The sequence below is a fragment of the Haemaphysalis longicornis genome, unplaced genomic scaffold (assembly GCF_048455015.1).
Source record: "Haemaphysalis longicornis isolate Haplotype H1 unplaced genomic scaffold, Haemaphysalis longicornis Haplotype H1 scaffold_6, whole genome shotgun sequence".
In the NCBI taxonomy this organism is placed as follows: Eukaryota; Metazoa; Arthropoda; class Arachnida; order Ixodida; family Ixodidae; genus Haemaphysalis; species Haemaphysalis longicornis.
In genome coordinates, this window is record NW_027526407.1 from 89161758 (window position 1) to 89305936 (window position 144179).

A 144179-nucleotide genomic window follows, 5' to 3' on the forward strand; every position below is an offset into this window, starting at 1 on the left:
AAAATCCTAAAGTACACTTGGTACACTCGTTTTAATGTCACCTCAACAACGTTTTCATATCGCATTGTCTTCGGCTGTTTTGGGGGCTATATAACGTTATTTATCTCCGACTACTCACAACGAAGCCGGCCACTAAAATTGAGAAGGGGCAAGGAAGCATGCCCCGGAAACATACTACCCCATTGGCGTAGTATGTAAAGAAGTTGTGCACGAGATAGCGCTTACATACGGAACGTCTTATATAGTGAAGACCGGCCGCCGCCTGATAGAATGGTAGGGGGTTTCCGAAATATTTAAAGAACTTGATGCCACCCATTTTTTGATCCAGTGCCAAAATTAAAGAACAGTGAATAATTAAAGAAAAGTGAATAATTTGGTTTACGATTGCGCTCCCACTTTGGTAAATGTAGAGTGGCGCTAGGATATACTTCTTGCCTTCGATTCCAGTTTTCGAATTATAGATACTAAGAAAAAATACCCTGGGTTTTTGTCTTTGATATTTCACGTCTTACCATTTAGGTTACTTTAATTTCCCTCATGCTAAGTTGGCGGTCCCCATGACCTAAAACGAAGCGCACTGCTCTATTCTGTACGTTTTCGAGCGTATCAGCCAACACATGAGTACTCCAGATTGAGCACACATGATTGAAATACGCTTGTTCTTTTAGGTGACATGAAGCTTGGCTAAAAGTTTTATCAGAAAGCCAAGAACACGCGCAGCCCGACCTTATATGTTGTGAACGTGCCTAGTTTACCTCTAACCTCTCGTAAATAAACTACTAGCTATTGATATTCCCCTACCGTTCTTAAAGGAGCGTAATTGGCACTACAGTCAAACTCCAGTACAACGAACTCCGCTACAATGAAATTCCCGCTTCAACGAAGGTTTTTCGATTCCCCACCCGCACCCCATAGGCCCCACTGTATTAAAACTCCCTCCACAACGAACCACTTTTTTTATTGTTCTCCCGGTTCAACGAAATTTTCCCGGGACACAAGTCACTCGATCTGCAACGGACTGAACCACTCTAACTAATTTTGATAAGTTCTAACAACGTAAATTATATAGTAGCAACATTTCCTCCGAACATCCGGACATCGAGAAGCTGCCGCTTCTCGATGTCCGGATTACCGGCGCCGACGGCGCTCAAAAGCGGCGGCGGCGGCGGCGGCGGCGGCGGAGGAGGAGGAAACCGCTTCTCGCCCTTTCTCGCGCTCCTTGGCGCCCATGACGATGATGTCGCCATGCAGCTCCTCGCAGACTGTGAGCAGCGCATTCTCCCGTTGCTCGTGCGAAAGCGCAGACAGTAAAAAATCAGCGATTTTTTCAAGTTTTGGAAATAAAATGCTCCCAGAGTGTCGTGCATATCCTGTGCATATCCGTGACCGCAAAGTAAAATATAAACTCCGCGCTGTGATTTCACGACGCCTGCTTTTGCGCGGATCTCCACGAGTACGACGCGCATATTACAACGCTGGTCTAAGCCGCGCGAGACGCGTTGTGACCGCAAATTACGATATAAACTCCGTGCTAAAAAAGGGTGCTATTTTTGGCGGAGCGAGCTCCAAGCAAGTTGGCAACATTGGGGCGAAAAGGTATGTGGGAGATTTCACGACGCCAGTTAGACGCCTGCCCTGTTTTCTTTATTTACTGATTTTTCCGCGACAACAAAATTCTCGGTACAACGAAATTTTTCGCGATCCCCGTGAATTTCGTTGTAGCGGAGTTTGACTGTATACGTATTCAATTGAAATGAGGTTTTTCTTGTAGAGCTCATGTTAGCACACTTTTTAACATTGAACGACGTGTTTGAATTAGCGCACTACAATTTCATCGAATTTGAATCATGCTGCAGGTATTCAGAATCACGCTCATTGTATATAGTCCTGTATACTACACAGTCATTTGCAAACACTTTGAACAAAGCTTTGAGGCATTAGTAATGCCATTTATATATAACACAAACAAAAGAGGGCCCGAAACTGAGCATTAGGGAATTTCTGAGGCCCCAGGAACATATCCGCAATAACAACCATTGAGAGCGCCGGACTGCTGTCTTAGAGAGAGATACTGGGCTATCCATGCAATAATCGATTCATTCAGTTTAGAGCCCACAATATACTAATAAGGGGGTCTTATGAAACACCGTCAAATGTTCTTTTGCAGCCCAAGAAAATAGTCAACTACATAAGTATTATCTATTCTAGAGCCAAATCATGCCAGAACAAGCTGCTTTGAGCAAGAAAAACCTCACAAAATCCGTGTTTCCTATGATACTGGCGACTATGTTTACCCAAATGGGTCATATCTCCATTGTAGCTATGCTCACCTTAAATACCACAACTAAACTACCGTCCACACATTTTCATTGGCACGGCTCTGTTGTTACCGCAAATTTAAAATAACACGTGTTTAATAGGCAGTCATGAAATCCGAGGGAGTAACATAGTTCAGGGCACAAAGTTGGGCCTACAAAAGCACAAGCTGAGCCTCTTCTACGTTTATCCCCATCAAAATAGTGCAAAATTGTTTTTTGCAGTCTTATTGTCAGAAGAAAAGGCCAAAACGTGCGGCTATGCGCACCCTTGCCTTTCTTTGCTGGGATGTCCTTGTCATGGCGCCGGTTCAGCTCCTGCATGGTGCCGCTTGATCGACGCCCTTTAAGGCCAGTTCTTTTCCGTGAACCACCGCCATCTCTGGTAGGACATCTCTGCCTGGTCGATGCCTTCAACGCACTTTATTTCTCGAGAGGACGAATAGCCTCGAGCCGATGCGTCGACGATGCCAGCGGGCTAGGCATTGTAGCGGCTATGACTGGCGAGGCTTAGGTCACCCGACGGTGGGGCACCGTCGATGATATATTTCGATGACCTATATTTTCGATGACCTAGATATTTCGATGACCTAGAAGGTTACCTGGTAATGTCCAGAGAGTCTTTGCACATTGCCCGTTCACCTATAACAACTCATTACTGCTTGTGAAACGAAGTTCGTTCCTTTGAAACGTAGAAACACCGAGTCGATTAAAAAAATTACAGCATCTTCCCGTAGTGGAACCCTGAGTAGCATGCAGAGCAGCCATGGGGTGGATTCAAGTGGCCATTAGTTTTCAGTTCGTCGTTTCCGTTAGGTTGAGGTACGTAGCTACCGTTATATTTAGTTTGGTTTCCATGGTAACTACCAGACTTTTCACTTACCGGAACTACGAAATGGGAAATTGCGTTGAGCCCATGGCTGTTTGGCATACTACTCAGGGTTCCCCTATGGGAAGGTGGTGTAATTGTATTAGATGCGACGGGGCTATGTCCTCCCTTGTCATTGTTGCGCCGTCCACACCCCCCCCTGCGCATGCTCGGTTTGCTTAACGCCCGGTGGTGTCTTACCCTTTACTGGCTCCTGGAGCGACAGTGTTACCGCTGTCTTCCTGGGACGGCCCGGGATGAGCCGAGCATGCGCATTGGGGGTGTGGAGGGCTCCACAACAAGGGAGGGACATACCCCGACCATGAGATGCTGGAGCGACAGTGTTGCTGGTGTCTTCCTGGGCCGGCATGCGACGAGCACGCTTCCCCTTAAAGGGCTCATGGAGCGGCATTGTTGCCGGTGTCTTCCTGAGCCGGTGAATGGACGGATGACGGACGACGGACGACGGAGTCGAAAGCAAGAGATGCTTCGCATCTAAAACGCGACTGCGTCGTTCGGCTCACTGCTGGCTTTTTTTCACGCAGCGAAAACCGGTGTTACAGCGGCAGGTCTCGACCGTACCAACCAACAGTGCATGAGCCTCGCCGCCCAGACACATGCCGTCATGCGGCTGTACGCCGCTTGCCGAAAGAATGACGTATAACCTCAGACCTTCAATCGGCTGGTCTCCTACTGAACACCGGTTGCCAAATAGTCTGCGGCCGTTCGCTTTCTGTAATTCGGCCGAAGTCTGGCTAACCGAATGAAAAACATACATTCTGGGGCCGTACGTCGGCCGGTATCGTTTATATCACCAGTTGCCCCATATTCTGCAACCGGACGCGTGGTTCGCCGTTGAAAGAGCGAATGCGCGGCTGCCGCATTCAGGCTGGTATTCTTTTGAACACCAGCTGCCACAAGAACACGAATACTCTGTGGCAGGTCGCTTGCGGTGCTTCGGCTGAACGCGACTTCCCAAAGGAAAAACGGATGCCGTAAGGCCGTACTTCGGCCGTTCTCTTTCTGAACCTCGGCAGCCGAAAGTACACTGAATGTCTGGCACCAGGTGCCTGGCATTGTGTGTCTGAACACCGCGGCCGGAGAAATACCGAAGCGTTAGTTGCCGAATGTTGGCTGTTCAACGTATGATCAGTGGCTGCGAGAACGTGGATGCTGCCCGGACATACCAGAAAGCGGCCATAGGCGGGCTGTTCTAGGTACACCCTTTCTTTCTGTGCCGCCTAGGATGTCACTATAGTTTACCGTGTTCATTATATTTCCTGTATGAACTGTTTTACTTGACCTTGCGAGTTTGCATTGAAATCTATTGATGTCGTCAATTATAAGCAGTGGATATCGCTTTTATAGTCATTATTTGTAATATTATACTTGGGCATTTTCTTTCAGAAGGGTCGGTGAAGCCGTTATTATGGACCAATGGCTGGGACAGCCAACGCGGCTAGTAAGGCTGCCATTGTGTCAAGGATGCTAAAGCTGGTCAGAGCAGGCTTGCTGTTACATATTGGTGACTATTTCTGACATGGATTTTTTAATTTGTAGGCATGCTTTTGTTCATCTGTGAGGTTGTGTTCTGGTCGGCTCGATTTTTGTGTACTAAATAATACGGTAATCAAGAGCACATGTTCACCCTCTGAGTACCACACAATTATGCTCCCACTTGTAGGGGGCAGAAGGTGGGCCACAGAAAGCACCTACACGGAAGGGCATGGGCGTGTTCTAGGCTGCGCTTGATAGCCCAACCAGTGGAAAAGGCAAAACGTCTAAACAAACGTGCCATTTAGAATGCTCAATACTTTAACGTTACACTTAACAGGCCTACTTGATCTCATAGCAGAGCCACTAGGCCTTTATATTACCTTCGGGGCGGAATGAGGCAGGGTCACCACATTGTTAGCCACATGGCAATAAGAGCTGAGTCTGCCTTGCGCCGAGGAAGTTCGATTACGGCCATATAATTATTCTTGCATAGCATCTCTTGCAGCTGTGACTTGGGAACGTGCATATCCCTAGTAAACATTTGGGCTTACCAATTAACTGCAGTGGTTCATCACGATGAATAGGAAAATCAACAGCAGAAATGTTGCTTCCTGTTACCACTGGTAGCATGCTACAGGGCCACTCTAGAGGCCGCCATATTAGCGATGGAACAAAAGTGTTTGGGGCAGCGGGTCTGACTAATCCCAGCAAGTAAGTGGCTTCCAGTGCCCAACAAAATATCTGGCATTGTCATGCCTTCGAGAATATAGCTCAACCTGTGCCTTGTATCCGGTCGTCGCTGAGTGGCACATGGTACATTAGTAAGTGGAATCAAACACATAAGCGACGGTGGTTACCGCTTAGCGCAGCAGCACACCATGAATGAATTGAAAATACTTACTGAAGAAATTAGGTTCGAAGTTACAGAAAGCAATGGAAATAAACTGGCAATTTATTTTTGCAAATTCTAGCGCGCACAACACAATGCTAGCCTTACTAACGATAACTGGCCAAGGTACTGTGTAACATCTCCGGAGGATAGATTCATGTATACTTGCCCCTCCCAGCGTCATCATAATAATGCACGCGAGACGTAAGTTCAACAAACGTATGTTCTTTCCAAGGACGTAAGATGTTGTAGAATAGATATACTCACAGGTCCTGGGTACGTACGACTTAAATATTCATAAAATGTACCATTAGAGTAACATATCGTAAACACATTATAAAGGCACCATGGCAGGTGCATTCTCAGTATTTTCACAAGATTTAGACGTCTTTTTTTGTAGCAACAAGACATAGATATAGATTTTACCTCAGTTATAAGTCTCCTGGCCATTCGCGATGTCGATTGATTACGTCATCAGGATATCTGTAGCACTTAGCGTGGTTTGCTGCGCATATTCTTTACATTCACAAGATCACGATATTCTCTCCCCACAAACGGAACAACAATGTTGTGCACACCCGGTTTTGCGGTCGTGACCCAGGGAGAAGTGGCAAAGAAGGTTTCTTGAAGACCTCCCACTACTGACACGCAAAATGTATACCTAGCGCCACAGCATCGCCATTTTTTCGCTATTTTTCGGGATCATCAACAGCCTACTCAGGTACACTGCAGGTTGAAGGCCGCTCCAACTCACCACCAACTTCTCGTACAATGCACCGCGTCGTCCACAGTTTACCACCGAATTCCCTTATTTCATCCCTCCATAGAAACAATGACCTTGCTCTTCTAGACCAATCTCTAGGTATTAACCATGACCTTTGGCCAAATTGTCCATCTCGGAAAGAGAGAGTTGTCTATTTGACAAAAATAACAACAAAGCTGGCACCGTCAGCCGGTGTGGCCGCATTTTTCTTCAGTGCTGAAAGCTTGCTTTCTTGGGATGCCTGATGTTTTTCACATGCAGACGAAGCGGCACTTTTTGCGAAGGAATCCAGTGAATCAAGCTTGCCTGGTGTGCGCTGCTCCAGTTTGGGGCTGATATTTCCGTGATCACAGCCAAAGCTTAAACGGAATAAATTGAAAGGACCGCCATAGAAAATTTCCCCGAAACGCCCAAGGTGTTTCTCTGGTACGTGGACGACTGCTTTAGAGTCATCAAAGAAAGGACAGCAGACAACTTCCTGTCGCAGAAAAATTTGATTGAACCAGACATCTAATTTACCACGGGAAAATAACGAACATCACCTTCCCATTTCTCGACGTTCTGACAAAAAGACAGCCAGATGGACTAAATTTAACAGTGTACAGGAAACCCACCCATACCGGCCGCTACCTGCAATTCGATTTCCGCCACCCAAAATTCCCACAAATCAACTGTGGCCTTAGCTCGCTTACTTAGAGCCAGAACTATATGCTCAACAGAATAGGACCGTAAGAAAGAAGAAAAAGGCGCAGTCGGTGACCTGAAGAAAAATGTATACACGAGCAGCTTAAGACGATCCGTCAAACACCGTCTCCATAAATCGGGCTGAAACAAAGAAAATATCTCTGTATGGCGCCTCCTGTCTCCGCCGTCTACCCCCCACTCTCTCCCCATGCCGACCCACCCGTATATCCCTCCCCTATGTTAGAAGAACTAGTGAAACATTATCCCGCATGCTTCGCAAAGAAGGCATTGTCATGTCCCACAAGCCAGTGTCAACTCTTGGACGGCTCACACCTCGACCTAAAGAGCGGCCGCCAAAACAAAAGCCCAAGGGGTGGTCTGAAAAATTGCTTGCGCACAATGCCCGCTAGTTACGTTGGGGAGACCAAAACCTTCCCGGAACGCTTCCACCAACATAAAAACGACGTTCGCAAGTCCGACACTCTATGCAGTGCATTGGCCGAGCACTGCGAGAAAGCTGACCACAGGATTAATTTTGACGGCGTGCAGGTAATTAGCACCGAAACTCATTACCAACAAAGATTACTCTTTGAGTCCTGGCATATACAATGGAAGCGGCAAGGCCTGAATAGATCCTTCGGATCCTTTCCCACCATCTACGCCCACCACGGCCTCCGACGCGCAAGGGCAAGATTCCAGTAAGAAAAAAGAAAAAAGACACCTTATATAACCGCTGCTTCTTGTCGTACACAGTCACCCGCGATGAAGCAGCCGAGTTGGCTCCGAAACATTGTGACCGCTTTGAATAAACGCCCTTGGTGGGTGTATTTGCCTATTGAACTCCGTATTATTCCATGTAAGATTGTCGCTAGCTGTGCGAGTCGTAATCTAGCGTGTCGTAAGTTCGTTCATTTTAAACGTAGAAACACCCAGCTGAACAATAACGCGTCTGCGTCGTTCGGCTCCCTGATGGCTTTATCTTCACGCAGGGAAAACCGGTCTTACACCGGCAAAGAACAAAGAGAGATCTAATCCCAAAGCTAAATACCCTATTCACAGCGGACGCATCCAATCGAGAATCACTTGAGAAGTGCATTCGAAGGAGCAAAAGGGAACCGATGGGAGTAAATTGAGGGTTCATCATCCAGTTTCCTATGTTCCCGCTCAAGTGATTCCCGATACGGGCAGTACGCTAACCAGTGCAGCTACTAAAAATAACACTCCCAAATTCAACATTGTGTGGGTTGCCTGGAATATTACTCCAGTCGGTCAAATTATCTTTTCGTCAATATGTGGAAGTATACTGAACACAAAATTGTAAAAGAAAGTGTTTTATTTGGCGCACAGGTTTTGTAAAACCCAGTGCACTGTTGCTCCTCGCCTTACCTCATAGAGGGGATGGGTGGGTAATTTTTTATTGGGGAGATGGAGCACACGCTTGAATAGAATGCAATGGAATGAGACTTTAGTGATTGCCGGCAACAGACGTAATGTCTCCACTATGCAGGACGGAGCCAGTCGTCGATCCTGGTGGCATTTTACTAAACAACGTTTTCGCTGCTCACTGCAGGGGCGGACACTTTTCCCGAAGGGTGATCATCAGCCCGCAGCTTCCACTCCAGTGCTGCCGTTCGAAATCCGTTAGGACCTGCTGGCTGGCTGAGAGTAAAATGTCCGTGTCGTAACTGCGTGGAGCGTCTTGTAACCACGGCGGAAGGCCGGTCCTGGTTGAAGCTTCGCCTGGTCGCTCTTCACAATTCCATAATAAATGGGCGGCAGCTGCCGTGGAGTTATTGCAGCACACAGACGGGCTGACCTTGTAGAGTTGTGGTTGGATATGCTTCATAATGACTGGAGTCATTAATGAATTCGTCTGTAGCCGTGTGATCATAGACGCTTGTTGTTAACTCGGAGTCAGGTGGTGCCAGCATCCGCCTGTTATTCCTGTAATAATTAGTGATACTTGAAATGTTTCGTACCTATCTTCTGCCTGCGTCCATCGCTCTACAGATGAATTCATTACAGCCGCTCGGCCTGCTAATCTTCGCGCAACGAAATTTAACGCCTCGTTGTGGTGGGAAACCAATCCTGACACATCGTTTCCTGCGTGAGCGGGTTACCACTTCACTGCTACCTAACGTTCGTCGAGGTTCACCGATTCGAGCAACCGCACTGTTCCACAGCACATCGCACTGTTCCACATCACATCCGGCATCCGGCCTTTGGCAAAAGTTACGCGCTGCTCTTCTAGAGTCACTAGCATGGTCGTTGTTTCTGAGTCCGCTATGGCCAGGGTGACGGCGAACACTTCTACACACTGCGCTTAAAAATAGGCACTGTATGCTCGGGCAACCAATAGAATTTGTGTATGACTCATGTATTAAAATTAGTATTGTTGAATAAAACGCTGTTTTAAGAGGTATTATAAAAGTCGAAAGGAGTAACTGGTCATGGTAAATAGCAAATATAAAAGTTGCCTAAGCTTTCTCGCAATTTTCAAACTAACATAATAAGTAGTTTAATCGATATAAGTTGGAATCACTAACCTCATGTGACCAATCATTTCGTTGTCTGCTTTTGCGTCGCGCGGTTGTGTAGCCGTGAGCGAGCGGATCAGGATGGCTAGGTTCGGCTGTATCACCCTTCTAAAGACGCTCCTTTCCATGTTGTTACCGCTGACGCACGGCTGGGCTACAGCGTCGGCGTCCGCCGCTCTATCCTGGCCGCGGCCGACGTTGCAGCGTTCGGGATGCCGCCCACGCGAATGACCGGTAACGGGTGGCAGAATCGGTGGTTTCGCTCGTTGTAGAGCGACGTGCCGGAACTCAAGTGACGTCGAATGGTCAATTGTTGTGGATGTCGTCTAAAGCTTGCTTTCAAACCATCTTCACACAATGGATTGGAGCCGATTTTCATGTTCCGGTTTTTTGCAGGAATGCCCTAAGAATATCGTCACTGATGACAAGCTAGCGATGTGCGACCAGCAGAGATCTTGAAGAAAATTATAATCATTTCAGGCTAATCGATCTCAAATTGCATAAAGCAGCAAATTATGCATTGGAGTGTTTGAAATGTGTTGCGCATAATTCAATACCACATTTGAAGCTATCATGTTTCTATTATTCCGAAGATTGTGTAACGCCAGGACGGCGTCGGGTGCGTGGTGTTCTGTGGCGCAGGGCAGTGTTTCCGTTAATTTAAGGGGCAATGGCGTGTAGACTGAGGAATTGTAGACTGAGCGTGTAGACATGATTGTCATCTAGTGGTCAGGTAAAGGCAGGTGTAATTGGACGAGAAAGTTATTTTAAGTAATCTTTTCTAGCAGTTCAAAACCCGAATTTTTCATACGTTTACAAGACCTCTTGTTCTCCGATTTATTAATACACCAAGAAAGAATTCACAGGTTCTTTATACCTATTCTAAGCAGGAGTTTTCGAACGTTTACAAAAGAAAATTTACATCGCCAAGAAAATATTCAGCCAGCCGGACATTACCCAAGGTATAAGACGTTGTCTTATACGTCTGCAGCGGTGGCGTCTTGCAGCGGGGCGTTTGCGAATGCCTGGAGCATAACAGAGGAGTTCTGTGGTGGATCCGGCAGTTCAATTAAATACAAGAAGTCTGTCGACCTCTGGATTGAAGGATGAATGCATGCTCCACGTATTTTCAAGGGTGTGACGTGGTCATAAGTACCAACATCTTATCTAGGTGTACCGCTGCAGCATTACTGTGACAACACAATTTTCTGGTGGGAAAAAAGCACAAGAAATACCAGAACGGGCGGGAAACTCGAGGGAGGGGGGCGAAATCTGTCCATGTTTGCTTGTGTCACAATCTCTAATGTTTTTCTAGTAGCCAAGATTTGGTATGTTACGCTGGCTTTGTATGGTTCCCGATTCAATATTCAGGATTTTCACGGCATTTTTGCGGTGTTCAAAATTCCACGTTCAAAAGTACTAGTCGCACCAACCTGCTTAGGAAGCTCAAAGGGGAGGGCTAGCTTTGCCCCATCTCCTTTTGAAACAAGTTGTGTCGCTTTTTTTGCGGGACCAGTCGAACCCGTTTGTGCAAAAATTTATGGAGTTTTTTTTGGTGATGCTTTGCCTGTCTTTATGGGTATTTCTGCTGTTGTGGCTTGTTACAGCGTCATTCGCGTTTTGAGGGAAGGGTTTTTTATATTGTTTTCTCACGGCACACTTTTCTCGTGATTTTCTTTCTTCCGTGACACGGAAGAAATTGATGGAGATTTTGATTGAATGTTTATTTCCCGAACCCTTTTATCACTCTGTATACAATGCAGGCCCAAGTCAGGATGTCTTGCCGAGAGTTAAGAAAATGCCAGTGCGGGGGGTAATTAAAACTTTCTTTTTTTTAAGATGCACAGAGAAACTCTTCCGGGTATGACGTCTATGGCAGCCAAGGAGCTCTTCTTGCTGTGGGGTGAGGACTGTTACCTCTGCAAGAAACCATAGAGTATTCGACATTTATTCCTGGACTGCTGGGATGCAGCATTTTTTGGGATGTCGTCAAGCGCACCTTAAAAAAAGGAACTGCCTTCAACGCCCCATGGAATTTGATACCTCGTTGTAGGTCGAGATGTTTTGCCGTATGACCTGCTCTTTCTTCCTAATCCTCCTGTTCTTCCTCCTGGGCCTACATGCTATATGGAGGAGGCGTATTTATCTACGTAATTCAGGTGTAAATGCTCGTTCTCTATACTATTACTTTGCAGAAAGCATATGTAAATTACGCGAGGTGTCCATAGAGCAGAATATGATTAAGAAATATTGTCGCAAATGGATGACTTGGCTGTCATGAAAGTGCGTTTTTACTGCTCGTTCATAGTGGTGCAGTCCCCCTTTTGCTTTTGTTTTTTTTGTTTTTCTTTTTATCAGTGACTGCGGCTGGTATTGCTGTATATGTGTTTTTGGTCTTTGTTGGCAACAAAGAAAAAAGTCTGCAGCTTTGGCGTAGAGGCAGATCATCCGCCTCACGTGTAGAAGCACCGTGGTTCGAATCCTGGTGCCGGACAATTTCCACAAGATTGAAAAAAAAACCTCTCCGTGTTGATGAATTTGCAGAATGAGACATGGTCCGCGGCTGACTCCGGCGACCATCGCCGGGAATGCACTCCCTCACCAGAGCAGAAATAGCCATCGTGGTGTAGTAATGGTTACAACCTCCCATGAATACGCCAATCAAACTACGGCCCCCATTCTCAAGTGACTGTGAAGTAACTGACAGCGGCGGCGGTCAGACCTGTGACGCCACATGTGTGCTAAGGGTCCCTGGAGCCGGACAGGCCACCATTGGAATCTGAACCTGGCAATATTTAACACGAAAAATTTATCTCGCGAAGCGAGTCAAGAGGTGTTGTTCGAGGAATTAGGAGGCAATAAATGTTATGCAATAGGGCTTAGTGAGGTTAGGAGGACAGATGAAGCGCTTATAGTGCTGAAAATTGGACACGTCCTATGTTACCGTGGTCTAGCATACAGAAGAGAAGTGGGAGGGGGATTTGTAGTCAATAAATGTATAGCGGGCAAGATAGACCAATACTATCGCATTACCGAAAGGATAGCTGGTCTTGTAATTAGGCCTAATAAGAGGTACACACTCAAGGTGGTACAGGGCTACGCGCCTAAATGCAGTAATGATGACAAGCTTGCTTGACACTTCTATGAAGATGTGGAATCGGCTTTGGCTAAAGTAAGAGCACAGTACACCGTAATTATGTGAGGCTTCGATGCTAAAGTAGGTAAGAATCAAGCTGTTGACAAGGCAGTTGGTAAGTACTTTCTGGGCTGTAGAAATAGCAGGGGGGACCTACTAGTCGAGTTCGCCGAACAGAATAATATACGTATCATGAACAGTTTCTTCTGCAAACGGGAGAGCCGGAAGTCGGCGCCGAGGAGACCGAATGAGGAGCATAAAAATGAAACACTCTTCATATTCAGAGATACTCCCGGCGTCGTACAGGATGTGGAAGTACACGAAATGGTAAGGTGTAGGGACCACCTTATGGTAAAATCTCGAATTAGGTTAGATTTGGGGAGGGACCGCAACAAGCTAAAAGACGAGCAATATGCTAGCAATAATACGTAAAGTTGAAAAATTCAGCATCGCCCTTCACAACCGATATTCAGCTTTTACCGAGGAAGCAGAGCTTACGCACATGAAGCGAATGACAATCTCACACGCATTATCAAAGAGTGTGCTGTAGAAGTCAGGGGCACGATGGCCAGGCAGCATACTGGAAAACTTTCCCAGGAAACGAAACATAGGTATAATATGACACGCCAAAGCATTTCAATCTCGACGGCAGCTGAGAGAAAAGAACTAAGGTCGCTTTCGAAGTTAATCAATAAGCTTAAGACAGCTGAAATACAGAAGTGTAATATGGAGAGGATCGAATATGCTGTGAATAACGGGGGCAGCGTCAAAGCTATGAAGAGGCGTTTAGGCCTTGGAAAAAATTATATTGATGCAGGTAAGAACACCCAAGGCAATATCATCACAACTAGCAATAGAAACGTCACAGTAGCCGATGAGTTCTATACAGATCTTAACAGTAGCCCGGACCTCTGGATAATGCCGCACGAGAAAGTAGTTACGAGGAGATAGACATCCCTCCAGTAGAGACAGTAGAAGTAAGGAGGAATTTGAAGGAAATAAAAGGGGGAAAGCAGCTGGCGAAGATCAGGTAACTGCACACACCAGGAAGGATGGCCGGAAAATTCTATTGGTAAAACTGGCAAACCTGTATACGCCGTGCCTAATGACCGCCACTGTACCTGAACCTTGGAAGAATGCGACCATAATCCTAATCCATAAGAAAGGTTACACGAAGGACTTGCAAAATTACGGGCAGAAGAGCTTGCTGTCAGTCCTCTACAAGGTACTTACCAAGGTAATCTCTAAAAGAATTACTGCCACCTTAGATTTCAGTCAACCTAAATAACAAGAAGGGTATCGTTAGGGCTATTCTACAACGGACGATATTCCCATGATCATTTAGGTGATTGAGAAGTGCGCGAAGTATTTTGAACCGCAATATATAGCCTTGATATTGTATGAGAAAGCATTTGAATCGGTCGAAACCACAGTAGTCAATAAGGCTTTATAGAACCAGAGTGTGCACGAGAATTGCGTAAATATAGCAAAGGATATATACAATGGGTCCATATCTACCATCATCCTCCATACAGAGAGCAGTAAAATACCTATAAAGAAGGGCATCAGGCAAGGAGACACAATCTATTGAATGTTATTCACAGCATGTTTACAAGAACTATTCAGAACATTCGATTTTGAACAGGTGGTGGTAAGTGTGATAACAGAGAACACCTCAGCAACATATGATCTGCTGATGACGTTGCTTTGCTAAATAACTCGTGGGACGAACTGCAAAGCATGCTTTCCGCACTGGACAAGCACAGTAGAACTGTGGGCTTCAAAATTAATATGCAGAAAACTAAAGCAATGATCACTAACCTCGGGGCAGCAGAGTGATTTAAGATAGGAGGCGAGGCAGTTGAATTGGCCAGCGAATATATCTACTTAGGCCGAGTCGTGACCCCGGATCCAAACCATGAGCCATACAAAATTAGAAGGATAGGAATGAGGTAAAGTACATTCGGCAGGCGTTCTCAGGTAATCAATGGCCACATAACATTGCTCCTGAAGATGAAAGTGTACGACAGATGCATCTTACCAGTACTAACCTATGGGGCAGAAACTTCGAGGCTTACTAAGAGAGGTAAACTTAAATTGCGGACGACTCAGCGAGCAATAGAACGGAAGATGATAGGTGTAACTTTAGGGACAAGAAGAGATCGGACTGGATTATGGAATAAACGTGTGTTAGGGACATATTAGAAGGAATTCTTCAGAAGAAATGGACGTGGGCAGGGCATGTAATGCGAACGCAAGATAACCGTTGATCATTAAGCGTAACGGAGTGGATCCCCAGAAAAGGCAAGCGTGACAGAGGGCGGGAGAAAGTTACATTGGCTTATTAGCTCTACAAGTTTTCGGGAATAAATTGGTAGCAGTGAGCACATAACCGGGAAATAGGAGAATAATGGGAGCGGCCTTTGCCCTTGCAGTGGGCGTAGATAGGCTGGTGATGAAGATGGTGAATATCCGATGGCAGGCGTCTTTTCTGAGTTTTGTTGTTTTGTAGCCATTTTTTGTCTAGGGTGTGCGTGGAATATACGTGTGTTGACACTTTTTGCAAGGTTGAAAAATAAGTTTAATGTAAGAAAAAATCTTTATTCTGAGTGGATTGGCAAACAAACCAAACTTGCGGGCCGGTCACAGAAAACAATGCAGGAGTTTTTTCCTTTAAAGGGACACTGAAGTGATATGTAAACATTGCGGGATTACTTGCGCAAATTGTAGTCCGAGGTCCCCAGGCCATGTTACGACCACTCTGGGCGCGTTTACGCGCTTTTATTTAGTAGAAAACTTAATTCGAAAATGCTGTCCTCCTCTCTTTACGCTCGCCCATTTTCTGCGGCGTTTTCGTGTGACGTCGAGAGGAGCCGAGCTCGCAATTGGCTGCGCTATCTGCACGGCTCCCCGGCCTTCAGACAGAGTCAATCGGCCCAGCGTTTCGTCCGCCGGACGCCGACGGGCCGTCGCAATTCGTTCGCTCAGTTGAAACGAAGCCAGGACACGTTTGTGAATGGAAGAATGGGCCTTTCTTTACTTGGTTAGTTTGCACACTGTATCTTGCTCCAAGTCAAGGTCGCTTCACACAATCGCTGCACAAGCGCACATGCGACGCTTCGCTGACTGGTACGCCCGTAGGAAAATATAAGGCACCTTGAAGGCGGGAGAAGAGTCAGCGAAGTCAATATAGGTACTAAGGAAATAAAATCAACTGATATTTTTACCGTACAGCGTAAAAATAGGGTGCGGGAAGCACTTTTTTGCGCTGGGCGAACAAGCACAGCGGTCAGCAGCACGACTACGCATCTGCGAACGCTTTTCCGTCTACGAAATGCAATTGCTAGACGTGAGCTATTGTGGAAACTCGGGGGACGCTTACTGCACGAGCACAATACAACAAATAGTCACCTAAGCTGCTTGAAATGCAAAAACTAAATAAAAATGTAAACTTGTTGTACAATATCCATATATTACCATGACCGGCGTAGCCCGTCTCTAGCCGAGTTGTCTAAGGCTGCAGGTATGTCGCCGCCGAGTGTCTCCAAGCCACGAGTTCGAATCCCCGCGGGTAGGTGTTTTTTTTTTGTAAGTTAACTTTTTTGTTTTTTGCCGATGTTTTCTACATTCAGTTCACCTTTGTTTGGGCCGCAACGTTCATGGCTCCACGAACTAGTTCACAGACCGCGCGCAGGCTGGCACTGGCGAGCTAGCGAGTTCTCGTTGGCGTGCTGTCCATGAGCACCGACTGCTTGCGGGCAGTGGGCACAGGCCAGAATGAACAGACCCTTGGCCTGGTGCGAACACGCATTTTACGGTACAGGCATGAGTGAGGCAAGCTCCAAATAGGGGGAAAAAGCGCATGACATTTGTGCGTCTGCGGGTACGCGGAGGGCGTCCATGCACTGCGTAGGCCTCGGCTAGTGAATGCTACGATTCCAAGCCGTCCTGGGAAGCTTATCTTTATGCATTTTTACAGCTGACAATATGGCAGAAGTGCGGTACGATGATTACTGAGTTATTGAGAATGCCCATCCAACAACGCCACAGGTTGTGTTTTACAGAACCGAAACCGAAACTTGTTTGGTTGCTCACCTTGGGCATCGTCCAATCACGGTCCCGCTCCTCCCAACGTCACAGCTTTAGTTGGTGCGGCCGCCGCAAACCGCGCATGGTAGTTTTTCTTCTTTGGCGCTTTGTAAAATAATTACTGATTTGTCAACCGGCTAAACGATGAAAAGTGGGCTAATTTGAGCCAGTCTACGCAGTGCAAGCAAAAACGGGAGCTTGACAAATTCACTTCAGTGTCCCTTTAAACAGTAAGGTTTCCTGGAGATAGGTGCATTTCTATGACTGCAATGACTCAGCACGGATTACTGTAGGGCTCTATAAAAGTAGAAAAAAGAGGGCAGAACTGTGGAAACAAGATTTTTGCTTTGGATTGGCCAGACTCTTTAACCGTGTGAAAGAATGCAAGAACAAAATACAGAATGATGTAAAAAGTTTCAAAGGATTGGAGATCACTTCGGTGTGACCCAATCTGCAAAGTGAATCCAAGCAATGGCTGGAGACTGTGTCCAGATCAGAGGCTGATTCAAGCAACACCTAAAGCAATATTGTTCTTGAGAGGGCACAGGTGTGGTCCAGTGGAAAGATACAAAATATCTGGTGAAAGGGTTGCACGCGGGAGTGAGCCGGTGCACCTTCGGAATGCAAACGCTGCGAAGAACCTTACGGGTGAATGGACTCGCTGCGGAGCAGTTGATTAATTCTGGTTTCTAAAACTTTTCCTCTAATTGCAAGCCGCTCCAAAGATTGCAAGGAACTTTCACTACTAGTACTTCTGCAGTACTTTTTAAATTGATGCTTTTGAAGTGCCTCAGATATGAAACCACCAATATCGGTTGACGGAACCGACGACTCTGCGCGAAATTTAGGCAAATACGATAACGTACTCCCACGGATCGAGCTTTAAAGTTCCCCCAGAAGCTCTTGTCACAGTCTCGGAGGGGGTTTAGAGAACAATGGTGACAGGGAACACTGAACGCCGTAACAAAAACCTCAAGGCTAAGCAAACATTCTTACAATGTACTGTGGTAGAAATGAGAAAGCCATGTCACTAAGTGTCGACTAGGCGCACGTAAAGGCTTGCCTGTAGCAATTGAAGAAAGCGCCGCAGGGCAAAAGACTGCCATTTTAGAGGTTGAACATCTAGCAGAGTCAGACAACAGAGAACATTCTCAAGGAAGCGTACATGTCTCCAAGACCATTGTACACAAAGGCCCTCATATTAGCTGTAAAAGCGAAGGAAGTACGAAGCCCTCGAGAAATTTAAACACCTTCTGCCCTGTTGGAGGCACCGAGTTCTGCATAAGCGTTCAGTGATTGTTCAAGAATATGAATCCTAAGGGCAATGACTTTCTCGAGCAGCAAATATCAGAAACAGGCCAGGTGAATTGGATCCCAAGGTCACAAGTAATTCACATTTCGTTTCAGAGCACGTTCCGCCACTTGAATTTTACAACCGAGCGAGTGCCGTCGTGAGGAGGCCTCGACAAACTTTTATTTGGCATTCAAGGAAACACTCAAGTAATCAGGGTTAGTTCACTGAAGTTAGAGGAAATATCAAACAGGAGTCAAGTCGTAGGAATCAGATGAACCAAGAGCATGTATGTAATGGCTCGCGTAACCACTTTCACTGCGAATAGGTTCCCCAAATTCAGAAACAGAAATGCAGAAATCGTGCCACCCGACATCACTTTTCAAGAACCTACACGTCTGCTCGTACATATTCCATAAGTTTTTGCCATGACTGCAATAACAATTTCAGATACTTACCTTCATGAGGCAAGAAACAAAATTTCACATCTAATTGGAAATTTAAGTACTTCGTTATTAGAACTCAACAGCATCCTTATTATTGCGCATTTCTGAAGCATGTTGTGAAATGTGATCAGATTGGGAAGGAGACAACGAAGAAGAGGCCGATGCCGTCACGCGTGCAGGGGAGGCTTGTAACATCTTCTGTCTGAACCCAATCATCCCGATTGGAGGTCACAATAAGCGGTGCTAAACAAGCTCTGGTTTGCTTCTTGGGCTACAACGTTATAGGGAGATAAACTTTCAGTATACTAACCTAAGGAGAGCTGTGAAATATAGTCATGAGTTAAAACAGGAATAAAATGTATTTCAAAATTACAAAAGCAGCCAAAAACAGCCGCATTTAAAGATGCCACATTGCTTCATAAATAAACCGCAACATAGTGTGAACCCTGCAAATAAATAAAAATTTATATAGCTCTTGTATGGCGCTGTTGACGTGGCTGCAAATCTTCGAAATAGTGCCATAGGGCAGTATTCTCATCACCTTGTTTTATATTGCGTATGAAAGGTACAAACGCCCAACCTAGCGCACTCTATATTGGCTCAGGAAATTTAATAATTGGAACCACATAGCGTACGCACATATCTCGCTCTAGGTTGCATCATCATGGATGTAGCGACAGATATCCCTTTATGGTTTCTGAATAAACATTGAAGGCACAAAAAATGGCATGGAAAAAAACCCGCACATTCGAATAAGGGGTTTCACATGTCACCTTGTTATGTCATCAAAGTTCATTCTGAGTCAGGGGACCCTCCTCCCTAACAATCAAAACTGAATGCGCCCACTCAGTCATTCGTGCGTTTGTCGTTGTAGGAATATTCCAGCTGCTGTTCTTGTGCCGCCACAACTGGAACTCCAATGAGGCGATTTCTGCTGCGGGTAAGGGGAATGGTTGGGGAAACCTACTTTTGGAAATCTACTTTATGGTATTTCTTTGTGAGAGGGTTGTTTAACTTCTTTGTCCTAAGTGCATCTAACACGTTCCATATATTTTTTTCCTGTATCATACGCAGGTTTCTTTAAAATATTTGTCCATTGGATACAAGTGTCGACGTGTGCATTCTGGAAAGGGTCTGATTCATTATGAAAAACTGACGCCAGGGTGTGCGCCTCACTCATTGCCTTTATTGCGTTTCAAATACGCGCGATCAACAAAATATATATGGCGATTTTCTGTAAGTGTGCACATGCAGGAAAAAAAGATTTGAAACTACGTGGGTAGAGCAATTGGACTAAGCAAGCCATTTGGAACCTAAAATATGCGTTAAATTTAGATATTGCAAGCTTTGTCATTTCAGTTTTGTGTTGTAGCAAGACGAGTTGTATACAACATGCTTTGTAAAATTTTTGCATATTTCTTGGAATGTAGCGTTGCAAGCACCACTGAGATATGCGTGAGTGTCGTTTCCTCCTTCCCTCATTTGGCACTGATAACCTTCAACAGATGCTGAAAAAGAGATCAAAGTATAGTCAGAGAAGAAATGCTGACGATGGCTAATGGTGAAAAAATCACAGATATTTAAATGCCCATCAGCAATTTACATTCTCGCACTGCAAACTGCTCGCTATTTATTGTGTCCATAGCTCAGACCAATACATTTGAAAGATAGGCAAACCCTAATTGCGTGGTAAGTAGCAAAATAACTAGTCGATACTGTTTTTAAAAGCGCAATATTTGTAAGGTAAGCAGTACTTGGATTTATTGAACCCATCTGGCATCAAAATAGCGGTTATATTACTTGGACTGCGCGCCTATTTTAAATGTACAAAATTATAGACGTGATGAAGTCGTAAGGCTTTGGTACAAAAACCCTTGAAATTTAATTATGTTGCGTTCGCTCATACATCTTTACTAACCAGGGTATTGGGCATAATGATTCATTTTCTTTTGTGTATTGATACTGTTAGCCCCGAATCGGGCCGTCACAGAGTGCAAGTACAAAAAATTATATGCGAAAAAAAGTACATGTTAACTGCTCTTTTGCGATTTGCTTGTTAGGCGCGTATGAAATTTTCGCGGTTCCACAAAAAAAAACATTAGGCAAAGATACTGCTGCCATTGATATTATGATAACAAGAGGGTCGACAATGTTACAAAAACACACGCAAAACACGCAGTGAGGCACAGGCAGGTGCAATTGTACGCACGCGCGATGGTACAAGAAGACGTGCACCGAAACTGAATTTGGCGCAGTACCTGGAAGCAGCAACATTCATCCAACATCTCATTTGATTCAGATGCATATCTGCACGCGTAGAAAGTAAAAGTACCGAGGCTGGTAGGTGACAAAACCGCGGGTGATTCCGGTGCTTTGGAGCGAACGTGCGAACCGGAGAACTAGATTGGCCTAAGCTGCTGTGTAATGATGATTATTACGACGATCAATGTTTTGTTGCGTATGAATATAAATCATTTCTGTGCCATGATGCGGACTGGCATTTACACATTGCTGTATGAGGCACGCCGTTTTTAAGTTATTTTCGTACGACTGTGTGAAAAGTTTGCCTTTGTTCGGTCTACTTCATACGAATTTCATACCTGTTTTGAAAACTTTGACCGATCAACCACTGCGCCATAGGTAGGCAGAAACAAAATAATTGTTAAAGCGAATTGTTTTCGTTTAAACGAAGGTGGTTTCGAACCGAAAGGTCCTGCAGGAAAGTTAAGCTTACACAACTGGAGAGTATGTGGTGGTAATAATGTAATGGCAGATATGAATAAAAAAACGGCTCACGATTTGTGCGGAAATGAAACTGCAGTTTTTCTAGTCACGGCTCAGATATTCTCTGTTTTTATGTGATTGGGTGATCAGCGAACGCAAGGCAGCGCTCGCGGCTCTATCGTGATCTCTTAGAACATTGCTACCACCAAGCATGTGTTTATAAATCATGTTTGTGCCTATGGCCCATATTTCAAGTGGTTTAGTATAGCCTTGCAATGACGAGAGAGAGAGTCGCCTTATTGAAAGAAAAATGAGCAACGTGGAGGACCATAAAGGGGTTATGTGCGTTCATCACGCAGCACCTGCTTGTCTTCAGTCCTCTGCATACTGCTCTCTTCCTCACAGATACCCTTCTTCCTTTTGTCTTGCTTGTTTTGTTTCTTTCTCTTTACTATTAGGCTGACACAGCCGAGAAACGAGAGTGTCGAATGCCTAAGCTCTGCGCACTAAAAGAGGTTGCCATAGTCGCAATCGAACATGGTCTCCAAATGTTAGGAACATGGCGTCTACATGGCTGCGTTTTCATTTCTTTATTTGGCGTTCATTATTATCAAAACATTAGAGAAAAACCATAATCGCAAAGTCACATTATCGCAAAGTCACATAATCTCAAAAACATTATTCTCTTACCCGTAATTTGTTATTCAATTGGTTCGTTGTATACCGAAGCGGCTTTCAAAAGTTCACCGAAAACTTGAGTTTACCTTTGAGTTAACCCATTCAGTACAAGGTACTATAAAATATTTGTTTGAGATAAACATCTGAGAGCTGTTATGTGTGCACTTCACAATTCCTGAGAGGTGGTCGCACACGTAGCAATTTGCTTTCTTCTCCCATACAACGGAAGCAACTAAACATCATCTGATTGCCTCGTATGTGTGTGTGCGTGTGCTTGCGTGTGAGCGTGAGAGTGTGTGTTTGTGTGTGGGAGAGTGTGAGTGTGAGTGTGAGTTGAGTGAATGTGTGTGTGCGTGTGAGTGCGAGTGTGACTGTGAGTATTGGTGTGAGTGTGCGTGCGTGCATGCGAGCCTGTGGCTCAGGGTGTGGGGGGGGTCGCGTGTACTGGTTCAGATCGTTTATTTTGCCGCTGGGCATAGATCAGGGCATGCGTTGATGATGAGGAAAGGTGATTAGATGGACATAAAAATGTTCGCTTAGCGTATAAAGTCAAAAAAGAAGAGAGAATGATGATATGGCCCATATATCCTTACGTTGTATGCGGATACGTCGTCTACGCAGCGGCCCGTGGACGCAAGATGTGGCAGTTCCGTAGGACGTAAAGCGCGGTAAAACCACTGCAATTGGCGTATTTCGGCTATTGCATCGCTGCGGTGGCAAACTGGGCAACCGGGGCTTTTAAAATAATCTTGAAAATGAGGCCATTGGCGGGTCTCGGCGGATGTTTAGGCTACCGTCACCCGGATCCTCCTAAGCGCAACCTCATCGGCAAGGGTAAATCCCGGGTGGGAGGGTACAGCACACGGTGGAATTAGAGATTGTGTGCTGCGCGGGAGGTGTTCTTTTCTAGTCAGCAGGGTGGTCGCATCATCCAACTCTAACGGGGAAGTCGGAAATGAAAAGGAGGCTGCTGCGTCTTCCTTGAAGTAGTCGGCCAGTCAGTCACGCGAACCAATTCAATCAGAATCTTGTGAGCAATTGGTGCATCAAGGAATTGAATACTCTGGGCCAGCATAGGACTACTGCTCACTAAGCATATTAAGCGGACTGCTTGAATGGGCATCGGTGCGAATTACGCTGCATGCCCCGGGATTAAAAGTGATTGCGGTTACAGCCAGCCGAGAATCTCTAATGGCTACAAGCACAACACAGAACGATGCTGGAAGTTCCGGGACCTTAAATATGGATGTCTTACTGAGGGCTGGGTGGTGGCTAGTGCAATGAATGGCATTGGTAATCACGTTGTCCTGAATACTGGCATCTATATATAATACGGTGAAGCCGGTTGGAAGGTGCCTATCCGTGTCGGTGATGAATTCTTCGATTGTGCGCGACGAAAGTGAGTTGGTTTCTTGCCGCCCAATTGCACGAACTGCAACGAGGGAAGTACTCGCTGTGTTAGGTCTGACAGCGTATGCGAGACTGCATAATCTACTAGTGCTCGATCAGAGTCACACAACGAAGCCTTCTGTTTTTGAGCTTAGCGACGTTGATGAACAAGGTAATTCAACGAGATCAATTCGGCATGTTCATTGAGAGCATCTATAGGGGTGATGCGTGGGAGATGAGTAAGTGGTCTTATAGCGTGTCCGTTTATTGCTTCAAGTCAATGCCACTGCGCTGCTTTCAAATGCTGTAACTTAGCAGAGCACACCATGGGCGGTTGTAAGACTGCTATATTTCTCGCGCCTTTTGTGAGCTGGCTCCACCAGCTTTTGTGAGCGATACGGCGTACTAGCACTAGCGTTTCAGCAGCTTGGTGTTTAGTCCGAGCTAGCCAAGCTGTAGCCGTTCCTGACTGGTGTAGCACCAACCCCAAGACTTTAATTGCTGTGCTCTCTTGCAGTTGCTGCCCAGCCAGTTGAAGACGCATGGGAGAAGCAATGATGCATCGGTGGCCACAGTAGTTTACAACAGAACTGTACGATATTTTACTTGTTGAAAGCGGAAAGCCCACTGAAGGGGCAAGGGCAGAGCTTACATCTGGGGCTGAATGCACGCTACTCGCTTGAGATTCCAGGTCACGGTGAGCAGTCCACACCGTGATGTCATCGCGGTAAATGAGAAATTTAACATGCGGTATATAGTGAAGGTGCCATGCCAGAGTAATCAACCCCATAATAAACAAGGGCGGATCCGATACTGACCCTTGGGACTCACCACGTACAGGGACAAAGAATCCAATAGGTTCTCCGTGAAGGCATTTGACAATGGCCTGTGTTGACAAAATGACTGGACGAACTTCCACCCCCGAATGGAAAGGTGGATCATAGCATCTGAGTGCAGGATAGCGGCGTGACTGGTGTTATCATACGTTTGTTTGGATATTTCATTGCCAGGATGGTACATGATGACCGCGGGTGGACGCCAATGTTGATGCTGCTGAAACACTAAGCCTATCCTCCGGGCCAAGTGATGGGCGAAAGCCGATTTGAGCGGGGGGGGGGGTAATACCCATGATATTCAAGCCATCACGACAAACGAATGGCTAACATTTTATCTAGCAGGTTGCAAATCGTCGCCGTTATGATATTGGCTGAAGGTTTTCTTGTACCATGGCTGGTTTGCCAGGTGTTTGTACAAAAACGACATGCGCTGCTTTAGAGCTGCCAGGAACAACGCCACTGAGTCATGCCTCGTTGGCTGAATCATGGAGCTGAGCGAACACCTCATTTTTTAAAGTTTTGTAGGCTTCGTAGGGTATAGCGCCTCGACCAAGCGCAGTTTTTCGCTTAGCACAGTATATTGCCGCAAGCAATTATGCCATCGTAAAAGCTGTGCCAATACCCTTGACCTAAGAGGTCAGTGGAGGCTTGTCCTCATGCGCAGGGAGGAATCTTGGGCAAGGCAGCAGATTTCGGACAGGTGGCACATATACAATGCAAAAAACGATCTGGCTGCTTTACTGGCGAAATTTTCGTTACCTAGCCTAGCGGAAAAGCAAGTCTGAGCAGCCGAATGCGGAGGTCACTGTCCACTTTCCATCGACAGGAATTTTCACCGGAATGAGGCATTGTTTGTCTTTGAGAAAAACCCCTGACACGAAGTATTCTACTGACGACGCGACAGCTCCTTATATTATCCCGTGCCTTTGCTGTTAGGAATGGCAAGCAAGCGCGCGCTGGCGTGTGGGGAAGCACAATTACGAGACTCTGCGAGATCGGCTTGCCTGCGAGCAGCCCAGACATTAAGCAGGCCGATATCCGGCGCAGGACTATCCACGTCCACCCATGTGGTAGTGGTGGCACAATTCAGCGCAGTTTGTATCCCGTCGACAAAGTCTGTTGCCACCTCCACAGACTGGGTAGCCAGCCTAGACCGAAAGCTGTCCCAACACACCATACAGCACGTGCGACCCAGTCGGTGCGCCCGCGACGGGTATAGTCCTATGATGATGGGATGGTCATCACTCCGTCGGCAATGGGGGTCCAGTTACCATTAGGGTGCGCCTGGAATCAACCCCCAGGTAAGGTCTGGTGCATAGGATGCCCAGCGAGAACACTGCACCGCACATGTCGCTGCGTCGGGCTAGTTGAGCAACATGAAGTACGCGTCCGCAAACGCCTCCCGCACACGCCTGTCCCAGTAACTTGATACGGGGTAGCCCCACTCGGAATGAGGCGCATTGAAGTCCCCACAAACCAAAATTGCGGCATCCTTGGTATTGCTGACGGATAGCAGATAGCCAGCCAAATTAATTCCGGACGACGAGCCACCTGCTGGCCTCATCTAGCAAAAAAGGAAAATCACTGTTGCCCTTGTAAACAGGACTGCGACTGCCACTACTTCCTGATACGAGTTGCACCACTTTTACGACAATCACCCTTGCCCTTGTAAACTGGACTGCGACTGCTAGTAGTTCCTGAGACAAGTTTCACCACTGTTCCAGGGAGAGTTGAAGTTGCGGGCAACCGGCCAGCACATACACGGCCGCCTTACCCCGAGACGCGGCAGTTGGCACACGGTGGAACACCATAAATGAAGATACATGGCCACTGAAACCCTAATTAGCAGGCAGAGCGTTTGTTTCTTGAGGAAACAGAGCCCAGACGTGCAGCTAGTTATTGAGGATACGAGTGTAGCTCAGCAATCTTAGATGACAGGCCTCCGGAGTTCCACTGTAAGACATCGCACACAGGTGGAGTCACCAGGGTGATTAGGAGTCCATGTGCTCTAGGACAATTGATGTCAGGTGGGATAGCTAGTTAACCATAAAACGCAAGAGTGACGAGGTCGGGTTGCCAGGAATCGCGGACGATGTTTGGGGTCCGAAATACGGCTGCGGCTGCGGCTGGTGCTGCGGACGGGCCTGTTGCATTTTTCTGTTCGTTTGCGGCGTAAAAGTACCTCTCGGTGCCGCCGAAGTTTAGTGACGTCTTCTAAGATGTGAGCGATTTGCTCATCAACAGCAGCCGTGGTGACATCATCAAGTTCTGGCATAGGTGTACGCTGCAGGTAGCTCATTCGGTGGCGATGACCTCATCGGCGTGGAGCGTCAATTTACAGTAGTGGTTCTTCATGTAGAGAAGGCTCTGGCCAGTCTTCTTCATCGAGGTGGAGTGCCGATGAACGATTGTTTGACGGTACGGCGATGTGTTTACGTTTCCGTCTTTACGCGTGTTGTTTTGAGGGCGACGTAATGTCTGGGTAGCTTTTTGCTTGCGGCGGCACGTAGGTGATGTAATTTGGTGGTCGTTATTTTTCCACTGGCCGTACTCGTAAGTCCCTCGGCTCTCAGCAATTCCCTATCCTGGCATGACGTTGGGCAGGACTTGCGCATATAACCTGGGCGAAAGCAATTGTACCATACACAACACTTGGCTTTTAGGGTTGAGTCCGTGAAATGCAAACGTAGTAGTACAAACAGGTGGAGGGTGTAGGAGGTCCTTGAAGCGTTACGAGGCAGGAGTCCTTTTTCCCATGCGGCGCGCTGCTATGATGCGGTGTGTAGGGCAGTAAAGCTCATGCTAGAGCACCGCCATTTCTTCTTTGCAATCGACACCGTACACAACGTAGCGAAGTAGGCCATACACATCAACTAGGTACACCTGCACGGGGACCACGTCTTGAGATGCTATCGCTGTGCACTTCAACATTTTGAACCGATCCACTGCAGCAAATGTCGGGAGCCACGCAGCAATGGTGTTTGACTTTGGACGAGCAGGGAAGCCGCGAAAGCCTTTGGTGCCAAGGCAGGAATGTAAGTTTGCTTGTAGGAATCGGTTCGGAATGGTTACAAGGCGTTTTGGTGTCAAAGCCTTAATCGTGGCCTCGTACCGGACTGATACAGGTGCAAAATCGACTGGGTGGTCCATGTTCAGGTAAGAACGCTTCTCTTCGGAACCATAAGGGTTGACTTCTTTTCTGAATCTTCTGTCGGCGACTTATGACCAATGCGGCTGGTAGAAGTCAGGTCTTGGGTCTTCTTAACTGACGCAGACTGGATTTTCACCTGAAGGTGCGATACGGCTTGGGTGTCATCGCAAAGGGTGCGTTGAGTGTCTGTTGTGTTCATGCTCCCCAGCGGAAGCACAGTTCTGTGTCGGTGCCTCCCAACAGCGTGCCAGTCGGCGCTTCCCGACCGCGCGCCAATTAGTGTAGCCCGCAAGGGGCCCTTTCCCTCACTTACACCGCCCGTGACTCCGCGGGGCGATGGACATGCACAGGCAGACGCTTTGGGGCCTTGCTTCAGAGCAGTAAAAAAGCCGTGTTCTTCTTGCGGTGAATAAACCGGAAATTCAAGTGTGCCCATGCGTCAGCTTGTCACAGACTGCACATAAGAGTGGCGACAAGGAAGTGTTTCTGCGACCCACGTTGAAAGTCGGAATGCTACGCAATGGCGACGCACGCCTCAGGACGATTACCTAAATTCAACGGCACCTCCTGCGGATCGGTTTGAACGCCCTCAATTCTTCTTTGAGGCCAAACACATCATAGACCCCAGCAAGAATAAGGCACACCTGCTCACGTTGTGTGGGGAGGAGCCGTACAACACCGTCTGTCCCTTGGTACAGCCAAACACCCCAGCGGCAGTGGACTACGACCACATCGTTTCGGCACTGCAGAAGCAGTACGACCCAAGGCCATCCGAAGTGTACACTGGCCACCAATTGCAACTTCGGAACGCTGCCCACCTCAACGGTAGCTACCGAACGCCCAGTCGCCACGCCACCTGCGAATTTACCATGCTACCAGATGACATCTTGCGCCGTGAGCGATTTGTGTGCGGACTGAGGGATGACTTCCTACAACAGCGCCTGCTTGCTGAAACCGACTTCACGTTCCCAAAGGCTTACGACATGGCCATTCGAGCGGAGAATGCCGGCAAGCAGCAGCATGACATCCCTAAGCCCACCTAGCCGGCGTACTTCACAAATCACCAGCTCCAGCCACACCAATCAAGTGGCAAAAAACACCTAAGGCGCAGCGCTGCGGGCGCTGCGACGAATAGCACAGCCCGCAGTCATGCAAGCTTCAAGGCGCAACGTGTCAATTTTGCAAGAAACGAATTCACATTGAGAAGGCATGCATAACAAAGAGGATGCAGTCGAGGGCACCCCCTGAACGAAACAAGCCCGTGAACGCCTCAGAGGCCATAACGCAGGAGGAGGCGCACGGTAGTATACCAGCATCACCGGCGCTTTACGACGTAAACACCGTTCTCAACCTACGCACGCAACCGAATTGATCGAAGTCACCCTGCATTACCAGCCGATCCAATTTGAGGTGGATTCCAGAGCAGCAGGTAGGCTCATACACGAACAGACGTCTCATCAGACTCTGAGGCATGATGCACCCATCTGCCTCGACGAAGACACGCACATGAAAACGTGGCCAGGGCAAGCCTTGCCACTACTGGGAAGTGCCAAGGTAGACGTTTGCTTCAACGGCACAACCTGCCAGCTACCACTACTTATCGTGCGAGTGGTCGGATTTAGCCTGTTGGGCCCAAATTGGTTCGACGCCCTTGGGATAACGATCGGAGGACGTATCAACCAGGCGACCGAGGAAAATATACCCGAGCGAACGGAACTGGTGGAGTGGCTTCAAAAGAAGTACGAAACAATTTTTGCGAAGGATATTCCAGGGCCCAAGGGACCTCTCATCAGTTTGGAGCTTCATCAGGACGCCAGTCCCAAATTTTTAAAATCCAGGCCACTACCCTCTGCCATGCAGTCGGCGTACGACGAAGAGTTTCGCAAGCTCGAGCAGCAGGAAGCCATTGACCCGACGCAGCACGCAGACTAGGCCACACCACTTGTCGGAGTCAGGACAAAAAAAGAAACTATAAGCTTTGTGGAGCCTACAGGAGCACCGTGAACCTGGCAACAAAGGCTTCTGCTCACCCACTACCAACACCACAGGAGGTTTTCGGAACATCCCATGGAGGCCGAATTTTCAGCACGCTAGACCTGACCCAGGCGTACCAATAGCTGAAGCTGAGCGAAGAAACATCTGAATTGCTCACTACAAACACTACAAGTGGCCTCTGCAGGGTTAAACGACTTTCGTTTGGAGTGGAAGCAGCCCCAGCTATTTTGCTAAAGTGCATGGAATCCAATGCCTCTTGGGATTCCAGGAGTGTGCGTTTGCCTGGTCGTTGTGATCCTTATTGGTAAATCAAGTGAAGAACACGAAGCACGCCTGGAGCTAATACTTGACAGGATAGCCAGCGCCAACTTGCGCGTAAGCATAGACAAATGCTGTTTTGCAGTTCCCGAGGTAAACTTCTTGGGGCAGCTGATCAATGCTGAAGGCTTCCATCCCACTGATGACAAGGTTCGTGCCATCAGGGAGGCACCAGCACCAGCCAACAAGCAGGACCTGCATTCTTTTCTCGGGCTCATTACGTTCTACGATCGATTCAAAGAGCAGCGAGCAACTGTGGCTAACGACCTGTACCACCTGTTACAAGATTATGTCCCATGTTGCTGGTCGCAGCGCCACCAGAAAGCATTCGACGCGCTTAAGTACCTGCTCCGGTGGCGCGTAGTCCTCGGCACTACGATGAAACGAAGCCCCTGCTTCTAGCCCGCGACGCATCGCCGTACGGTGTGGGCACAGTGCTCTGACAAGCCGACGATCAAGGCCGGGAAGCACCGATTGCTTTCGCTTCCCACACCTTTCAGCGGCAGAGCGCAATTACTCGCAACTGGATAGAGAAGGACTCGCAATCATGTATGGAGTCGTGCACTTTCACCAGTCCATTGCGGGCACACGCGTGATAATCATTACAGATCACTGACCTCTTTTGGGTATTTTGGGTCCCCAGAAACAAATGCCTCATACGCTGTGCCCCCGTATGACACGGTGGTACATAAAAATGTCAGCGTCCGAAAACGAGCTACTGCACTGCCCAGGAAAAATACACCAGAACGCGGATGCATTGAGTCGTTTGCCGCTCGGCGAAACTATTGAATATCCTCCAGAAGTGGGCTGCGTGCTGATGTTTGAAGCCCTGCCTAATCCAGTGCTGATTGCCAACACGGTCGCCGTGGCGACGCAAGAGGACCCGACGTTGTCACAACTGAGCGAGGCACTGGACCAAGGTCGCGTGCAGAAACTGACCGGAGAAAACTTCAACGCCCTTAAGAAAAGAGCAACAGAGTTGAGTCTCCATCGCGGCTGCATGACACTCGGTTAACGAGTCATTATACCGCATGTACTACGCGAGCAAGCCATGGCCCTTATCCATGTTGGATATCGAGGAGTAGTAGCCGTGAAAAGGTGCGCTCGCAGCTACATGTGGTGGCCAGAAAGTGACTACGACATCGAAAGAGCTGTGCAAGCGTATCAAGCTTGCCAGAGAAACCAACAAGCCCCACCGAGAGCCCCTATTTCTGATTGAGAGAGGCGAACAACTCCATGGCACACCCTGCACGTTGACTTTGCAGGCCCAATAGAAGGAACAACACTTGTAGTTGTGGTGGATGCCTACACGAATAGCCTAGAAGTTGTACAATTCAGTAAACCAACTTCTACAGAAGCCATCGACGCCCTGCGTCCGTTGTTTGCATCGTGCGAACTACGTCAAAAATAGTATCGGACAACGGCACGGCATTTTTGTCGGCAGAGATCAGGTGGTTCTACAAAGACAACGGCATCACAGCTGTGACATCCGCCCCGTACCACCCAGCAACAAACGGCCAAGCCGAACCCTACGTGGCCGAACTTAAGAGACCACTTTGAATGGAGAAGACAGGGCCATTACAGCAACCCTTAGCCCACTACCTTTTCAAGCAGTACACAACAGCGCCAAATAGTACAGGCCGGACCCCTGTGAGGCTAATGTCTTCGTGGGATATGATGACGCCTTTCATGGCCGTTCAACCAAAGCCATCTTCAAGGGCGGAACAGGATGCCCGCGACCCACCGTGCAGCCGGGGGATACAAAAGGGAGAACACGTGCTCGCCCGCCAGTTTTAACACAAGTCGGAATGTGGCCCAGCGACCGGGAAAAGACAGATTGGCCTGCGGTTGTGGCTCGTCATTTATTGCGGCACGACCACTTGGCAGCACCTCAACCAGCTCCGCCAGCTGAGGCCATCTTCAAGCAAACCAGCCCCTTCTGAAGGAAGCTGTGTCACCACCCGTCAACAGGGCCTGGCATCTGACTATGGAAAGCATCGGTGCGACGCCGACAACCACATGTGCAGATGGACAGCTCACGTCTTCGTTGGAACACCAAGCCATCGACCAACGCAAATCCTCACGGCAGCAATACCCCCGTGACCGCTACCAGGCGCTGTTCTAAGGGGGGAAGAAATGTTGTGTTCGTGCTCCCCAGCGGAAGCGCAGTTCTGTGTCGGCGCCTCCCGACAGTGTGCCAGTCGGCGCCTCTATACCGCGCGCCAATTAGTGTCCCTCGAAAGGGGCCCTTTCTCTCGCCGACGCCGCCCCCGAATCCGCGGGGCGATGGACAATTCGCGGGCTGACGCTTTCGGACCTCGCTTCTGAGCAGTCGAAAAGCCGTGTTCTTCTTCGAGTGAATTAACTGCCTTTTTAAGTACCCCCGTGCGTCATGTGGTCACTAACTGCGCGGACATAACGGGGTCAATTGGCATGGCAGGCTCGGAAACCGAGTCACTCACCGACTGGTGTGCATCCGATGTTTTTGACGTGCCGACAGCATCGCAGCTTTGTCTGGGTGCAGCTGCAGCATTCGGGGCTCATGGGGTCGGCTTCGTGACTTCGCTGTGGAGGCGGTGACGGCCCCGGCGAATCCACGCCGGATGAGCTAGGCCTAACCACTGCCCGATGATCGTGGGCTATCGCGACGCCGAGAATATCCACCTACGGCAGGGGGGACTGGTTGCGGGCATGTGCCCGTTACCTCTTCCGACGATGAAGACACGATTTTATTTGCTTAGGAGCGGTATTTCCGCTGTGAGCGAAATTTTCCTGCAGAGTGATGTGAAGCCACTTCGGAAGCCTTCTTCTTCTTCTTGCAGTGATTTTATTTAATGCGGAAGTGCTGGAAGGCAAACTCACATTTTCAATCAAAGAGGTTCAGGGCATCAGTTTATCCAGAACAGCAGAGTTTGACAGGCAAGAAACCCCAATAGCTCTAAAAGAGCGTTATGGAAGATCGTCATCCAAGAACTCGGACATGAATATACATAGACGTTAACATAGGGAAATTCGCTAAGATGTTCTTAGGATAATAACTTCATGCAATACCTCCTAAGGAGAGCTTGAAAGTTATTGCGAAATACCTTTAAAAAATGATTTGCATAACACCTATCGCGTTATACCTTGTGAATGCCAGAACTGTATGGCACTTGAAGAACACCAGAGGAGCGAGCCCAACTTCCTTTTCCTAAACGTCGCTAGCAACATATTGCCGGGAACCATACATTGGGTTTGTTTATTTGTGTTTTGCTTTTACCGCCCGGCTGCGCCGGTCTGTGTTATCTCTGCGCCAAGGGATGCGCGTGTTTCATTCTTTCTTTCTGTGCCGCATGTGTTATCTGTTGTGATAGGGAGAGAATTCCCATCTAACGTGAACAGCCCAGAATAATCTTCTTGGATCTACTATGTTCTCGATGGGAATCGACGTTTCGAGAACCACGTGCGCCAAAAGATAAAAAGCCTGCAGTGCGGACGTCGGGGCATTCGATTCGACGACACTCGCCTGTGCAAGTCACTTTGTTGACCGCTGCTTCGCCGCCTCTGTATTCTTTTGAGTTGTTAGGGGAGCACAAGTTCGCTCCAATAAACGTGTTTCTCATTCAAGACAACTGCATCGTCCTTGTCTTCGTGACATCTGGTGGAGGTGCTGGGTAGCACCCTTCATGCCCACTACAACCTCGGGAAGCCGCCAAGCCAGTCCAACAAGAGCCAGCCTCCGCCTGCAAGATTTACCACCCGAGTTCGGTTTGATGCCAGAAGGGCCCAACATAAGGAACGCTGCAACCAACACCATGGTGCAAGAAACAACGTCGCCAATCGTCCTGCAGCAGCCCCGGGAACCGCCATCGTTCCGGGTAGCCCCCGCTGAAGACCCCGAAGAATGGTTGGAGAAGCTGGAGCGCGTCCGCAACTTCAACAGGTGGGACGACGAAGAAACTTTCCGGCATGTCTTCTTTTACTTAGAAGATGCTGCTCGAACTTGGTTCGAGAACCATGCGAGTTCTTTGACCGACTGGACTCACTTCAAAAGGGAGTTCCTTAAGACATTCACTACCGTTGTGAGAAAAGAGCGAGCTGCACTTATGCTTGAAACTCGGACACAACACCCCAACGAAGGGGTCGTGATCTTCGTTGAGGAGATGAAGCAACTATTTCGCCACGCTGACCCCGAAATGACGGAAGAAAAGAAGTTACGCTTCTTTATGCGCGGTGTGAAGGAGGAGCTGTTTGCTGGACTTGTCCGCAACCCGCCCAAAACCATCGCTGAATTCGTGACCGAAGCCAGCACGATTGAGAAGGCTCTCGAAATGCGTGCTAAGCAGTATGACCGGAACTTTGTTGGTGCGGCCAGTGCGAACTACGTCGACAACATGCGGATTCCGGCTGATACCCTACGCGAGACCATCCGCGCAGTAGTGAGAGAGGAGCTGCGGAAACTTTTCCCGACGACGCCGCAACCCCAAGTCGCTTGCCTAACTGACGTGATCCGGGAAGAAGGTCAAAACGCTTTGGGAACTTCTGTGGCAGCCGAAGTACACTGCGAGCCCCAAGCTATGACGTACTCCGCGGCTGTTCACCGACCCCGCCCTGCTCCAACACGTCGTCAAGAGGCACGTCGTCAAGAGGACCCGCCCTATCGCCGCCCACTGTCGCCCGCCCGACCCCCGGTAGCACAAACTTAGACGCCGAGGAAGACTGACGTATGGCGAACACCGGATAATCGTCCTCTGTGCAACCACTGCGGAGAGGCCGACCACATCTACCGTCGCTGCCCATACAAGAGACTCGGACTTCGTGGTTTCTCCGTCGACGCACCACGCCCCCGACCCGGCCAGCACCCATCTGAGATTGAAGAATACCTGTCGAACACCAGCCGTGGACCAGCCCGTTTCAACCATTCGCCGTCGCCCTACCCGTACCAGTCGCCGGCCCGCCGTAGCAGTGTTGACATCGCACGTGGAAGGTCTCCCAGCCCACGCGGGGAAACTAAAGGCGGCAACTTCTGGAAGTGAAGTTGCTCTACGGCGAAAAACTGAAAACCCTCCAACGACGCAAGGACGCGCTGAAGACAGTGATTGACGACATGCCCTCATCCCGACGACCCGACCTAACCCTGACGAGACCCCCGAACACGACGACAGCTACACGGCGCGAAGCGTACCCGATCTGACCGAGACGTCCGTTAAGAATACGACGACAACGACGATGCACAGTGCCCGACGATCAACACGTACAAGCAGAGATACGATGCCCCGACGAACCCGGAACTCGAGGAAGACTGCATCTGACGTCAAGGTGTCCATCGGCGGCTTTGACGTAGTCGCCCTCGTAGACACGGGAGCTGACTATTCAGTAATGAGCGGACCATTTGCGTCTAAACTGAAGAAAGTTATGACCAGATGGGACGGTCCGCACATACGCACAGCAGGAGGCCACCTCGTGACGCCAAGTGGAACGTGCACATCGCGCGTCACCATAGACGGCACAACGTACCCTGTGGCGTTCGTCGTTCTGCCTAACTGCTCCCGCGACGTAATTCTTGGAATGGACTTTTTGATGGACAACGGTGCAATAATCGATCTGCAGACTAAGTCAATAACTTTTTTCCCCCATCACTCCATGACGCCGGAACCGAACCCCGAACGACGTGCTGCTGTAAGGATTGCCGATGATCATGTCACCCTGCCCCCCGCGCAAGCTTGATGGTCGCAGTCTACTGTGAAGATGCTGCTCCGGACGTCGACGCTATCGTAGACACTGATCAAAGGGTGCTTCTCGACCGTGGTGTGTCTGTCGCAAGAGGCATTGCGCGCTTCAAGGAACAGCAATCCCACATTTTGGTTACTAATTTCACCGAGGAGTACCAGCATTTAAACAAGGGCGCGGCAATTGCATTCCTCGAAGAAACGCAAGAAGCAAGTGACGTGATCGCGGTCGCCGACTTTGAACGCACACCCGTAGAAACCTTCAAGCTCCCGCAGGCATTCGACGTGAATCCGGCGCTACCGCAAGAACAACGGAAAAAATTATTGGCTTTGCTGCGTCGCTATAGCGAATGTTTTTCGTCGAGCGCAAAACTACGTCAGACCCCTCTAGCGAAGCACCGAATAATAACCGAAGATGGAGCCCGACCTACCCGACAGTCACCGTACCGCGTCTCTTCACACGAACGGGAAGCCATCCGGACTCAAGTCGACGACATGCTCAGCGACCACATTATACAGCCATCGAAAAGCCCCTGGGCTGCGCCCGTCGTACTCGTAAAGAAAAAAGACGGCACATTAAGGTTTTGCGTTGACTACCAGCGACTGAACAAAATCACGAAAAAGGACGTGTACCCCGCACCTCCACCAGACGTCACGAAGACAACGACGATGCAGTTGTCTTGAATGAGAAACACGTGTTTTGGAGCGAACTTGTGCTCCCCTAACAACTCAAAAAAATACAGCGGCGGCGAAGCAGCGGTCAACAAAGTGACTTGCACAGGCGAGTGTCGTCGAATCGAATGCCCCGGCGTCCACACTGCAGGCTTTTTATCTTTTGGCGTGCGTGGTTCTCGAAACGTCGATTCGCATCGAGAACATAGTAGATCCAAGAAGATTATTCTGGGCTGTTCACGTTAGATGGGAATGCTCTCCCTATCACAACAGATAACACATGCGGCACAGAAAGAAAGAATGGAACACGCGCTTCCCTTGGCGCAAAGATAACACAGACCGGCGCAGCCGGGCGGTAAAAGCAAAAGCAAAAGGCAGCCCTGATAGGGATGGGAAGAAGAGCCTCTTAGAACGTAGCTTAACGAGGGACAGGAACATCACTACTTCATCACTACTTCATCATCAGAACATCACTACTTCATCATCAGAACATCACTACTTTTTTATTTTATTTTTTTTTGTTTCTATGTTTGATATTTTGTTTGCCATAATGTGCGGCTACATTTTTGTGCTGTGTATTTCCGTGTATTGTATGTGCTGTATTGCCCCTCCTGCTTGGGCCCAAACCGGGCCTGCAGTATGTACTAAATAAATAAATAAATAAAACATAATGCTGCACTGTGAAACTGTATTCATGGAACGACTGTCCAGCTGTCAGTGGTCGGGGCCTGTAAGATGCGGCTGGAAACAACCCGTGGTTTGGCGAGTTTTAGGGAAGGTACTGTTTTTCGATGTTTTATGGAAATATATTTTGTGTTTCATTTTGGTCCAATTCATTATATTGCTGAGCGACCCCCTCGCACTTGGGTACTTCACTGTTGTATTTACAGTAGTGTGGTGAATGTTTTCTCAGGCCACTTTTGTTACCTTGAAATTGCCTCATCCTTAAATAAGATCAGCGGCTTTCCTGCTAATAATTGAAGCATCGCCTGTCGCTGTGCATATACCATCTAATATTACATAGTACGCCTCATAAAGCCTACTTTTTTATCTGGTGGTGTAGCTTGATCAGTGCTGGTGGCGTCGGCCTAATTTCGTCAGTGGCGCTTCGGAATGCAATTTTTTTACATCAGTTGCAAGTTCTGTTTATTTATTTATTTAATACACCCTCAGGGCCAGAGGCATTACAAAGGGGAGTGGGTTACAAAACCAAAGCAATAACACATGAGAATACAGCAACTATGGTAACAAAACAAACACTGGTTATACAATATTAACTAACGCATTTTGAAATAAACGGTTATCATTAATGTACACGACACTTGGGGAAGGCGGTTCCAATCACGTGATGTTCTGAGGATGAACGATTCGGAAAAATGTCGCGTGCTGCTACGTTCGATGCCAACTTTGTGAGCGTGATGGATTCGGCGAGAACTGTATTGCGGCTGAATAATGAGTTGGTTGTGTAGGGTGGGATGATGGTATAGTTTGTGAAACAATGTAAGACGAAAAGTGGTCCGACGGGAAGCTAAAGACAGAAGCCAGATGATGGAATTCATGGACGAGATGCTTGCAGTACTGTTATAGTTGGAGTGAATGAAGCAAAAAGAGTTATTTTGTACCATTTCAACAGCATTATTTAGATTATCGCGGCAGGGGTCCCATACTGGCGTGACATATCCGAGTTTTGAACTGATTAGTGTTTTATAAAGCAAAAGTTTCAATGAGGATGGCGAGTTTGAGAAGTTACGGCGCAGATTACCCAACATGCGGTTAGCTTTGCTAATGATATGTTTTAGGTGAAGGGTTCAATTTAGGTTAGCTGAAATGTGGACACCATGGTTCTTGACACCATGTGGACACCAAATGTGGACACCAAGGAGCAGCTGAAGCAGTTCTGCGTCCGTCTGCGACAGGAGATTCTTTCCAGAAATGACTTTTATACAGGAGTTTTTGGTTCAGTGTGGCATTTGAGCAAGATAATGCAGTCAACGCGGCCAATTTGATGACGTCGGATTAACACAAACCACGGTAAGTGAAAGGTGCTGACGTATTAGTTAAAACAAGTTCGCACGTGAGATACGTTTCTTAGCATGGTATTCTAAACCATACATATTCGTAGCTTTGGGCTCACCGATGACGGAGATGAAAAAAGTGGGATGTCTTCTGTCAAAACTAACAGAAATTTTGTGCAATAAATTTTTGCTTTCACCACCTACTACTTCGGTGCGTCCGCACGCGGGAGGCTGATAATTTGGTAAAAAATTACGGAAAAAAATGCACGTGGCACATAAAAAAGCCGCTGACGATTACTAGGCCACTTATTGCAGAATTTATTCCTAGCATAAATTGCAGTCCTTTCTGTCTGGGCGTATATATCAGCTGCGTCTCGGGAAGTGATCGCATGATCACAGAACGCACGGCGATCCTCACTATGCTGCCGTTAATATTCAGCTCATCTTCGAGCGTGCATGAATTGCAAATTAGGGTCGAACCTCACGCGCAAATTTGACGTGGTTCAAGTGAGCCACGAAAGGAGGAAGAGCATCTGACATGAGTGTGAGGTGGTGGGTGCATTTCAGAGGCTACACATGGCAATACCGTGAGGGGGAGGCATTAACCGATATGACGCCATAGCAGCAATTGCGGCAATGCCACTCAGATTGGCCAACCGTCGTCCTCCCTCTTCTGTCGGCTTTCGGTGTCTAGTTCGCTCACTGGCTTACGCCGACTTTGCCTTTGCCGCCGCTGCCACCACTGCTAAACCAATATTGCTGCGCACTAAAGGAAAACAGGAGTATGTTTTCCAAAATAATGATAGCCATGACCCTAATGGCCAAGCAGCCTTGTTCTTCGGTTGCTAGCCCTTCAGTGGGAACACGTAACAGGGTTCAGCACAAGCTAAAATGTGGAGCTCGAAGTGCACGGTGTTCCACTCGCGGTCACCATGATTAAGAAAGTTACCGTGCAGGCAATTGCGTGGGCAAAAAGACGAAGCATGCTACCGCTTTGGGGGAGAAACCCGAGCACTAATTCTTTGCGCAATCTTTCCACCTAAACTGCTTTGTATTTCATCATGCTTGGCCAGTAACGGTGCCCTTGACAAAACGGCCACCGTCTTTGCAGACTATACACCTTTCAAATTAGATGGGGTACAGCTACTTTAGCTTGAGATATAGGGCCATGTAAACTTCCTAACCAATATCAGCGGTAAAGACAAAATTGCTCATCCATAGTGCTTGTTAAAAAAAGAACGCTCTAGAAGAAGATTTTTTGAGATGGCGTGGATATTATAGCTGAAGAAGATAAAAAAATGCAGACAAAGCAAAGAGCGCCAATGCTCCACCGAAAAAAACCTTTCAGCAAAAAGGAAGCGCAAAAAAACACGGTCAAATAGGCCTTTAAAGACATTACTTAGAACATCCCAGGCGGCACAGAAAGTGTGCCCCAAGACCGGCCCGTCTATGGCCGCATTCTGGCATGACCGGCCAGCGTCAAGGTTCTGGCAGCCAGTGATCATGCGTTGAACGGCCAACATTCGGCAACCAGCGCTTCGGCATTTTTCCGTCCGCCCGTGTCCGGACGCACAACGGCAGCTAACCGGCTGCCAGATATTCAGTTCTCTTACGGCTGCCGATGTTGAAAAAGAGAACGGCCGAAGTACGGCCTTAGGGCATCCGTTTTTTCTTCGGGAAGCGGTAATCGGCCGAAGCACGGCAAGCGACCGGCCACACAATATGCGTATTCTTGCGGCAGTTGGTGTTCGAAAGGAGACCGGCCGGAGCGCGGCTGCCGTGCATTGGTTGTTTCAGCGGTGAACCGCGCGCCCGGCGGTACAATATTCGTTTTCTTCGGGCAACCAGTGTTAAGAAGGATACCGGCCGACGTACGGCCCCAGAATATACGTTTTTCATTCGGTTAGCTGTCCTCGGCCGAATTACGGCAAGCGAATGGCCACAGAATATTTGGCAACCGGTGTTCAAGAAGAGACCGGCCTACGTAAGGTATCTGGTTATACGTCATTTTTTCGGCAAACGGCATACAGCCGAACAACGGCTCGCGCCTGGGCGCCGAGAATTCATGCACAGACGTGTTTGGAAGGAGACCGACCGATTTTTTCATGGGGGGAGAAAAAGCCGTTAGGGAGCCGAACGACGGGGACGCGTTTTTCATCCGCTCCGTGTTTCTACGTTTTAAATGTACGAACACCGTTTGTCAAACAGTAATGAGTGTTCTCGGTGAACGGGCAAGGTGCTAGGACTCACCGGACATTAGCAGGAAAGCTTTTAGGCCATCGAAATGTCATTTATTGCCACAAGAAGACTGTGCCACACCGACGGGTGAGCTAAGCCTCGCCAGTCATCGCCGCTACCACGCCTCTGCCGCCGGCTTCGTCGACGCATCAGCTCGAGGCTATTCGCCCCCTCAAGAAATGGAGAGCATTGGAGACATCGACCCGGCAGAGATGCCGATCCGAGATGGAGATGGTTCACCAAAATAACTGGCCTTCAAGGGCGTCGAGCAAGCGGCCACCACGCAGGAGCTAAACCGCCACCATGTCAAGGACTCCCCACCAAAGGAAGGCAAGTGCGAGCAAAAGCGCAAGTTATTCTGCTTACAATTAAACTGCGACAAGCAATGTTGCACTATGTTGTTGGTGATAAACGTAGAAGAGACTCGCTCGTGCATTGGTAGGATCAACTTCATGCCCTGTCCTATGTTACTTCATGGGATTTTACGACTGCCTATTTAGAAAAAAAATTATTTTAAATTTGCGATAACAACAGAGCCTTGTCACTGACGAGGCCTAGCTGTTAATTTAGTTCCGATGTTTGAAGGTGAGCTTAGCTACTCTTGGGATATGACTCATTTGGTTAAACATAAACGCCAGCATCCTAGCAAACACGGATTTTGTCAGGATTTTCTTGCTCAACGCAAATTGTTGAGCTCACGCACGATTTGGCTCTTGCAATAGATAAGCTTAAAGTTGTTGACTGTATATTCTTGGACTGCAAAAAAGCAAATGATGGTGTTCCATATCACCTTCTGCGTAGTACATTTCATCCTATGAACTGAATGAATCGGTTTTTGCATTGTTATTACTATTGGCCCTATAGCTTTGTTCAAAAGTACTGTGTAGTTTACCGGACTATAGCGAATGAACGTGATTCCGTATACCTGCAGCTTTATTCGAATTTAATAACATCCTGGTGTGCTGATTCAGAAAAGTTTTTGGATGTTAAACAGCGTGTTAACGGCACCTTTACAAGAAAACCTTCATTCCAATTGAATACGTATACCGTAAATTATGCTTCTGTGACAACGGCCGAGGAATATAAATACCTAGGAGTTTATATAGGGAGTGGTTAGAGGTTAAATAGGCAGGTTCACACCATAAAAGTTACGGCTTCATATGTTTTTGGCTTTCTGAGACGAAATTTCAGTGAACCTCCATCTAACTGAAAATAACAACCGTATTTCACTCATGTGCGCTCAATCTTGGAGTACGCATGTGTTTTCGTGGATCCCTAACCAAAGAGCTGGTTGATACGCTCTAAAACATACAGAATATGTCAGTGCGATTCGTATTATGTAATTGGCACGCTCAACTTAGCATGAGAGAAAGTAAAAGTAAACTGAAATGGCAGGACGTGGAAGATCACAGACGAAACCACAGGTTGAACTTTTTTCGTAATATCTATCATTCGAAAACTGTTGAAGAAGGGGAGAAGTATGTCCAAGCACCATTCTACATATCGCAAAGTGGGACCGCTAGCTTAAAGCAAATTATTAACTTTCCTGTTAAGGTGAAGCATTGCGCGATTCATTTTATTTTACATCAATACTGCAGTGTAATTATCTTCCACGAATGATTGCATTAACTGTTTCTATTGACGATTTTCAGCGCGCTTTGTAGAATTATTTTGTTATTTTGTCTCATATTTAATGCCTAGTGTTATGTATCTCCCATCTGTAATGCATGCAAAGGCAAGCAGGCATCAAATAAATAAATAAATAAATAAATAAATAAATAAATAAATAAATAAAAAAATAAATAAATAAATAAATAAATAAATAAATAAAACAATGAATAAAAATCAATGAATGAAAATAAATAAATAAATACATAAATAAATAAAAAAATAAATAAACTTCCAGAGGCGCAAGTTTGCCTCCGACGGGCAAAGAACCCTACGCATTCAACCTTGACCAATAAAATATTTATTGCCCTATTCGTTGCAGTATGCAAGGTTTCCTGTATGCATGCTACCATTGCTATGTTATTGGTTTGAAACAAATTATGTAACTCTAATTTTACGCCTTTCCTTGCGTAAACACACAGGGATACAACTGCAGCCACCTGAAGCAGGGCGTTATTCGCAACGCGTCTAGAATTTGTTGAACGTAGTATGACATTAGAAGAAAATTAAGCTCTTTGGACTATTAAGTGGTGTGGACGTATACTCATGTAAACAACATTAAAATAGATTGAAAATGAAAGTTCCTGTTCGCTCCTTCTTAGGATCAGCCCTGCGCAAGATCATCAGAAAAGTTGATCGAGTAGAAAATGTCTTTGCAAGAAAAATGGGCAAAAACTGGACATACTTTTTTGTGAAGGAGGTATATTAAATGCTCCTGAGTGTTTTGTTGGGAACCAAAACGCTCCGTAAAGGCATTCACGCCGGTTTTATATACATCAAAATTGGTCAAGCAACTGTTATAAAAATAGTTTATGTAGTCATAGCATGAAAGTGTTCCCGAATATTGCCCTAAAAGAAATTGGCTAAAAACGGCGCAATTTATCTCTCTGAAATTCAACCCACTAAAGTATGCGCCCTCCGTCGCCCGCCCCCCGTCCCCCCTCCTCTTTCCCCGTTTATTCCAGGTAAGCCGCCCCACAGAGGATATCAGGACCTGGACACTACATCTATTCAAGCTCTACAAAGCACAGAATATTTTCTGTGTTCGGCAGTAAATGAGGCATAGCAATTAAAGGAACGACAATTTGTGAGCACTGTTTAATAAATGAATTTTGCTGTCAACTGAGGCTGGAAATTAAGCAAGGCTGCGCTGAAAGCTTGACGGCTGGTGGTTGCGCGCGAGCTCACTTTGATGTGGCTGCATTGGACCCAAAATGCTGGGTTTGTGCTGCTTCTGCACTGCGCGAATGAGTCATCTGCTTGCGCGATATGCAGTGACCGGCCTCAGTACAGTTAACGTACTGCGGCTGAACTCCAATGCCCGTAGCACGGCCGTATTTCCGGTAGCTGTATTCCGGCTGCAGTCCGACGACCGCATCTCAGCTGTCCTCCGGCGGCCGTACTTCGGCCGTACACGGGTGGCTTTGGAATGGCCGGAGCCCTACGGCTGGAATCTGGCCGCATGACCGTAAGCCGGTCGACTGGCCGACGGACACTGGCCGTTGGACAGCCATGGGAGTACGGCCGTATACGGCCAAAAGGCCCACATTTGGACATGGGCCGAACATGGCTGCCGGAAAACGGCCGGACAGAAAATAACCGGCCAAAGTACACCGGCCTGCTTTAGGCCGAACAGTCCTGTGCTGCCTGGGATGGCACTATTGTTGCTCCTGTATTTCTGTTTTATGATTAAACATCAAAGTTCGATATAGAAGTAGCACTGATACGTTTCATTGAAAAATGAACGCCGAACAGCTGAAGGGAACACAGAGCTTCTAAGTATGATAATTCTAAAAGAAATGGCAAAATCTTACCGTCATTAAGGTTTTTCTCTAGAGTGGATTTGTCGTACGTATGCGACGATGAAACGGTTGTGTTAATTTTTAACCATACTGGAACCGAAAAATACATGTAAATTTTTTTGACAAACTGTACAGCCATAGGAAAAAGTTGGCGCAACCAAACTTTTGGTCAAACATAATAATCACGCTGATATGTGTCTAATATTTCTATTACTATTACGCAAAAAAATCTTTTGCAGGTTTCTGCAATTGGCTGCTTGAAGACCTTCATACTCGTAGGGAGGACTCTTCGTAATAATATTGGCAACAAAAAGAGTTCACTTCTTATTTGCACATTAAAATGGGACCACAATAGGGGGTCTAATGGACTAGCAAGGGACCCCCGGGGTGTTTTTCCTACATTTCATTAAATGTTAAACAATTCCTTAACAATATGACGTACCAATGGTGGATAAAATCATTGACTTCTTTGCATAAAAAGGAGTGAACGTATTGATCTCGTTTGTTCATTTTATCTCGTTACGCCAGACAGGACACAATGTCTCCTTTTTGTATTTTTGTGTTCTCTCATGGTCCCTAGCGGGCTTCGTTCTTCCGCAAGAGTTTACATGTAGACCCCGTACCAGCAATGACGTAAGGACAATGCGAAATGGCCATCGTTAGCAAGTAGATAACAGAAAAAAAAATTAGAAAGCAGGAGGCATAACGGAGTCGGCGTACTGTGACGAAATGGATTAGCACGCCGAGCCATGCCCCAGACCTTCCCCTCGAACAAAATTCCGAAGCGGTTGTGAGGGTTGATATCACGCAACCTCATTCTTCTCCGCTGATATACCACTCCTTCGCTTGCTACAGGGTGCTCGCCCGGCACAGTAGTCTATTCTCCTTGGTCGCTCTCTTTCCATTCACATTGCGCGCACAGGTTTCTGAAGGTTGAGAGGCTTTGCAGACGAGAACAGATCATTAAAATAACAAATACATCGAAATGCCCGTATTTTATATAGTCATTGCAAAAGAGTTAATTTCCTATTGCAGAATGGACATGTAACTTCTCATCGTATTACCAATACCCCTACGTTTTGTATTTTATCTTTTGGGTACTATGCTAAGCGGAAACCCGTATTCGCAAGACCAAGCAGAGATCCGGTTTCAAGCGGACATATTTTGGTAGTGGCATACTACTAATTCGCTAACTAGCATGGTCGTTAGAGGCTACGTTAGGCGGCATGATGGCCTCTCTGGGTTTTATTCTGCAGCCGTCCATAGTCCCTGCAATGTGACTCTGAACAAAGCCTGCTGGCGCGTGTATGTATAACCAGCCCTGCAGGCAAACAGGGGCGAACACCGGTAATGTGCGGGTGCTTGCACGAGTGGGAAACGGGCCAAACCGGTGCTTCAGGGGGAAATCGAAAAGGATTCAAACCCGACCATTGGGGAAAAAGCCAAAGGCTTGAACTTTGTTTCCATAACATTAAAAAAAGGCAGCACGAATTCTTTGATTCCACGCCCAAACGTGGTTTGCAGTGAAGCATGTTTTGTAACACACGCATTGTGCATTTCGTTACAATATCGTTACTCGCGCAATATTTTTGGCATGAAGTGGCGCCGTTGAGTCGAGCACCACGCAGACTAGTGCATAGCGCTACTTGAGGGTAACTTTCAAATAATAAACATACAGCTAGTTGCTTTCAGCACTTCACCAAGTGCAAATGAAAAGGTTCTTGCGCTGTTGCACTAAAAAATAAAAAATAAAACAGTTACACTCAATGTGAAAGCTGTCGGAAGTGCACAGCAGTAATTGGCCATAATGGGCTGCAGCGCCGTTGTCTGCTCACTGGTGCCACCCTATGCATTTCAAATTTCCTGCCTTCGCAGTGCTCCCGCACCTTTCTTTGAAACTGCACCAGCCGTAGTTCTGTTCTTGTTGTAAGTTATTATAGCTTTAATTTTCTATGCTGGATCTGCTACGCGTTATAACGAACGCGCCCTTTTATTCTTGCGCGGCTGCAGCCTACTGCGCCATTTCGAACGTGACATTTTTTTTCTTTCGCGGCTGGAGCCTTTGTGCGTCACTGTGAACAAACCATTTCCTTTTTGTATGGCCGCTTTTTTGTACTATTGCAAAAACGAACCAACCGAGCGTTGCTAAATGAATGAACAGGGAAATGCCGGTTATACACGCAGATTTTGCGCGAGATGTACCAGTACTTTTTTTTGCGCTAAACAACGGGGAGATGTATGACAAGCGTCAACACTTCACGAGGTTTTGTGGTTACGACTATTTAAACCGCGTGGTTTTCGAAGCCTCAGCGTCACCCCCTGACAACGCTACATCAGGTTCTACTTGGGTCAGTTTTCTCGATGCGCCACTTGATTCCGGCAGTCGCATCGGACTGTAGCGAGCTACGGCGACAAGGCGAGCCCATAAAGTGCTCTGCACCTAAAATGAGTACACTGTACCTCCACGGATGCTCTGTGGCTGGGTCTGTGTGGTTCTGAGCCCAAGGACACGGGTATAAAATGGCGTGACACGTTAATGTAATGGAGTGAAGACAATTACCTCCAATTTCGTATTGCGCAACACGTCGTAATATCATCACCTACCCATGCTTCCTAAACCAGAGATAATTCTATGTAGTGTTTAAGGACCGTATCCTCTAGTTGGACTGATTTGCTCAACAATACTACGGCAAAAATCAGAAAACTCAGTGTTCACTTCTAAGAAACGTCTTTTACTACACACGTAACCTGTGTTGGGTGGTTAGCTTCATTGCATTTTAGTACCATAAGTAAATACTTGCGAATAGCCACCTTATATTAAATACAAGCATTTCTTCCATCAGTTTAGCTCTTCCGAAGCTTCCCCCTGATGACACCTACTTTAAACGATCATGTATGTTAATTTTATGTACAACGTACTGCTGTCTTGAAAAGATTTAGCAGGAGAGGCACAAAAATATGATGGCAAACACACTTAAGCTTAATTAATGATAGTGACAAAAGGCGTACGCAAAATACAAGAAAGTTAATTAATCATGTAGAGATGTAATGAGCACTTTGAGCAAAGGTTAACACGACCTTCAGAACAACGCAGAATGGGTCAAACACCCTAATACACATCCACATTATACCGTAAACAATGCAGGCATAACAAAAAACAAGAACCTACAGTACAGAAAATATGACACGTTTAAAATGACAACAGGACTGAGGCGTGAAGACCGCTTTAAGTAGTGAATTCCACTCCGATACTGAACACAGAAAAAAACAAATTCTCTGAACACGTTTGCGTGGGCTGGATACGGAAGCAAATTTTGCGTGTGGCGATATCTTGTGGGGCGTGATTGAAGCGATTGATTGTATACCGATGCATTTATCTTTGTGGAACCAGTATAAAGAGCAAAGAACATCTTAAGGCGATGAACTTTTCGTCGATCGTCCAGGGTTGAAATGTTGTTTTCCATTATTAGAGACGTTGGTGTGCCAGTCGTCTTTTATATGTTAAAATTGCACCATATAGCGCGTCTGTGCACCGTATCAAGCCTCTTAAGGAAGGGGTCCCACACAACTGAAGCGTATTCCAGCTTACGAGGTATTATCATTTTGAAGGCCAGTAAGTTAACACGCATAGGTTAAGATGCCGTAGAAAGCCTAACTTGCGCGGGGCGGATGCGAGATTCTTTCTATATGCTTCGAGTACCACAGAAAAGTGGAGTTATCGATAGGTACTTGTACTGGCTTTTTTCTACCGCTTGTGTACCATTTATGGAATATGAAATTTGAAAGGCCTGTTTTTTATTCGTTACAGGAAGTAGAAGTAGTTTCTCGGCATTTGAGCTCATACTCCAGGACCACTGACCAATTCCTGTCAAACTGCTGCTTAACAAACATTAGTCGTCTGTGCCCGTGATTTCTCTCAAAATACCGCAGTTTTCTGCAAACATTTTTATAAAAACTCTCCAGTTAATAGGAGATGTTGCGTCATTGATGTGAAATAAAAAAAGAATCGTGCCCAAAACACTGCGTTGTAGAACGCTAGATGTTGAAGCAAGTCTTTCAGATGCGCACACGTCGATTTCTACCAACTGTGTTCTGATTATTAAATATGATTTGATCCAGTTAATTTGAAACGCAGGAAGCATGAAAGAAGAAAGCTTAGTGACGAGTTTTTTACGGGGTACGTGATTGATCGCTCTACTAAAGTCAAGAAAAACTTAACCTATTTTGCTGGATAAATTTAAAGCTTTTACGATTTCATGAGTGGTTGTAACAAGTTGAGTAGTGGTAGAAAGGCCTCTGCGGAACCTATGTTCTAACTCAGAAAAGGCGCTGTTTGTTTACGGAAATTTGTTAATAAAAGAGTGGATGATGTGCTACAGAATTTTGAAGCAGATAGATGTAAGAGAGATGGATCGATAATGTTCTATATTTAAGCTGTTTTCTTTTTATAAAAACTGCCCCAATAAGGAATAGGCGCCAATTATCAGGCAAGACTGAGTGGCGCAAGAATAAATAAAACATGGCGGTCAAAATGTACAATATCGGCTCGTCATAACGGCGCAAAAAAGCATTTGCAATTAGGCCTGGCCCTTTTGATGAATTTAAATTTAAATCCCGCAGAACTGCAAGAACGCCTTCGCAAGATATGAAGTCCTCTTGAATATCAGTCTGATTGGTAAACAACCTGCTGTTTTCAGTGTGGGGAGCGAGGACCAAATGAAAATACTCCTTCCCTGCAGTTGCACTGGCCTTCAGTTGAGTGGTAAGGACATTGTTTTGTTCAATTTGCTGTAGGCATTTTTTACTGCTGCCGAGATAACGCCAAAACGTTTGTGGTTGTGTTTTTATGAAATCTGGCAATGTGGTAAAAAAATATTTCTGTGGGGCTGAAGATAAACCGGCTGAAAGCTGTTCTTTAGGACTCTGGATGAGTTCATCTCTGGGTGGTTTTGCTTTTTTGCCCATTTCTGTTTTCGCTTTAAATGAATATTCTTCTGTACTCAGGGACTAGCTCGGTTTGATTTCATTCTTTTAATAATAACAGACATACGAATACATACGAGGACAATCCTCATAGATTAAACCCGTTGTGAGAGGAAATTTTCACACGTTATCGGCCAACGCCCGAAGCCCGTCTAAGATTGACTGGTCGTCAGCACGGGCACAATTATTGAAAACGTTTGCCTTAGATTTGCATTTTTGGCACAGTTGCTAACGGAACAGGTTAGAAAAACGACCTTGCAATCCCATATACCCTCTTCTATGTATACATCACGCTGTAATGGCCTTGGTGATGAAAACTAGATCCAGGATTGTGCCACCATCACCTGAGGGGCGGTTGACCTCCTGTACTGCTTGCTCCAAGTAGCACGTTATCATTACGTGAAAAAGTGTAGTATACGGTGTTTGGAACAAGTGATCACTAGTAGAGTTTATTGGTGGCGTATTAAGGTCGCCCGGCATAATAATCTTGGCGAGGTTGGTTGCTGCCATATAATCTAAAAGCATCGTTAAAAACTCAGGAGGAGAAGAAAGTGGCCTGTATGGTGCGAAGAGTTTAAACGCATGGCCCCAGCAAGTTACTTTCAAAAATTTACACCATCTTCCCGCGAGGGGAATTATGGGGTAGATGCAACGCATCGGGGGTTGCCGTTGCATTTCTGTTATGTTAGCGATGCCAGCGTGTGGATTGCTGTTGTTGTGTATCCTATTTACGCAGCATGTTCACCCCCGATGCGTCGCATCTACCCCATGGTTCCCCTCGCGGGAAGATGGTGGAAATTTTTAACCGAGCGCAAGTTGCGCGCTAACCCACAGCTGGCACGACGACGGAAGCGAGCGCAGCCGAGCGCAAGCTGCGCGCTCACCACGCTGACGCACAGATCGCGCTGCGGTGAGAGCGGCGGAGCGCGCAGCTGCCGCGGCGAGGAGAATGGGGGAGGGATGCGGACTACGCCGCGACAACGACGCGGGACAAGGCGAGTTAAAAAGATGCGTTGCCTCTAAAAGAGGATTTCGTGAGCGTTAATCTGTGGCAGCAGAGCGACTGAAAACGATCTTTTTATGTGACAGCAACTCCTCTTCCCTGAGAAGAGCGGTCGTGTTGGAATATTTGGTGCGAGTAAGGTACAATACAAACGTCGCTTATACCATTGTGTAAAGATGGTTCGCTTATGGCCGTCAGAGGGGGATCATAATTGTAAAGGAGTCTTTCTTACAAACCAGTTTTGTTGGCTATGGTTCTGGAATTAAACTTTGGGATGCTTAGCTATTTTGGTACCGCAAGCGTCCGTCCCGTCAAGGCTCCCCATGGGCGACTTTGTTATTAGATGCAGTGTTCGCAGTACCCGTGAAAGGTTCAGGAGGAGTTACATCAGTACTCATCGCAATGCGTAGTTACCTAGTTTCATCCCGGGTATAAGTTACACCATCGACCTTCAGTTTGTTATAGATAAGCGAAACGCTTTTGTCGTTTTTCTTGTCTGCTTTCACGGATTGCCATAACAGTTTGCGCTTCAGTATTGTGGATTGCCTGAGGTCATTTTGGATATGTAAATTTGTGCCTTTGAGCTTCCGGGTAGCTTCTTTCCATTGAATCTCCTGGAAATAAAAGATAACTGGTCTATTTCCGACACGTTTCCCGAGGCGATGAATTCTTCCAACAGACTTGCTTGGTTTCTAAATACTCCATCAATGACTAGCGCGCACAACATTTCATCCCTTTTATCAGCCTGGTCCTAATATCATAGACAACGCAGGATCATCGACCAAGGTCTTCAAGGTACGTTGTTTTGTTGGTTTGTTGCTCAATTACATTCTCAACACCCGCCGCGTGGCTGAGTGGCTAAGGCGTTGAGCTGCATAGCACAAGGTTGCGGGGTCGATTCCCGGCCCCGGCAGCCGCTTTTCTCATGGACGCGAAATGCAAACAACACCCGTGTGTACGAGATTTCGGCGCAAGGTAAAGATCCCCAGGTGGTCAAAATTAATTCGGAGCCCTCCGAAACGCTACAATCAATCAATTACATTCCCAAGAGAAAGTACTCTAGCCTGTACGTCCACAATTTTCGATGCGTTTTCACGCATATAGAGTAACCCCTAATCCAGTTCGGTCCAACGGTGATTCAACAATATAACAGTATTTTTGGTGGCTGTCAGCCTACTTCGGGTATGGGAAAGATGTTTAAAATTGATGACTGACCCTTCATTAGTTCTTCGAACATTTCTTCGATTGTTGGGCCCTGATTTTTGCCTACGTCACCGCAGACAACGAGTTTACAGGCTTACAAACAACCGTACGCAATGAAAACACTTGTCCGTGGACACGGCAAACGACCAGTCTATGATTATTGCTGCGAACTGTAAAATAAGTTGAAATAACATGGGCAGTGAACGAAAATTTGATGTTCATCGGCAAGCGACATACCAGCCGATTTGCCTTGCGCACTGGAGAAGAAGTACTCTGGGCGATTCTTTATAGCCTTCAGTGGTTTTGTCCCTGTCGAGAGTAGGTCAAGAGGTTCAACAAGATGTAGAACCGTTGGCGTCCCGCTCTGATAGAATACGCTGTCATATCTTGTGTCATCCATAGGAAACGCTTGACCCCTGCTTGTTGGGATGACTAGCAGGAAAGCCTGGGCAGTGAGCGAGAGTTTGTTGGTTATCGGCATTCTCCCTGCAACTTCGCCGTGCCCTAAACACACCGTGCGTCGCCTTTCCGCAAATGTGACAAACACACACCCGTTTTGACGCAAACAAGAATTCAAGCTGTAAAACATATATTGTGACAAGGCGGTAGTGATCGCTGTGCGTGAATAATATCTGGCTTTGATTGAGCCACTGATCCTTGCTACCTGTTTTAGAGGAGAAACCTTTTTTTGGGTGACTAAATGCACATTTTTGATGTATTGGAATGTCTGTCGCTCTAATCGCGAACGTTTTACTGGTCAGCGCACTGACCAGTCGAAAATGGACCGCGATCACCGTTCCCACAATCTTTATGACCATTGTCATCATAATGAGCAGCATCACTACTGCCCACACAATCCTCTTTGTCCTGTTTAGTCAAGACGGTAGTCTTTCTTGGGCTAGATAAACACGGAAATTTTGGTCTGTCGGTTGGTCTGTTTGTGCAAAAAGATAATTAGTTGCAAACCACATATCAAGGCGCTACAACTTGTGATAAAACCGCTGTCCTAACAACAGAAAAAAAACCTAATCAGCTTCCAAGAGCAGCAGGGATTTAAAACTGTGCACAACAGATGTCTGTGGTGATCAAACAAGCAACTAGAAAATCAATCCACAGAAAGTTCACAGGTGTCCACAGAGAGAGTTCAGAAACTAGGTCAAACTCAAGACGATAAAATAAATATTCTCAATATGTTGTCACTGACTACTATGAAGCACTTCGACCAGAGTGACAGGAAGGCTTCTTCGCCTAGAGCTGCAAACTCATTTTCTTAACTGAGAAGGATCTTGACAGAATTAAGAGCAGCCCGTAGCGACCAAGTGCAAACACACTCGGCACCACAATTTCGCCACAATTCAAAAGCACCAGCACACATCACAAAGTTCACCAACAAGTCATTTGAACTTGTGCTAATTCAAAGTGTGAGACCGAAGAACCTGCTTGACCCAGTCGAAAGCTTTGCTACTACACGACACTAGAACATGGCATTTTTCAATGTTTCAGTGTGCCCGGGAAGTGGGAACCGTGAGGAACGCACAACGCGTAATCCCGCCAGATGGTCACACGTCGGGATAACTTGCCAGTCATGCAGACACATAAAATCACAATCATCAGTGAAAATCTCCGCTGCAGTCACCTGATGCCGAGGTAGGCCGCGTAATCATGTTATCTCATGATTGTCTAACTCTTTTATAGCCAATGTTTCTCACAATTCGCTCACGGTACCTTCCCTAAACATTAGGTTTGGCAAGGCAAAGTGAACGTTTCTCAGTGTTCTTGAAAACTTAGGCATAAAACATCGGTTACTGCTCGGCATATGGACCGGGAATACGTTCGTCAGAAAACATTTAGCAGGAAGTTCACAGAAAGCACTGGAGCAAAGCCCTCCCTTGCTGCTGGAGTCTACAAGGCTAAACACTGCGCGTATGGCTAGCACGGCACACATAATTTGCATGCAAGGCAGAATGAAACCACCAATGAACCTGGACAGTCTCCATAGCGCCCGCGACACTGTTTTAGCCTTGCCCTCCCATACGCCCAACCGAAAGTTTGTTGAGAGCTGTCGGATGAATTAATGGTGCAGTTTCGCGGCGCGAGCTACATAAAATGCGCCGCCGAAAAGGACGACTTAACTGTGTAGTTTCCGTCTTCGAGGGAAAATGTTCACTCTGCTGTCAGTGCAAGACGATGCTTTGCTGTTTCGAGGAGACGCTTCCGCGTACTAAGCCCCACTTTACCCGAGGAATAGAAAATCACAAGAAGTACTCGAACACCCACAAGCAATTTTGCGTCGCCTGTTAGGCCAAAAGAAAACGTGCCAAAGCACACCGCCATACTTTTGCGCCAGTTCAGTCGTGCTCCAGGCAGCTAGCTCACCGTACTCATTGAACAGACGCATAAAGGCGTGATATATATCCACATCCCGGATGAACAGGGACTCATCGGTGCGCATACGTAGACACCTGACTTGTTCAAAAAATAAAAATAATACAGTACCTTTATTTTTAAAGGCATCTTTGAAATGTCACTGAAGTGCTACTAGCTGGTCAATTCTGCATCGACCTGAACGAAATCAGCCTGACAGCTGTTCAGGACAACATTATACTTAATGGAATTTGTCAGTCTTCCATTTGTGATTTTGTTAATACCTTACTTAGACAACTGCAGAGAGCAATTAGCCTGTTTCTTATTGGAAGCGAACCATCTTCCCCGTCCTTTAGTATACCCACTAAAATTGCTTCTTTCCAAGAAGTAGGGAAGCTTCCTGCAGCCAAATTTTGTTTTAAACACAGAGGAGTGTATCTATGGGGTCCGGGTGAAGATTATGGATCGTGTACGTAATGTTGTCTCGCCCCGGTGAAGAATTCCTACGCGCGCTGAGGGCAAACAACAGCTTCTGCATCGTGAATTCAGATTTGTATCCCTCCTGCTATTTGTTGTCTCGAATCGTTTTCTGTTCTACAGATTGCTTATATTGAATGAATGTCTTTGGATAGTGCGCAGAGCTCTACATTAATTTCCTTGGTCGAGAAGCGGTATCACACACGAAAGAGTGCCAGACTTAGTAGCATAAACCAAAAACACGCCTTGTGTATTCTATGCTTTGAACTTGCTGATTCCATTTCATGTTGTGCGCACATTTGTGGGCGAATTTAGAAGAGTTTTTAAAGACCGCCAGCTGTTTATTCCAGCCTGCGGGCGGATGTGCCCCCCATGCCTTTCACCGCTTGAAGGGATGATGTTTTCGGCTTTGGATATCTGCGCAGGACCCCCCCACGCCTTTTTCCGATTTTTGCGTGCAAGCCTATATTGTTGATCCCACCAAGGCCTCCGAAGATTGCAATTACCACTCGAGGTCTACGAAATGGCGTTTCATGCAGACCCAAAGAAATACATCATGGAAAAAACTACAAACTACAACATTTATCTACGCTAAGTGCATGACTGTGTCGTAGGAGAGTTTTGTTTTTCTCTAAACATTCTTCAATGACACCAGATTCTCATAACATTTTCACAACCAGATTCTCACAACCACAAATCTAGCTCAGCCATCTGCGCGCACAGGTATACAGGCAAAAAGCATCCTAAACACTCTCAAATAATAAGTCGCCCATCCTCCGATAATTATGCAGCTTTACATGCTACGTACGATGTATTGTGTAGTTCTTAGAGACTGATTAGCTTTTTATAATATTTAACTTCCGTGTAAATACGCTATATTAGTTCACAAAGCCCAAAGCCCCGCAAATACTCACTGCACTGAATTGCAATGAACGGTGGTGTTTGAATGTATTACCGTTGGTTTTTGTCGGACTTGCATGCTTAAGATTTCTGAGCCTGCCTTAAAAACCACGGCAACAAATCTATCGTGACATGCATACCAATCAGAAACAATATTAATATTGCATTTATGCGACAGATGATTAGGAAAGTTGCCACTCTTTCAAATAATGTAGGGTGAGGACGCGAAGGGCTTTGCAAGGACACCGGGTGTAAATATGCATCGACAAATCTAAAGTAAAATCAAAATAGGGACGCGAAACCGCAGCAGAGAGTGCCAGAACCGACTAAGCTTCGCTCGTCTAATTCCTGCTTAAACTTGTTACTTGGCTCCTCATAATATTAAGTTAACCACAATAAATTTGTTGGTTATTGTCTTGTGGCTGTCATTTTAAAGATGGCTGCTCGACTCAATTTGACTGCAAGCTGCGAGAACGCGCGTTACCGCGCTTCCACCAAGCTGCCGCGGAATAGTTGAAGCATAGGTGGCGAGCGCCGCGGTGCGGCGGAAGACGCGGTCCCGCCCCCTTTTCAACTTACGCTGTCCGGCCGAGTGGGACGGCCGAAGCAAAGCGCGCGCGAGGTGATCGCGGAGGCCATGCTTAAGGCATCCTTATAACAACATTAAAAAAATCGCGCCAATCCACCCCGTGAATGCGGTTGGAAAGCAAAGCTGTAAACGGCACCCATAACGATTACCCATGCGACCTCATTTAAACTCACTCACATCACACTAAAAATAGCAAAACCAGAGAGAAGTGAAATCCCTTAACCACACGATTTATTACTTCAAAGAGATATTCTTGTTAAGGTTCAATCAATGCATGATACAAGAAAGGTGTTTGGTTTAGTTGTATTGGTAAAGCACAAGAGTGGGAACTTTTTTTATAAAATTAAAGTAAGCTCCAACGAGGTGTTAGACCATCTGTCTTCTCCGTGTCTGCGCCGCGGACGCAGGCGACGAGATTTGCGGCAGCGACGGAGGAGGAAGAAGAGATACTTCTGTTCAGATTTCTGAACGGCCAAGAGTGCAGCCCTGGGGAGTGATTCCTTCTTCTGTTGGGCCCATATGCAGTCCGCGTGGCCTGTGCTCTGTCCACCCGCTGAGGCTCGGTAGGTAGAAAGGGACTGGACAGCAGCATCTCCCATTGCTTTTGTTGGGTAGTTGACGGAAAGAGAGGAGGGTTCTCAGGGCTAAAGGCTTACACCCCGATTACGGGGCGGAGTGTTCCTACTTCTGAGCAAAGTTTACATACAGCGTCGTAGCGATTCGGATACATTAAGTAAAGATGCGTAGACTATGGGAAGGAGCCCGGAATGTATGAGCCGTAGGGTAGTTTTTTTAAATGCAGAGCATTTCAGTAACTCACGATGTCATCCGCGTTGTCCCGTCGTAGTCCGCACCGTCGTTGCCCGCACCCCCCCCCCCTACACTATATAAAAGAAAATACTATCCGGCGCCTGGTTTCGACCCCTCGACCCTGCGGGCGGAACGCAATGTACACGGTGCTCTACCCACTGCGCCACAAAGCCGACACAGAATGGGACGCTACGAACGCACCTTATATCGTTGACTCAATCAAATTACTGCTGACGAGCGCTCCCTCGTCAGCAGTTGCCACAAGTGTGACAACATTACGTAACGCAAACTACTTAACGTCGTGCGCCCACGGAAATGCTCTGCATTTGATCGTGCCCCTCGCGAGGGGGACGTTCCACTGCGTCGCCATGCGCTTTAGTTTCAGTTCTTTCCTTGCTGGGGTGCCGACGAGCGGCGCCACCTCCTCGCACTTCGCCACGGGAGGATCCGCGGCGGGGGCGAGAAATGGCGCTGGCGTCTCCACGGCCGCGTCTGCGGCGACCGCGGGCACCGGCGCCGGCGCGGGGTCATCGCCCTTCTTTAAAAGTTTAGTTCGCAGGCCACGCAGGAACTTTCTCTCTTCGCTCGATCGGTTACAACGCCGTCGCCATCGCCACCACCAAACTACAGTAGTGGCCATGAAAGCGCTGGCGCACTAAACTGCATAGAAAGGTGGCTATGCATGTACACAGCGCCCAGTTTCTTTCAGATCTAGATGTGCCGATTTATAAAAACACATTACTCATGGATAGACTTTCTCGTGAGGGATTCGTCTGACTGACGCTTTGACATTGATTGCAGCGGCTTTGATTTTGTCGCTTCGCCTAGGAATTTCGTACGCAAAAACGCTTCGCATTTCAACCATCGTCAGAGTTAGACGGAGCGGTTTCAACCTTTCAAAATCACCTTTGGATGACAATCCCTTGAACAATTTTTTACACCACTTTGCATCTTTCTTTTCTTCTTTGGAAAGGTCAGGGTAAGACGAAGGTACGGTCTGTCTCAGAAGGTGATAATGCAGGGTTATCTCCCTGAAAGTGACAAGCGGGTGACTGTCCTAGTGCACCTCCATAGCACGGGAGGTAAAAGCGCAAGCTTGTTGGGTGGGCGTTTTTTTTGCCCTCCATTGAAGCGTGAGGGGGTGTCCAGATGAACTAAACGGAACCGTTTGGTAAGTGGTTTTTTAGCACGCGCAGTGCAGGTCAGGAGACCCAACCTTACTGGTAATTCCAGTTGGCTTGCTGGGAATCGATGACTACCCTCCGAACCCCTGGTTGAGCGACAGCCAAGGTGATGGCTGCCTCTTCTGCTGCCGTAATTTCTTGGTTCCTAAGCGAGGTACACGCAAGGAGGTTGGATCTTGAGGTAGCCACGATGATGGCGTGTTGCTGCCCTCGATGTTTGGAGGCGTCTGTGTAGATAACTGCATGATCCGCACCGAGGGTGGTGTTTAGCGCTTGAGCCCATGCTTTTTGGTGACCCTCGTCATGTGAGGGGTTCATATTTCTAAGCAAAGCGAGCATCTCTAGTTTTAGTCGCCAAGAGTGGGAGTACGTCAAGCGGAGTGACATTTTGGCCTGCCCAGCCAATTTAGTGAAGCATGTGGTTACCCACCGCAGTTCTGAGTCGGACCTTCTAGTTAGAAAGACGGCCTTCAATCAGCTGTTCCACCGTGTTATGGAGCCCCGTGCTAAGCCGCCTCTGTGTGGGCGCACTCACGACAAGACCAATGGCCTGCTCGACCGCCTTTCTAATCATTATATAAAGCATCTCTCTGTCTTCCTTGTCAAGAAGAAGGCAGGGGGTCGACGTAAGTAACTCTCGAGAGGACAAACGCTTCAATTAATCAAAGGGTACTGGATTCCTTTAGGCCTCGCTTCTTGGTGGCAACTCGCCTGGTGATGTGTGTGATTTGATTAATGCTGTTTTTGAGGCGCTGCAAGGAGACGTCACTCTTGGTGTTAGCCTCGAGATGTAGATCCCGGATCTTGATGGTGGGACTTGAGTGATGGCCTGGCCATCAAGGAGTAGTTGAATGTATTCCTTGGTTTGGCGTGAGGGCGGAAGACAAGGAGCTGTGATCGTTTACGTGAACACCAGATGCCACAGGCTTTAGCACATTGGCGTACTAGAAGGGAGATGCCATGAATTGCTGTGAGCTTCCTTTTATTTTTGTAACTCTTAGCACATGAGCAAGGTGCGAACAGGGCCGCTAGACGGGCGTGAGTGGTCGCGTGACGCTTTCACGTGACATTCAGTGAGAACGCAGGGGGTAAACCCGTAGATGTGCTTGGCGAGTACACCACCTGTCTTCCCAGTCTTCGCGTGGGGTCATAGCTAAATCGGTAAGACAACGGGCTCCCGCTTTATTAGTCTATTACTTCCATTTTCGATTCCAGGTGGTGCCAGTGAATTCTTTAGTTTGTTCGCTGGAGTTTTCTGGTGACACCAACCGTCGCGAAAGAACCTTTTGGGGGGGGGGGGGGGGTAGAGGTAAAAAGCTTTGCTTAAAAAAAACCCGCCCACCTCTTGCATGCCAAATTAGTTGCCACAAATAAAATTTGGGCGAGGGCATAGATAACGAATATAATAGAGAAAAGGAGAGAATCGCGCACGCACACAATATCTGCATGCGCCTCTGCAGCGGAGCTACGTTTAACAGCACTTTGAAGACAGAAAAAGAAGAGCAAGAGGGCTTTCTTAACAATCTGTTAGCAGATAGCTTCCAAATCATTCTGTTTTTGATGATACGTGTATCCTACGTTCCTTTTATATGATTTCGATTCGTTTCATTTTATTTAGTTTATTTCACCATCAAGACCAAATGCGTTCCCGTGGAGTGGGTTACAAAACAAACCGACGCAGAAAAAAGTTAGTGTGATAAAGGCCTATGCAGGTCCTCAAGTTGCGGTACTCACTAAAATTGTGCGAACCAGAGTAGGGTTTTTGATGGAGACGATTGGTCAACGAAGGTGGTTCCAGTCATATGCTATTAGGGATGAAAGACTGAGAACAAGATTTTGTTCCACAGGAAATGATTGCAATGCTATATCGGAGATAAATGTGGGAAGGGACATATGGAGACACAGAAACCAAAATGGAATAGAAGAAGAGATTACGATAACATATTCTTAACGTAAACAAAGTCGAAAATATTGAGTACACTGGGCTGACCGGGGCAAGTGAAAGTATTTTTTAACATTGTTACATTAGGTGCTCCATTGTAATTGCCTGTAAAATCCGTGAAGCGTTTTTTTGATCCAGTTCGAGAGATGTGATTAAACTTTGAGTTCCATGATTCTATACTGATGCAGCCTGTTTGCGTTTAGACCTTACCAAAGTTCTGTACAAAAGTGTGTTACCGAAAATAGGAGCAGAAGAAAAGTTACGCTGAAGGTATCCAAGCGTGCGGTTGTCGTTGTAAATATTTGTTCACTATGCAGTGGCCATAAAAGCGACTAAGTGAATTCGTAAGTAGCGGTATGACGTTACGTCTTCCAGCAGTAAATTGTGAAGATGGTAAATAGCGGGAGGAGATAAAACTTGTGAAACATGCAAAGGTTAACATTTAGCAGTGTTTAGTTCCTTCTGAACTTTCTACACCATGCGGATACAATTCTCTTTACGATCGTCAGTAAGTATAGATGGCAATTAGTGTTGAAGGTAAATATATTGTGCACATTTAAATTGGTTGACGTAAGCACTGTTAGCAGGTCTTTAATATTCCCATCGCTGGTTGGAAGGAAAGTGCTTAGCTGCTCAGAAGAACTGTTTCTTATGAGTAGATAGCTGTTTGGGGTAGATGTTGTTACGTGGTGAATTTGGGTTAGAAGGGAAACTGCACATAGAATGTTTTTCTTATTACCTTGTGCGCACTGTATTTAAAAGCGTTCCAGTTACCATCAATCGTAGTTTTTTTAAAGTGATCTAAAAAAGGGCCACTAAACCTTAAAAATTCGGCTCTAACCATGCCAAAGTTGTCATTGCGGTAATTACGTACATGTTTCGTTCTGGTGATCGTTTTATTGACGGGTATTGTAACTTCGAAAGAGAGAAACGAAACAAGTTATCACTAAGTCCTGGTAAGTATGATACCGTAGGGTCGATTTGGTGTTGGTTGTCATGTCTAGATTAAGGGTGTGAACGGCTGAATTGAGAACTCTTGGCTTGAGAATTAGTTTGAGAAAGAAAAATCAAGAGCACAGGTCAAAAATGTTGTTTATTGAGTAGAGGGTGGATGCATCCTGCAGCTAGAGCAGTCCACAAAATTGTCTGAAAATTAAAATTACCTACGCAAAAGTACAAACCATTTCGGTGTCGTGTGATAACAAATGTGAGGGCATCGTGCAATATTTCAACAAAACTATGGGCGAAACTCAATTCGGGATAAATTCGCGATTCTAAATTTTTAGAGATGCCCTAGATTCAATTGAGGGCGAATGACAAGTGACAGTTTAGATTTTTTGATCGCGAACCGTACACCCCCGCCCTGAAACAATGTTCAGTCGCGTCTATAAATATTAAAACGGTCGCAGTTGGCCCAGGACTGGGGTAATTGGAGAATAATGGGGGAGGTCTTTGCCCTGCAGTGGGCGTAGATAGGCTGGTGATGATGATGATGATGATGATGATTATTGGAAAACTTTCGGGTCATGAACATGAGAATGCAACTGTCCTTTTGTTAAAGATGGGCCGGCGCTGCACGTGTAAACGGCGGTGTTAAGGGTTTCAGGCTTGCTAATGGTTTTTCACGTGTTCGCAAGTAGTGTGGAAGCGCACGGGGGTTAGGATAGGAGACTGCCTCACCTCTCGATTTCCTACGCTGAGGATGTGCTTGGTGCCGGCGCCGACGGGTTAGCAGGCCGAGAATTCACGTTTTTCTCGCTATCTGTTTCAGCATCATTGGTGGCAGAGTTGCGTGACGGGACTGATGCGGCTGAGTCTGAGGCTCCAGATGTTACGTTAAGAAGGCTGTCTGCGTCCGCATCATACGCAAACGACTGATTATTTATGAGCAAAATATGCTATTGTAGTGTAAACTGCGGGGAATGGGGTTGACGTTTTTCGAATCCCAACCGTTTTTTCCGAGCGTGTTGAGTTACTTTCGCAGCGTCATCCGATAACAAAATACCATTCTGATTAAATTCTCGGCGCTAAGAAAATATTTGTTTATTTTGTTTGAACCTGTTTGACGCCATAATTTGGAGTCGGCGATTCGCGTCAGAAAGGCTGCACGAATGAAGTGCACGTTCAATACCCCTGGCAGGAATGTCCCTTCCCAGTACAGACGAAATACCCGTGAGTATTATAAAGCCAAGCTTTCTACCTCTACCGACCAACGGTTTCTTCGTGGCGTGCGGGAGAAGAACCTTGCTGGAGAACAGGAGAAGACTCGAAGCGAGATTTCGAAGTTTTAGAGGGACCAGTGTTTGCCTCCATATCCCATGAACAGAATATCATAAGGGCTACATTCACACAATCTGGGAAAGCATCACAAAGAACCCGCGGGCAAGGGAGCAGCAATACGCCTCTAGAATTGCCTCGCTTATTTTGTAGACAAGCTCGGTTACGCTCCGGCGGGGCAAACAGCCGATACACACAAGTCATACTGCAATGAAAGCTGCTCGCTTGCCCACTGCGGAGGACAAGCCTGCGCGCGTGTTTTAAACTTTGGGTGAAAGGCGGTGGCACTGTTAACGATTTTGGCTTCCTCAGGCCAAGGTGGAATTCATTGATTGTCAAGCGAGTGAGAACTGCCGCGTAGTCGAGACCATGTTCGAGATAGAGTTTTTAGCCGATACTAGGATTGCAGAATGCAGGTGCGACGATGGAGGCAACCAGCAATACGCTAGACAGTAGGAATACCGGCGGCGCAAATAGGCGATACAGGTAAGCCATACTGCGCTCAAATCGGCTCTGTTGCCCGGTGGCGAGAACAAGGTCGCGCCAGTATTTTAAACTCTTCTTGAATGGCGTTAGCACTGTAGACGATGTGGGTTATACAACGCAAAGGGGCATTCATTGAATATCACCGGAATTACTTGGACCGTAGTCGAGACCATGTCAGAGTTGCAGTTTTTCAGCATACAGGAGGATTGCAGAAATAACGTGTGCTGTGGAGGGAAACAGCATTGCGCCGGCGCCGATAGGCGATACGCGTAAGCCATTAGGCCCTGAAAGCTGCCCTCCTGCCCGCTCAGGCTGATCTCTTGCACAATTCAAAGCTGCTCTCGTGCCCACCTACCGTAATGCCAATCCGTTAATCCATTTTAAAATATCACAATGCATTTCGATTTCGGAAATATACCAAATTCTTCCTCCGCTGTTACAGTATAACATTTTATAACTCAAATATCTCAGAGAGGACACATGTGCAGCAGTTCCCACGCGTTTTTCTCTTTTTCGCATTCCTTCTGGAAGACGTTTTCCATCGACCGATTCAAGATGTCTGAGAATGATGTTTAAACCACACCACCTAGGTGCTAGCATCAAAAGTTCTAGAAGCTTACTGCAATGTTTAATAATGGGAAACCTTAACAATTGGCAGAATATTTCGTGACCCAAAAACGTCTTGGGACAATGCCCACTGTGGAGCTGGATTTTATTTCGGAAAATTGAACGACTTCCCTCTGTGTATACGGGCCTCTTCATAAACGTGTAAACCGCTTTTACCCACGTCTTCATACGGCAGTCCCCTGTTTTGCATTCTCATTTTCGTCTCCGTTCCTTTTTTTTCCGCGCCGATGAATCATCAACAAAAAGTATATTACGTGTAGAAGTCACGTGGTGCATTATGTGAATCATCAATGAGCCGTGGTTTCAGTCTGTACTCTTTGTATGACTTACTAAAAAATGGACTAATATTTTCAAATAACTAGTGGGACAATGGTATGCAACAAATGGTTATACCCCAGTCGGAATTTCGCCTCCCCACCAGGAGGAAAAAAAAATTGTTTCTCTTTTTGTTTGCACTTATCAAGTTTCATATCGTGCTGGGGATGCTCAGAACAGTACAGCCAAAATGCAAGCTAAGCAAACAACGCTCCTACTACGGCGGTTTGAAATACCAGGACAAGTTACAGAAAATTCGCAGCACGGGTAAGAATAGTGCTTATGTAGTTATATATTTCGAAACTCTTTACTATTGTATAAAACAAAAACATATTTTTGCGATATCAAGAAATATAGTCTTTCTTTTTCTACAGCCGAAGTGGCAAATTTTACTCTTCAAGAAATGGTAGTTCGGCTATTCCTTCCAAAAGGAGCAGTTTTTACGTCAACAAACATTGAAATACCTAAGAATTTAGCTATCTTTAATAAGTAATACAAACAAAACAATTAAGAACATTTTAAATAAATACTTACACGATTTGGAGAGGAGGGATATGTAGTAAAAAACACCGCATGTGTTGTTGGGAGCTGAATAGATGAGGATTTCCAACCAAAATGTGCCGAAATGGACTGTAGGCAAGAAAGTGTACAGGTATATAGCGTGCTGTTACAATTCAAAAAATGAAGTCGGTAGAGTAAAGTGAATTTTTAATTGGACAAAACCAAACTTCAACATGTCGCACGAACTTGATTTAAATTTTGGTTTCTGCATTTATTTACGCTGATCACTCATTCAATGCAAGAAACAAATAAATAACCATAACTTCATAAACTTAGGGACGCCATTTCTGCAGGTTTTTAAGATTTATTTTCGTCAGTATACTAGCGACGTAGGTGCTCAAGTAAGAAAGAAATACTTTCTGATGATGTGTTTTTATTTAACAAAATACACCTTTTATTCATTTTAGTGACACGAGAAAACAAGCAAAATTGTATTTATGGCTACAATTTTCGCAGAAGCACAACAATAAACGTTTATTCTCCTAAAGAAATATTTGAAAATGCGATTGGTACTTTCATTACGGGACAATTGAAAACTTTCGCAAGCTTGCAAAGTTCGCGTTTGAGTTGTCATATTCTCACTACGATTGGCACGGTATCACGCAAATTACGTAATATTGGGCACTTACGCCTTGCATTAGGAAATAGGCTACCTTGAATTAAAAAAAACACAAGAATTCGAATGTGCTGTAAATTTTGATTATAGATCCTTATACGGAAGACTTGCAAACGTGCATGGACCAGGCACTCCTAATTATGCTGTATTTTATAGGTGTAGGAATATTTTGTGGGAATCGGCACTGGCCCACATTTTACTTGACGTTTTCTATTATTATTATACATTATGGCTACGGGCTACTAGAGTTTCTTCGTAGTTCGGCATACAAAGGATGCGTTATACACACAACCCTCTTCAATGTGTTGCGAACTGTTTGGAAAAATGACATATAAAGGGGTGGTGTGGCTTTCCGGGTGGCTTTTTAGGAAACAGCTTTAGAGTAGTCCACAGTACACTATCACCCCGTATAATAAAACTTCACAAGGGCCCTTCTCGCCAGAACCTAAGTTCCTTAAACCTGCGCAGTCCTGCAGTTGAACACCACACTAACCCAACATCAGACACTATGTGAGGTATTTCAGATGCGAAGCATCTCATTCTCGGGGTTGTGTCCCTCCCTCCCTCGTTGTTGTCGTTGTCCGCCGTCCGCACTCTAAGGCGCATGCGCGTCTCTTCAGCCCCGTCAGCGTTTGGGCTGACGTCATCGCAGTCCACTGTAAAAAAGAATAGTTAGGCGGCGCCCGGTTTCGATCCCACGACTCTCTGGCTGCAACGGGAGGTACGTGGCGCTCTTCCTACTGCGTTACAAACCGAAACGCGACCATGTGCTACAAACGCGCCTTATGTCCTTCACTCATTCAAACTACGTCAAGAAACTACTGATACCACGAAGGCACGCGAAGCTGAACGTGAACGGAAACAACGAACTGAAAACTAATGGGAACTTCTGTCGACCCCATGGCTCCTTCACATACTACTCAGGGTTCCCCTACGGGAAGGTGGTATAATTTTTTTTCAGGCACGCCTCTTTCTGAGAGTATGAGAGGACGCTGCTATGAAGAACCTGAACAAACCGACTGACGGCTCACATGGCTGCCAGCTGTCAAGGCCCTCAGGGCACGTAGAGCACGGGTGCTCCAAGGGGTGCGGCAGCTTCTGTCTTGAGGCAATGGCTGCTCACACCAAGTGGCGCAGCGCGTGTTCCACGTAATGTCAGCTGTGCTCTACGAGCTTCCACAAACCTACCTGGGACCACGACGCTGGCAGGAGCTTGAGATCGACCAACGCCGCGCCATCCGCCTCTCCCTGGGCCTCCCCTCCACGTCACCGGTGGCGGGCACTTACACCGAGGTGGGCACCTGGCCCATCAAGGTGCGGGCCTTGCAGACGGGGCTGCGGCACATCCAGCGCTTGCTGACCGTACGCGACAGGGCTCCGCTCCTGCAGAGGTTCCGTAGCCAGCCCAACTCGCACATGGGAGCGCTGCTCACTATCTTTAAGGCGGGCATCGAGGTTCCGAACCCACCCCGTCTGGAGCCGCCACCACCAGACACAGGGGAGGCACTGCTGATACACCACGACCTTCCGCGGGGTCTGCAACAAGCGGGCCACTCCACTCCAGGCCATCCGCCACGAGGCGGCCACCCTGCTGCAGGACGAGCTTAGCAGCTACGTGCATCTCTTCACGGACGGCTCCGTCAAGCACAGCACGTGCGAGGAGGCAGCTGCGTGCGTGGTGCGTAAGCTTGGAGCCAACCGGAGCTGCCGCCTGCCCTTCCCCACTTCCTCCACTCGGGCGGAGCTTGCAGCGCGGCACCTGGCCGCCGACCTCCTCCCCCCATAACCAGCCAGGAGCGGTCATCCTCACGGACCCCAGGAGTGCCCTTCTGCGGCTGCACGCGGCCCATCAACCCACCAACTGCAGCGGCTACCCGGAGCGCTCCCTGGCAACCACGCTGCGCACTGTGGCCTCCCGAGGCTGCGACCTGCGGCTCCACTGGCTGCAGGGCCAAAGTGGCATACGGGGCAACGAAGACGCGGACGCCCGCGCCAGGGAGGCCCACCAGGAGGGCACCCCAGTCTCCCGAGACGTCACCGCGTTCGATGAGGCCCGTAGTGCCCTGGCCCGCGTGGTGCAGACGATGCACCCCGATCCTCGGGACGTGAGCGGCCTGGCGCCCATACCGTTGCCCGCACGCATCAGCAGGGACGCCCGCTGCCTGCTTCTCCGCATACGGCTCAACTGCTGCAATGTGGCGGAGCGTCTGCACCGACACGGACGCGAGGCCTCCCCTACATGTGCGGACTGTTCCGAACTGGAGACGCTCAAGCACCTACTCTGCTTCTGCCCCCACCACGCGTGGCGGAGATCAGAGCTCCAGCGAGCGCTCCAGCGTCGATGCCTTCCCAGCACTGGCATGGAGGACCTTCTGTTCCCGAAGGGGCCTGCGGCTTCGCTTATCTGCTTCATTTCCGGGAGGCGACCGGCCTTACGCAGCGGCTGTAGATCGGAGTGCAGTGATTGACTGAAGTGCCCGGATTGAGAGTTTTCTAGGACTGACAGCTCTTTTTATACCTTTCTCTCTCTTTCTAATTTATCATATCACTCCCCCTGTACTTCCCTTCCCCTGCACTGGGTTGTATGCAGGTGAGGTCCCTGCCGAGCTCAAAATATCCCCAGTTAATTTCCTTTCCTTTTCACGTCGCAAATCACAACCACCACCACCAATACTTCTGAAAGGATCTGCGGGTATATTGTCACGAAGCCAAGGATGACGCAGTTGTCTTGAAGGAGAAACAAGTTTATTTGAGCGAACTTGCGCTCCCCTAAAAACTCATAAGAATACAGAGGCGGTGAAGCAGCGGTCAACAAAGTGACTAACGTCGGCGAGCGTCGCAGAATCGAATACCCCGGCGTCTGCTCTGCAAGCTTTTTATCTTTCAGCACGCGTGGTTCTCGAACCGTCGATTCGAATCGAGAACATTGTAGATCAAAGAAGATTACTCCAGGCTATTCACGTTAGATCGGAATGCTCTCCCTATCGGAACAGATAACACATGCGGCAAAGAAAGAAAGAATGGAACACGCGCTTCCCTTGGCGCAGAGATAACACAGACCGGCGCAGCCGGGCGGTAAATGCAAAACACAAATAAACAAACCCAATGCATGGTTCGCGGCATTACCCCCCCCTAAGAGTGCATCGAACCGATGCTAACATAAGCGACAGTCCGAACGAATAAAAATTAAAGTTCGTCATCGTCTGTAGAAAGGTTTTAAGCGAACCACGTGAACGACTTCGGGCCGAGTGTGTCGTCGTGATGTGCCGGAGTCACCATCGGGGATCACTTCGTAGGTGAGTTGGCCACCGCGTCGTAGAATCTTGTAGGGTCCCAAATACTGTCGCAGAAGTTTGTCACTCAGTCCGCGTCGTCGGATGGGAGTCCAAACCCACATACGATCCCCTGGGTGGCACTCGGCGGCTCGGCGTCGGAGGTTGTAGCGGCCGGCATCCACCAGCTGCTGGTCCGTTATACGAACTCGAGCGAGCTGGCGGTCCTCCTTCGCACGCTGAAGGCATCCTTGGACGTCGGCGTTCAGGTTGTCGTCTTCTACGTGCGGCAGCATGGCGTCAAGCATTCTAGTCGGCCGTCTTCCGTAGACGAGTGCGAACGGTGTCATCTGCGTGGTTTCTTGGATAGCCGTGTTGTACGCAAACGTGACATACGGGAGCACTTCGTCCCAAGTCTTATGTTCAACGTTGACGTACATGGACAGCATATTCGCAATCGTCTTGTTCAAACGTTCCGTTAGTCCGTTCGTTTGGGGGTGTTACGACGTCGTTCTTGGGGGATCCGTGTTGCTGTAGCGTAAGATTCCTTGCATGAGCTCCATAGTAAAGGCAGTTCCGCGGTCCGTGATGAGGACTTCAGGGGCTTCATGTCGCAGCACAACTTATCTTATGAAAAACTTGACGACTTCTTGTGCAGTCCACCTCGGAAGAGCGGCGGTCTCCGCGTAGCGCGTCATGTAGTCTGTTGCTACGACAATCCACTTGTTCTCCGATCATGACGTAGAAAACGGGCCCAGAAGGTCCATTCCAATCTGTTGGAAGGGCCTTGATGGGACGGCGATCGGCTGCAGAAGTCCGGCAGGTCTCGTCGGTGGCGTTTTTCGTCACTGACGGTCACGGGAGCTCCGGACGTAGTGGGTGACGTCGGATGTAAGGCGGGGCCAGTAGTACTTCGCCTTGATTCTCCCAATTGTGCGGGCTGTGCCGAGATGTCCGGAAGACGGGTCGTCGTGGCACGCTTCCAAAATTTCGTCACGAAGGTCTGCGGGGATGACAAGAAGGTAATTCGTCCTCGTTCCGGGCAATAATTCTTCTTCACGAGGACGGAGTTTCTCAGGCTGAATGCTGGTAAGCTGCGTTTGAAGGTCCTAGGTACGGCGACGTTGCGTCCCTCGAGGTAGTCGATAATGCCGCGTAAGTCAGGGTCGGCACGCTGCGGGGCGGCTAGGTCGGTCTCCGTCACGATTCCGAAGAACGCACTGTCTTCATCAGAGTCTTGTGCTGGTGGGTCGACGGGGTCGCGGGACAGGCAGTCGGCGTCGGAGTGCTTCCGGCCGGATTTATAAACGATTGTACCGTCGAACGCCTGCAGGCGCAAGCTCCACCGCCCAAGACGGCCAGAGGAATCCTTCAAATCGGCGAGCCAACACATCGCGTGGTGGTCTGTCACAACGTTGCATGGTCTTCCATACACGTATGGGCGAAATTTTGAAATCGCCCATATAATTGCCAGGCACTCTATTTCGGAGGCAGAGTAGTTTTTCTCCTCCTTCGACAGACCACGGCTGGCATAGGCGATTACCTTTTCGCACCCGCTTTGTTTTTGGACGATGACGGCACCCAAGCCTATATCACTGGCGTCCGTGTGTATTTCCGTTTCGGCGTTTTCGTCGAAATGAGCGAGCACGGGCGGGCTTTGCAGGCGTTTTTGCAGCTCGCAGAATGCTTTTTCTTGGTCGTTGTCCTAGCTGAAAGGAGTGCTATCTTTCGTCAAGCACGTGAGCGGCTCTGCAATGCGTGCGAAGTTTGCGACGAAGCGCCGGTTGTATGCGCACAGTCCGAGAAATCTTCGCACGCTTTTCTTGTGTTTCGGCCTTGGGAAGTTCGCAACGGCTGAAGTTTTTGCTGGGTCAGGTAGGACTCCCGCGGCCTTGACGACGTGGCCCAAGAACTTGATTTCCTCGTTCGCAAAACGGCACTTTTCAGGCTTTAGCGTTAACCCCGACGTACGAATGGCCTCGAGTACAGACTCCAACCTTGCGAGGTGTTCGTCGAAAGCCCGGGCGAATACGACAACGTCGTTGAGGTATACGAGGCAGGTGTGCCACTTCAGGCCAGCTAGCAGCGTGTCCATGACTCGTTGAAACGTTGCTGGCACCGTGCACAGCCCGAAATGCATCACATTGAACTCGTATAGGTCATCCGGGGTTATAAACGCAGTCTTCTCTCGGTCTCTCTCGTCCAATTCTATTTGCCAGTAGCCGGTCTTCAAATCCATCGATGAGGAGTACTTCGCATGGCAGAGGTGGTCGAGGGCGTCGTCGATTCGTGGCAGGGGGTACACGTCCTTTTTGGTGATTTTGTTCAGTCGCTGGTAGTCAACACAGCACCTTAATGTGCCGTCTTTTTCGATGGCTGTATTATGTCGTCGCTAAGCATGTCGTCGACTTGAGTCCGGATGGCTTCCCGCTCGTGTGAAGAGACGTGGTACGGTGACTGTCGGGTAGTTCGGGCTCCATCTTCGGTTATAAATCGGTGCTTCGCCAGGGGTGTCTGACGTAATTTTGAGTTTGCCGAAAAACACTCGCTGTAGCAATGGAGCATATCCAGCAATCTGTCCCGATTTTCTTGCGGCAGCGCCGGGTTCACGTCGAAAGTTTGCGGCGGCTTGGAAGCATCTGCGCGTGCGCATTCAAAGTTAGCGACCGTGATCACTTGACTTGCTTCTACCGTTTCTTCGAGGAACGCAATTGCAGCGCCCTTGTTTAGATGCTGGTACTCCTCGGTGAAATTGGTTAACAAAACATGGGATTTCATTGCTTAAAGCACGCAATGCCTCTTGCGACGGAGACACCTCGGTTGAGAAGCAACCTTTGGTAACCCTCTATGTTAGCATCGATGTCAGGAGCAGCATCCTCACAGTAGACGGCGATCATCAAGCTTGCGTGGGGTGGCCGGGTGACGTGATCGTCGGCGATCCTTACAGCAGCACGGCGATCGGGGTTCAGTGGCGGCGTCGTGGAGTGATCAGAGGAAAAAGTCTGGAGATCAATTATTGCGCCGTTGTCCGTCAAAAAGTCCATTCTGAGTATTACGTCGCGGGAGCAGTTAGGTAAAATTACGAAAGCAGCAGGGTACGTGATGCCGTCTATGGTGACGCGGGATGTGCACGTTCCACTTGGCGTTACGAGATGGCCTCCTGCTGTGCGTATATGCGGACCGTCCCAATTTGTCGTAACTTTCTTCAGCTTAGACGCGAAAGACCCGCTTATCACCGAGTAGTCCGCTCCCGTGTCGATGAGGGCGACTACGTCAAAACCATCAATGGACAACTTGACGTCAGACGCTGCCTTCCTCGAGTTCCGGGTGTGTCGGGGCGTCACATCTCGGCTTGTGCGTGTTGACGGTCGGGTACTGTGCGTCGTCGTTGTCGTCGTCTCAGCGGTAGGTTCGGTCATGTCAAGTACGCGTCGCGCCGTGTGGTTGTCGTCGTGTTCAGGAGTCACGTCAGGGTTAGGTCGGGTCGTCAGGATGAGGGTATGTCATAAGTCACAGTCTTCGGCGAATCGTTGCGTCGTTGGAGGGTTTTCGTTTTTCCGCCGTTGTGCAACTTCACCTCCAGAAGTTGCCGCCTTTAGTTTCCCCCGCGTGGGCTATGGGAACTTCATTGGCGAAGTTAGCACTGCTACGGCGGTCCGCCGACTGGTACGGGTATGGCGACGGAGAATGCTTGAAACGGGCTGGTCCACGGCTGGTGTTGGACAGGTATTCTTCAATGTCAGATGGCCGCTGGCCGGGTTGGGGGCGTGGTGCGTCGACGGAGAAACCACGAAGTCCGAGTCTCTTGTATGGGCAGCGACGGTAGATGTGGCCGGCCCCTCCGCAGTGGTAGCACGGAGGACATTTATTTGGTGTTCGCCAGACGTCAGTCTTCCTCGGCGTCTGGTTTTGTACTACAGGGGGTCGGGCGGGCGACAGTGGGCGGCGGTAGGGCGCGGCCTCTTGACGGCGTGTTGGAACAGGGCGGTGTCTACGAACAGCCACGGAGTAGGTCATAGCCTCTAGCTCGCGGAGTGCTTCGGACGGCATAGAAGTTCCCAAAGCCTGCTGTACTTCTTCCCGGATCACGTCAGTCAGGGAAGCGACTTCAGGGTGTGTCGTCGTCGTCGGGAAAAGTTTCCGCAGCTCCTTCCTCACCACTGCACGGATGGTGTCGCCTAGTGAGTCGGAGTTAATAGCGCCGGCACCAATCGTCTCCGAAACCAGCGCATTGATGGGGCGGTCGTACTGACTCGTTCGGATTTCGAGCGCCTTCTCCATCGCGGTGGCCTCAGACGCAAATTCAGACACGGTCTTGGGGGGGTTGCGAACAAGGCACGCGAAGAGCTCTTGCTTCACAACTCGCATCAGAAACTTTATTTTTCTTTTCTTCCGTCATTTCTGGGTCCGCACGGCGAAAGAGTCGCTTCAGAAGATCATGGCCCCTTCGTTGAGGTGCTGCGTTCGAGTTTCCAGCAAAACCGCTGCGAGTTCTTTTCTGACCCCGGTAGTAAAGGTGTTCAGGAACTCGCTTTTGAACTGAGCCCAGTTTGTCAAGGAGCTCTCGTGGTTTTCGAACAAAGTGCGAGCCGAATCTTCCAAGTAAAAAAAACATGCCGGAACATTTCGGCGTCGTCCCACCTGTTGAATTTCCGAACGCGCTCCAGTTTCTCCAACCATTCTTCTGGGTCTTCTGCGGGGGCTCCTCGGAATGATGGCGGATCCCGTGGCTGCTGCAGAACGGCGGGACGATCGGCTTCGTTGAACATGGTGCTGGTGGCGACGTCTTTCTTCGCTTTCTCCGGTAGTAGACCGAACTCGGGTGGTAAATCTTGCCGGCAGAGGCTGGCTCTTGTTGGACTGGCTTGGCGGCTTTCAGAGGTTGTAGTGGGCATGAAGGGTGCGTATTACCCCTAAGTGCAGGAAACAAAAACAACTAAACATAAATACTCCAGAAAGTGGAGGCTAAAGTAGCCCCGCCAGTAGCGTTGTGGTTATCGCACAGGACCGGTATTCTGGAGGTCGTGGTTTCGAATCCCACCTGGCGGGCATTTTTTCTGCACTTTCTTATTTTTCCAAATTATTTATCTTGAGCTACTACATCCTCCCGTTTGCTTTCCGAGGTCTTCTTGGCTGCCAATTCTTATTTCTGTCTTATTTTCAACGAGCCCCTCATTTCCTATTCTGATTCGCTAAATGCATAGCGAGGGCCTCTGTTCTGGCAGTCTTGGTGCCATAGGGAGCTTAAGAGGGTTCAAAGCTGGTCGACCACTCTCGACATGTCGTAGACGCTCGAGTCACGGCCCGGGGGTTAAAAAGAAGGTCCCCTTCACCCCAAGTAGTCCGAGTGGCGCTGGCTACCACCCCCAAGCGCAGGAAACAAAAACAACTCAACATAAATACTCCAGAAAGTGAAGGCTAAAGTAGCCCCGCCGGTAGCGTAGTGGTTATCGCACCAGACCGGTATTCTAGAGGTCGTGGGTTCGGATCGCACCTGGCGGGCATTTTTTCTCCACTTTCTTATATTTCCAAATTCTTTATCTTGAGCTACTACATCCTCCCCTTTGCTTTCCGAGGTCTTCTTGGCTGCCAATTCTTATTTCTGTCCTATATATATAAATATATATATATATATATAATTATTCCTTGACTTGCAGAGAGTATGGTATCAGTGTCACGTCGTAAGGCGCATTTTGTTGAAACCAAATTATACAAACCGCAATCGTAAAATATTTTATACTCTCAGAGAAAAACAGCTGTGCTACGCTCGCCCTTTCTTTACGCTACATTAGTGCCAAAGACACTGCACAAGAGAGTGTGGTAGACAACAACTAAATAACCAAATAAAATCAAATACAATTTTGCCGAATATTCACTGTTAGCTATATCACTGAAAAAATATGAACTGAAGTAGAAAACACACGTTAAAACGCTCATATTTCTCAAAAGTTCAAAGTTCGTAGTGACAGCTTAAACAGTAATGAATTGTACAGTTGTCGAGGGGAACGGTCAAGAAGGCTAAAAATGCCCCATAAGGTGACGTACTCCTGCTCCCCTGTTTTGGCTTGACTCTGCGACAAATAGCACGTCCTATGTGACCATACAAACTAACAGAAGAATTTACGCAATTAAACACATTAAAAATCAGCTTACAGTTATCATAAACAAATACTTAAGAAAAACTTCTCAGAAAAAAATCTACCTAATATTCGCTCGAAAATTCCGGAACTGTTGGTTATCCGCAAGAGATACTGAACCATAAGGAAGGGGATTTTATTCTCTGCTAGCCATGGGCAAGAAAGATTGAAAGGAGTGCTTGGTGCAGCAAAAGTGAATTCCAACTTTGTGGCTGGGATCGATACGATTGGATTGATAAAGGGGCGTAGCGTAACCTGGTCATGATAATACAGTTTGTGAAAAAAAGTAAGTCGCAAAATTCACCTACGCACAGAGAAAAAATGCAGGGCAAGATTAGACTTCATGGCGGTATTTTATAACTGTTCGAATGAAGTTGGACGGAATGAACCTAACGTAGTAATTATGAACACATTCTTGGGCATCTAGAAGTTTATCATGACTTGGGTCTCAATCCGAGCATGCGTATCCCCGTTTAGAAAGCATTGTTGTTTCGAAGAGTGTTACCCTAAGTGGTAATGGCACCTAACCTAATGACGAAAATAACCTAACCGAAAGTTTGGGCTGCTGATTACACAATCGGTGTGAAGGCTCCAGATTAAGTTTGTGGTAATGTAAACGCCAAGGTATTTGTAGGATGTAGCTGTTTCTGGTCAGCGTTAAAATGAAAGGGTGTGTGACAGTATTAGTGCGAAAACATGCATCGTTTTATATTGTTACCGTTGAGTTCTATTAACTATGCTTTGCACCATTTAGCAACAGCATCATGGTCAGACTGTAAAAGGAAGTGTTAAATGTCGTGTAGTTGAGGGCAGTATGCTAGGTTAGGTTGTGTAACCTTACGTTAGATGAGGTTAGTTAAGGTCAGGTTAAGTTATGGTACGTTTTGTGGTTCTATTTGAGTGGCCGTGAAGGCAAAATGGAAGTTTTGCTGTAATAACGAATGTTTTGCTTAAACAGAAACAACAATATTTTATTTCAGACATAAAAAGTATATTTTGGATACGTCGGATAACCACTGGCAAAAAAACCCAAACTTTCACGTGTTCTCAAGTTCTTTTCGAGGATTTCATATTAAAACTAATGTGCTACAAAATATTTATGATTACGGTTTTATTTTTTTATATTGAATTCCTGATGAGGTTTTATGGCGTTAAACTGGCGTGTCTCTTTACTTGCATTTTTTGGTAAAAATGTCTTTGTGGTTACAACGAAGCTGAGTGGCTAACCAAGGGCGCGATCTTTCAAATAAACAGGGTTGTATTCAGTGTTCGTGACATTTATGCTAAGCGTACCTTTTGAGCCAAGTATTTCTGGCTATATCTTCTTTGATGTCTTCTCAAACCAAAACTCCGCATACTTCAAATCTCCTTAAACCGGGGGCTGTTACACAGCCCAAGATGTCCCACAGCACGTGTTTTAACTCAGCATTGCTGAAACGTAGCGAGTCACAGCGCAACGCCTGGGAGACAAATGGAAACATTTCTAAAACGAAAGGCGGATGCTTTAAACCAAGACAGTGTCGTCAGAAAGAAAGATGATTAAATTATTCTAGAATTCCCGGCATAAGCACTGTGTCGTAGGCATTCGATTGAATATTCATGCTTACGCATGCCGCTACACCCTACACGAGAAATACGCTAACAAGGATGTCATCAAGCGGCTGAAGCTCGAAGAACTGCAATCTAGACGCACAAACTGCGATTTAGTGTTTTTGTTCAAGTGTATCCCCTCCACATTCGACAGCCCGAAATTAGTGAGCTCTGTTCGGCTAAGGGCACCAATTCGAGCTCTCCGCCCCCACCTTTGCTTTGATGTGCCCACCTCAGAGATGCTGTCTCCAGTGGGCCGTGTGCAACGCGTGTACTATGATGACTTTCGTGCATCTTTGGACGTCTTTTCCGGCAATGTTAAGTCTTTTAAACGCGCCCTGAAAAACGCATGCATTTGAAGCCGCTGTTGCCCATTCAGTATGGTATAGAAGTTATCTCGTGTTCGTGTTTTCCGTTCCCTTCCCATTTTCTACACTTGCACCGTTTGCCGTACACATACTCCCGTGTACCTATGTATGTGCGTCCGCACGTGTGTGTGCATGCATGCACGTGCGCATTTGCCTGCACTTGTTCACCTTCACATGCACCCGCGTGGGCATGCGTGTATGTATGTTTTGTTTGCACTCACGAGCGTATGTGCCGTGCATACATATAAATTTTGCTTTATATGTACTTATTTCCAGTATCCATGTTCCCCAGTAAGTTACGACGGTGGATTGTACTGAACTTGCGTGTATGCCAATGTACTTTGTAGTATACCTTGTCACAAGCCCTGTCTCAGCGCGTGCTAATGTACCGGACTGTAATCTTAATTCCTTAAATGTATAAATTGAGTGTGTGTGTGTGTGTGTGCGTGCGTGTGTGTGTGTGTGTGTGTGTGTGTGTGTGTGTGTGTGTGTGTGTGTGTGTGTGTGTGTGTGTGTGTGTGTGTGTGTGTGTGTGTGTGTGTGTGTGTGTGTGTGTGTGTGTGTGTGTGTGTGTGTGTGTGTGTGCGCGCATGCGTGCGTGCTTACGTGTGTGTGAGTGCGTGTGCGTGCCTGCGAGCACGCGCGTGTGCGGTGGTACTATGTACTTTGTGACCCCTGCACTTCATAACCAGTCTCCATGTTTTACCGTTTGTTTATCTGTGTGTCGCCCTGTCCTTTTTGTGTGCACCACCCAATAAGGCCTAGTGCTGTTGGTGGGCACCACCCAATAAACAATAAACAATAAAATATAAACAATAAAAACGGATAAAAATGTTTAGGAGACCTCGGCCTGCCTTTGCGATTTAGTTCCGGTGACGGTAGTTCTGATGACGCAGTTGCTTATTGCCACGCGACCGAAAAAGGGTGGCTCACGTGTTTTGTGGTGGAGACGATTCTCTTGCTATGCCAGACCAATTCCATGAAAATGGAAAAGCTTACGGCTTAACCTAATTCATTTCCCAATAATGAAGAACATACATGCAATTGCAAGTGTACCCACTAGCGCGTGTCATAGCGACCGGAGAGGCATGGTTACCCTCGTTAATAACTGAGGCCGTTGTGCCGATCCATCGCTAAACCTCATTCTTAGGGTAAAATGGTCGCGCTTCTTAAATGCTAGAAACGTTGCGAACAGCAAAAACTGCCACACGCGATTTGGGAAACTTGGGCAATCGAACGGACAGTGTTATATGCGGAGTGTTTGTGGTGGCGTACGATTGTACTGTAGACATGGAGAAACACCAGAGCCCGAACTTTTTATCATCAAAATGTTCGTTATCTATTGACGAAATAAATGTTGGTGTGGTAGTTAAACAGTTACAGTCGCCAGTTTTTACACGCCGTTCGCAGTTGCGTGACCTCTTGACTCCAGTCACGACGGTGGCTGCTACAGTGTCGTATCGCCCAGCTTGATGTCAATGTTTTTTTTTCTTTCTTTTTTGCTGCACTGCCGGCTGCAATGAACGACGGTGGAGGTTGTCATATTCAGAATATAGGGCACAAATGCATCTTTACTTCGTAAATACTGTCGTACGTCCAGAGTGACCAAACCGCCGATTTTGCCTTTATTGTTTTGCAACTTGTGCTTGACAACGCCTTTCAAAGTTGTTCCCTGCTTTGATCAGTTCAGTGCGGCAGAGTTTCTAGGGCGAGAGATTCTCCTTCGAAACTGTTCAGCTGCAGGATTTGGCGCCTCTTTTTGTGTTGCGTAGGCAGCGTTATATATTCTACTGGGAGTTTCTGAGGGTGACAGCGAACAGTGGAGGCCACGCGTGTAGGATTGCCAAACTTGTTAAAACGCGCAGCGAGCAAATAAAAGTCTATAGGATGTACTTTATCCTTATTCCGGCAATTGTTAAGTCATAGACGCAAAGTATATAAGAATATCGTCTCTTTAGGTAGTTTGCTTCTTTACACGGAGCAACAAGTACCGAAGAAAATAGGACATATCTTGAACGAGCTTACGGAACGCAAGCAGCCCTTCAGTAGCGGTTTAATTGTCTCACAATGAGAGCCATCTTCAATGGGCATAGATGTAATTCCACCAACTAGTACTGAATCCGTCCGCTCACTTTTCACAATTAACTCCATTGATGTCTCCCAATGACCATCGAGGGTCACTACTAATTGACAATGGTGCCTCTGGCTGGTGAGCAGTGATAAAACAAAGACGAAGGAAGATGGAAGAGGCTGAACTATGTAGTATTCAGAATGTTGGATTGGATGTATTCAGAACGTTTGATTTTGAACAGGTGGGAGTAAGGGTTAATGGAGAATACCTCAGTAACCTCAGATTTGCTGATGACGTTGCCTTGCTAAGTAACTCGGGGGACGAATTGCAAAGCATGCTTTCTGCACTTCACGAACAGAGTAGAACCATGGGCCTGAAAATTACTATGCAGAAAACCAAAGTAATGATCAATAACCTCGGGACAGCACAGCAGTTTGGGATAGGGGGCGAGGCAGTGGAAGTGGTAAGCCAATATATCTACTTAGGCCAAGTTGTTACCCCAGATCTCAACCATGAGGCAGAGATAATTAGAAGGATCAGAATGGGGTGGAGTGCACACAGCATACATTCTCAGATAATGAATAGCACCCTACCATTGTCGCTGAAGAAGAAAGTGTATGACAGCTGCATCTTACCGGTACTTACCTACGGGGCAGAGGCTCACTAAGAGGGTTCAACTTAAATTGAGAACGACTCAGCTGGCAATGGAGCGGAAAATGATAAGTGTAACATTAAGGGACAAGAAGAGAGCGGAGTGGGTCAGGGAACAAACGCATGTTAAGGACATATTAGTAGAGATTAAGAAGAAGAAATGGACGTGGGCAGGGCATGTAATGCGAAGGCGAGATAACCGTTGGTCATTAAGGGTAACAGAGTGGATCCCTAGAGAAGGCAAGCGTTTCAGGGTGCGGCAGAAAGTTAGATGGGCAGATGAGATCAAGACGTTTTCGGGGATAAATTCGTCACAGTTGGCACATGACCGAGGTAATTGGAGAATAACGGGAGAGGCCTTTGCCCTGCAGTGGGCGTAGATAGGCTTGTGAAAGTGATGATGAACTTTGTAGTCAAAGGAAGGAGAAATCGTTTCAGCAGAAGGCGCAGATAAGAAACCAAGTAGCGGTTGAGCCGGGGCTCCAGCAAAAGACTGTGAGGCGCAGCTATGAAGCCAAGAAAAGTTTGAGCCGTGGCCAGAAAACAAGACTGTGAGCCGCAGGAAAAAGCCAAGAAAAGCTTCAGCCGGTGCTCGAAGGATACGACTGTGCGGCACAGTCAAAGCGCCAAGGAGAGTTTTAGTGGGTGTTCTGGGCAAAAAATTGGGAGGCGCAGTCAAGGAGCCAAGGAGAGTTTGTTCCGGGTCTCGAGAGGCAAGACTCTATGCCGCAGTTAAAGATACGTGGAGAGTTTGAGCCAGAGGGCAAATTAGAATATCGTAAGGGTCAGAAATGTCCTGGATGAGAGTGGGCACAGGCTTCGAGCTTTTGTCGTAGTGGCGACGTGCTGAATACATTCAGCTATGTTCCGGCAACCAAAGGTTTTGACTACCAGTTGCTATATGCACGTGAGAAAGCGATGCTCACTATGCACGAGGCATTTGGAGGCCAGCTATCGGTAGTTCAGACTCCGGACGAGGAGAAAGAGATAAGCGCCTGTGGCTATCTGTGGTGCTGGCCACGCCACTGCACACGAGGGTCCGGAATCATCCGGGCGATTCTCGCTCCGTACTCCCTCGGGGACTGGCCAAGGGAACCGTTTGCCGAGAAAGGTCATTTGCCTGAGTATGTAGAGATAGCATGCCGGGGGTAGTGTTCTGCATCGTCAGGAACATTTTGAATGTTTGGCTCTACCAAAATCTTTTTCTGTTGAATGCTGCCTCTAAGAACGCCAGTGGAGTTTGCGGCTAGGATGAGTCTTGTCTGTGTGTGTAATTATGCGTGCGTCTTCTAAGCACGTGAAATGGTTTTAGCGGAGGACGCGTTTTGTTCTGTTTTCCTCTGAGAACGAAGGGTGCGGTATTTCTGGTTTGCTGGGTTTTGGCGGAAGTGGAGTTATGATGTGTCCGTGGTGAGAACTGCCATGAATCAAGGGCAATCCCCGCATTAATGCCCTATTGAGGAAGGTGGAAGAAGAGGAGGAACGGGAGATCCTGGTAGCCTCACCAAATATTTTGGCACGTGTCTCTCAACGCAACAAGAGCTCGCGTTGACGCATGCGAGCCTGACTTGAAATGGCCCAGTAAAAGTTGTTTCTCTCTCTCAACCGGCAGAGAAGGAAGAAACAGGGCAGAATACAATGAAGTCAAAGCGAAGTAACTTCGAAACAAACAAAAACGAGAGAGCCAAACTGCACCCAAGGAAAAAAGCAGTTAATGAAAAAAAATAATTATATCCTGAGGCGGAGCGCTACTGGATTCAGGAGCGTCGCCGTTGTGGAGGCCAGGGTACCGGAAGGCGAAGGTTTGATGCGACTTCCAGAATACGCGCTCCTTCGCCGCTGGAACGGCGAAGGCGTGGTTTGACAGCGCGTCAAGTGACTGCAACTGAGACGTTACCAGCCCGTTCCCGCTCAGGGTTGTTTGGCGATGTCGGTGCTGTGGTTCGCGTCACCCCTGGCTTTGCTGTTCTGGAACCAGCTGTTGGTTGGTTGGTGCCATAAGAATGCGTCATACTCACCCAGGGGTATTTGCCGGGAAATGAGCACTAACTAAGAGAAAAAACTGATCTCAGGAAATGGAGGATGATTAAACATTTATTTAAACATTTTTTTGCAACACAGCCTTTGATGGTCTTCCTCTCATTTTTCGTTTCGCTTTCACCAACCAAGCTGTCTCATAAAAATGTCCTCTTCTTTCATAATTCCAAACCTTGTGTTGCAGTCTGAGTTATCCCTCAATAACACTAACTCACCAATTCCATGAAACTTTCCAAAGTGGCACCCTTCTTGAAAGCCAGGGATAACCTTCTGTTGCTCTTGCGTGGCCTCTTTTCAGCTCTCGCCACCATGGCCTGTTGTGTGAGCCCTTCCACAGGGCACTTTCACCCTGTCATTCTATTTTTTTTATTCCATCACTGGTATGCGAGAAATTTCCACCTCAAATGCTAAGTTTACAATTTTCTTGGAGAACCGGGTCCTGACAATCTGCACATATTAAAGAGCAAAATTGAAATCCTGCAATATTGGCGTTTACAGAAACCCGGTGATATTCACCAACGACACTTAAGATGGAAGCATAGAACTTGCAATAAAAACTCAAAGCCCGCTACCTAAATAATAACGCGACGACACGTCCTGAAAAAAATTACTTACTGAAACTAATGCGGTGATAGAAACACAGAAGATTTTCCACTGAAAAAATTGACCGCAGCTGTGCTTGTTGACATCGGCAGGAGTATATCATCTCAGTTAAAACTAAAGAAGGGGGAAGCAATCTTAAATGGATGACGTATTAGAGTGAACCCCAGAAGCCAAGCCTTTGCCCACCGAAGCTGCGGTAGACAACCAGGCTGCGTTTCTCATCTTCCTTAAGTTTACTTTATGCAGCGCCGGACCAGATGGCAATTCTTTTCATATTTTCATCTTGATGCGCAGCCAGCTTCGTAGATGCCCTAGCTACTTCAGCGCATACACTGGCGGCAAAACCCCTCGCAACATAGCCATCGGGTGCAAAAGCACCGACCAGGTGCTGGCTTAGAAGCACGGTATATGGTGGAGAAATGGCAGGGATTCAGGCGTTCGACATGCACTATGTCAGTTTGGGGCCGATGCTGTTAATTATGAGAAACGATGCGGCTGACTTCATAGGTCCCGTCAGTTACCTGATGGATGGCGCGATAAGGGCCTGTGTAGTACTGGCGAATTTTCTCAGAAGGGCCCGCACTACGCCTAAGCGACGTTAGCTGTGTAAGTGGGCCGGGAAAAAAACGAACGCCACGATGTCTAACCTCTTGACTAGCCTTTTGTAAACTTTGTGAAGCCGAAGGGTGTGCGGGCTGTCTGAAGTGCATGTTAAGCGCCAGAGATAGCGTCACCGGCGTAGTTAGTCGGAAGGGGAAGCGATGGTAGCATGGTGTCCAGTGGCAATGTTCACCCTCGTCAGTATAGAAGAAAAGGAACAAACAGCGGTGGTGTCTTGACAAGATTAGTTATATCCGAAGGAGGTATTGGGTAACGCGATGTCCCAATCGCGATAATCAGCTGACTCGTACACGAAGGGCATGAAGGTGAGCGTCCGGTTGAGACGTTCAGTTAGAGCTTTAGTTTGGGGATAGTAAATGAAGAGGTGAGATGGTACTGGGTAGAGAAAAATTGAAAATTCTCAGCGATAAGTTTTGACAAAAAGTAGCGACCTCGGTCCTTGCGTAGTTGCTGAGGAGCACCAAGGTGGAGAATTATATTGTGCAGAAAAAAAAACTGCTGGCTCAGTGGCACGCCTCGCTGTAATTCAACCAGAAATTGCATACCGAGTAGTATAATCGGTCGGCACAGCTATGCATTTGTTTCCGGACGCGAAAGTCGGAATAGGACCAAGAAGGTCCATTCCTAAAGTTATAACGGCTCAATAGGCACGTAAAGCAGCTGTAGAAGGCCATCTGGAGCTGTGGTCGGCCGTTTCTGTCGTTGGCAGGCGTCGCAGGTATAGACGTAACGTCGTTCGGAGCACTACAGTCGTAGCCAAAACAAAGGTAACAAAAATAACTGAGATTAAGCCAGAGTAGGGTTTTGGGCAATTTTTTCGCAATAGGGTGTTTGTCAGTCGTACCCACCGCGGTACGACAGCATCCACAGAAGCTACCTAACTGAGCGCCAACACGCAGCTAGAATTACAAGCAGTGACGAGAGGCGTTTTAAAACAAGAAGACGTGCCATTAGCCTCCCAACGTTGCATTTTGTTCAAATCGCAGATTAGGCGAGTTAGTACCTTTAACTTTAGCCCTCCAAATAACAAAATCACAAGCTAGAGGCAAGTACAAGACACAGTGCTGTATCTCTGTGTTCCGCTTCCGTTGTTTGAAAATCATTTTAAAACGTCGTGGTTTTACGTTCATCTCGCTACTAGGCCTATTGGGTGTGTTTCTTTGGGCACTGCGTCCAGAGCTGCTTTCCTCAAAGCCATGGTGCTTAGCTACGGCTAAGGGGTCATAAAAATAACGTCTTTCATCCCACCAAAGTTGTGGAGGTGGCCGTGAGGAGCCGGTAAAAGCTTCGAGCTAAACTCAGGAGCAGTGACAACGCTATTGCAATATGAGGAATTGTCCCAGGTTGATGTGTAACGTTGATAGTACGTCATAGGAAAGGGCACGTCCGTATTAGTAATTTCGCGGTTACGCTCCGAGCTTTTCTATGGGGCTATCGCTACTGGCGACGAGAAATACTTCTTTTAGAGTCCACAAATGTGGTTTTGCCGAGCGTCATTAGTCTATAAACTCTCTTAAAAAGGCTTCTTCGAAGACCAAACTGCACTATGGCGTTTATATTCAAAGTTTTTGAACAGAAATGTCTCCCACAATTGTGTAAAACTTTTAACAGGTTCGTCTAAAAATATAAACATGCACGATTGTATTTAACTGTGTACCTTATCAAAATGTGTTATGGTACCAGAAAGTACAAAAAGAGTACGAACGGGGTGCTTTGGGTAACCCTGGTCGTCGAAGGTTGCTCTCTACACAACGTTTGTGACAGTACGTTTCACAAATTATAAATACAATGTTTGATAGAAGTTTTTGAACCTTCGCTTGCATGCGTACTCTCGAAGCACGACCAAACGTCAAAGAAACTTGCGGGTAAGTCGTAAAAACAAACTGTATACATTTCAAAAGGGGTTGCCGAAACTAGCAGCATGGTGTGAGGGAATAAAAAATATTTCCCAAACGTGAACCTACATTAGCTGAACTACATTGTTCCGCATGGATTACAAATTTAGCCGAAAGCATTGTTTGGAACAAGAAAGAGGTACACAAGTTTGCTCGTTGTATTTGCAGCGCACCAAGAGTAATTCGGGCAATACTCGTACGACTTCCTATTATTGCTTCCAAGTCCAGAATATATGGTGTGTTTATCTAAATTACAAGACGCAAAACTACCACAATAAAAAGTTTTCCCAGGATTTCGCATCAGTCTTCTGTCTGAGATGAGGTACGATAGCTTGGCAATTCTTGTTATTAGGTGCGGAGTACCTTAAGGCCACACAATGTCCGTCTCCGTCCGTGCGCATAGCATTTATAATCGCAAAAACACACACAGGCAGAGGTAGGATTCGATCTCATGTCTGGTAAACCAGACAGAGTTAGTGTAAATCGTCTTAACCATTGGGCTACGACCGTGAGCTAGTACCCAAGAGCCAAACGTCTTACTCCCTCGTCTGTAACGCTGCGGAAAACATTAGGAACCCCCAAAGTCCGTCTGCGTCCACCCCTGCACACTCTACCATCACGCAAAAATTACGCGAAATCCGATTTGACCCATGAGTTGCAGCTTCATTTATGGAATAGTCAAGGTGCAACTCATGGCTGAAATTGAATGACGCTCGGGACGCAAAACCGATGTCACTCGGGGCCAACTTGGATGCCATTTCGAGTCCCCGTGCTCTACAGCCTCGCCATCATTGAGAGAGTGGAGATGCGACGATTTGTTTTTACATGGAGAAATGGCTGTGTCTAACCAGGCCCTATGTAGATTTTTATGCCATTTGATGAAATGCGAAAAGGGGCGAGTTACACAACTCATATATTCAGTGACAGAAGTTTTGTATTTAAGAAATAAGGTTTATGTCGGTGTGATGTGCTCAATAGGCAGCTAGATTCAATTTTGTGTATTCCAACGATCACAAAAAAAGATGAAGAACATTTAAACCAGAGCTGCCCGTTTTGTAGCTAAGTGCTGCAGTTAGATATAAGCCATATACCCTGTCGGTACATTACAGGAAAATATATAATTCTGTTACGTTACCCGGATCCATAAGAAGCAGAGACGTCGGTCCGTCTTGTGGGTCCAGAAAGTATCCGTAAAATTCTTCCGAATGTCTAAAAAATTTAATCAATAATATTTTCTTGGTAGTGTGGAACACATAAATCTTGCACGTATCTTCTTTGAGCTTACCTTCCCTTAATATCAGTCCAGTTGGTGAGAACCGTAGTATTTGTCTGGGATACATTAGTTGGGTATTCTACTTCGCATGTGTTCTCGAGTATTGCTTTCTCATATTTTGTACCAGCTAAAACTGTCCAAATTGCACGGTTCCTTAGCATGAACTAAAAGAAATGGGGTTACAATGTGTTACAAAAGCACGTAGTTTTGCACACGGGCTTAGTGATGAAATAATATACAAAAGTTTTGGTGGCCTTTTTACCATTGATTGTGATTCTTGCCAACAACCATTTTTTACCACAGCCTAGAGACTTTCACAAGAATCTTATTACCGAACTCAAAGGAAACAAGCTTCCTACGGGACAGTATTATGGTTGCGAAAATTGGGCACATACAAATTTTCTACGGGACAGTATTATGGTTGCGAAAATTGGGCACATACTGTGTTTTTTTCTAATGTATGCTCCCCGCAGTTATAAGTGCACTTTAGGCCAGAACATTGTGCGTTTCGCAGCATTGCCAATGTTTCCCTCTGCCGTCTTAAGGGAAAGGGGTATTTATTTTTGTTCGATTTTCCTAATGACGTGTAGGTTATCTACCAAATATGTATTCTATACCCATCAGAAGGCCACCATTTTTACTTGAAGATAAGTCAGTGGTACGGCACCCGAGTTCGCATTTCAAAGCACAATATTTTGGCATCGTTTATTTGAAACTGAAAATTTGCGATCTCGGCACATCAGCACCAGTAATTTTTAGATGCGAGGCATCTCTTTAGCTCGCCTTGTCCAGCGTTGTCGCGGCGTAGTCCGCATCCCTCCCCATTTTCCTCGCCGCGGCAGCTGCGCGCTCCACCGCTCTCACCGCAGCGCCATCTGTGCGTCAGCGCCGTCAGCTCGGTTAAAAGTTTACACCATCTTCCCGCGAGGGGTACCACGGGGTGGAGGCGACGCATCGGGGGTGAAGATGCTGCGTACATAGGATACACAACAACAGCGATCCACACGCTGACATCGCTAACATAACAGAAACGCAACGGCAACCCCCGATGCGTTGCATCTACCCCTTGGTTCCCCTCGCGGGAAGATGGTGTAAATTTTTTCCCTTGCATCTTTTTTAAACTAGTGGCACGATACATGTTTCGAGATATGGCTAATATTTCTGCAACTTGAAAGCACCTTAATTGATTATTATTGATCTCGATCTAATTTACATGAACATTCCATCGAACAATTTTATGCGAAACTAAGATAAATATCTAAAAAACACAATACTCGAACCATTTGCTAACTTTTGGTAAAACATCCTATAAATCGTAAACAAGACTTCAAGACTTCCACTAAAATTCTCGTTAATGTAAAAGGGAAAGCATAGTATCCCCATTGGTTGATGAGCTGTTCAACTTTCAGAACTTTGAAACTTCGAGGCGCGCCTGTCACCACTGCTCAAGGCTTCCTTCTAAGCACGGGTCACTCATGAGCTCCCACAAATTCTAGGCGCACGTTGGGTAGCCATTTTTAGCGGGCCATTTTCACTGGTCTTTTATTTTTGGTGAATGCTGAGAAGATAAAGAAAATGATCATTACGATAATGATGATAAAGCCCTCTTATTGCAAAAACCAAGAAAGACGAGTCAAGGAATGGGAGATCACAGTGATGGCGCTCCTAATGACGTGCGACCAGTAGCCGGTGGGAACATGCAGCGCCCGAAGCTAATTGAACAATTGCTTTTTACAGGTTGTCTTCGGCGGAGAGCAGTCATGTCTCCAACTCATCTATAGCGGCCACTTGAACAGGTCAAAGGTGTGGAGGTTTTGAACGAATATTTCCCAGTAATGTTCGCAAAACATTGACCCTTGAGTTTCCGAAAGGTTCCGCAAAAGATTGACTCTTGAGTCATCGATGATCGCCGATTTTTCGCACGCGACTCGTTTATCAACTTCCTGGCTCGAGCAACGGAAAATTTATTTCCTTCACTTAATGATATGAAGATTGAGGCGTTCGCTTAAGATTGGCAGCATACTTGCTTTTTCCACTGTATCCTTGAAATAAAGTGGTCTTGTCCCGAACCTGCAGTGCAATTCATGCTCCTTCATCCCAATTTACCATCGTTCTGTTTCTTTCTTACTCTCTATCGTATTATAGATGAAAGATGTTGGCTGGTGTATAAATGTTTCTTACTGTTATTGCTCTTGCCATTCGTTGGCCAGCACGTTCTTTTTTATTGTAGTAAGGGTAGTGGTAAAAAGACGCTGCTTAAACTTAGTGCTTCGAGCAGCGTAAAAGAACTGTCGAGGTTGGTTTCAAAAGATGTATTAGCACTAGAGAAATATCGTAACACAAAGTTCTTCAATACGGCGCCGACACGAGTACCCCACTCTCCGCGGTGGCTGAGTGGCTAATGCGTTGCGCTGCTGAGCACGAGTTCGCGGGTTCGATTCCCGGCCGCGCCGGCCGGTTTTCTGATGGAGGTGAAAAGCAAACACGCTCTCGTATACGACATTACGGCGCACATTAAAGAACCCCAGGTGGTCAAAATTTAGTAAAGCTGTAGACTGGGCTAGTTGGCAATTCATAGTGAACAAATGTAGCGGAGCAGAACGCTCGTCCGTGTGTATTCTTTCCGTCCCTTGTGTTTCTGTTTCGCTACATTTATTCAGGTCAAAATTATTCCGGAACCATCGACTGTGGCGCGCCTCATCGCCTGCGTTGCGTCGGTGCAAAGCAGACGATGAGGCCCTACAATCAATCAATTGTCATCAGCACCCCAACTGCGGCTTCTAAATAAATTAAAAATAATCGTTATTCGTTTCGCCGTAAAATGTCTAATAATGGCCCTTGAGCATCACTGGTAGAGCAACGGGTGTGATCACTTGGGTGGCGGGATTATATAAAGAAGCGTGGGCTAGGATAGAACGCGACTGCATGCATCCTAGTACAAACTCTGCGCACTCTCCTCGCACCGTTGCGTACTGTGTCTCGCGTGGCAAACGTACTCGTGAGGGCGCCCCTTCAATGGGCGCGTCGTTGCCTCGTGACTCCCCGCAATCGCCAGGCACTAGTCCCATCACCAGGAAATTGAAAGTTCCCAAAAGGTTCTCGCTCAAACCGTAACGGGTGTTTGCCCTCGCAATGACATGCAAGAAACCACTGCTTACAAAACATCATAAGCTGGCGCCGGCATAACGCTTTCACGTGCATTAGGCTTTTTCAGCTGGCTGCCTCTCTGTATGCGACGCCTGCTACCCTTGCCTTAAGTGGTAAGACCGTTAGGGGACTTGCTTTTCATCGTAATTTTTGTGAAGTCAGTGTCAAGCACCCAAACACAGGCCCCGAAAGAAAACCGCTTCCCTTGGCAGTGATCAAACCGGGGTTCCTCGGGTTACAAAGCTAATATTTATCCCATCGCGCCACAGCGCCACAATTTATATACGCAAAGTAATAGGCGTCACCTTTATGCTAAGCCGTTGCTCAAAAGCGACGGTACTTTTATCGCAAATGAGTGTACAATATTATAAAATACTTGTCATTGTCACAATTAGCCCAAAATATTCAAAACTCAATCAATTGGCTTCTTTCTATGAACCTTTTGTGTGGCTGTGGCACCCCCTCCTGACTACTTTCGTTATCAGCGCCAGGCTGACCCTGAAAGTAGGAGAGAGGGCGCGATGGCACATCTTGGCGAGGGTAGGATGAACGCTGCGTGTATCAGGCAACGTTATATAGGTTGCGTTCATTACTAGTTGTACGAAAATGGGAAAGAAACAACATAGACACAAGTTACTGACAAAACAAAAAAAAAAAGAAACACTGCGAATCACTTTTCTGGCTTTCCGACAAGTTTCATATTAAGAAGGACTGCTTCAATTTGCCCCTCTGCCTGGTATAGACGAAAAGATAAGGCTCGAAATTTGATGAACCCGCTGCTATTCTAAGCACAACCCCCAAATACAATGTTTCTGAGAGAATCAGATTTTAGGATATACGTTTCGACGTCTAGAGGACTGCGAACGCCGCTGAGGATTGGCGGCTGTATGGTCTTGCGCAGTATCTGCGAACGTATAACGCTCAACTATATTGCCCAAAATAACGCATAAGAAATAAGAACAGCTCTACTGGTGTCCTCAATAGTTCCCAAAACACAAAAAGGAGTGTTTATTGGAAACATAAATGTTCACACTCGAGAGCTGTCCCAATAATAAATATAAGCTCGTTATGACTCTTCATCTCAAGATAATTCGTGCACTGTTTATGTTACCTTGTTAAGGGGCCTCGCAAGTGCCGTTTTTTGTTCTTTATTAATTTTTGTTGTTTCCTAAATACACAAAATAGAGCACAAGGAAAGCTGCCAAACCTCATTAGACTGACCTTCCGGCTCTTCGCATTGTGCATGTCCAGAAACAGCAACATGAATAATTCCAGTGCTTACGTACATACGGAGACGCACACTTCGTATGTATAGCTTCAGCCGAATACAAAAACACGTCTGCAGTCTAAAGAAACCTCCATGTAGACAAACATTTTTGAAAATTCTCAGCCTCACACCGAAAACATGAACAATGTCAATACTTTACCGAAACATGTTAAAGCGCGGCACTAATCATCTGTGTTCATTTATTCTTTTTATTTATTTAGAAGGGTAGGAATTAGGCACACTATATCGGAAAGCCCTACGTTTTTGATAAGTTCTTGCGTTTTGTATGTATAACTCTTAAATTAGAAGAATTGATTTCTAACTAGATGTTATTGTTCAAGCCGTCCGAACTTTTCTTGATGTGCGAATTTATGCACACCGCAAGCTTGCGCTGTTAAAGCTGAGTTGAAACGATCAAACCGTATTTGATGCAAAAATCTCCAATATATGCTTTGTGTTCAAATGCTGTAACACAACGTTTTCGTTTTACATGGTACCTGTAAGTACTTTTTTTTCAACTGTCCCGGATTAAACGCTACTATAATTAGAAGGGAATCACAGTAGAATATCTGCTGGTTATAAATCTTCCAAGAATTTGCAATTGAACATTCCAGAGTTTCCCGTAATATTATTCGTGATAGTGTTACGTTTATATTATCAATATATTTTCTTGGGTAAAAAGTTGGTCAAAAGTAGCTATAGAAATTTACACCCTATTATTATGTGGCTCTAGTAGCCTGCGATAGCGAGTAGGCAGGACTTTGCGGCTTTGTTTTGTTGTTTTCGTAGGCCAAATTTTAACAGTTGACTCGCCGTCGTAATGAAATATACTTATGGTTTGCTGAGTCATAGATTTAGAGGTAGTCCATTTTACGTCGTGGTGTACCTGGCTGGCTCGGGGAAAAGGAAGCTGGGCATCCCCATTTTCTTCCGCCTAGACTGTGACGTGGGGTGCTGTTCTTGACATACTGCACTGCACTGGAAATTCGTGGAAGCCGATCCCGTATCAGCACTTTCGCGTCGTATCATCGGGTTTCCTTTCGTACGAGCCCGATTCAGTGTTCCGGGTGTGTGTTTTGCAACTACCACACAAGATCAACAAGTGCCGTCTGCATGCGCGCGGGGCAACTGGAGCTTTTCGAATGCTAGGTCTGAGGTTCCATTTGTTACGTTATTTCTCATTATACTTCTGTACTGTGCCACATTCAAAGCTCTTTCTATACAACTCACGGGACTCCCATATTCTTCACTCTCTCCTCATGGGTGCCGAGAGCGACGGAACGGGATCCCCTTCTTCTGAACGTGTGCAGTAACGGCTGATACAGGAAACATATTTGCGCTACTGCTATAAAGCAGTTGCTGCACTAGTAGGGCCTTCTTCCTAAGCAATGTTCAACGCTTCCGGACTACGACATGTAAGAAATACAAAGGACACTGTTAGTTCCTGCAACCCCGTAGAGGCGTTTGTTGCCCCACGAAGATTTGAGGTTGCCAAGAAAGCTTGGAATGTCTGTGCCGGCCAACAATTCTCTACGGCCGTGGTTGCGTTGTTGGTCACTGTATGTGTATATGTCACTGAGATTGTGCCAGGTGGCTCTTGAAGCATTATTTCTTTAGTGTTTAAGAAAAAATTACTCTGGGGCTGTTATCGCCTAAGTGATTTGAAGGCGAACTCGCCGCGGTTGCTTAGCGGCTAAGAGTTATCCTGCTGAGCCCAAGGACGTGGGTTCAATTTCTGGCCGCGGAAACCGCTTTTCTGGTGAAGAAAAAAGGAAAAAACGACCGTGTGTTCAGCATTTGCGGACACGTTAAAGATCCGCCAAGTAGTCCAATTTAATCCGGAGGCCTCCACTACGGCGCGCCTCATCGCCTATGTAGCGTCGATGTGTGAAACCGACATTATCAATATATCAAGGCAAAAACCAGCGATTATCGATGACATTTGTACGTTCAGCACACGCTTATATTTATACGCTAACACGCCACAGGTTTCCTTTGCTCGGAATGAGGAGGTGGAGAAGCCACGGCGGCAGCAGCATTTCATCTGATCCACACAAACACCGTCATTTTTTGGCCTTAAAGCTTGAAGTTGACTCCAATGAAAAACCGAAAGACAGGGACCGACCGATCGACTGAGAAGCAAACAGGCATGCAGGCAAACAGACACACGCTTTGGCAATTATGTAGCCTCAGAGAGACTTTCGAACACTTGCATGCTTGAAAACCCTAAAAAATAGCGTTCGTTTTATATACTTGCGTAAGATTGACAGAAGTAGTGCAATTTGGCACTGTTTCGAAGAAATCCTTCTGTAAGTATTCGATCGATTCTGATGTGGATGTGTGACGCGGGCACAGTGCGAGTAACAGCGCAGTCCAAATCATGGTTGGCTACATCCGTCCATAGGATAGAAGAAATATATATGAGTCACGGAGAGCCATAAGCTCGTCCTTCTTTGTTTGATTTTGGAACAAGTGTGGAGGACTGACGTCTGAGAAGATGAATGAGGACTGAGGACTGAGAAGATGAATTAGACAAGTGCTGTATAAGCGCTCTGCACAAAAAAAGTATTTCCTAATTGCACGTTTTGGCTACGTAAACTAGAACTCGCTCTTTTTGATTTGCTAGAATAAAAATATAGTTTTTTTGTGGATTGTTCAAGACCTCTACTAATACATTAAGCAAGGGCACAAAAATGAAACGCATAAAATTATGTAGTGCAGTGATTCTGACGGTATGTTGGCCAGACAAAATCAAATATATTACCCCGCGGTAAAAACTTGCAAAGTTTGACAGGTAATGATTTAACTACAGTGCTCCTTTGTGAGCTCCCTCAAATTGATTTGTGGCTTTAATTCTTGGAGAAAGCTGGTTTCACTTCACTTACACCCTTAAGGCTTCCGTCATTTATCTCGTATCAATGATTTGTCACGTGTGTTATTTATCGCGTCTCTATACCTTTTGGTACCTAGATGCACAACTATTTTGAGTTAAAGACTCACTGGGCTCGTTGTTATATCTGGGCTAGGCTGGATCATACGCCATAGTGTCTAATCATTTTGTTTTTTTCCACACAAAGACCTTTGTACTCAGCTGGTCGTGGCTATCGGTTGTTTATTGTACCCAATAACTACTGTTTATATAATTACATACGCTTGTGGTGCATGCGCATCACTTTTGTATTGTCACTTCAGCAAATGTTCGTTTATTGTCGCTTGCCCATGCTGAAGATTTCAACTGTACGGGCTGAAGACGTGTCAAGCTCCACACGCTTTGCTCTGACCTGCCCACTCAAACTGGACAAACTAAAATTTTCTTTCCTTAAATATTAAAAGTTGAATAATTTGTGACCGCGCATAAGAAACTTTATGTAATTGTATATGCAATGGTGCTTTTATAACCACTCAGCTAACAAAAAAATTAACGTGCATGAAGGGATTTGACCTAGAGGGTACACATTTTTCAAGGCCTTTTTACATGAGCCCGGAAAGCAAAGCAGTCGCTTTGTTTCCAAAAAAAGCAGCTTACTCACAAACTCTCGTTTTTCCTTTGGTCCTGCACACACTCACTCTGCCGTTTTTTCGGACTCTGCAAGATTCTTAAACGTGGTTGTATGCTCGGCTTTGCCTATTCCAATATTTGTCCGGTGCATATCTCCACATGCGTATAAAACTGTGTCGCTAGGAATACATAGATCTACAGAACTCTGTTCGGTGGCTTTTCTGCTGACGGACTCTGCCAATGTTCTTAAATCCAATGCCTTGATTGGGGCTGGTTTGTCCGCGCTATTTGGCTGCAGTTAGTATATTTCACCAAACTTTACAATCGGTTCAAATTAAATTGTTTGAATGTTCGCTCGTGGGGACCGTTTGCTGCTATATATTTTGTTCGATATTACAAGGTTCATTACGATATTACAAGGTGCACAATTTCAAAATATTAAATGGCTGAGTTCTATCCTTACTTAGTTTAGTCGGATGGATAGTTTGATTTTAGAAGTTATTGCCCGTGGCTTGCGGAGCTATTACGTTCTAAAGATATGAACTAAACAGAGACTTTATATCAAAGTTCGTGTCTGCGCAAAGGAAGACTGCAACACACGTTTTGATTTCTATTGGAGGTTATGCGGTACATTGCGCATGCTTCAGATAGAAACCCAAAGAAAATAAGTATTACATGGAGCTATGAAACGTTTAGCAAGCCGGCCTCCCCGAAAAAAACATGCACGATTCACATTTTCAAGGGTGGATCACTAGCGGAGCTTGTTAGCAAATGCCATTTATGTGTCAGAGAATTCGAGGAAACAAAATAAGCAAACGAGACGACTGATAAAGACAGTGGTGCCTATATAGAGCTACAATGATCAAAATGAATACCCAAACACAGAGAAGTTAATGCTTTAGGTGAAAGTTGACTTTTAATCTTGAACATTGACCCCGAAAATACTAAAATATTCTAGATACAAAGCCGAGTTGTGCCACTTAAAGCTGTGCCTATAAACAATGTTTTAAACAGCGTGTAGTTTCCCTGGCAACAACTAGAAAAGATCACACAAGCGTGAACCTCCGTGTTATTAGAGCTTGTGCTTTATAACATCTCGCGCTTGAAAGACCAGTGGTGCCACGGTAGGTTTTGATCGCAAATTTCAATTGTACATTAAATTTTGGCGTGTAATCTTCGCCAAAAGAAAAACCATCTATATTTGGCTACATCACGATTTTTCGGTAGGTTCTCTAATTATAAAAAAAATCAGAGATTATCTGCAAACCATTGACGGAGCCACGTAGAAGAGCAGGCAGCGCCCTGTGTCCGACGGCTTCAGCTTCTGCACGCTACGGCACAGATGGGAGAGCTTGTTGAATGTCCACTGGAATACCCACTCTCCACAAACGTAAGGGCTTCTGCCTTCTCGCCCGACCTCCCGGGGACGGCGGACCGACGCGTCACGTCCTGACATTCTGTTCTGTACATGCCTCGCCCAACCTATCCCTGCAGCGTCCTGCATCCGATAGTATGCCTTCGTATTCAGGTCAGTAGACACAATTGTGGAACCATATTCTCTGTGGAAACGTGTCTGAAAACAAATCGTCTCCGTTCATGACGCATGCGAGCACACAAACTTGTGCGACCTATATACGCCGTCGCGTTCTGTAGAGACATTTGTGTTTCTTTTTCTTAACTTCAAACGCACTGAATAAGCTAGGACACCTGCAATCATTAGGCGGGCTTATATGCAGGCCATAGTGATCTCGCTATTGGCGCCAACAAAATGGTTCTTAATATTTCAGCTGCACTATACCCTCATAGATATGATCAAACTCTGCCACAGCGTGACGCCTCACCCGAGCATAACCCGCAGATTGATCTTAAAATTGCTTGGTATTTTAAAGCCACAAACACCGGAGACAAAGTACATTTTCCATCCACAGTAGAGGTTCGCGTGCACATACCATCCAATTACATTGATCGTAAGGCCATGGCCTTACCAGTAATAAGTCGCCATGCAAATCCCATGCCTAGGGCCCGGTCCGCACTACAGAGGCGGGGTAGGGCGAAGAGGTAGCAATCACCCTGACGAGAACAGCTTCTCCAAGAATTAAATTCATGGTGATGAAATCCAATTCGCCGTTTACTTTATTCGAGATGGCGAATTGCAGCAGATGCATCCTGGATCACCAAAATTGTGCACTCTCGACAAAAGTAACCGTAAGGTATGCCTGATACGGAAATCGACCAAGTCGGGCCTGGCCGAATACAAGTGTTTTCTCAATGTGGTGCTTGGTTTGCCGACCAATCCGGCATGGGCACTTCTAACTTAGATGCTCACTGACTTGGCTTGACTGGTACACACAGAACACAAATAAGCCAGAATGGGAGGGAATGGCCTATTGAATAACTCAGCCTCAAGTCGGAGTATTCAATACTCCTTCCGATGAGGTTATCGCAGTACTCCTATTATTTCTGCAGTTTAATAGTAGTATGTGTGAGTAAGGTTTTACTGCCAGTAAAATTGGAGTCTTCAAGGTGAGCATTGGGCGTTTATTAGTTTCTCCCACTTGGAGTTTCTGGGAGGGCTGTTGGTAGTGCTGTTCAGCTGCCTGCGGAGAATTTTTCTGTCTTTTATTTGTTTTATAGAAGCACTGGGGGGGAATTTGGGACTATTTGGGAGCTGTTATGAGGCTCATGTTTCGCAGTTCTTTTATTCTAGGTGTTGAGTAACCACTTTGGGCGTAATCACTAGTTACTTGTAACTACTATTTTTTACTAGTAATTACTAGTTACTAGCAATTACTCGTTTTATTGAGCATTTCAATACAAAAACGTGGAAAAACTGCACGCAGAAAATTTATTGCATCGCAATTACATGCATACAAACATGCGTTGAAACAAAGAAATGACATCACAATATTAAAAACGCTGAAAAAATAAAACACGTACATCGAGAATACAAGATATATCTTGCTGACAACTTTAAATACAACAGCTATCTTTACCAAAAAAATATCTTAACAAGCTGTGAAGTCCTCGCGCCATTTATAGCTGCACTGTGCGCTTGTTCTTGCTCGACAAACACTGACTTTGCAGCAGGATCTTGGCATGTTTCTAGCGAAGCCACGGAAGCACCAGGCGTTACAAGATTAAAAGATCTCCTGAGGCACGTGTTGTACAGCGGACCTAAAAAGAAAAGAGAAACGGCATTGTAGTGACGCGGCAATGGTCATTCTGTGCGCCAAGTTTTGAAATGTCTTAATTTTTATTTACAGCTATGCAAAGGTGGGCTTTCATCCCAGGCACCTCAGCTGAGCAGCTGGTCAAGACCACGGAGGTAAGCCTAAGCTTTCTTAGAAACGAAATGCAACCCTTGTAGCGACCAACTAATCAAAACGCTTTTCCATTACCCTCTTTCCCTTTGTGTTGTGTTGTGCCAGTAGTTTTAGAGCCCCTCCGGGTCCCCCCCCCCCCGCGCTTCTTCCTCCCTCCCCCTAATGTTGTAAATGATTTCGGTGGTTGTGACGCGCCAGGTGAACGAACATGGTTCTCAGCGCTGCGAAACAAAACAGACGTCCGCCGATATCAGACAATGCTCCCGCGAATGGTCCATGCAGGTTGAATTTGCACCCGCCTAGCACATCGACAGCTCCTTTTTCGACCTCCCGCCACGTCGCCGCGACCCTGATACTCCTCAGTGAAATCAATCAATGCTGTCGGCAGGTGCGCTCGGCGGTGATTCACTACGTAATAGGCTCGGCGGGCCCCTCTCGTACTTCTCCAGATAATCGGCTCTGCTGCGCTCGCTACGGTACTTTCAGCTTCTACCGTAAATGATGAGACACGGATACATCGTAAGAAAAACTCTTAGCCTATCTAGCTTATTTTCCAGCGCTTTTCATAGTAAGGAAACTTTTCATTCTGCTAGCGACCAGCGCACAGAAAAAAAGCCGAGGCTCGTTATATCCGCATTGCTTTCACACCCTTCGGCGTGTCAATGACGTTCGGAGCATGGCCCCTTCTCTCACGAAATACGCTCGCATCGGCAGGCGGAGAAGCACCGGTACATTGACGCGGGAAACCTTGAGTTTAATTTGACACGTTTTGAAACTTTTTTGCAAGTGCTAGACACTACACGATGTCGGAACCCAGCGCACACTAGTCGGTTAACTTGCTGGTCAAAGCTTTTGTGAACACTATCATGGCATGACTTTAACAGGGCTGCCCGAAGTGAAGACAGGGCGATACCCTGCTCAATCAGTTTGGAATGGCTAAAAGCGTACGGAAGCAGAAGTTCTCTAGCACATGGCTGATAGCACCAGCTGACATGAGATGGCAGGAACATCAAACTCAAATCCAGGATCTTGATCACACTTTCTTGCATAACGTCGACAGTAAACTTCAGCCCAAGGCCATACTGATGGAAAACGTCGAGAAAACAATTGGATGCACTGGCAATTTACGGCTTTAAACATTACAAGAAAGTCATCAACATAACTCCACACATGAAAGACCTTTTGATCAAGGTTGGCCGCAAGCTTCTTATCCACTCGGCTCAGATAAATTTCCCTTAGTATGGGCGCTACTCTGGACCCTATACAAGCACCCTTCTTTTGTACGTACAGGCCTCGCCCAAAGCATAGAACACTGCACTTGAGGTAGAAGGAAAGAAGTTCAAGGAAGGACGGAACGGGCAGGCCTGTGCAATTCCTGAACTCCACCTCGTCATTGTAGTGAACAAGGCATAATTTAACACTTTCTATAAGTTCATCATGGGGCAATGAGTAGAAAAGAAATTCATCGTACTAGCGAACATTAAGACAGGGACACAGCTAAAGAGAAGGCGAAACACACGGTAGAACTTCAACAAAGTTTATGCCACATAAACAGGAAACACCAATAAGTACATGAAAAAAGAATGTGTTATTGTAAAAACACGTAATGAAACACTATCACTCATATCACAGGCCACATTACATTTCCGCAATGAGATATGGACCGGCGCTGTAATGTGGCCTGTGATAAGAGTGATAGTCAATCAAGTCCTTTGACAAGACAAGATTGACAAGACACCGAGCACTTTGAGGGAGAGCAACAGTTTTAGTTAGAAGTCAAGCATACTCTCATATCTGGAACCTACCCAAAAACGTGCGCAAGATGTATGACAAGGACAAGCACGCAATCGCCTGCAACCACACGCTAAGCCGCAGTTGCACTAGCACGCAGCACGCGCTTGATCATAACCCACGCACACTCCCTCTATGTCAATGCCACACGCCCTAAACCGCGGCTAAATGTACCATAAAAAACCCACAGAACCGTTTGTAATCTCGCAATAGTGCCGCCAGTTGTTACCGAGAGAAAAACAAAAGCATTAAGCAAGTTCTACAAAGACAAGCACCCACGAACGGACATAATGCATTACAAAAGACATATGTCGAAATAACAAAAATATTATACAGCCCTTTCATGTAATGAGATTCTCGAACATCTTTTATTAAGGTGCAAACACTGATTTTAATAAAAACTGTTTACAGTAAGTCACAAACGCAGCTCCAAATCTCCACTGTACGGTGTCTTGTCAATGAACTCCTTTACTATCTTGTTGCAGCTCGTCTTTGGGTTTATGCAATTTCTGGGCGGCCGATTGTGCCATTTTACGACTAATATATTCATGTGTTTTATAAGTTTTCGGGCTATGTCTTCGACAATTTCTCTTATCGGCGCGGTTGTTGCGATACTGCTGCTAGTTGGTAACTGCCCTGCGGGTGAGATACGCATAGGTTTCTACGGCGTGTTGGTGGGGCATCTACGCCAAATGGAAGGTATAGAAATTCATCCAGGCCGCTTTACCCTTTAGTCCTTGCGTTCCGGACCGACCGTTGTAGCAGTAGCGGCGGCTTTTCTTCTCTCCAATCCCTAATTGGTTGACGTGAGCTGCAAAAAATGATCGCTTTGTACGCGCTCATTTTCACTGCGCCCGGTTGTCTCTGTGCACAGGCACGTTTTGTTTCTGAACCTGGCTTGTCTCTGAATTTGACTGTTCTTTAAGGACCGTCAGGGTCATCGGTTTGTTCCACGTTGGTGGTGGCAGCAACTGGAGATGGGGTTGGCCCCAGAGGTTTTTGTTTGTTGTTAGTGGCGGCGCCGCTGTGGTCAGCCTTTTACAAGTTTCCTCAATCTTGGATTGGTTTGTCCTCCTTCTATGCATACGTTTGTTTTTCAGAATAAAAATGAGTGGCTAGTAGCGCTTTGTCTTCGGTTTCTTTCTCGAGTTTCAATTTCGAATTGTGATTTTTCAATCATGACGGAATTCCAACGCATCTAACTTCAAGTTCTTATACAAGTAGTAGCACTTCATCCTACCATAGCATATTGCACCATTTAGTGATGATGTACATAGCCTTTGATAAGTAGGGTAATTCACGCTGATTCATTGAAATATTAGTATTGGCCATTATTGAAGGATGCAAAACCACTTTGTTGCGTTTACAAAAGTAAGCACCACACGCAGTTTTAATTAGATGATGCTAGGAGCATGCACATTTTGAGAGATCTATCAAGCGTTCAGAATGAGACATTGAACTGACTAACATCTGGAAGATAATCTATTTGAACACTGGCAATTGTGTCCACCAATAAAGCCGCAAAATGCCTCTGTAAACTGTGGTACCCAAGTGCTGAACAGCCGTAACATTTTTATAGCGGAACCACTGACGAGCCTAAACTAGCTGCCTTCAGCAAAAAAGCACTTATAAAAAAGACAGAGAAAACAAAATACCCAAAATGTTTGCGTTAGACGTGTTTGAGACGCCTTAGTAATAAACACATCACACATCATGCGGCTATTCTTAATTTAAAGATATTACTTTTTATTAAATGGCTCCAACAGAATTTGCAGGTTGTAGTGCTTCAATAAAAGACCACCTACAGTGTGAAAAACCACCTGTCTTGTACCAAGAAGAATGCGCTAGCTCATTTTGCCCGTTTTCCACGTGAGGGCTGCTTGCATAATGTCGCGCATTCTTCTTTCCATGACTTCACAGAAAGAAATTGTGCTTTTCTGAGAATATGTGAAAATTATACAAACCTTTTTGTTTTTATTTGAATATGCAGTAGGCAGGCATACCCCCGCATATATCTAAAGAGTTAGTGGTAACTATATAGTGGCAAAATTTTGTATTACGAAGGGGTTGTCATTGTTGACACATATAAAGAATTTGTAACGCTTTTTTCCTGTTAAATGTACTTAGTGTGTTCACTGTTCACCAATACTGTAGACGACAAACATTGGGTAAGATTTGGATATTCATGAACACCCCTTTTGGTCAGCTAAGCCGCGGAACCGCGAACGTTTAGGCCCTAAAAATACCTTTGTCTGCCCTACAAATCCAGACAGTAGAGTGCTCAGGTAAAAGTAAAGAGAAACTCTTCTGGTAGCGATGCACACTTCAGTCGGAAATATAACACGAAATCTGACTATCCCTATATGACTATGAACGTCTGTTACTCTACAGAAAGCAACCGCCCGCATGCGACACCTGGAGCTTTTATGTTCATCGAGCGGACCCCTACCCCTGTTTTTGTATCACCCTATTGAATCGATGTGCAACAGAGACACTGCTACCAACTAGAGAAAACTCTCGATAGACACAACGCTCTTGTTGCAAAACGCAACCTCGTCATTTTCTGTCTTGATGCGCTCGTCTGCGCTTTCACGGGAAGGAGCTTCGGAGATTGAGTAATAACAGAAGTCGCCAACGTCAGTACTTAAGGTATCCCATGCTCCTTCAGCGCAGAACCGAAAGAAATCTGCGACTTTAGTGAAACTTAAAACCGCTTTTGGATCCGTTCCCGTAAGGGGCGCGTCTTCTGATTACGGCTCAAAACAAGTTTGAAAAAATTAACGGCAGTGCAAAACGTGACAGCAAACAACAGCGCCAATAAAGAGTTCTGTGGCAATAAAAATTGCATGAATTTTGTTTATGGCGGCTAACACGTACCAGAGGATTCTACTCATGCATGGGAAAGATTACATTGGCCTTACGTGCCATCGCTGAAACATTTTTTTGGCGAACATGGCAGTTCTTCGAAAGTTGCCGCGTAGTCGAATCTTGGAATGCCCTGCCAATTGTGGACTTACTCCTATAGTTATCTTGTAGGGGACACGGCAATCATCGATAAGCACGCAAAATATCGTGAAGAGAGATAATTGACTAGTTGTCCCATCCATCGATCTGTGCGGTTTCCTGATATGACGTATGCGTTTTTTGAAGGAGTTTGACTATTTTTCCTTTGTTTTCCTTTGTTTTCATTATGCATGCCTTGAGCCTACTTGCAACACTCTGCTTGTGGTGTTTCATTCGTTCTAATGTGGTGACATTTCAAATGTATCGATGCCGTCAATATTTTTAATGAGGACACACATTCTAGCATCCTGAATATTTATGTTCGTTTTTAAAAATAAAATTCACGTCTATATCGATTCTCATGGCTTTCGTGCATGGCATTTGTTTTGGAATTGCACGTTTACTACAATCAATGTATATCAAGACGCCCAAATAGAAGTTCCTCAACAGGTACTAGAACTTCATCCTACTTTAGAATATTGCAGCAATCAGTCATAATGTGCACAGCTTTTGCTGAGTACAGAAATTCTCGCTCAATCATTGAGCTATTACGAATGGTTTTCATAAACGAATGTGGAAATCCTTTTATTAGGTTTGCGAGGGTACCTACTGGACGCTTGTTCGTAACACGATTCTTGTAGGGCAGGCTACTTCTTAAAAAGCCTAACAAGCCTTCAAAATGAATACTTCAACTGACTAACATCTGATATCGTATTTTTCGGCACACTGTCAAATATGTCCACCAATAAAGCCGTAAATGGTTTGTCTACACGTTGGTGCCCAAGTGCTGAACTGCGGTAACGTTTCTGTAGCGGAACCACTGACGCGCGTAAACAGTCAGTTGCCTTAAGCAAAAAAATCAACCTTATGAAAATGACGAAAACAACAAAATACATATATAGATTCGCACTCACTGAATGAGTCATTGTTTTCAACGGCGTCAGCAGCATGGCCTTCTGCTAGTAATTATGGAACAATGTATCCTGAATTGGGATTATTATTTGGGACTTCTATGATGGTGTTATTTGTAAAATAAACACAGACATCCGCTAAATGCCGGAGTTAGCGTGCGCTCAGTGCCAATTACTATGCGACTTTTGAGTTATTCGTGTTGTTGACACCTCAGTTATAAATACATCCCGTGGCTACTTCTTTTTTTGATGAAGTGGCCTTCTAACAGAACCGGAAGGATGTAGTTCTTCAAAAAAGGAAAACGTACTGCGAAAACAACAACCTTATATCTACATAGAATCATGCGCCAGCGCATTTCCCACTCTTTTCTCGTATTGACCGGTTGCTGAGGGTCTCGCATTGAGCTTTTTAATAGTTTCAGGAAATTTCATGTTTGTTTTGCGGTCGTACAGACACAAAATTAAAGTTCGTTTTAATTCAAATATACAGTACCCAGACACATTGCCCTAATAATGGCTTAGAATGTGTGACATTACCTATAGGCGCAAACCTTTTTATTATTGTATACTTGTCAAAGTTTTAAATTTTAAGGTTGGGGTAAAATGATTTTTCCATAAGAATGCACTTTGTGTTTACAAATAATGTAGCAGACAGGCAGTCGGAAACATCTGTATTGAATAAAACACGCTCCGGGTCAACTAAACAGTGCTACCGCTTAATAGCGAAGTTTTCGCTGAAAATGCCTGAAAGCGCACTGCTTATGTTGAACCAAGAGAATATGTCGCCGCAGCAATACATGCTGTATGTCAAAATATTAAAAGAAAACCTGACCATCATTACGCGTTCCTAACACTTTCTTAGTCTATGAAAACCGAGTGGGAGCGGGAATGGCCGAGAAATTTTGCAGCCGGCAAGTTTTGGTTTATCTAAATGTTCCCGCTGTCCGTATTTTTATGTCACCTTTCTGAATTGGAGTGTTACTGAGATGCAATGCTGTATGTATATGTGTGTTTTCTCGTGCAAGGACAACAAAGGACAGAAATACAGGGCTGAGAACTCCACAAAACTCTGAATATGCACACCGCTTTTATTACCAAAACGCAACTTCGTCCTTATCTTGTGTAAAGTACTCTTTCACGCTTTTATAAAAAGCAGCATGAGGGGTTTAAAAATACTAGTGGGCAACGTGAATAATTAGAGCATGAAAGCACCCTCATTACGGGCCCTAAGCTAATCGACGAATTCCATGGAACTTAGAACTACTATAGAATCTGTTACGTTAAGGGATGCGTCTGATGATAACGGCTCAAAACATGTTGGAAAAACTTGCGGAATAGGGCAAAGGACATTAGCAAACAAAACTGCAAAGAAAGATAGCTGTCGCAAAAAAATGCCACGAAGTTCGTATAGTGCCGAAGAAAGCTATCAACAGGGTTCCTGTCAAGTTTGGAAACGATTGAATTGGGCTGGCAAGTGGGTGTCGAAGCGAAAGGCGCACGTACACGTAATATAAAATGGAATGCAAAAAAATTACACCATCTTCCCGTGGGGAACCGTGATGAGGATGCGAAGCATCGTGGCGGTTCCATGTGGTTCCACTGTGTTGCCGTTATGTTGAGTGATCTGGTTTTTACTAGCGCCAGAGGAATTCCGCGTCCGGGTCCACACCGGTGGCAAAGGAACACAAGTGCTGTTGTGTTACGGTGAGTAGGCGGTGGTTCTCAAGGCGCCGACACTCGTCCATCATGTTCTTGTCAATGTTGTCTCTGTGGTAGAATCGGTAGTCTCCGTCAGCTCTGGTGAGGTAAAGGTTGTTGACATTGGTGCACCGGCTGAGAGCAATGTACACGCTCTCCTCTTCGCAGCTTTGTCTTCTCGTTCTTCTTCTTCGGCGGTTCCCCTACGGGAAGATGACGACGGTGATTGAACGAGAACCTATCTCGTAATGGATTCTTTGGTTGGCCAATCCCTAGGGGCATCCTGCCACAATCAGCATCAAGGCGCTGCGGACGGGGCTGGTTGAGCTGCAAGGCGCGTGGCGGTTCCCTCCACTGCTTTCCCACGGGAAATTCAGCATCCCCCTCTAAAGTTTTCAGTTCGTCGTCTCCGTTGACGTTCAGCTTCGCGTGCCTTGGTTGTATCAGTAGCTTCTTGACGTAGTTTAAATAAGTCAAGGACATAAGGCGCGTTCGTTGCACTTGCTCCTGTCCCGGATTTGTGGCGTAGTGGGAAGAGCACCGCGTACCTCCCTTTGCGGCCAGAGAGTCATGGGATCGAAACGGGGCGCCGCTAACTATTTCTTTTTTTATGGTGTAGTATCGCGGAGCTGTGCGTGTAAGGAGGAGAGTTGTGCATGCGCAGTGAGCATGTGTACGGCGCCGCCATCAACGACGCAGGAGAAGGCGAGCCTAAGAAATGTTCCGCATTTAAAAAATTACACCATCTCCCCGAAGGGAACTATGTGGTGATGCAAAGCAAAATTGTTGGCGTCCATTCAGCTCATTGGACGGTGCAGCTGACGGTGCAGCGGGTAGAGCAGATTGAGTGGAGGGGAGGAGATGGGAGAGGAGACGCGCATGCGCGCTTTTCGCGCAGCTGGCGTGTTTCCGTTATGTTGAGTGATCTGGTGTTTTGTTGCGCCAAAGGGAATTCCACGTCCGGGTCCACACCGGTGGCAAAGGCGCGAAAGTACTGTCGTGTTACGGTGAGTAGGCGGTGGTGCTCGCGGTGCCGAAACTCGTGCATCATGTTCTTGTCGATGCTGTCGTCTCTGCGGTAAAATCAGTAGTCTCCGTCAGCGTTGGTGAGGTAAAGGTTGTTGACGTTGGTGCACAGTCTGAGAAAAACGTACACGCCCTCGTCTTCGCAGCTTTGTCTTCTTCTCCTTGTTCTTTTTCAGGGGTTCCCCTACGGGAAGATGACGACAGTGGTTGAACGCGAAGCTATCTCGGGATCGATTCTTTGGTTGGTCAATCCCAAGGGGCATCCTGCCAAAATCATCATCAGAAACGCTGCGGACGGGGCGACAGCAAGGAACACTTCCCCCTCTTTGCAGCGTTGTCGTCTTCTCCTTCGTCTTAGCGGTTCCCTAGCGGGAAGATGACGACGGTGGTTGAACGCTAAGCTATCTCGTGATGGATTCTTTGGTTGGCCAGTCTCTAGGGGCATCCTGCAACAAGCATCATCAGAGGTGCTGCGGACGGGGCACGGACGCGGGACATTCCCCTAAGCAAGATACGCTAACATCCTCCTCTAAAGTTTTGAGTTCGTCGTTTCCGTTGACGTTCAGCTTCGCGTGCCTTCGCTGTATCAGTAGCTTCTTGACGTAGTTTGAATGAGTCAAGGACATAGGAGCGTTCGTAGCACTTGCTCCTGTCTCGGTTTTGTAGCGCTTTTGGAATAGCGCTGGATACCTTCCGGTACGGACAGAGAGTCGTGGTATCGAAACCGGGCGCCGCTAACTTTTTCTTTTTTATATAGTGTAGGGGGAAAGGTGCGGACAACGGACGGACGCCGGACATAGCCCCGAGCAAGAGATGCTTTGCATCTAAAAGTGGACGTACTCCTCTTATTGTCAAATAGGCTACACGGCAATCCCCGATAAGCACGCAATATATCGTCAAGAGAGACAATGGAAACCTTTACCATTACCACTGGGGCGACTAGTTTTGTCATTCAGCCATCTATGCAGTTATTGGATATCGAGTATGCGTTTTTAGGATGAGTTTGTGTTTTCTTTGTTTTCCTTAAGTTTCAATACGCATGCCTTGTGATTGCCTGTGACTCTACTATCGAAGTTTAATCCTTGCTAATGTAGCTATGTTTGCAATGTATCGATGCCATCAATATTATTGGCGAAGACGCAGATTTTGTTCCTTTTAAATATATATATATATATATGATTCATTTTTTCAAATAAGCCAGATCCACATAGGCTACTTTGAGAAACACGGGGATGCTTGCTACCGTACCTAAATGCATTGCCGTGAAAACCGTTATATAAAATATTTTAGGTGTCAGCTAGGGCTATTTTATGGCCACAAGTACTTAAAAATTGTGCCGTGAATTGGGGCAATATTAGTGTTACAAGCTTAGACTGCTCATATTGAATTGAAGCACTCAATTTGAAGCTGCATTGTCATGAAAATGTATTTAAATCGACTTTCAAGCTATGCGAGCTTGAGTTTGTTTGAAAAGATATTAAAATACGCAACAGAGCATGAGAAACCTTTTGGTACCATTAGCTGCTGTATTCAAATTTTTCCCTAGAATAATTATCTTGGGTACTAATCCCTGAACTAACGAAGCAAGTAATCTCGTCATCGCTTTGCCATGAATTAAAACCCTTCGTAAGTGTATTCTCCTATTCTTCACCTTGATGAAGTGGTTCGTACACTATGAGTGGGAGGAGGGGCGAGAGATTTGCCAGGGCTTGTAGGTGTCGACTTTTTAAGGCAAAGCTTTTTACGTCTACCCTCCAAGGGTTCTTTCGCGACCATTGGGGTCAACAGAAAACTCCCGCGAACAAATAAAAGAATTTATTGCACTGCCCGAAATCGAACCTGGCACTGATAAACTAACACAGCGGTGAGAGCCCGTTGTCTTAGTTACAAAAATTAAAGGAAGCTCCACTAACACCTAGCATCTGACTTCTAGTACGCCAATGTGCTAAAGCCTGTGGCCTCCAATGTTCACGTAAAAAATCACAGCTCCTTTTCGCCCGTCCTCGCGCCACACGACACATGAGGAACACAAACAACTACTCCTTGATGGGCAGGCCACCACTCCAAGCCCGGGCATCAAGATCCTGGGCCTACATTTCCAGGCCAACAGCAAGACTGACGTGTCCTTGCTTTGCCTCAAACGCATAATCAATCAAATCATACACATGACCAGGCGAGTTGCCATCAAGAAGCGAGGGCTCAAGGAATCCGATAGCGTTCGAATATTTGAAGCTTTTTCCCTCTCGTGAATCCCTCACCTCAACCCCCTGTCTTCTTCTCGGCAAGAAGGACATAAAGATGCTGTAAATGATTAGAAAGGCGGTTCAGCAGGCCATTGGTCTTCCCCTGAGTTTGTCCACAGAGAGTCTGCTTGGCATGGGCTTCACAACACGGTGGAAGAGCTTTTAGAGGGTCCTCTTTCTAACCAGAAGCTCCGATTAAGCAGAACTGCGGCGAGTCGCCGCATCCTTCATCCGATTGTCTGGGCAGCACAGTGTTACTCCGCGTGATGACTCCGGGACTCCTGGCGACAAGAAGTAAAGAAACGCCCTTTGCTTAGAAATATCAACCCCTAACGCGACGAGGGTCGCCGGAAAGCACGGAGTCAAGCACTCAGCACCACCCTCGGTGGGGATCAAGCAGTTGTCTACACATACGCTTCCCAACATCGACGGGGGCAAATAGGCCATCATCGTGGCTATCTCCAGAACTAACCTCCTTGCGTGTACTTTACTCAAACCAAAGACACGACGGACGCAGAAGAGCCAGCCATCGCCTTGGCTCTCGCTCAACCAGTCGTTGGGAACGTAGTCACCGATTCCTAAGAAGCCTACCAAAATTACCAGTCGGGCTGGGTGTCCCGACTTCCACTGCATGTGGTAAAAAATCACTCCCCAAATGGTTCCATTATGGTCATCTCGACCCCCACTCAGGCTTCCATGGAGGGCAACGTATGCGCCCACCAATAAACCTGCGCTTTTACCCCCGTGCTACAGAGCTGCACGATGACAGTCATCCACTTGTCATGTTCAGGGCCATAACCCAAAATTACCGCCTTCAGAGACAGACCCTACCTTCGCCTTTCCCTAACCATTCCAGAGAACAACAAACTGCCCTACGGCTCATAAATCTGGCTTTTTCCCACACCTGACACTTCTTCACTTATAGCACCCGAATTGCTACGACGCCGAATTTAAATTTTGCTCAGAAGTAGGAGCAGTCCTCCACATTATCGGGGTGTGCTACTTTACCCTTGAGCAGACTCCTTTCTTTTCATGAACTACCCAACAAGAGCAATTGTACATGCTGCTCTCCAGCCCCTCTCTGCCTACCCAGCTTCAACTGCTGGACAGAGCACACACGGCGCGGACTGCATATGGGCTCCAGTGAAGAAGGAACCACTTCCCTGCGCCGCACTCTGGGCCGTTCGGAAATGTGAATAGAAGTATTTCCTCCCCCTCCTTCCGCCGATGTTGTCACCTCCGTCCGCGGCGGCAGAGATGGAGAAGTAAGATAATTTAACAACGGGATTGATTTTCCTTTAATTTTATAAAAAAAGAGTTTCCACTCATGGGCTACACCAATACAACTCAACCAACCACCGTTCATGCATCCTCCATGACTTAACATTACCAAGGATATCACTTGCAAGTAATAAATGATGTAATTAAGTTCGTTTTACTTCTCTCTGGTTTCGCTATTTGTAAAGCGACCTGAGTGAATTTAGTGACGTGAATTTAGCTAATTGTTGTGGGTGCCGTTTACCGCTTTGCTTTCCAACCACATTCACAGGGTGGATTGGCACGATTTTTTTGTTAGGTATTGAAACGATAATTATGGAAATAAAAATATTACCAAAGATATTTCGAAGCAACTTGGGAGAGGAAAAGAAATCATTGGTTTACATCTCTGTTTCAATACGTTACGTGTTGCATTCACTTCATGGTTGACATCCGTGAACATTACCTTTCTCCAGTCTCCTAGCTTCCTCCTTAATTCATATTATGACAGCTCAGAAACGGTATAAAACCTTCCGAAGATTCCCAAGAAACAGCCTGAACACTCAAGCCAAAAGCAAACTCCTATTGGGCAGATGCATTTGGCTGATTTTGACCGGTAAAACAGCAGGATCTCACTCATTTGTCATACGAACTAAGGCCTGCGTAGAAGTTTTCAGGGCCTTGTCTCAACTGTTTTCTAACCACGTCTTTTTAGGGGCACGTTTCTCGTGGCACTGCGGCTTTATACGACAGTTTTGTTTTCTCGATCTGGCTCATTTCTAGAAGGAACGCCTTATAGGTTCATTTTCTCAATATAAAATCAGTAGTTGGTACCACTTTTCTTGGCTTTCTTGGTTCGTATTAGTTTTCGAATCGCGCTTAGCCAATCACGAACGTGTACCATCAAGCCCAAATGGAAGTTCCACGGTAAGTATGACGCGATCCTACTCTCCTATGTCAGCATTTAGTCATAATGGGCACCTCTATTGATAACTACGGAAATTCACACTTCATCATTGAGCTTTATGAACAGGTGGCATTGAATGGTATAAGAATATTTTATCATATTTGAAAGTTAAGTACTGGGCGCTCTTTTAGTAACATGATCATAGCGGGAATCACATCTTCTTACGAGACCTAACAAGCGTTCAATATAATGCAATCATCTGAGAACGCAATTTGTTGGCACACTGTCAATTATTTCCACCAAAAAATCGGCAACTTTTCTCTCTAAGCGGTCGGACCCAAGTGCTGAACTGCCGTAACTTTTCTGTATCGGAATGGTACGTGCCTGAAAAACAAGCGTAGTTTAATAAAAAAAGGCAAACCCAAAAAATGACGAAGAACACAACATATATATGTGCATTCGCACTCTCTGTTAATGATTCGTTGTTTTTAATGGCGTCAGGAGCATGACCTTTTGTTGGGTAATTGTAATTACGGCTAATATATCTGGAATTCTGGTTTTCATTTGGGCTAGGTAATATAGTATGGCTTGAGAAATCAGTACAAACCTCTGCGGGAAGTCTCAATTTCTACGCGACAGTGGTATTGCATCTATTGTTGAGGCCTGAGTGATAGAAACACCAAAAAAGACAACTTACAGTGAACCAACCGAATACTTACAAAGATTTATGCGCCAGCTTATTTTGCACTCTTTCCTCGTATTGGCCAATTGCAAAAGGTCACGCATTGCCTTTTGTAAGAGTTTCAGAAAATGTCTTTCTTGTTGTACGGCCATCTAGAAATAATATACAAAATAAGTTTTAATTCATATAGTCACCCCCCAGACACACTCATGCTTGGGGCATATAATTGGCCGTAATACGTATATCCACAAGATTTCGCATTACACAGTGTTATCCTTGTGGCAAATTATAAAGACTGTTGCATAGCTTTTTCCAGATCAATGCATTTGGATTGTAGAAAAATATTGCAGACGATAAATGAGATCAGTAGCAAACTGCTCCTGGTAAACCAAATGGTGCAACCGCCAAATGTCATCCTCCTTGACATATCTAAGGATTCCCTAAAATATCCCTAGAACAACGGTGTGTTTACGTAAAGCAGAAAGAGAATGTCCTTGGTAGAAAGGTATATGCTGCCCGAAATAGTATTAAAACCTGACAATTATTATATGTCTTTATTTGTTGCTTCCTCCGCGTACATCAAGCGACTGCAGTGAAGGTCCGAGAAATTTTGCATCTGGAAGATTTGGGTGTTGATGAAGCGGACCCTCTGCCACATTTTCAAATACATTGTATGTTCCACGGGTTCGTCTCACAAGAATACGAGCTTGCAGAAAGACAGTGGTGGCATGATCGAGCAGCGATTTTGGTTAGGTATAAAAACCGGATGCGTTCACGCCCCGCGCGACTGGATATCTCCACCCAAATCCACACCTCCACGCTACTCACCCGTTACTCTTAAGCATAGAAGTAATGTAGCAAAATAAACAAGAATTAAATTTTTTCAGATGTCGTTCATTGGTGCAGTGCGAGAGAGAACTTTTAGGTTCTGATTTACCACTGAAGTGGGCAAAGTTGCTAATAGCACAAGCGTAGAGGTGGACTGATTAACCTGCCAGCAAAAGTGGTTTTGTATGGGCGACGCGGGTTTCAATCCAACTACTCTCCTGCAAACGAGAGAGCCGGAAGCGTTCGTGGAGGAGCCCGAATGGAGAGCATAGAAATGAAATAGACTTGGTATAATACGATAACGTCGGCGTCGTGCAGGACGTGGAAGTGCGCCTAAGGGTAAGGTGTAGTGTCCAGCGCATGGTAATATCTCGAATTAGGCTAGATTTGAGGAGGAACTGTAACAAGCTAGAACAAAACAAGCCGAATAATGAGCTAACAGTAAGACGTAAAGTAGAAAAAATTAAGGATCGCGCTGCAGAACCATTATTCAGCTCTTAACAAGGAAACAGAGTTTACGACACAGGAAGCCAGCGACGGCCTTATGCACTATATCACGGAGTGTGCAGTCAAGTCGGGGGCAGGAGACGGCTGGACAGGGTACTGGCAAACGTTCGGCGGATGCGAAAGATCTAATAACGAACGACAAACCAAGACAATGTCCACCCCAGCTGACAGAATACACCTAGCGGAGCTTTCGGATAAAATCAATAAGCGTAAGCACGCTGACCTATGGAAGTGTATTATGGAGAGGATCAAATACGCTGTAAAGAACGGAGGTAGCCTGAAACAGGGAAACATGAGATATCATGGGGAAACATCAGGGGAAATATCATCACTAGTATGGATAAAATAGTCACAGTAACCGAGACGTTCTGTAGGGATCTGTACAGTAGTCAGGACATCCAAGATAATGCCGAAAGAGAAAGTAGTGCAGAGGAGATAGATATCCCCTCAATAATGACAGAAGTAAGGACGTCTTTCAAAGAAATGAAATGGGCTAAACACCTGGTGAGGATCAGATAACATCAGACCTCTTGAAGGATGGCGGAGAAATTGTACTTGAAAAACTGGCAAACCTGCATACACGATGCCTAATGGCCGCAAGTGTACCGCAATCTTGGAAGAACGCCAACATCATCCTAATCTACAAGAAAGTGGACATGAAGGACTTCAAAATTACAGGCCGATCAGCTTACTGTCAGTCGTCTACCAGGTACTTACCAAGGTGATCGCAAACAGAATTTCTGCAACATTATATTTCTGTCAACCTACAGAAGGAGCAGGGTTCCATAAAAGCAATAATTATTCACATGATAAATCAGGTGATAGGGAAGTATGGTGAGTATACCGAACCCCTATATATTGCCTTTACAGATTATGAGAAAGCATGATACTCGGTCGAAAGCTCAGCCATCCTTCATCCATTATGGAACCAGGGTGAAGCTGAGCATTATATACGAATACTAGAGGGTATGTACAATGCTCCACAGTTACCATTATCCTCCATAGGGAGAGAAGTAAAATACCTATAAGGAAGGGTGTCAGACAAGGAGACACAATCTCTCCAATGTTACTCACAGCATGTTTACAAGAAGTATTCAGAACATTTGATTGGGAACAGGTGGGAGTATGCAGAAAACGAAAGTAATGATCAAAAACCTCGGGACAGCACAGCGGTTTGAGATAGATGGCGAGGCAGTGAAAGTGGTAAGCGAATATATACACTTCGGCCAAATAGTGACCCTGATCCCAACCACGAGGCATAGATAATTAAAAGGATATAAATGCGGTGGCGTGCACACCGCATGCATTCTCAGATAACAAATGACAGCCTACCATTGTCCCTGAAGAAGAAAGTGTATGACAGCTGCATCTCACCGGTACTCACCAACGGGGCAAAAACTTGTGGGATCACTAAGAAGGTTCAACTTAAATTGACAGCGACACAGCGGGCAATGGAGCGGAAGATGATAGGTGTAACATTAGGGGAGGAGAAAAGAGTAGAGTGGGTCACGGAACAAACACGTATTAAGGACATCTTAGTAGAAATTAGCATGAAGAAATGGACGTTGGCAGGGCATGTAATGGGATGGTAAGATAACCGTTGTTGATTAAGGGTAACAGACTGGATCACTAGAGAAAGCAAGCGTTGCAGGGGGCGGCAGAAAGTTAGATGGGCAGATGAGACCAAGACGTTTGCGGGGTCGCAGGTAACACAGGACCGGTGTAATTGGAGAATAATAGGAGTAGCCTTTGGCCTGCAGTGAGTGTAGATAGGCTTGTGATGACGCTCCTGCCTAACGTTTTCACACATAGTTTTTGTGGCTCCCTGCAAGTAGTTGCTTTTTGTCATGTAGGCTTATATAATAGGGCGTTTACTCACCGACAGAATTTTTCTTTGCAAAGCTGGTGCTTATTACAAATCGTATTAATCAAGACACCGGTATTGCGGTGCGCAGTTAGATAAGTTTATCTGGGGATACCCGGCATAAATTCTGCTTCTACGCTTCTGCATACAGCATCTCTTAATGAGCGGGGCTGCGGAAACTGATAGTTAACGATTGAACGGATTGCCGTGGCTGACCCTCCGTAAGGTTTTTTGCTTTGAGAACGTGCTAGATGGAGCCCACCTGCGATCTTTACTCATGAACTTACACGGCTATGAGGTTCCTATAGATAACCTCTATATAATTCAGGGAAATGCATTTCAGCGTAGTAAAGCACAACTCAGGACTCCCCAAAAATGAAGTTTCTTTAGTCGAACTTGCCCCAGCAATACACCTAACCAATTCAAAATTCTCGAATAGTTGCTTGGAAACTCAGAGTGTATTGTTGGCACGCAGTATAAATAGCCACATTTGTTAACAGGAAATAGGGAAACATAAGTTCTTGCATAGCAACGGTCTGTGTCTGCATGCATTTTGCTATAGCATACGTGGCGTGGCCATATTTTTTGCAAAATTACCCAATTAACTGCCCCTCATTTCTCACCCCTACATTTTCCCTCCCCTATCAACAACCTAACAAGGCTCATTTGCTTTCATGTTGTGGTTTACTGTACGATATTAGCCTCATACCAACTAGATAATTCTACGAAACGTTTGCATGATATTTCCCTAGTGTGTGTTACATTAACGTCCTTGAGGCGGTTGGTGCGCGCTTTTGTTAGGATAATGGAAAAAACCTTTCCTTTGCGTGCATAAAGTGGACACAGATGCGGTTGTGCAAGAGTAAGAGTCGTAAAAATTTTACAGCAATAAAATTTTGGGATAAAGTATTCAAACGTTAGCTCCGTAGTTCAAGTTTGATCAGCAGGGAATTATTGTGGTGAAAATTACGCTGTAGTTATTTTACTGCAAGGGCAAGGAGATGCACAATTAGGGGGAAGAGTTACAATTTGATCTGAACAAATGTCTTGTTATAGTTTCTACGCTAGTCGAGGCACTTGCAGCCAGATGGAATAAAATAAAATGCCATAAATGAATTGAAAAAAGCCTTTATTTCTCGCCTGACCGAGAGGAGAGTGAGGCTGAAGCCACAGACGACCTGGCATAGGTGCTAAGCCACATGACATCGGCGATCCCGAATCAATATATCCGTAGTGTTATCTCTGCACATACTCAAACAGAGCAAGTCGTTTTCAGAAATTGAGGAATAACAAAAATAAACAGCCTCTAGTAAGAGTTTTTGAGAGATTATGTGGACAAAAAAGGATTACAGCCCAAAGGTCACAATACTGTGAGTCACCAAACATTGAACAATAATGAATATTAGTCTAAGTATACATACATACAAACGTGTACACAGTTCGACACAAAAATAGCTCGGCCAAACATTAAAGACGAGACTAAGAGCGAAAATATAAAAAAAATTTAGGCATCTCGTAAATTACATTTTTTTAATCAAAGAAAGCGTCAGGACATGTCCTAGATACTAAAATTAAACTGTGCTCGGTATTAAAAGGCACAGTGGAAACTGCTGCTGAATTTCTATTCGGTGGTCTAAACAATAAGAAAACACCCATTCAAAAAATTAAGCTATTCAAGAAACTGGAGGTTAACAGTGAGCAATAGCTGATCCACTTTCTTTTTCAATAATTTTTTCGGAATGTTAGAAGGTACGATATCCGATTTTGATTGATAGTTCTATAGCCTGAAATGAGAAAGTTTGTTTTCCATAATCAGTCTTTTTTAGTGGGTGTCGGAGGACACAACCAACAGAAAAGTAGGAAAGGGTGCTGGCTATGGTATTTATACTTTACCTTCTTGTATGATGCAGACTGCTTGTAATACTATAACCTGTCAGGTCCAACCGTAGCAAAGCGGTGAAATAGTGGAGCCGTTCGCACATCCCAACGGCGCCAATGCTAATTGGAATATATCAAAAGCATTCGTTTTTGCTGGAAAATTTATTTAGAACAGTTCGCTTTATTTGTTGTGCGCCACACCAGTGCGCCGTAGCATAGTTTTTAGTAGAAACACAACTATTTATAAGTGTTGCTTTAGCTGAAATCGGTATCAAAAATTGTGCGCTTCTGAGTTTTCAACCGACAAATTTAAACAATTTGCTTTATAGCTGACTGATGTGTTTAGTTTACGCAAGTATTTCTCCAAACCAAACGCCAAGCAAATGTTTTTTCTTCACTTGCTATATTACCATGCCATTAATCATAAAGAGGAGTTTGTTTTGTATGTTCTTCTTACGTAGTTTATATACTATATAGGTGGTAATTTTTACATTCGACTTCAGTTTAATTGCAATAGCCCATCGGACCCATGGTTGCAGTACTTGTTAAGCTCCGATTGTAGATCCGTTGCATCAAAGGAAGAAAACAAAACGTTCATATCCTTTGCGCAGAAGTTCAGGTGATCCTGGCATGCATAGAAATAATTGACGTAAATAAGAAACAGCAATGGACATAATTTTAATATTGTGGTATACCAAATTCAATAGTCAATACTGGGGAGAAAACTGGTTCTAGCTGCACATGCGCCTTCTAATAAATACGTAACCTCAGAGTAGGCTATCAGCAATACACCGTATCCTGCAATTTCCTAGTTTTGCTGCAAGATTTTGTGGTCAGCGGAATCAAAACGCAGTTGAAGTCGAGAAACAACGTAACCTTATATTGTTGTTTGTCAATATGTTTCATTTTTTGTCTATTGCTTACAAGCGCCGCTTTCATTGATTTGAGTTTTCGAATCCTGCACTTGCTCTCGGCGGTAACGTTGTGTCTTACTTAGGAAAATTCAGTGTTCCAAAAATTATTCCCTCAAAGATTTTAGAAAACAAAGTCAAGATGAATACTCGCGAATAGCATGACATTTTGTGTTAAGCTCCAGTTGTGTGGATGGGTGTCGCACATGCATGCGTAAGTTGGTGGGCAAATATTCCAGTAGAATTGTAAGATTGATACTATGGCGTCGCGTCACTCATTTCAGTTATCAAGCCCTTCATTGGCCTTGCTTTAATGCCGTCATGCCCAGCAGCGGAATCAGAGAGCATACCTCTGCTGCATCGCTGGGTTCAAAAAATTGTGCTTGCCACTTTCGCATCGTATGTGATTACGGTCCTCCTTTCACTACTACAATGAGCACCCTTCGCCACAACAAGCTAGTTTTTTGATCAACATTCATAACCTGCAGCCGCTCTCTCTAAGTTCTGTTTTGTTTTTCTTCCGGTAACGACCTTCCAGACCTGCTTGGACTAAATTTGTGCGCTAGGACAAGAATGCTTATATTATCTTTGTTTGGCCTGTTTCACACCGTTTAACTTTTTTTCTAAATTATTTGAAGGAAATGAGCGTTCATTCGACCAGCGTTTTATACACTCACGACACATAGCGTTTTTATTCTTTGGGCTGTCGTAGAAATCTTCTGTTATCTAAGACTTTCGTATCTTCTTACATATTTCGCTTTTCTGTTTGTAGAACTAAATCATAGCATCGTTGTGTTTACTCTGTGATGATAATGAAGGCGTTGTTGGGGTATCATTTCTTCTAAACATCGGGCCACCATAGTCCAGCTACAATTCCTTAACACTGTTTTATTGTTTCACTGTTCATTCTGCGAGAATGTTGAAGTTCGCGGGGCTTCTGATGTCTGACCGGGCTAAAGTATCTGCAGCAAAATAGTGCTAAATGGTCACTGCACTGGGTAGAAAAAGGCAGTAGGTACGTCGTTGTCGTTTAGGTGTGATACGGAGACGACAACTTCGTTGAGGTTGCAGTATTAGAAGTGACCCTTTTGCGAAGGTTCACATAAATTGTACAGTCAGAATAGGCCAGTGAACAATTTATTTCTCCCATCCAAGCGTTCACATCATTCCTCTAAATAATGGCCTATTGCGGGTGTATATCGTCACTAAGAAGTTTATATAAAGCTTCAAAATTTTCTCTTATCACCAGTGGAGGGTCTCAAAAGAGCAGTCATTTTAAGCATACTTAAACAGATTTTTCGGCACTCGATATCTTCAGTAATTACGAAAACATCACCGAAACTATAAATGTTACCCTGTCGCTTACGTGCATTACGACAACTTCCCCTCGTTTTTTTTTTCTTGTGAAATGGTGGCAAAAATAAACAGCAAGATAGGCACAAGAATCATGCTCGAACAATGAGGTTTCAGTATAGAACAGAGACACACATTGAGTGTCAGTGGAAACCAAAAGACGTTCGAACTAATCTACTTTGTTTTTAACTCCAAGCTTTACTACTTTCGTCCACTGGTTCCGCCGGGGATGCGGCAAATCACCTTCTCATCTCCGATACAATATCTACGTCACACCCCTCGAAGCTTATCACGTGATTCGGCGCGCCCGCTTTCTGCGCTGCGCACAAGGCCCTGCCTCAGTAGTTCTGCTGAAGTGATCAAATGAGCGGTGCGTGGTTGCGGTCGCTCAGCTGACCGACAGCGTACCAAATCCTCTGCCTCCCACGCATGCACCGCTGGGTCGTCTTGAGCTACGTGGCTCATATTGCGCCCGGGGAATGCCGCGAACACCATGAATACAACGTTGGCTGCACATAAAACCAAGGCGGACCTTTTTCTCTGAGCGTTGCATGCTACCGAACGGGCTTGAGCTGTTGTCGGCAATGCAGGAACATCAAATTTTCACCCAGCGATACCTAGGCTCAAACAGACTAAGCGATGCTTTTGCTTTTGTATATCGAAGGTAACCTGAGCTTAGCTGCAGACATTTTTTTATGCTTCTCGCACTCATGTGAAGTGTAGAAAACATTTTGAATGAACCAGAAAAGTGTCCCCCGGCTCGTGGATAATTGCAGTAGGCATCATTTTTCTAGCAAAGTTTTATATTAAACGGCGCAACTATTAACATGAAACCACCAGTTAGAGACCAGTGAAGGAAACTGTTGATTTTGAGAGGTCACACTGATACACAATTTGAGTAATAGGTTAGCTTTCGTCGTTCTGCCAAAGAATGTTGCCAAGTGCTGACCACAGGAATTTCTCCTTAGCTTGAATCTGCTTTTGGTGGTCCACTGCGACAAGATTTCGTATGCGGTGCGTGTTTGTTAACGTACTCTTGGGGACATTGGAAAAGCCAAGTATTCTGTACGTCAGTTTCTTGTTCGCCAAGCAAACAAATAACATCCCTTGAACGTCCCAAAAAAGATGTGATAAGCTATATAGAAGCAGTATATCTAAAACACCTCCAACGTAATTGCAATATTTTATCAAAAATTTGCGATGTTAATATTATGTCGCTGTAACTTTATATTCAACGCTTGTTGAACTACATTAAACACGCAGCGTGAATATTGCTGAGAGTTCGTTTCTGGACACTATTTCGACATATTTTCCGACGTGTTTCCGACGTTGCTGCTATTTCCAGTCTTTTACCTAATGCATGTACCGTAAGTGACACTTTTTGTAGCCAGTTCAGCTATACCTTATTTTCAAACTTCCCGTACGCGTACTTTTGTAACTTTACCTAAACGTTTGGTAAGTGAATTTGCAAGTTTTAAGGTGCGTGAATACTGCTTTTTTGGTAATAGATATACAGCGGCTATAATAAATAAATTAAACTCAAAAAATGCCAAAATAATAGTTGAGGCTGTTTTTATTTGTGAAATCACCATTTTACTTGGCCGTTCAGCCTACGTAATGAAAAACATGTTCCCTGAGAATTTAGTGGAGTCACTGGAGTCACATATGTTAAAACAAGTAAATATTCTCTCTGCTTGCACTAGTGCTGCAAGGCTGGCGGAACAGGGTAGCTGGGGCCCCTCTCCTTTTGCCAGAGACCCGGCTGTTCCTCCTGAGATAGATGATCAAACTTGCTGTCTTAAGGTCCCCGTGAGTGGCAGGCACGGGTCGTTTCGCGCGCTGGCTTTAACAACAAATTCTTCACAAACTAAACTAGACCATGTTAGCATGTGCTTGACCCGGCGGCAATCGGTTTCGCGAAATCGGCATCTGCAGCGTAAGATTTCCGGTGCTCGCCATTTTCGACTGAAGCGTCAGTCAAATGGCGAGCAGAATTGTACGCGAGAGATCACATCATGGCCGCAGGGTCGAGTGTTCTCGAAACGGGAGTTGGATGATGCCAAGCGCTCGTCATGATGAAAATGTTGACGTGCACGTGGTATTTTTTCTTTTATTTCGACCCCCTCACGTACCATTAGCCGAGGCAGAAGCCTGGCCGACGCCGGGCTCTCGTGAGCAAGAAGAGATCTTCCCGCACAACATGGTCGTCTTTAGACCCGGACTGTCCAAACAGTGCATTAAATTCAAAATTGTTTTCGCAGCTTGACGAACAAATTCAGCCCGGCTGAAACCAGTAATGGGAATATGTTGCTGTGTGAAGGTCTACAAAAAATAGCGGGAAAATGAAAATACTTAAGCGATAACAAGGATACAAATGTAAACACAAGGAGTGTCGTGGATGGAGGGAAATTTTAATAAGTCCCCTAAAGGTCCGAAGAACTGAAAATATATTCTGACGTCAAAAATACAAAAATACGTCATTCGTCTTCTTAATTTATACAGTTTCTAAATATTGCCATCTCTGTTAAGGTTGTCATAAAATGGCAGCAGACGGTAAACAATCCAGTAGTCGGCCTGACTCATCGGTAAAAACCACCAGTTCTCTAGAGTCAACGTTTCTTTAACGCGTATCCTAAATAATCTTCAAAATAAAATTATAATAACGAACATACAAGGCTTATCGCTATGTAAGTCTAAAGCTTTCGGTTTATTAAAATGGCTCAGGCATTCAAATGAGTAACTATAAGAACAGATGACAATCACGTTTGCGTGCCTTAAGATTACAGTGAACAACGTGGGGATGTTGTTATTACTAAGTTATTGCAATCACAGCTTGTTTCCTACTGCAGAAGATATGATTATTCAGCCTAACCTGGACCTTTCTCAAAAGTTGATATTCATAGATTCGCATACAGATGTTGCTTCTGTAGCCAGGAAAAGGCAGCTGTAGTAAACGTTTTCCCAATGTGTGGAAAACACGGGGTTTTCAGAGCCTATTTTTTCAGCTTAAACACTGTTTAGTTCCTTTGTATTCAGAATATAGGTCTTCTATTGGCTTTTAGCGGTATAGCACGTGTTTCGACTTCTTTTTGTAGTTTTGTCAGTGTTGCCGCCGTGATCTGTCCCCGTTGGCGCAGTTAAGCACCAAAGCTTCAGTTCTGCCAATTGCTGGAGACAATGTGGATATAAGAAGTACAACTTGTTTGCGGTACTTAGAATCGTCCAGGGCGACTTAGTATCGTCCAGTGTAACGGATCAGAGGAGGGCGGTTCCAAAGGTTTTAAATAAATATATGTTCAGAAGCGAACACACGAAAACAAAACTATCAAGACGGAATAAAACTGAACTACGCAGGAGAATCTTTGAAAATCCAAAGTTAGGCGAAATAAGAAAAAAACTAAGAATTACTAACCCGCAAAAATTCAAACGATTGTTCCCACCTACTGCCCACCGTCATGTCGAAAAGTCGTAGGGGAGTTCCGGCTTCGTATGACGACGAAAGAGGTATTACCGTATTTTTTTCTTCGCGAGCGAAAATAGGCCACCCAGTGGCTTTTCAAAGAACGCATGATGTCGTCATCCAGCATGTCTTCAACTTGCGTCCTCATAGCTTCGCACTTCGGTGAAGACACCCATTTCGGTGACTGTCCCGTATATCGGGCTCCATATTCGCTGATGCTTCGGTGCTTCGCCAGGGCCGTCCTGCAGCTTTGAGGTCGAAAGAAACAGCCACTGTAGCAAGGTAACGAACCCCTTGATGTTTGTTCTTTCTTTTACGATAGCGGCGGAGTCACGTCAATAAAAATCTGTGGTTCACAGGCGTTGTCGCGCTGCCGCTCAAAGTCGTCATCCGCGATCAGAGACTTCTTCGTGCATTTGGCCGAGGTATACAGAAGCAGCGCCCTTGTGGAAATACGGATTCTCGTATGTAAAATTGTAATGAGAGCGTAAGCGCACAATGCTGCAAGCGCACAATTCCTGTTGGGATGGAGACACCACGCTCAAGAAGCACATTCTGGTGATTTCCACAATTGCATCGGTGTCAGGATAATCATCAAGGTCATAGACGGTGATCATATGGCTTGCACGAGGAGGCAGAGTGACGTGTTCATCGGCAACATTAGGGAAACACTCCATTCGAGGCTTCGTTGCGGCCACTCGGCGTAATCGGCAGAGACATTTACTGACTTCCCCAGATAATTTATAGCCCTGTTGTTCATCGAATGTTCATTCCGAGAATTAGATCGGGGGAGAAGTTTGGATTAATGACAGAAAAAGTAGGGTACGTGGTGTCGTTTATGGTGTTGCTCGACGTGCACGTTCCACTTTTTTCTTCCATTCTTGTTGCGGTAACGACTGAACCATGTCGAAGGGATTCGGAAGCTTGGAGGTATCTTCGGGTGAGCGTTCAAAGTCGGCGACTAGGATCACGTCACTTGTTTCTTGCTTTTCTCTGAGGAACGCAATTGCAGCGCCCCTGTTTAAATGCTGGTATTCCTCGCTGAAATTAGTAACCAAAATTTTGGAGTAGCGTTGCTTCTAGCGCGCAATGCCTCTTGCGACGGAGAAACCGCGGTCGAGGAGAAACCTTTCATCACTCTCTACGATAGCGTGGACGTCAGGAACAGCATCTTCACAGTAAACCGTGATCATCAAGCTTACGCGGGGTGGCAGGGTGACATAATCATCGGTCATTCTTACAGCAGCACGGTGTTTGGAGTTCGGTTCCGGCGTCATGGAGTGATCGGAGCAAAAAGTTATGGACTTGGTGTGTAGATCAATTATTGCATCGTTGTCCGTCGAAAAGTCCATTCAAAGGATGACGTCGCGGGAGTAGTTAGGCAAGATGACGAACGCGGCAGGGTACGTTGTGCCATCTATGGTGACGCGCGATGTGCACGTTCCTCTTGCCGTCACGAGGTGGCCTCCTGCTGTGCGAATGTTCTGGCCGTCCCATCTGGTCATAACGTTCCTCAGCCTAAACGCAAATTGTCCGCTCATTACTGAGTAGTCGTCTCACAAGTCTGTGAGGGCGAAAAGCCGTCGATGGACACCTTGACGTCCGATTCCGCCTTCCTCGAGTTCCGGGTGCGACGGGGAGTCGCATCGCGGCTTGTCCGTGTTGACAGTCGCGCACTGAGCGTCGTCGTTGTCGTCGTCTTCTTAGCGGCAGATTCGTCGTGCCGGGTACGCGTCGTGCCGTGTGGCTGTCGTCGTGTTCGGGAATCTCGTCAGGGTTAGGTCGGGTCGTCGGGATGAGGGCATGTCGTGAATCCCTGTATTAATGGAGTCGCTGCGTCGTTGGAGGGTTTTTATTTTTCCGCCGTTGTGCAACTTTACCTCCCGAAGTTGCTGCTTTAAGTTTCCGCTGCGTGGGCTGGAGGATCTTCCACGTGAGAAGTCAGCTTTGCTACGGCGGTTCGGGGATTGGTCAGGGTAGGGCGACGGCGAACGGTTGAAACGGGCTGTGCCAAGGCTGATTTCAAAAAGGTAGTCGTCGATCTCACGTGGCCGTGCCCAGGGAGATGGCGAGGTGCGTCGACGGAGAAACCACGCATTCCAATTCTCTTGTATGAGCAACGACGATAGATGTGATCGGCCTCTCCGCGCTGGTAGCACAGCGGACGCATATCGGCAGTTCGTCGAACGTCGGTCTTTCTCGGCCTCTGGTTTCGGGCTGTGGACGGCGGTACGATGGATGGCGGCGACAGTGGGGACGGTGGCGAGAGTGGATTGCGGTACGGCGGAGCTTCTTAGAGACGGGCTTGAGCTGCGCGGGGTCGACGAACAGCCCTGTAGTAGGTCATCGCCTGTGGCTCGCGGTGTGCCTCGGATGACATAGAAGTGCCCAAAGCGTGTTGAACCTCTTCGCGGATGACGTTAGTCAGGGAAGCCACTTGAGGTTGCGGCGTCGTTGGAAAAAGCTTCGGAAGCTCCTCCCTGACCACTGCTCGGATGGTCTTGCGCAGTAGGTCGGAGCGTGTTGCCCCGGCACCGCTCGTCTCAGAAACTAGCGCGTTGACCGGGCGATCGTACCGCCTCGTTCGAACTTAACACGTCTTCTCCATCGCTGCCGCCTCAGACGCGAATTCTCTCACCGTCTTAGGAGGGTTGCGGACAAGGCAAGCAAGAAGCCCCTGCTTCACCCCTCGCATGAGAAACCTTAGTTTCTTTTGTTCTGTCATTTCCGGATCCGCACGCCGAAAAAACCTCTTCATCTCCTCAACAAAGATCACTACCCCTTCGTTGGGGTGTTGCGTGCGCGTTTCTGGCAGAAGTGCGGCTCATTCCTTTCGCACGAGGGTGGCGAACGTTTTAAGGAACTCCCTCTTGAAGAGAGTCCAATCAGTCAAAGAGCTTTCATGGTTCTCGAACCAAGTTTGATCTGCATCCTCCAAATGAAAGAAGACATGTCAAAACGATTCTTCGTCATCCCACCTGTTAAAGATCCGAACACGCTCCACTTTATCCAACCAGTCCTCAGGATCTTCCGTGAGTGATCCATAAAATGATGGTGGTTCCCTTGGTTGCCACAGAACTACAGGATGGCTCGTGGTCATCGTGAATGTGTTGTCCATGGCAACGGCCGTGGCATCTTCCGCCTTCAATTTATCTGGCAGTATCCCAAACTCGGGCTCTAGGATTTGCTGTCGGCGGCTGGCACGAGTTGGGCTTGCTTGACGACTTGATGAGGGTTGAGGGTGCATGTACCCTGCACGTCCACCAGATGTCACGTTGCTAAGACGACGCAGCTATCTTCAAGAAAAACAAGTTTATTGAGCGAACTTGTGCTATTCTAACAACTCAAGGAATACAAGGCGGCGATACATCAATCAACAAACTGACGTGCGTAAACTGGGGTCAGCCATTGGAATGCCATGGCGTTTGCTCTTCAGGCTTTTATCTGTTGGCGCGAGTGTTTCTGGAACCGTCGATTTACATCCAGAACATTGTAGATCAAAGATCATTCTGGGCTAGTAACGTAAGGGCGAGACAGTCTGCTTATCTGAATGTCATAGCCAGTGCGGCATAAAAATAAAGAATGGAAGCTGCGATTCGCTCTTGATGCAGATAACACATCATCAAAACCAAACAATAAACGCATACATGGTTAGCGGCGATATGCTGAGCCCGAACGAGACGAACCGTGGCGACGACTCGTGGCGAAAATGTGAGGGGTACAGTAAGGAAGCTACGAGAGCAATTTATTTTTAACGAGGTGAGCTTCGAAGTCGGCCCTACCGCCCACTGGGCCAGATATGCAACCCCGGCCTCAAAACGGGAAAAAGAGCAGAAGTCTGCCCCATGCCGGGAAAAACCTGATTCACCAGGTGCGGACACGAACACGCACCGGAGGCATACGACTGCCACCAAAATGCCTGTTGTGCGGAGACGCACACCTGGCCACGGGCCCATCCTGCCCAGTGTCAGGTTCAGTGACAACAATAAATAGAAGAAGAATCTCAGGAAACGAGACCTTTTGTTTATGTAACCCGAAACCCAAATAAAAAAACAAAAAAACAAAATCACACAACAGACAGAGCTAAACCAAAGAATAACAGGAAAATGTGATAATGCGGCATTTAACACGATAGTTGGTTCAAACGGGGGAAAACACTCAAAGTCCAGGATTGAAGGGCGAAGACAAAGTACGGTAAGGGAACGTCCAGAATATTTGTTCACAGCTGGAAAGGAGTTGCCCTACCTTACGTCCCAGAGACGCAGTCGTGGTGTGTCTCGGTGTTCAAAGGTCCAGGTAGCGTGTCGTGGCCGTGGCGGTGCAGCGTGCTCCGAGCTCCCGTTCCACGATCAAGACGAACGCAGCTCTCTGGACGCACCGCTGTCTTTCACCGATGCCCGGCGAGATAATTTTCTTGCGAAGGCCTCCTGGAGTTTGCAATTGTGGGTGACCTCTTGGGGCACGGCACGGGTCCAGTCGCCCGACCGCCGCGCATCCCGGTCGCGATCCACGCTTTCCAGTCCCCTCTCGCTCGGTGTTCTCGGGGTCGCTCCTTCTTCGGTTTTTTTTTCGCTGGCGCCTTGCGATTGGCCGGCTCATGAATAGGGGGTCAATGACCCCGCGAGGCGCTGATGATGATGGTGGCCTCGGGGTGTTCAGCACGTACCCCGCAGAGCGCGTCCTCTCGTCTTCGTCATCGTCGTCTGCTGCGCACGTTTTTTTTCTTGTCGTGGTTGTCCTTTTTGTCGTGGCGATTTCTTGCCGTGACATGTCCCCCCTCTTTAGTATTTTTCAAAGAAAAATGTCTCTTTCCAGTCCACAGCACCAAACCAACAGTCCTTGAGATGAACAGTCACACAATATTTAGTCCTCATCATTGCATTTGAATTAACCCCGCGATAAAGCACAACTGCACAAAACACAGACCACCATACATAAGAAACGAAGACACCATCTTCATGTATACGATATACGCCAGGTCCAAGTGGAATAGACAGTCCAAAATTGCCCAAACAGGCAATCAGGCAAATATTTCTTTCCTTTTCCGGCAGTGGCTGCGGTGCCACTCTCTGCCTCTTACGTACCAGCGTCTAGCCGTGTAGGGATTAGACTTGCACTTCAAAGCACCAGCTAAGCGCGCTAATGAGAACTCATCGAAAATCTGGGAAGAATGTGCGCGGGAAGATTTTGTCGTACCGGTGGATTTTCTTTCGGATCTGGATGGTTTTATGGGGTGTACTTTTCCTTTGTTCATGGCCATTGATCCTTTTTTCTTAGTTTCTGCAGTTCGACCTTTTGGCCGACCGAGGCATTGTCTCAGTGTGTTACTTATCGGGTCCTTTGTCCTAACAACTACCTTTTCGCACTTTGCAGCAATCTGGGGGTGCAGGACCGTCTCGTAGCTGAAAGAACTCTTTTTTTTACAGAGTACTGCTCTGGAGGCAAGAAGCTCTTCGGAATGGTTCTAGCGACGTCCTTTACCTCGGGCTCAACTGACCCGCGTACAATGAAGTTTGATGTCGGCGCCTCCGCTATTTCAGAGGTTTCGGTGTTTCGGTCCGGATAAAGCGCTCTTTGACATTTTTTGGTTGCGACAAGTTCACATGGTTGGGTGACCTCTTGTACTCCTTTTAAAGGCAGCATGATCAGGTCTGTGCTAGAAGTCGGTGGTGCGAAACGTATGACTCTGTCATAGGTTTCTTTTGCCATCCTCTGACTGAGAAGTATTCCTCCGCGTCGCCTTAAGCTCCTGGAGTCGTAGCCGCAACTGGAAAGTTTCTTTTTCAATTTCCACTCGCGCTCGCACGTGCTCTTCGCGCTCCATCTCTATTGCCGCACGCGCCTCCTCCCTTTCGGCAATCATTTTGAGTGATTCTAGCTCTAACTCGTTCTCTTCCCGCCAGTATTTCTGCTCCTCAAGCACCCACTGTTCAAGATCGTCGCCGCTTAGTCCTAAGCGCGTCCCCAGTTCAAGTAATTCCTGTGTGTCCATGCCTGGTTTTTACGGGTAAACAAAACAAAATAGTCTCGTCCTGTCGCGGACGCCAATTATTGTCAGGTTCAGTGACAACAATAAATAGAAGAAGAATCTCAGGAAACGAGACCTTTTGTTTATGTAACCCGAAACCCAAATAAAAAAAAACAAATAAACAAAATCACACAACAGACAGAGCTAAACCAAAGAATAACAGAAAAATGTGACAATGCGGTATTTAACACGATAGTTGGTTCAAACGGGGGAAAACAGTCAAAGTCCAGGATTGAAGGGCGAAGACAAAGTACGGTAAAAGAACGTCCACAATATTTGTTCACAGCTGGAATGGAGTTGCCCTACCTTACGTCCCAGAGACGCAGTCGTGGTGTGTCTTGGTGTTCAAAGGTCCAGGTAGCGTGTCGTGTCCGTGGCGGTGGAGCGTGCTCCGAGCTCCCGTTACACGATCAAGACGAACGCAGCTCTCTGGACGCACCGCTGTCTTTCACCGATGCCCGGCGAGATGATTTTGTTGCGAAGGCCTCCTGGAGTTTGCAATTGTGGGTGACCTCTTGGGGCACGGCACGGGTCCAGTCGCCCGACCGCCGCGCATCCCGGTCGCGATCCACGCTTTCCAGTCCCCTCTCGCTCGGTGTTCTCGGGGTCGCTCCTTCTTCGGTTTTTTTTTTCGCTGGCGCCTTGCGATTGGCCGGCTCATGAATAGGGGTTCAATGACCCCGCGAGGCGCTGATGATGATGGTGGCCTCGGGGTGTTCAGCACGTACCCCGCAGAGCGTGTCCTCTCGTCTTCGTCATCGTCGTCTGCTGCGCACGTTTTTTTTCTTGTCGTGGTTGTCCTTTTTGTCGTGGCGATTTCTTGCCGTGACACCAGCCAGACAGCTCAAACCGTTAAAAAACTCGTACCTGCTCCAAAATGCCGACAATGTAAGCAACGATACACAACAGCAGCGCCACCATTCGGCTACCATCAACCCGAAGGGCCAATGTCATCGCAAATTGGTTAGGACGGCAACGCAGAACGACGACGATCACCCCGGCGCTCAATAAAGAAAAGAGAGAAATCCAGGAACAAGTCCAGGGACAAGGCCAGGTCCAGATCGCAAAGCTGCCCAGGTCCAGATCGCAGAGGCCAGGTCCAGATCGCAAAGACACCCAGGCATGATGGCAATAAGCGAGCACCAAGTGGCAAGTAACTGAAACTCATCTAACCCACCCAGACATCACCAACAGTGAAGAGTAGGGTTACCACAATTACGGGTGGACCGAACGGAAGCGCCAAAGCTAAGCTGAGCTGAGCGGATTTCCGTCCCTAATCCATCATGCACCCGCATCATGACCTTTCCTATACTCCTAAAACACCAACGCCCAACTCACCCAGAGGTCAGCTCTCTGCTAGGAGTGACTTCGCCACAACTGCGGAGACCTGCGGTGGTGACTGAATGGCTAAGGTGTTGTTCTGCTGAGCACGAGGGCGCGGGTTCCATTCCCAGCGCGGGGGGCCGCTTTTTAGATGTTAGCAAAAAAAGCAAAAACTACCTTGTGTACGAAATTTTAGCGCACTTTAAAGAAACCCAGGTGGTCAAAACTAGTGAGGAGCACCCCATAACGGCGCGCCTCATCGCCTGCGTTGTGTCGACGCGTTAAAACCTACAATCAATCACTCACCACTGCGCTGTTACGAGAAATGATCCACGACATAACCCGAACACTTCGACATCAGGTGAGGCCATTCGTCTACGAAATGAGACGCTAGCTATGAGAGGAATTGCATCAACGTAAATGCAATCTGCAACAAGAGAGGAACCGATTAATGAACGATTCACTAAAACACAGAGAGCAACTAAAACGAGAACTTCGAAAATACAGGCAGGAGTAGTCTCCATTTCATTTAGTCATACTGAGAGATCAGCGCAATACAATGTTTTTACTCCATGGGCTTGTACACTATCTGGAATGGATATTCAAAATTGCGTCATGTAACCTTGAAACAAACTGCATTGCTAAGGCAGAGACTAATGATGGCCAATCATATTTTTTTAGACGGTATGCTTGTAGAAAATTGCGCTAAGTGCTGGTAATTTCAATTATGGCTCCCTACTAGAACAAATTTAGTGATACGTATCTGGTTGACTGGCTTTATCGAGACGAATTTACAAGTTCCAACCATTCTCAAATATTTTCCAGGTTAGAGAAATTTTAACTACAAACTTTTCATTTTGAAAAAAAGTTGTATAGATATTTCAAACTATACTTATATACTTCAATATACGGATCGCCGATTTCCATAAATAAAGTCATTAATTTGGCAGAAACCAATCACAGGTTGGAGCTTTAAGGGGGGTTGAAAATATGCCACGTATAGGCACGCTTCTCTATAAACGTCCTAAATAAACGACAGTTTCTTGCCTAGTGTGCAAAGTGAAACGTTCTCAATTGTCATCCTCACTCGTTTTCCCGCACCTTAGAATATTTTCCTCTCTCCTTCTTTCTCCTGTGGTAACGGAAAAGATAATCTTTCAATTTCCTTAATGGCTGCTCTCGCACTTATCTGTGCATTGTAGTTGGAGAATGCGCAACTCGTCTCACTTTAATAGGCGTTCTTGTTTTTATTTGCTATGCACAGATCCCTAGAACGGGAATTTTTTAATAACAGAACCTTGCTTAGGTCAATTTTTTATTGACGTATCACCAAAAACACAACGAAGGTTTATTTCTGTTTGCGTAACGTCATCAAGTATAATAAATTCCAGACGTTTTAGTAGTTTGATGCTGCTTTGGCTGTATATACTTCTTGCGAATTTATTGTATCAACTTTCAACCGGTTGGCCGACTCGTGTAAGAGATAGAAAAACAGACCATGATTTCCGCAATTGGGCAGACTCATAAAGGTCGGCATTTCAATTATTCACACAGGTTGCAAGGTTAACCTTAGCGATTTTTCTTTTCAGAATGTTTATGTGCAATAAATTCACACAGGCTATCAGCCGACAATTTTAGAGATGGAGCACTTACCTGTTGTTATACCGCATCATCGTATTTCACCGCAGAAGAAGTATCTGTAACAAGAATGTCGCAAACGTTTAATTACCATGATCTAGGAATGAAAGCGTTGTATCAGTCAGACTACCAGAGGAACACAGGGAGAGCGAGAGAGAGAGAGAGAGGGAGGGAGGGAGGGAGGGAGGGAGGGCGGGAGAGACAGAGAGAGAGAGTTATTATTTGGACAGAAGTGGTATACGGCAAGTGTGGAAGGGGTGTTTAAGGAATACTAGAAGAACGCCCACAATATTAATAAAAGCAAATTTAAGGGATATGTACTTATTGTTATGTGTATAATACCTGTATCTGACGAACAGACATCTAGATAGAGCGGTACACAAAAAACGTTTTTTTTTCTGGTTTTCTAGACGTACTTCATTTCAGTACATTGACTTTACAACCATGTGTTATTTAAACAAACATATGTGACTCAGTTTACATTTCGGGTCATGAGCGATGTTCTGCGTTACGAAGCACCTTTCGAGGCATTAGAAGCACTAGTAGCATCTGAAATACATCTCAAAACTCTGGACGTACATTTTCGACGTTGCCGGCAAAAGAAAGCATTATAAAGAGAAGCGGCATTTTTTTTTCTTATCGCCCAGTTAAACATCCTGCATACCTCTAACTAACGACAGCGATGGTTGAATGTGAAGGTTTCTCGTGACGGTATATTTGGTTGTCGTCTTAGTTAGGACGGAGTTTGTAAAAATGGAGCGATCAGAGAGACGCCACCTTCATAACGACAGAAACCAAGGTGAGATTCAGGGCTCTGAAGAGATTTTCTTTCCTTTCACTTCGCCGGCAATCATTATCATCATCGCCAGAGAAAGTTGGCTTTTCTGCAGGGCGTTCTTTCCTTACAGGCACTATAAGTGACAACACACAAGCTCCTCTATAAAAATGTTTTTGTGACCTAATGTGTGTCTGTAGAACTATCTAGAGAGGATAGACACCACATCAACAACAATAGCTAATATCAACCAACAGCAACAGATTCTGGTGTCAGCACATGTACAGATAAATAAAAAAAATGTTTTGCCAAAATCATCCCAATTTACCTTCGCAGGTTATGCTTTGCTAAGAGACAGTGCGGAGACTTTGCTGACAGCACCAAATTTCCGATTTTTAAAACAATGCAGGGGCGGAGAAACTTCTTGAGTCATTGTAAAGTTTACCGAAAGATACTAACGATGTTTAGATTAAAGTGGTCTTCCTTGCAGGGTGGTCGCATGGGGTATCATTTTGGAGAATAGTTCATACCCACTTTCATTTTTCATGGTTGGAAACATATATTCCCATCAGCAACCATAATGTAGTCGCATTATTTGCGTGTAGAGTCATTTTCGCAAAGAGTTCCGTTCTTGTAATGGGTAACGAGTTGCAGCGACATGTATCAGGTGGTCATCGTGGCTAGTTGTCGGTTGCTGGTCCTTGCAGGCCAAAGAACATGGGAAATGTGTGTTCCATGTTGGAGATGCTTTGCTAGGAAACCTTTTCTTGTTGATATTACAGAATGCTCCATTGATGTGGACGTGGCAGGGTGCTGCACATTGAGGTGTTGCTGCAGTCCAACAATAACTCAAAATACAATACTATATTCAGCACTATGCAGAGAGTTTAAAGTTGCAGCAGGATATCCCGGCAGTAAAAGAAGCAAACGGTGTGATAATGTCAACCATCATGTTTTTCTGCATCAAAACGATTCCAAAAACACCACATTAAAAAATTCGCTGGCATCACCACCTTCCAAGCCAGTTTCATCAGGACCATACCGGACGAATTAGCTACAACAACATTACGAGCGCAACGGGTAAAACAAGTTTAGTTGTGTTCTGCAAATAAATACTAAGAAACTGCATGCTGTTTACAAAACCCATATTTGAACAAGATGAGACTGACTATATAATTAGGGAAACTATATGAAATGAAGCCTGTGCGTAGCATAACCCGACACGCAACCTGAAATGAATACAAAAACGTGTAGACATTATTAATAAAGTTGGGATTTCTCTCTACCGCTTTACTCTTAATTCTTTATGACGTTCAAGAGAATTTTACAAAGCGCCCGGAAGGATAAGATAAATGACTCAAAACTTAATTACGACTTTGCTCCTCAACGTGCTTACGGAAGAAACTTCAACTGGTCAGAAATTAAAGCCAACTCATCTTTTACTTTCCAAGCGCAAAAATTACGAGGGACGAGGGAGAAGGAGCGATACAGCACGCCACGGAGTCTTACCATCGCGTAGTTGGATGGCTTTCCTGCAATAAAGAATGCTGGCAATGCTATTTTTATAAGTGTTTTTTTATTTTTATTTTCTATTTTTATATAAGTATCCAAAAGTAGGTTTTTTGCTTGACATACGCTACCAACTAATTTTCTCATTTTTTCTGTGTTGTAGCCTTGTAAACAGTAGAACGGTGTGCCTTTTTTACTCCATGTAGAGATGGTAGTCTCTGTGTTATTTTTAACTTAAGTACGCTACGAAAAATTTTTTTGAGATGTTTTGTGCACGTATATCTTGTAGGTGGTTATATGCGTAGAAAGGAGCACCTTCTTTGCAACTAGGCTATAAAGAGAAACTTTTTTTATTCGTTAAGATATGCTGTCACATAATTATTTGCAATACGTTCGTATGTTATACATTGAGAAAGAAAGAATTTTTGCGTAGAAAAACGTTAATCTGTTCAGTTTTTATCGTCCGACACCTGCCAACTATTCTAATTCGCTCCGAAGGTATTCCACCCCAAGGTCTATTCGCTTCGAATTCCCTTCAAACTAAAATATTTTTTTGAAAGCCAACCATTTGTCCCTATGGTACCAAGAGATGACAAAGACTAGTTTCTTGATTAACGTTCCTTCTTTTTAAATACACCACACAACACATTTTTTTCAAGATCTCCTCACGACCCTTTTAAAATAATCTTACAAGTCAAGGTCTCCCTGGCCGAGGTGCTGAATGGGGTATCATCGGAGAGAATGGCCACTTTCATGGCCACTTTCGTTATTCTTGCTTCTTATAATGCGGTCACTAACCATATTGTAATCCCAATGTTTTCGTGTTATAATTATTTTTGCCAAGAGGTCTGTTCTAGTAATTGGTATGAAGTTTCAGGGACATGTATGAAGTTGTCATCGCAGCCAGTTGTCTTCTGCTTAGCCTTGCAAGCTAAGCAATATCACCTATTTGTGTTGCATGCTGAAGATGCTTTACCAGGTCAACTTTTCTTATTGACATAACAGAATGCTGCATTGATAAGGAAGTGGCAGTGTGCTGGCCATTAAGATGTTGCTTCAGTGCAAGGATAAGAAAAAGTACAGTACTTCGTTCAACACAATAAGAGCGTTTATGCTTCAAGCAGTATACCCAGGTGAGTAACGGAAGAAAACTGTGATAATATCAACCATCATAATTTTTAGGCAGTGAACCGATTCCAAAAACACCAAATTGTAAAAGTAACTGGCAGCCCCACAACAAAGCCACTTTTATCAGGACCACAGCAGACAAGTGAGCTACAACATTACGAGCGCAACGGGTTAACGAGAGTTATCAGAGTATTGTGGAGATGAATGCTAAGAAGCTCCATGCCGCGGGAAAAGCTGTTAGATGTCACTGACATTAGTAATCAGGGCATTACATGAAACAAACCCTGGGGCCTGCTCTACCCGAAAGGCAACTGGGAGGAAATATAACATGTAGACATTAGGAATTAAAGTTGGGATTCCTCACTACCGCTTCTACTGCTACCGCTACTACTACCGCTACCGCTACTACCGCTTTTTATGACGTTTAAGGGAATACCATGAAGCGCCCAGAAGGAACAAGGACTCTACATCAGAGATTTGTTACCCTATTGCTGAAAGCATTTTTTCTTTAAATTTTTAATGCCGATGCGACGGTCTTTTACTGCCACTTTTATATTTTGGGGTAACATCTTTGTGGGAAGAAACTGGTCCTGCTGCAAATGTTATATTTGTATTCCTGAAGCTCTAATGTATGTATACAAGCAAATTTCTGTTATCACTTAAGTATGCCTTTGGGCAAGGAGAGCCCACTGGTTTACTTATAGGTCACTCGTCATCACCCACCTTCTAACGGTCGCTTGAAGTCATTTACCACAACAATATTTGTTTTTTCCCTACAAAGGGTAAACGTGAATGACTCCATCAGTCGTGCAAAAAAGAAAAGGTCTTTGACCATTGTAAATGATGGGTCACCTGGCGTGACACATCATAACGATAAACAAACAATCAGGATGCTCAGCAGCTGCGGAGAATCCTGTTGGGAGTGTTCAACGACCCAGCACAATTCAAGATGGTGGTGTAGGATAAATAAAATAGCACATCAAGGGATGCTAACAGTCTGAATGGCACATAGTGAACCTATCATCACGATTCGTTATTGCAATACAAGTTCACTTTATCAGTTCAAGACACGTGGTCTTGATATTCTGAACTTATGGCGGACACTGCTGAGAAAAAAATGAACGTGACAGTCTTTTACAGAAGTGCGTATAATAGGATAAAAAAATGTCTGTATACTTGGGTGAAAATTGAATTGAAAAAGTACTCTGAGGGATTTATTCAGTGTTCGCATTGATTCATAGCCTCATCAGGCTCAACAAAGTGGGTTTGGGTTGGCCAAGAGCATGTTTTTGGCAAGATTTTTTCTGCTACTTTTTTTTTTTCAAGGTGCCTTGTAGGACGTGGGTGAAAGGGTACTAGCACCTCAAATCTGTTCAGCCTTCCTGACCTCGCTTGGATGTGTCATGCCTCTAGGGACCTCTCTCAACTATTTCGTTATGGTGTCAAGCACCTGCAGTTTTTGACGACAATGTAGGGGATGCACAGTTTCACAGTGTTCAAACAATCGGCTGACTGGTCTATCTGGCTTCCATAGGTCACATTGGTGCGGCCGGACTATCTTTCGATAGTTTCAGGTTCTGATCATGTAATAGGAAGGAATTGTGTACAAGAAATTTAGTATTTTGGTTGTGTCGCCCATTTTTTTGCCACCTACGAGTTGGCAAGTGATTACATTTGACGGAAAGGCCTTCATATTTAAAAATACGTGATATAATTTTACAAGCCCCATGAACGTGTGTATGGCCGATGAAAGTGTGCCATCAGAAAAGTGAGGTGAACGGGAGATGGTGGACATAGGGGAAGGGTTGCTGGGCAGTGGCCTTAGAAGAGCTGAACTTTTCTTGCCTGTCGCGCAATCCGCAAAGGGGATTTTACGCAGTGAATAGAGGTGATGATGCAGCCTTTTTTCTTGATTTCTGCAATGACAACTTTTTTTCCCTCTCGTCTTGTGTGGATCATACACTCTGCGTGGAAGCATTGAAACTACATTAGCCTTAAGTCAATGTAATTTTTATGAATCAAACTGTGTGTACCGTTCGGTATTTGTTGGTTTTCTGGACATTACGGAGCTCAGGGCATTCAAATGTCTTTTTATAAACACGTCGCAGAACAACCATGTGGTATACTTCTTTCTTTCCACGATAAACCATTTTGCTGGTTTAGTTGAACTGATGTGCACCACGAAATAACTGCGTCTACAAGGACAGAAAACAAAATAGAAAAGAACTACCCCCACTTCTATTTTGTTCCATCTAAACTGTTACAATGTTTTTCTTGCTAGGCATATTCAAACAATGGGAAAACTGCATGGCCAAAAGAAGGTAACAGAAAAAGGAAGAAAAACGTATCGTAAAGTTTCAGAAAAACGTCTACACCTTCACCTTTATTCGCAACTTCAGAAGCCATCTTCACCAATTGTTAAAGAACAAAAAATTTTTGCTCCTTAAATTCTGCGAATAAACCACCTTTTCTTTCTACCAGCACCGCCTGCCCTCTGCCTTCTTTCTCATGAAAACCGATTCCCCACTGCCTATCGTATGTTCGGGCAAAATCAGGCCTTGCCCCCGGACACCTTACTCGAACCAACCACGCATTCTTCCAGATATGCACACGATCCCATTACCCGGGCTGAATTTGCCCGCAAAAACCTACACACGGCTCATGCAATACCAGTATTCCCCACAGTGCCGTTACGATCGACGCCACAGAGCTCGCCACTTTGTGCACACATCCGTGGTGCTGCTCTGGTGTCCTGCACGTCAAAAAGGCGTTCTAAGACGCTTCTCGCCCGTTACTACGGCCCCTACGTTATCCTGCGCCTAGTGAGTGTGATGAACTATGAAATCACCTCTGTCGTTCAGTCTGAGTAATCCCGCCGTCAGAAAACTGGCATCGACCATGTCGTGCGTCTAAATGTCAAGCGTTCATAGGCTGCAGTTCTGACCTCAGCCGCACCGAGACGGTGCTCTTGCGGGAGAAGGGTTCTGTTTCGGAAGTTTCCATACGCTCGCTGCAATGGGTACGCTAGATGCACTGTGAGAGGGATCATAATCACAGCGGGAAGATGCAGAAGATGGTGGCGGAGATGCGCGTGTAGGTCGGTCCCTTGCTTGGACGGCGCTCTCTTCTACCATGCCTTCTGTAACCGGCAACTTGTATAAGGACAGTCAATACACTTTTATATATACCGGTCTACCTCTTATCAATATTATCAGGTTTCATGAAGAAAGGAACTCTCTTGCACCTTGTGTTAACGTTAATAGGACCCATGAGAGTACCACAAGAGCGCTTTCCAATAAAACGAAAGGTGCAAAGGTCTTCCTCCACATTTCTTGTGCGGAGTGCCCAGCCGTTTGCAGTGGCGAAACCGTGCACTTACCAAAACGGTATTGTCAGCACCGAAGCAACGTATAGAATTCGAACATACCACCCCGCACATAAGCTCGACACTGGGAACGTCTTTCCCTCTCACACTCACTCACTCACTCACTCCAAGAAAGCGGGCCAACCATCTGGCTTGAGAAACACTCAGGTTTTTCGTGCAAAAACCAAATATTCATAAAGGTCCTGCTGGAGTCAAGGCATATTCAAAAATGCCAGTAAAGTCAAGGATCTTTAAGTGCCCTCCTTCTGATTATGTCCGTGGCCTGTAATGTGCTGGGGAACCGGTAAAAACTTCCCCATAAAGCTGGTTCTGTATGCAAAATCAAGTCCCTTATGATGAAGCAATCAAGAAGTCCCCTAACTCTAGAAACTGTTCGAATGAAGCCCTTGAGGAACATATTTTATGTTTTTAGGGCACAAAATATCATCACTTTGAGGCAGCATCAAATTTATTTGCTGTCCATGTATTATCTGCTGTTTCTTCGGCATGACAATATTACAAGAGCTATAAAATACTAACTGGTGTCGACGAAACAGGCATGTGCTTTCGAGCTTAATGAATAACGGCTTTCATAATGCTTGTTGATGAACCCAATATCAGTTATTTTGGTATGCTACAGGTTTTCCGACTCATATTTATGGATGCAATAAAAGCGCAATAGAACAACAATTTTTGAGACCCTTGAAAGCGTCTCAAGGCAAAGTGAGCTACGTAATACATCGCCATAGAGGACTCTTCATCATAACAACCCAAAAACACATGCCTAGGGCATGACCAGTAGATATTTCACTAAGTTCAATTGTTAATGTGAACCTCGAGGTCTTTCCCCCAAGTTGGGTGAGTTGAGCACACTGATGCGAAACAAACCAGATGGAGTCATTCCTTTAAAGAAAGTCATTGAAGATTTATTTCAATTGGCGTTTTCTGGTGAATTACAAGACATCTAGTGCAGTAATTTTCCTGACATTTCTTGCCTCGTTCTAAGCGTAAGAACAGATAGCTTATAATAAATGTTTGTGAATACATTTCTAAAAAAATGCCGTGTGCGGTTACTTTGAATGGCGGACCTTTGATATACAAAATAGGCAACGTCGTTTCGTTGCGCGATAACGTTAGATGAGCAACAATTAGGTTGTAGTTTGAGGCTTTCCTGCTCAAGTATTGAAGTCACGTCATGTTAAGAAGCCAATCATGGCACACCCCTAAATGAACAATCACGGCTGACCTTGACGCAGGAAGCGGCAACCATTTCATGTCCAGACCAGCCTTGGCACTGCTTAGGACGAGTGGCGCAGGCAAAAGTAACCATTGTTTAACAAACATTGGGCATTTGTAAACTTCTTATGCAGTTTTGTACTTGTCTAAACTCTTGTCCTTGCCGGTATGCTTGCTCAAGCGCGCCTCCGTCTGCCAATATAGTTAGTGACACCTGACCTGAAGAGATAAAGAACTGAAAGCCTAAAGTAGCAATATACTGCCTGAACATGTTTATTGAAAGAACATAAAGTTGTCGGAAAATAAAGCGAACTTGTCTTTTACTCTCCATTGTCTTTTACTCTCCAAGCGAAAAATTACGAGAGAGAAGCATTGATACAGCACGACACGGATTCTCACCATCGCACAATTGAAATGCTTTTCTGAAATAAAGAATCCTGCGAATCCTGCTAACGTTGTTTTGTATACTAGACATCCCTGCCTATGGCTTTCTGCTTAAGTGTTGAAAAGTGAGTTGGAGGATAAAGCTCGGGGTAGAATAAAAATTATAAAAACAACACTGGAACGGCTGATTGCAAATGCAAATCAGCCGTTTTGCTACCGCACTTTTAAGTCAAATGCGGTCTTTACGTCTGTGGTCGAGTGGACAAGGTGTTGGAATTCAACTCTGGCCAGCTTTGCGGCCGCAAGTGTACTTCACTGGAGGTTTTGTAATTGTTTTTTTATTGGCTTTGGCCCCCTTGATAGGGCCAAGGTAAGGTTCCTAAGAGAATATTGGAAAGAATATGAACTTCTAAAGGGAAACAGTGTAAAAATATAACAGATGTCTAAGATTTTTTTACAATGGTTTTCGACTTCTGAAGGGTCGCCCTGCCTCTCACGGGGATAGAAAACTTTACAGCCGCCAAAAAATGTTGCTTTAAGAGCGTTTCACGTCCCAGCTTGTTGTGCTGCCTACCAACGGTGTCACGTGTTAGCTTGAGATGCGCCTAAAAACGAGCATTTGAAACGTGTCCCCCAAGTTTCAGAGTTAATGATCTATGAAAAAACTGTTTCATGTACTGCAGCTTGTTAAAGTCGAAAACATTCGTCAAGGCAAATGCATTTTCTGTCCACAACAAATAAAGGGCCCTCAATAGTGACAACAAATGTTTCATTATAATTCCTATAAATTGTCTGTTTTGACTGATTGCCAGCTAGGCAAACAAACATGAAATTCCAGATGGTATTCAAAACACTCTACCCTGCATTGTTTTTCTTGTGCTACGTATGTCCAACTTGTCCCAAATATAGTTCTATTTTTTTCTCAAAACATAACAGATGGTACATGTATCATTTATTTGGAGATGAAAGCATCAATTCAGAGCTTATCAAAGAAGCAAATGAGTGCATTTCAATTCCTTGCCCCCAAAAAGTACAATTAATTAAGGCCCCATGACGCTCGCCACAAGTTCCGCTTTGTTTTTGTTACAACCGTGCAGACTCTTCTCGCATTTGGCTTTAGAGAAATATGGCTGACGATCAGATGGGAAATATATGAAATGCCGTACAAGTAAATCTCTTGCCGAACATACCATATTGTGGCATTAAAAAAGGACCCCTTCCCAGCAATATTCCCTTCGAGCAGCACTTGACCATCAACCTTGAGAAACTTCAGGATCCCCAATAATCGCATCGATCAGCAAAAACATTGCAAGACATATGTGGATTGGCTGAACGTTGGTATCCTGCGATTGCGAAGATGTTTAAGAGCAAAGCTTTCTAGCTCTACCAGTCAACTGTTATTTCGTGGCGTGTGAGACAAGAAATTCCCAACGCGTCTGCGGAGGGGGCTTTTCAATGACGGAGCAGAGTGTAGATAGCGCAGCGAATTTACCCAGCTGTCTCCGCGCGCTCAGACCGGTGGTCACATCAGTGCAACCCAGCTGTGTCTGCTTTAGCGACGGTTGTTTTGGGCCTGTTTATGTGCAGCTTCGCGTTGATTGCGCGATTTCTTCGTACGGCTTCATTCAATTGTTCGCCATCACCTCCTGGGTCACCGGGACATGACTGAAATAATTTGTCGGAAGGCAAAGATACGTTGAAATCTGGTTAGCAAGGCACGAAAACAGAATTTATAGATAACATCAGACATCAGGCCACTACGAAAACACTATCGTTTGCGCACTGCTTGCCACGAATGGAAATCCGTTTTTAATTTGGTGAATACTAATTTGGTTGTGTTTAACCAGCTAGTACAAAACGCGAAAGCAGCAATTGCTTCTCATAAATAGCTATTATAAGGCTTCCCTCATCTTTCTTGCAATTCTCAAGCTTACTAAACTATTTTAAATCGGTATAAATGGGAATCCCTAAGCTGACATGCCGAACTGTTTCGGTGTCCCCGCTTGTGTCGCGCGGTAATGTAGCCCCGCACTAGGAAATCGGGATGGCTTGGTTTTGCGGTCTCACCCTTCTAACGCCGCTCCTCGCCGTTTTCTTTCTTCCGACGAACGTCCGGGCTACAGCGGTGGCATGACCAGCACTATCCCGGCCGTGGCCGACGCGTCGGCGTTCGGGACGCCGCCCCCGCGAGTTATGGGTAATGACAGGCAGAATCTCTGGTTTCACTTTTATGTGTGAAGCAGCCTACGGCGGCCCCCGTTCTCTCAGCCGTTGTGTGGTCGCCGTTTTGCGGCGTCCAAACCCCCACTGCCCATGCCTGGCCATGCTCCGCTGATGATAATTGTGGCAGGATGCCCCTAGGGATTGGCGAACCAAAGAATTCATGACGAGATGGCTTCGCGTTCAACCACCGTCGTCATCTTCCCGCAGGGGAACATTATCCCGCCACCCCACGATGCGTGCCACTGGCAACGCTTCCGGTAACGCCACCTGCAACGGCAGCGTCTACGTCAGTGTCAGCGCTGCGGAGAAGAGGGCACAAAAAGAACAAGCAGAACAAGGAGCAGCACCTCCTCCTGCCAAGATCGTCCACCCAGAACACGAAGACGCCGACCTCATCCTGAGCCAATATTTGGTGTGCCTGATCAAACCCGCCAGTTCGTGCGCGCCCGTGCGCAAGAGCTAGGACATCATGGACCGGGACAACTACTACAACTTCATTAGGATGACAAACGCGGAACAACATGACCTACTGCGTGAGATCATCAACCGGCAGACGACGCCGTCAGTACCTCCGTTACGTGGCTTCTTCACCGAACCGGCCGGTTGCGTCAAGACGATCATTTTCCGGCTTGCCATGGACCTCTACTACCGGTACAGCAACACCCGCAACAACGCCGCCTACGACGCGTTCGTCATCCGCGCGAGTACCGGAAAGGCGGCTGTGGCAGGGGGAGGAACCACGGTGCACGCGGCTTTCAAGCTCTCTCGGAAGACCACCGGCCCCAACAAGGACGGACGCCTCAGCGCCAGTGAGTTGAATACCTTCCGCGTGGCCTTCCGCAACGTGAAATGTGTGATCATAGACAAGATGAGCATGGGTTCTGCGGACAACCTAAACGCAGTCGACTTAAGTCTACCCCATGTCTGCTTTCCATACTACTCAGGGTTCCGCTACGGAAAGATGGTGAAATTTTTTGGAGAGCCACGTGTGTGAATTCAAGTGATGTCGCACGGGCAATTGTTGTGGCTGGCATTTACAGATTTGCTTTCCAACTACTTTCGCGGCGTGGATTGGGGCTAATTGTTTATTTTAAGAAATGCACTTCTGCACTTTGTTCCACTGTTTATTTAACGATACTCAAGCAGCTGAATGCCTGAAGGTCCTATTACTGGTATTTTTATACTCAAGCAGCTGAATGCCTGAAGGTCCTATTACTGGTATTTTCATAATAGAATAGACAAAGGTAGAACGACTGGTAGAATTAACGCAGATTAGCTATTTTCGAAAATAACACATTGACTGTAGGTAACCTGAGAGTGATAATCCTGTTGCCGATGTCTTTTGGTATCCCATCTGTCTAGATATGCATTTTCACCTATTTTACTGCTAACATTACCTTCTGGCTGGCCCTGCACTGGCCCTAACCTGGTCAAGTAGCGGTGTGGGATGCTAGGAATGAACTACATTTAGGCCTGCGGGATTTGCAGTTTGACGCCGGAAGCTGGCAGGGAAGAAGGTGTAACCTCTAAACGCAGCTTTGGCAGTGGCTGTGAGAAAATGTAAAATAGGAACGTGAGAATAGGCTATGAGTGAGTAGGAAACGACAGCACAAACAGAATAGGTGAACTGTGATGAATCGTGTATACCGAGAATGGGAAGAATTTGGGTTCCAAGAGAGAAAGATTCCTTGTGATGCAAGGTACTCTACCTTGACTGCGTGTATTAGATAAGGTAACCGCCGAAACCTTGTTTTGCTGAGCACATCTATCCTGTAGCTACAAGAAAAAGTATGAGATGCCTTTGGAAATAAAATAGGCGTCATCGCTCATAGCTCAATTTAAGCTTACGGTGCCATAGCACCTCTTTTTCATGCCCTGTGCTTTAAAACCTGCTCTCTTGGCAGGCTTTGCTCTGAAAATTCACTCATCTACCGCTACCAAATAGGATTTGTTCAGCCGTGCCTGTCTAACTTTGCTGTGTAGAAGGTCTAGGGTTGCGTTTACATGCAAACCGAACAGAATATTAGGTGGGGGATTAAAAAATTACGCCCATCCTCCCGCGAGGGAACCCTGGTGTGATGCGACGCATCGGGGGGTTCAGTTGGGCGTAACGTTGCCTTGAGCGTTTGCGCTGACGCTGGTATTGGATTGTGTCAGCCCCCTCCCTGAAAGGACCGAAGAACACCGAAAAACACCTAAAAACACCGAAGAACGCATAGGGAGTTTTGCAGAGCCAACCTTCTTTGCAAGTATTGGTAAGCAAAATAGATCACTTCGATGCGCCGTCGTAGAAAACACGACCACAAACATTGTGCCAACACAGATTGCCTTTGTAAAAAACCCGTATCTATTTCTTGCGCCACATCTCTCGTGCACTTGGTGTAATCATGCAAACCGACCTGAGTTTGGAATAAAAACTTGTTTGCGACGTTAAAAATGCACGGTACTGTCGTAACATTTATTAACAAATTGAATTTTTAGGGAAATTATTAATACCAATGCATGCATCTATAGTGCATATTGCTTGTGCTGCGAGACATATTGGAATTCCCGAATTTCAAGAGTACTAAAAAGTGTCCATGTATTGAAGTTGGAAATATGCAAAATATTATACAAAGCTTCAAAGTAGCTGATTTGTAACCTTGTGGTATTTAGGCTTTTGGTATCGAACACCTGCACATAAGCTGCTTCTCGAGGCAAGGTTATTAAGAATAAAAAAACTCAAAACTCAGTTTTCAAATTTAGGTAGAAATAAATAGTGCTTCACTTGTTTCCATGGTTGCAACACTACGAGGGAAGTGGTCCAGTGCAATACAAGCAACCAGCTAACCTAATTTGCATTGAGAGCCATCTGTCTCCAGTTTGGTCTACAAGATGGGCTAAGTACTCTTCCCAAAGGAGCTCAAAATGCTGTTTTACGAAACACTCCAATTTGAAGGCAAGGCATTCCGAATCCACGTGTTCAAAAAGACACGAAAGCGACATTTGTTGACTGAAATCTATGTTGCGATTTCGGAAGCCGTTTTCTCAAACAGTATTTTTTTGGAACCTACGTCGCACGTTCAGTGACTTCTTCGTGACCGCTAGGTCTATTTTGATTCCGTTCTTTTAGTTACATTTCATGATGAATAGTTCAGGTCATGACAGCCTTTGTTTTTCAGCTTTACTTTTTGTGAAGTTGTTATTCAAAATGTTGTTAACGGCCTATATCACTGCTGTACAATGACCTCTAAAAAAACTGAAAGAATAAAAAACTTGTGTTTCAATAAAAAAATGTAAGTCTGTAACAACCTCCTCCATTCATTTGGGAGTGCAGAGTACTTCGAACAAGTTTTCTGCCATGTGTTTAGGCCACTCAAGCTCGGTACAAGGTTAACAGAAAGAAAACTTTATGAATAAAAAGTTCTCAAAGAATTACTTTGAAATTGTTCTGGTTTTATTAAAGAAGCATTTCCAGTTGCTGTGCAAATGTTTATCAAAATCCACAAAGAAATAAAACAGTTGATTTGGAAAGCCAAGTTCCCACGTAATTATTCAATATGGGATTCGATATTCGAAGGTAAATATTCGTATACAATTCGTATTGGAAAAGTTTGATATTTGCACACTCCCACTGAATGTACTTGTGACAATGGAGGAAACGAGCAATACGCCTGTGCTAGTAAAACCGTTGGGGTAAATACGCAATACACGTAAACCATACTGCGCTGAAAGGGGTTGTCGTGCCGACTTAAGAGAACAAACCAGCGCAGGCGTTTTAAATGATAATTGTCTTTGAACTAATGAATGATTTGTTGATAATGTTGGCTTTACCAGGGTGAAGGGGATTTCTTTGATTGTCACCGGGGTGCTGGCTGGAGCGTAGTCGAGACTATGTCGTGGATACAGTTTTTCAGCAGACTGCAAGATTGCCGAAACCACGTGTGACTATTGTGATTTGGTCACGTTGTGATGGGGTGACTTGTCGGAGTGGTGGTGTATCTACAAGCTCGGATGATGAGGAATAATATTACGACGTTGGACAATTGCCTGCGTGGGCGATTGTCCAACCAGTAAATAGTCCAAGGTATCACAGTGGCGGGAGGTGAAAAGTTTGTTTGTGACTAGCTTACGTAGGAGACTATTTTAAGGAATATGAATAGAGGGCTGCCCGCAATATGCGGTAGCCATGGTCCGCCGAGGTCGTCGGTGAGGATGCCAGAAAACCGTGCCATGTTACATTGCCAGCAACACCTGGCTGCTGCTTGACACCCGCGTATATAATTGCAAGCATCGACGGGTCACCGAGGGGTTCCCATTGCCGAGCTACCAAACGCCGCCCAAACCGAGGCGTTCCCATAACTAGTTGTAGAGCCAACATGTCTACTAGAGTGTTTAGACGGGCTAGTTGGTTCATACTGCAGGCAAAAAAACAGCGCGAAGAAACGGCACGGAAGAATGTCTACTAGCTTC

General features: G+C 46.0%; 1 long non-coding RNA gene across 1 annotated transcript; it reads right to left on the reverse strand.

The window, feature by feature from the left end:
• Positions 1 to 19688: 19688 nt before the first annotated feature.
• On the reverse strand, positions 19689 to 91456 carry LOC144141752 (uncharacterized). Its single transcript, XR_013316690.1, has 6 exons — positions 91232 to 91456; positions 84577 to 84728; positions 84427 to 84500; positions 63404 to 63499; positions 43722 to 43799; positions 19689 to 20023 (listed from the first exon to the last, which is right to left on the reverse strand). It is a non-coding gene; the product is annotated as an uncharacterized LOC144141752 (long non-coding RNA).
• Between the last annotated feature and the right edge of the window lie 52723 nt (positions 91457 to 144179).